The sequence below is a fragment of the Beta vulgaris genome, chromosome 6 (genome assembly GCF_026745355.1).
Source record: "Beta vulgaris subsp. vulgaris cultivar EL10 chromosome 6, EL10.2, whole genome shotgun sequence".
In the NCBI taxonomy this organism is placed as follows: Eukaryota; Viridiplantae; Streptophyta; class Magnoliopsida; order Caryophyllales; family Amaranthaceae; genus Beta; species Beta vulgaris.
This window is the reverse complement of record NC_079207.1, coordinates 67495247-67635654: the sequence shown is the minus strand read 5'-3', so window position 1 is coordinate 67635654 and position 140408 is coordinate 67495247. Positions and strand designations below refer to the sequence as shown.

The following is a 140408-nucleotide window of genomic DNA, read 5'->3' as shown; positions in this document are numbered from 1 at the left end:
TCAATGATGAGAAATTTTCCATTATTATGAATTTATTAATAATAAATACTGATCAGCATATGACATTCAAGGGTGTATCATTTTATTGACCTGAGCTTGGCCCCATAAGTTGTAAGATAATTTTGTTCTAGGTGTCTTTGGCCTATGTCTATGAAGCTATGTCCTCTATTGGTGTGTTTGAGCTCTTGCATTTACAGAGTTACAGGTGCTGCCTTAAGTTCTAGCTTTTTTCTATTTCAAAATAATGGATTTATAATCATCTAAAAAAAATAACTAAATTTGTTTGACAGTAAAATGTCACTGTAGTTCAGTAAAGATAGAATGACGTAGCAGTGGTTCTCTATATAAGTCTCTTAGTGGTGATCTTGTGAATAGAGAGCTACTTATAGCATGATCTTTATTGGTTTCTTTGGACTAAATTGGCTTATAAGATAATTTTAAGTTTTAGCTTGGCTACAAAGATGTGATGTATTTTCTCTGTCCTTGTGCCTTCCTTGTTTCAGCTTTCAGCAAAACTTGGCTGTATATCAAAATCTAGTTACCCAGTCTATGTATGACAAACAACTTGACAGTGGAAAGGGAACTCTTCTTCACTTATGTGATGATGTGATTCAGCAAGAAGTAAGCCTTTGCATCTCTCGTTTTGAAGGGTCTTAGTAACTGCAATTTCTGACAGTCTTTTTTATGCAGGTAAAGGAGGTGATTTTGTCATTTTTCATACTGATGGAACAGGGTAAATGTACTAGAGAGGTAACCCTTTGCTCCAGTTTTACCATCGTCATCTCATTTTGACTTTGTAGTTTCCTTTTGTCTGTTATAACAGTTGATCTTCTGACTACTCATGACATCTATTAGGATCTTGATCTACACTGTGAGGAATTAATCAAGGAAGAGTTTGGTGAGAGATGCGACTTTGAGGTGGATGATGCAGTTCAGAAATTGGAGAAGTTGGGTGTTGTTTCTAGGGTGAGTTTTCTTCCCCACCTCAATTACAGGATCCAGTATTGACATAAGCCCCTCTTGCATCATATCATGCAATCTGAAATCCTAGTCATTCTGGCGAATTCTGAGTGGCGATTATCTTTATAAATGAATCTGTCCTTTTCTTTTACTGTTGTATTTTGTTTTACTCCTGATCGAATTGTTTGACCAAAAGGATGGGAGTCTTGGACAGCTATGTTTGACCATGGCATGAGTTAGGGTCCTAAATTGCATATGGAAGAATAGCATTTGAGCTCTTCATTTAACCTCTACTTTGACACTTCGGCACGGATATGCAGATCATCCTCAGACACTTGCCCGTATTTGACATGAGTTCCGAGTCTGAATAACATAGCTTGAGCATCGCCTTTATCATATGAGCAACTAAAGCAAATCCTGTTTTATGCTGTGTGTTCTAAGGGAAAGTCGGTTCTTGGTATTTGATCAGATGTGGCTATCAGTTCCCTGCTTCTAACTTGTTCGAAATGTTTGAACTGTCAGGATACCATCGGCAGGTATTTTTCTGTAAGCCTGAAGCGAGCTAATGAGATAATTGGGACAACAACGGAGGAGCTTGTTATGAAGGCAAGACAGGCCGCTGGCAACAACTCCTGATGATCTCTATGCTGAGGGAAAGCACTTGTAATCTGGCTTTCTCTAATGGTTCCCTCTTGATGTAAATACTGCAGGGATTATTGTGTTGTCAGCCGTTTTTCCAAGCTCTCAGCATTAAGGTTTTGTAACTAAGGCAGACAAAACTAGGCTGACATTTAAATTCTTTCATTGATATGCCTATAACTATGCAATGCTGATAAACCTTTGCAGAGTTTGCTAATTGTAGTTGCAGAGTGCTAGTGTGCTCTTGTTGCATCTGTACATTTTCCTCAATAAATGGAAGTTCAGGATATGAGCTTACACCACGATTGGTAAATACTTTTCCATTTAGAGTTTCTTTTTATAGAAAAATGGTAAGTAAATTACGACAATACCCTTCGATGTCGACTTAAAGTACAACCTTCTCCAAACTCTCCAACCCTTGTGATAGAATTGAACTTACATGTGGTGATGTGGGTGGAAGAGGAGGGGTGTGTGTGTTTTACCATCGTGTTATTTCTTGATGTATGCACTTTCGATTAGAATCGTCTTTTGAAAAAAGAGGAAGTATATAAATAAATATATAAACGAGGAACTTATATAAATAAATATGTAAGTGTGTAATAAATGAAAATATTATTCATTATATCTTGATTTTTAGCTTTATGCTTGTGTTTGGTATGGAAATTAGCCATTCTTGTAAATTTGAGTTTAGGGTTGATTGAGTCACCCTCAATCAACAAATTCGAAGGTATTATTGTAAGGTTGTCTCTCATTTTCCGGTTTTAATAATTATCATTCATATAAACTCCCAAAACTAAAAAAAAGATTGTAAACATGAAATGGAAGTACTCCTTTAAGAAATGTCAAAACAAAAACGTTTTATTGGATTAGATTTTGATCTATTTTGTAGTCCATTTAAGTTAGATTACATCTAGACTTATTGTAAAATAACTTATTTAAATACACAAAACAATGATCATGATAAATTACATTAACTTTTTGCTCAATCAGGTCAATAACAATCAAATTTAAGATCAAAATCAAACGAAATTCAGATAGGAGCGAGGTAGTTTGAATATAGACGAATATGACAGTATTATAATCCACCTCCCAAACCGTGAAATGATCCTCCTAAGATCGAATCTTCACGACCCGGGACAGTATCCCTAAACTGCATTCATTAGGTAAAACTTAGTCTTGGGACACACCTTTTATCTACTATTAAGAAAATACTATCTCCAATTTATAATCATTGTATCATATTCCTTTTTTAGATGCTTTGAATTAATTATATTTATTTTTTCCAAAGGTATTCTCCTCACATAGTCACTTGTGCTATATTTAATATTTTCAATATACATTTATACAAATACTCTAAATATGCATAGCATTTACGTTGTGTACAACTAAAAGAAAACGGAGAAGTAATAATTATTATTTTTTGATAAGATGAAGGAGGCTCACTTAAGAGAAATAATGAGAGAAAATCTCAAATAAGTCCAATAAAATTTGATCCATAAACCTTACAATTTTACGAATATGAGATAAAAAACGACGCCACTGCTCCACCACCTCATCTTCGAGAAGTAATAATTTTAGACACAACCCAAAAGTATAAATATGCATTCCACATCAAAAATTCTGCAACACTGGCTACTGCTACTAGAGAGCTTTGTAAGAGAGAGAATTTGTGCAAATTTTGCTGATTTGTGGAAGACCTTGATTAGCGCAAAAATGGATTTCATCCCAATTTTCTCGTATTCTCTCTCCTTGACTCTTCATTTTCCTACCTTTTCCATCATTTATCCATTTTTGCTTTCTTTTTCTCCTCTTTTACATTTTGAGAATCTTTTGTGTTTCTGGGTTGTTTTAATTGCACAATTTTTTTGGTGCAAATTTGTTTTCTTAGAAGTTTTTAATAGATGGGAAAGAAAAAGAAAGAGATTATTCAATTAGATCGTGAATCTGTAATTCCCATTCTTAAACCTAGGTTAATACAGGGATTAACCCAACTTATTGGTAATGCACTCATTTAATTATTCTCTCTCTTCTTTTTTTTCTTGTTAATTAGTTCTAAAACATTTGGATTATACACCAGGGAGCATGATCATGTGCAATATGTTCGTAGCTAATATCATATACTACCTCCGTTTTTTATTATGTGCAACGATTTGACATAAAATAGAAAGGACAAATGTCTAATTGTTGCAAATAATAGAAATGGAGGTAGTACATAAATAAAATGTTATGTGCAAATTCTTAGATACTCTCGGGAGCACCTAATCTAGAACTATGCGCTCTCAAGCATATTTATTGTATTTTTTTACATATCATTGCTCGAATGAGCCATATGTAACATGTGCAAAAAAATGTGAGACGGAACACGGGTTTCTAGGTACTACTAGGAGTATTATGGAGGCTTTGAATTGTATGTTCTTTTGTTACACTACTATGTTAGTTTGTCATGACTTATAGGATGTTTTAAGCAAGATATATTAATTTTTTTGTAAAATGTACTTGTTAAGATTTTAATGTATGTGCTTTATGGAGCATGATGAACAACATGCTCTCGAGTGTGTGATCTAATTTGCGTTAGTATGCACGACAAATGTATTTTGTGTTTTGAGTGATCGATTAAAGATTGCGGTTTTGTTTTTGGCAGAAAATAAGTTAGAGAGGGAGGAATTTTTGACATTTTGCAAGAGAGTTGAGTACACTATCCGAGCTTGGTATCATGTACAGTTTGAAGAAATGATGGTATTTTCAAGTCTTAATATGTGCAAGATTTAGATATTGCTTCTGTATCATACTAATTTGAGTGATCTGCTCTTCTTTTTTGTTTGGTTTTTGTTTTTGGTTGTAGCAATTACACACCCTGTTTGAACCTGTTGTTGGAGCTAAAAAATTGGAAGAGCGCGATCTTTCAGAGGACGAAATTGATGAACTTGAGCAGAAGTTCCTTGTTCATCTATTTCAGGTATTAGTATTATTACATTTCCATTTCAAATTCTCAATTATTTCCCTGACCAAATGTAAGCAGTTGAAACAGAAAAGTTGCTTTGGCATCACTGGCTTGCTTCTGAAATCTGAATATATTAGCCTTTGATTGCCTTTTATATGTATAGTTTCTAATATTAACAATTTAACAACGTCTTCATTTGCTGTTACACATCATCATCATTAGGATCAATGTATGATTGTAAATTGTAAACCCTGTATAATTGTAAAATAAGGGTTTATTCTCTGCTGTTATACATCATCATCATTAGGATCAATTTAGGTACCAATAATAACCTTAGGGTTGCATAGACATACCCAAAATCTCGGGGTATTTTAGTTTTTCATCCAAAGCTTAGGGTTACCATGAAAAATATTCCTAAAGTTTTATCGTACAAAACAAGCTTATAGGTCATACCTTAAGTACTATGATTCTATCTTCCTATGCAAAGAGTCATGAATAACACTGCCATGTTGCAACATCTTGTTATCTTATTGAACAATTCAGCATCTTGACATTCACTTGTGCAAATAATTTTATCTTTTTACTTTTGTAATAAAAATTAACTATCTTCTACGACATGTTAGCATCACTACTTTAGCAGGTCTCCGATACAAGAACATCCAAAAATGATCATATTGTACTCAGTTGATTTACACCTAGATGCACATCACTGAAGTCATAATTGAAGTGACTTCTTACAATTGTTCAGTTCTCGGTGTGAGTATGGTGACTTGAGTGTGATTTAAGTCAGGCCACTCTATTCATTCTAGGTCCTACACTCATCAAAACCTAGCTAAAGGTAGTAATTTATATGCACACAAGTCACAGTTCTCAAAGAAGATAATTATTTTGAAAACGAACTAGAAGATGAAGATAGTTGTATGCTTCATAAAAGTAAGATAGTGACTATAAATAGGTAGTTTTTGGCATATTTTATAGTTTTTCTTTCTTATAGAAAGGTAATTGCTGGCAAGTTTTTCTATCTTATATTTGAAAATACTAAGATTATATTCCTTTCCTGACAGCATCCGTTTTCCACTTTTGTCTTTCAAGATGATGAGTAAGAGCAATTTCAAGATAGTATCAAATCAAGAGATTGAAGTTGCGGCATCTGGGAAATATTGTTTGAATCTTCCAATCAAAGTCGATGAATCTAAGGTTTGTCACAGTCCACACTCACATCTTTTTTCACAAGTGCATATGTTATGGACTATCCACCTAGCCATTACAGACATATTGAAATGTTCCCTGTCTTTAGTCAACATACAGGAAAAAAACTTCCATGGCATGGTTAGATAAAAAAATTAGAAAATTACTAAGGGGTCGATATGCAAATTGTGGAAATTCTGAGTAGCATTTAGCTAAATTATCTGATTGAACTTTGGGGCAACTCAGATTCTAAAGAAATGTCATCATCCTTATTTCTATTTGTATGATTTGTGGTTGTCAGTAATCTTGTTCCAGTGTTCTAATCAGTTGTCTTTCCTGCTGTTATTTTCCCTAACTGAAGTGAAATTATATTCATCCTGTAGCTTGACTCTACACTTCTAAGGAGGTATTTCTCCAAGCACCCTCAAGATCATCTTCCTTACTTTGCTGATCAGGTACATGCCACAAACTCTTTTCTTTTTCCTCCCTGAACATCTTAATTGAGATTGGGCTCTCGGCATATTAGAAAGTTGTAAGGATATTATTTTCGAGCCAATTTGCTTCCTGGTTTGTGGTCACTAAGTGTCGTGGATGGATGAGCTTTTGTGTTTGATTTCTCTAATATATCAAGTCAATGGGAAGGTGAACCCAAAATGTCTATTCACTTTCCATGCAGATGTATAAAACTTTATCCATCCAAAATTAATGGTTTTATACTATTCTCCTTAGTATTATTTACTGATAGATGGTGATAGAAACTCATGTAGTCGGAAGTTCAATGGAAAGGTCAAATGTGACTTATTATATTTAATGACATAGACGATATTAAATAAACAAGTGTTTGCATGGTTGATGGTACTTTAACCAAAATAGACCTTGGTTTTTTGAGTATTCTTCTTGTTTCCCTTTTGGGTATTTATCTGATTATATTATGTACTACAGTACATAATATTTCGGCGCGGATTTGGATTGGATCAAATGACTGCTTACTTTATTCAATGGAAAATTGATGCTCTTATTTCACGTGCTTGGCAAGGCTTCTTGAGATTGACTGGGTAAGTTAAGTAAATAGAGAAGATGCAATGTTGTTACTTTGGCTGTCTTCCTCATATTACACCAGAGTCTAAGTGCTATGAGGGAGGTTATTGCTGGACTTTAATTAAGAACTATTTGATCTAAACTTTCTAGTTGAGTGTTGGTTCCTGTCATCTTTGAAGATATGTTACCTTGCTTAAATTGCTACACTTGAACTTCCTTACTATTATTGAGAAGAGGGTCATTAGGCAGGTTTAAAATGATAAATGCATCATGAACCTTGGCTATAAAAGGTTCTACTTTTTTAAGCATATCGAATATTGTCTTGTAGGTCTTCTCACAGCTACTTCAAAGTCTATCTGAGGAAATTATCAGTTCCTTCAGACACCGATCATCTTTTATATAGTTATTCTTTGATTTATGATGGACGCTGGAGCGTGGTATATGATAAGACTTAAGAGCATGAATTGTCAATGATGCGTGGTGTTGATGGGTAGATTCTAATGCCACTTTTAAGTGTCCAATATACTACCGACATATATTGAATAATATTCAAAAAAAAAGTTTGAAATATTTAACAGAAAACTATCACCAATGATTATTATAACTTGCTTTATGTGGGTCTTATGGAAGTGCCAGATGTATACAATTTTACCCGCAGATTGTCCAAAAACCTAAAGAGAGCAAACTTTTAAATCATTTACCATTATCCATTGATGTTTTGTTATAAATACCCTTGAATCCTTGACAGCAAATTCAGTTCTACAAGACCAGGGGAAAGAAAATAATTTGAACAGGGCAATAAGCTAGTTATGATAGAGTTGTTGGGAAACTCCCTGAGAGTTTCCAGAAAACCAATTCCAAGGTAAAAGAATTTGCTATCAAAGTACTTTTGATAGTTTTGGTGCTATTTCATATGCTTATTGTGGTACACTTTTGTATGGAAACACTTCGGATGGCTGAAGGGGCATGTCTTATGAGGGTACCTCAAGTGAATGTGGTAGTACATTAGTTTGCTTTGATGGAAAATGTGCAGAATTTAGTGCCTTCAGGGATTGGTTATCATAGTTTATAGAATTCAGGAAATGGTAAATGGTTAATCATAATTTTTAGAAATAGACCTTTTTTCTTTATTTTATTTTATTGTGTCAAACTATTAATGTCCGCAGGTATTTCCTTATATAAAACCTTCTCTTATTATAAGGGTTAAAATCTTATTCTAATATCATGGCCATGCTCTGTCTGAATTCCTTGCCTGAACCATAAGGTCCATGACTCCTTAAGTTATGATGTTTTTGTTATGAAATTATTATAGCTAATGCTTGACTTACAGGTCTTAAATAGCATGTATCCAATTTTCTACTTATTCAACCAAGTATATACAGCTAGTATAATAACTACAAGTTTTTATTATATAGTAACAATATGGTGGAACTCTTGTGTCGGAATCCAGTTACGTTGGTTGTAAGGAAGTGGATTAAATTACTGTAATTTATCGTTCTTTCTTTCTTCAAAAATTCGCTTGTTCTCCATCGGTCTTCCCCTGTGATTATCTTATTTGTATTACTATTATATTTGACATTAATGAGCAGATTACTTGTTGACCTTCTTCCTTCTATCCACACACCAAATATGTTTGCTGTTTTTAAATGTTTATGACGCAGTCTGAGGAGATTCTTCTCAAGGAGGAGAAGAGCACGCTATGTGGGAAATCAAGAACAGCAGGTAGATATAGACTCAGAAGATGAAGAGGATGGTGATGATGATGGTGATGAACACGACTTATTCATTGAACGAATTCGCATCCAGAATATGAACCTCAGGTCTGAATTAGACTTTTGCATATCCCTTTGCTTCTAGTGCATTTCATATTGGAGTTCTTCTAGCAGAAAAGCATGTGAAAACCCATGCTTCTTGAATCCTAAAGCACTTGCTTGAATATAGTTTTTCCTATATCCATGCAAGCATGTTTAACTTAGTATAATGAGTTTATATTTGTTGATTGTATCCTCATTTACTCTGGTTAGTGATAAAGATGCAAACATCTTGACCTTTTTGGATCCTGCAATTGTAAGCGTACATACTGTGTTGCTGTCTCTGCTGTTATTGTTGTGATATTGCTGCTGTTATTATTGTGATGCTGCTCCTGTATTTATTGTTTACTGGGTTGTTCAGTTTGTGATGTTAAATCCTGCAAACATTATTAGCCTGATGGCGTAAAGCTAACTGTAGCTGATTGACAGTACTATGTATTTACATTCTTGCTCTTTTGAGTTTTTGACATTCTACTTTTACTCAGTATTCGCCAACTGATCAGTCAAACAACGATCCAAGAGCCAACCTTTGAGAAGATTATCATTATATACCGGTAATTCTTTCTGTAGTATTTCTCTTCGGTATCTTCCTGCTCCCTAAAACAAAATAAATGCAAATGAAAAAAGCAGTAAAAAAACCCATGCACCTGATAATTATAGTCAATGCAACTATTCCTCTCTGTCCATAAGGTTGGCATTTCCTTACAATGGTACGAATAAACTGACAGAGGGTGGAAGTGGTTGGCATTTCCTTACAATGGTACGAATAAACTGACAGAGGGTGGAAGTGGTTGGCTCAACTATGGTAAAAAATCAAAAGGTCAAACCTTTTTAAATCTTTAATTTGAGGGGAATAACATGACTATTGATCCCAAACAGGGTAGTAAAAGAGAAAAATATCATTTGTTCAAGGATTCACTTTAGCATGTCCTGCATGGAATATTGGATCTGTTGATCATCATGATCCTTCTGTAAAGATTGAAAACATAGGCAATATAAGTCTTTTACAAATTGAACACCTGCCTTTCTGAAGAAACTGTAAAGCTGCTTTGTGACAACCTGCAGAGCATATCACCTCAGTATCTCCGACCCTATATAAGAGGCCACAATTTTGTTTTAGACCGTGCCAAAGTAAGTACTTAAATTCAATAAATTAAATTTTGATCTTCCCTTATTTTTTTCTTGATGATAGATCTCAAAGTAAGACTAAGTTTGTATAATAAAGAGGTATTATGTAATAGATCTGAAAGTAAGACTAAGTTGGTATAATAAAGAGGTAAAATTTCAAAAGATAAAGGATGGTTGAGCCGTTGTGGTATGAAAACTCACTATCTTAGAATCAAGTCCCAACCAAATATCATCTACTTAGGGACGGAGGGAGTATTTCTTTTAACTTCTTACATGTAGAAACCCTGCAGATTGCTCCCTAAGGAAGCAGATGGTTCTAAGAAAGCAGATGGCTCTAAGGAAGCAGATAGTAGAGCAATTTACGTGAAGCACTTCAAAAACATTCCCATGGCTGATATGGAAATCGTTCTTGTATGTCTCTCTCTTGCCCCTTCGCCCCCTCTTCCTCTGTCTCTCACCCTTCCTGTGATTCATAAACCATTATATATTGTTGCATGCCTGTGATAATAATTTCTACCTTTCTCGTAGCCTGAAAAGAAAAATCCAGGACTGACTCCACTTGACTGGGTTAAATTCCTTGTTACAGCTGCCATTGGACTGGTAACCACTAACTCCATTTCAATTAATAAAGCCAAATTTGATTTTGATGATTAAATCGTTGCCTATATATCATCATATTGCATTATACATTAAGTTAAAAAGTGAAAATATATATTGCTAGTTTATCTTTTATCTTTGTTTATAAGGTTATCAATTATTATGTAATGAACTATCATATTACGGACTGCTCATCCAAACAGACTGTGCTATAATCACAGGTGACAGTTATAACTCAGCTCTGCAAGACTAAAGCTAATATAAGAGTGTTGGCGCCTATTTGCTCTGCGGTAGTTGGTTATTGTGCTAAGATTTATTTCACGTTAAGTGCTTACTTCCTCCGGGTTTTTTTTTTCTTACAAGCCAATCCAATAGTAATTGCTTCACGCTTCTGAGAAAAGTTCAGATTCCTGTCTACATAAGAAATGTATGGATTTCTTACCTGTTGCTGAGTAATTTAACATTCTTATATTGATGATTTTAGGTTTCAGAAAAATTTGAGCGCTTATCAGAGTTTAATCACGCGGTCCATGTATGAGAAACAATTGGACAGCGGGAGAGGCACACTACTTCACCTATGTGATGACGTTATCCATCAAGAAGTAAGTTGCTCTGGCTTGAATACATCTTTCATCATCACATCTGCAAACCAGAACCACTCACAAGCTGGCTGCTAAACTAATTTCATCCCAATTCGATTAGTTTAGATAAGCACCAACATGTTTATCTTATACCTAAAAGTATAAGAGCACAAGTTTATATAAAGAGATAGGTGAACAAAACCAAAGTTACAACCCTTTGCTGTTTGCACGCAGAAACTTTTTAGTTCTCACTTGGTGATTTGGTAATAACTTTATTTCACGAAGTTCTACCCAATTAGTCTAGATATGAAAGGGTGTGAAAGTGACCAAAGAGAACGAGCGAGCGAGGTAGTTTAGTATGGTGGTCTAAGGAGGGCTAAAGAGGAAAAAAAAAAAGTTCCCGAAAGGGAATAAGCGAAAGTGGATGGAATTCTATTATTGCAAAATAAAAATGGTTTTGTTGTTTGTACAGGTAAAAGAAGTCATTGTTGCATTCTTCGTGTTGATGAAATATGGGAAATTCACTCGTCAGGTAATAATATATTTCATTTATTGACTGTTTATTTCCTTTTTACATAAATCATGTGGACAAGTCATCTGCTGGTTAACTCCCAACATGACTCTGGAATGATGGAACAGGACCTTGACAGGAAATGTGAGGAGCTGATCTTAGAGCAATATACTGAGAACTGTAATTTTGACGTAGATGATGCTATTCACAAGTTAGAGAAGTTGGGCATCGTTCATAAGGTGAAAGATATACCGTCATTCCCACCTATTCTCTGTTTAGTAAGTCCTTGCAATCTCCATGAAAAGGAGTTATTAACCACTTTAAGGGACGAAGGAAGTAGATATGAAAACTAGGTTAACGACGATATAGAAACGCTCCACACTGAATATTACTGATATTATATGCAATGTGCTTTCAGAGTTCTAAATCTACCTTTGTTGTTGAACTCAGGATCAAAGTGAACAGTACTCATCAGTAGATGTGAAGAAGGCTAATGACTTTATTGGCACCACCACGGAGGAAATTGTTACAAATGCAAGTCAGAATGCTCAGTGATGAATATGATTGAACATTTGTATAGCAAGTCCATGTAGCAACCACTTGAATAGAAAGTCACTATCTTCAACCAAGTTATGTCACACATTGCTTCTGTAAATGCAATTACAATAACTTCATAATACGACGAATAAAGAGCTTAAGCTGATAAAGGCGTATTCACACATACTTATTATACAACAGGAGATTATATCAACTTGTTACAATCCTCCATCTGCTTTAAAAAAAAAATTCACTGCATAGTGCATATAACAGTACATCAGCTCAGTAACATACAATCCTCCAAAATTTTCCACTGGCCTAAGTAAACATAAAAAAAATTACACTATCACATAACATAAGGTTCCTCGACTTATCAGATCTAACATGCTAATATCACGCTCTCCACCTGTAAAAGAGAGGGATTGTATCCTAAAAAGCAAATCTTGGAATCATCTTTCGTCTTTTCACCTAAAGAAGTAAGACGAGTCACTTTAATGAGACAGATAGTATAAGAAAATTTGACGCCAATAGTCCCAACACTCTTTTAAACAGAACCAACAATTGATTAACTCATGATAGTTCCAACTTTGAGGCTATTCTTCCATATCATTCCCATATGACTTTTTTTTACCAAGTCAAGAAAGAGATTATTTATTATTCCCTGTTCGCTTTCACCGATAGCTGACCGCGTATTGCCCTCAATCTTCCCCAACTGTAAAAATGGAGTATTTTAGCAATTGATCATATCAACAAATCAATAAAGCAACATGATGTACCATAAATATTTGAAGTATTGCTTTCTATATAAGCCAAATTCAGTATACTAAGAGCATCGAACCTTATTTACATCCATGAATTTTGATGAACACGCAATTGCACATAAATCATTTCATCAAATACCCTGTTGACATCACATGAAGATCTTTAGTTCAATGAAGATAAGGCAGCCTGTTGAAAGCTCAAGATGGATAAATACCTAATTAGGGGTGAGTGTAAAATCCGACAGCCTTCATGGCCAAATTCACATCCGCAGGATAAAAGAAACATAGATCCATCTCAGAGAGCCACGAACTAAGTACTAACTGCAAAACTCGGTCTCCTGCCTGAATTTTCATAACTCCCCTTGGCTGTTGGCTCCAACTGAGGTATTAAATTCATCTAACTCCCCTTGGATGTTGGCTCCAACTGAGGTGCTGAACTCATCTATAATTCAATAATGAAAAAGGAAAACATCTCAAGACTTGCAGCAGAGTTACTTATAATGAATGAACCAATCTTCTCCTAGTGGAATACAGCAAATAACAATTAAATAGCTTCCTTCAAGTAATATAATCAAGTAAAAAAGAAGTGACCCTTTCCCCCATGATATGGCATTTATCAAGATCATTCCTCTCGGCTTAGGGTTAAAGGGATGTATTAAATACGTTAGCCAAAAAAGTCAATCAACAGGGTATAAACTACCAACCTCCTCCCCTACCCCTGAACTGAGGAGTGAGGACTGCTCCTTCATTTCATAATAAAAGGGGTTACAACAGCAATGTCGGCGACTTAATCCCATTAAAATGGTGCCGAGTGGATGAATTAAGAGCGATGTACCAGATACAGTTACTAAAAACTAAAACAGGAACAAATTCTATTACAAACGAAATGATGTCATACCTTGAGTTCTTTGACGTTCAATCTAATAACCTGCTGTACAACAAGCTTAAGTGTCACACTTGTATCGAACATCACATCTTACTTTCAGGAGCTCAGCTGTTTCAATTTCTCAAGAACCTGTTTCATTGATGGCCTGATAGCAAGTGACTCCATAGTGCAAGACAATGCAAGCTGCAACATTTTCAACAAGTTCTCCTCAGGCCCAGCCTCCCACAATTCCGAGTAAAAGAACTCAGAGCACCGTCCTTCATCCATCAATAACATGGCCCATCCAACAATGTTAAATCCATTACCATACTCAGAAAATGATGGATCAAGAGTCTTCTTCCCTGACATCAACTCTAAAAGCACGACACCGAAGCTGTAAACATCAGCCTTGTCCGAAACCCTACATGTCGTTGCATATTCTGGTGCCACATATCCAAATGTGCCTGCCACATCAGTTGTGGCATGGGTTTGAGAAACTTCAAGCAGCCGAGCCAATCCAAAGTCAGACAAATAGGCATTAAGCTCCTCATCAAGAAGAATATTGCTAGGCTTGATATCCCTATGAACTATCCGAGGAACACATGAATAGTGAAGATAGGCAAGTGCATGAGCTACATCCACTGTTATCTTGTAAATTTCTGGCCATTTCACATTATTTGCTGATCTATCCTGTATGAATGTCTCAAGGTTCCCCCCAGAAAGATAGTTGTAAATCAAAAACATTTCAGTATCTCCTACATAGTATCCAATAAGGGTTACGAGATTCTTATGTCTAACTCTCCCTAATGTCTTAATCTCTGCCTCGAATTGTTGAATCCCTTGGAATCTGCCTAAGGACAACCTCTTCACAGCTACAAGATAACCTGGTACTAGTTCAGCCTTGTAAGTTGATCCAAAGCCCCCAGTACCTATTAAATTTCGAATGCTGAAATTTCCTGTTGCACTGACCACATTGTCGTAAGTCAATACAACAGGGGTATCAGCAAAAGTCACAACTACTTTTCTTCTGAGGCAACTGAGTCTGCCCAGCTTCTTTTTACCAAGAGTAAGGCCAAGAACTACCACCAGAAGAACGCCGATTACAACCGAGACAGATGCTGCTGTTGCAATTATTAAGGACTTCCTTTTTCTTCCACCGTGCAAATTCTCAACTTGGAGGGGGACAGGCAGACCAGCAGGTGGAACAGAATATGGATCAGGACATGGATGCAGAAATTTGTTCCCCTTGAAGCTTTCACAATCACTTATACTTTGCAGGTGCGGAATATGACCCGTGAGGTTGTTGTAAGAGACATCCAGATCCACAAGATGGGAGAAGGACGAGAATGAAAAAGGTATTTTATCAGTAAGGGAATTGTGATCCAACAGAAGAACTTTTAGATTGCTTGCATTTGCCAATTCACTAGGAATTGGCCCTTTGAGATTGTTTTCAGAGAGATCCAAGACCTCAAGGTAAGTCAATTTACCTAGATGAGGAGGAATCTCCCCAGTGAAGTTGTTCCCGCCAAGAAGTAGTGATTTGAGAGTTTTTAAGTCTCCCAGTTGCTTAGGAAGAGACCCAGATAACTGGTTTTCTCTTAAATTAAGATGTCTAAGCATAAGCAAGTCGCTGATACCTGACAATATAGATCCCCACATCTGATTCTGTGCTGCTTCAAAACTCGTAAGTTCTAGACAATCCTGAAGCAGTGTCGGGGATATCTCACCAGATAATTGGTTGGAAGTCAGATTCACAGAAACAGTACGAAAATTTCGACAACCAGATAACAGCTTGCCAGGAACAGACCCATTGAAGCCATTATCATTCAGCAAAAGCTCGTATGAAACATTGCCATTGGAAACGAGCAACCCATCTGACAAAGAAAATAAAGGCAACGGACCAGTGAAGTTATTCCAACCAAAGTCATGTTTTATCACCAGACTATCATCTGACATTGCACCTCGTTGCCCATTCAATTGCGAATCCCACACGTTGAAGCTGGAGTATACTTTCCGAATATCCTCTTCATCAAGAAAATACAAATCGTTCCCTCTCAAGTTCATGCCTCCACCACAAGTGTAATTGAGGGATGGTAAAAGAGGGCCAGAAAGTGTATTCCAACTAACATTCATATACACCATACATGGAACTTGAAGCTCCAAAGGAAAGTTTCCAGAAAGACCATTTGAACTTAAATCCAAAAAAGTCAAGTTTTTACACATTGCAATTCCCTCAGGGATAATACCATCTATATAATTCTGACCCAAATTAAGAACTCTCAGGGAACAAAACTCACTCCAATTCCCAGGCAAACGACCGCCAATATTCGCTCTAGGTGCCGAGAAAACCTGCAAAGCAGGAATCATAAATACCTCTACAGGAACACCTCCCACAAATGCATTATACTCACCTCTAAAAATATCCAATGATCTATCATCACTATACTCTACCAAGTTGGTCAGCATAAGAGCCACCAACTTACGACAATTCGCAAGCTCCCTAGGAATCATATCCGTTAAACTATTCCTAGAAACATCCAAGACCCTAAGTTCCGAAAGTCGACCAATCTCAGGAGGTATACTCCCTTCCAAAATATTCCCATCAAGCAACAATGTCCTCAAATTAAAACATTTACCAATCTCACCAGGAATATCACCAACCAAAAAATTATTCGAAAGCTTCAAATGTCTAAGCAACAAACAATCACGCCCAACATTAATCTTACCAGAGAGCTGATTATCAGACAAATCAACAACCCTAATTTTCCCAGAACCAATCAAACCACCAGGAATCTTCCCACTAAGAAAATTAAACGACAAATTAACCAAACGAAGCGAAGAAGAAGTAAGATTTCTTATCTCATTAGGGATCCTTCCAGTGAAATTATTCCCTTGAAGCTCAATCACCTCCAAATTTCGCAACGCACAAATCTCAGAAGGAATCTCACCGTTAAACTCATGATACGGAATCGACAAAACCCTAAGTTCCGTCAAATTCCCGACGGAAGAAGCTAGGGTTCCGGCAAGACTCACCGGAAAAGTAAGATTAAGAGAAACAACTCTACCGTTAACAGAATCGCAAGAAATTCCACGCCAGTAACAGTGATGAGTAGCAGGAGACCAGTTAGAGAGGAGATTGTAAGGGTCATGAGAAATGGCGGATTTGAATGTGAGAAGAGCAGCTGCATCATCTGAAGTTGTGAAGAGGAAGAGAGAGGAGAGAGAAAGAAGGAAGATAAGAGGTTGAATCATCGACATTGTTGAAAAAATGGAGGTTTTTAAAAAAGGTGCAAAAAAGGAGAGAAAGAGAGAGAAAATGAGGTAAGAGTTTTTCAGAAAGTGGAGGTTTTAGTAATGGCGGATTCCGGTGAAAGTGACGGCGAGAATGTCGCCGGAAAGTGCAGCGGCATTCGCCGGAAAAGAGGAGAGAGAAAGTAGAAAGCAGGAGAGAGAGAGTGAGGAGAGAGAGTGTAAAAATGGGGGAGAATTTGTATTTGTATAGTTGTAAATTAATAAGTTAATTTAGAGTCCCAAAGTTGGACGCATGTTGGACTTCACAGACTAGACTGGTAAACGGAATCCAGACTAAAACGATGGGGGAACAACTAACAACTTGCAATTCTCCTTATGGTTAGGTTTTATTCTCTTCCCCGTAAAATAACTAAAATTCGTACATACACACATTCGTAGAATGAGAATCATTCGCACGATAAATATGAAAGGCTAGTGTCTTGTTCTTTTAGACTTATTTTTCAATTTAGTTCGGTTAATTTTAATTGCAGTTAAGTTAATTTAAGTTTTGACAATTTTATTTCAGTTTATTTAATTTCAGTTCTGTCCATTTCAATAAAGAACAGGGCCTAGATTATATTTATAAACACAAAGACCATAAGGCAACACTAATGAACATGTACAAACTACCAACAGAGATGTACATATGTTCGTTTGCTTTGTTAGGAATGTATATTTGAGCATCATGTTCTACGTACAAGCGTATGCACCATTTAGGAGTTGCTTAAATAAGGTGGTCTCGTTTGAATTTTGATTGTATTTTGAATGTTATGAATTATGATTGTATATTTATAGACACTAAAAATTTATTAGTGTTTTATACTAAAATAAAGTAATTACTATTGAGCTAAAATAAATAAAATTAAACCGGTTTAATTAGTTTAGTCCACCTAAATTAGATATCCAAATTAAATTAAACACATATAATTGGAATTCTACGAAATATTTGGACTACCTCATATTACTAGCTAGTCCAAATAAAATGGTCAAATGATAAAGGTAAAAAAAAACTTTCAAGTCACAAACGAGACTAAGTCCATAAAATACCAAGTCCATGAAGGAATCTCTATTCCCTATAAATATACCTCATCTCGAAACATATTCAATTGAGATTCAAACTTTTGTCAGCCCTCATTCAAATACACCTAAAACTCAAACTCATGTTGACATTGACAAAATGTCATCCCAGGCTCAAACTCATATTGACGTTGACAAATGCCACTCTACGCTCAACTCCACGTCGACATCAACACATGTCACTCTCAAGCTATGGAACAGAATTCGATGACTTAGTTTTTTTTTCTAATATAAACTGTTTATAAAAATTGTACTCAATACATGTATTAAAGTAAAATTTTTTTTTTGCTATTTTGTTTCTTGTCTTATTTATTTTGACTCGAAATTTGTGTATACAACATTGACTTTGATTAAGATATGGGATATAGCATATTGGCATGTACTTTGTAATTTCGTATCAATAGCCCTTGAGTCAACAAATTAAAGTTGATTATTTTAGAATCACATACTACTAGTCTATGGAATATGAAAAAGGTCATTGCATCAAAGTTGAATAACTGAGAGCTTGTTTAGGATTTGAAATGATGGGATTAGCCTGATTTATTATTATTACTAGCTTTATATGCACGCAATGTGTGCGAAAATATATAGAAAATTAAATTAATTGTATAGAATTGTCTTTGCATTTTATTTTATTTTTTAAAAAAAACTGCTATTTATTAGTTTGAATGTGATTCTTTTTTCTTTTTCTCCCTCTTTTTTCATTTGGATGAAGCAATTACTTCCCTTTTTTTCATTCTTTTTTTATTTTTTGGTATCCCCACGTATGTGTTGCCATATATAATAGAAATTGTAATTTTTTGATATAAATTTTTTTAGCCTTGTGTATGACATAGACCGTCATAAGTCTCGTTATCTCAAATTCTTGTAAATTGAACTCAAATCTTTCTCTTAACCTAAACTAGATATATATTTTTCTTCTCTAAATTTTTAATTCAATAATAGAATTGAAAGTTCAATCTTTGACACACTTAGATGACGATTTTTATGCTATGAAAAGTTCTATATAGATATATAGATTTCTTGTTTTACTCCAAAGGCACAACAAAATGTATACAAAATCCTGATTTTCAATTTAGAGGTTCCGTTATGTGGCACTAACATGTACTAACACAGTTAACACCATAAGCCAGTTATCAGGTCATCCCTCCCTATGCATACTCATTTAGTTGATCTGATTTTTGGTAGAATTCTATACATATGAGTACAAATGTACAATTAGAAATAGTGGAATCAAAGACAAAATTTTATGCTCTCAAACGTAAATATTCAATGTATTTATATATTTATAAAAAGGTATATATGACAAATAAAATGTGACTTCTAATGTACCTTTTATAGCGTACTGTCAAATATTATGTAGAAATGAAATTTGGAGATCTCACGTTAGAATTTATACCACTAGCATCTATATACACACAATGTATATGCACGCGATGCGTGCGACAATATATTAATATTAATAGTAACATAAAAAAGTATTAAAAACTAATTAGTGTAATATTTATGGTGAATATTGATGAGCGTTATGATTTTTTATTAGCAGTGTTCTTGTGTAAAGAGTAATCTTTTTCATAGAGGACTATGTTGAAGTAGGATATGATATGTTATCTTGTACTATTGGTAGATAATTCAACAACTCTCCTTTTGAACAATGATCTAGGTTGTGTTATTTATTTATTTAGAAATATATATATATATATATATATATATATATATATATATATTATATGTGTATTTTATGAGTAGTACTTTAATTTAATTTCACAGAGTAGTTGAGGATTTTAGACATACTATGGTTAGTAGTGCTTCAATAAAAAAAATTATCTGATGATGTATGTTTATCTCTTTAATTATTTATTATTCCAACTAATTGTGATCCCAAAAAAATTAAAAAATGAATATTCTCTAACTTTTTATATTCTTTTATAGTTTGTTATTGCATGTTATTTGAAATTATAAATGGATAATAAGAATTTCTATCAATCTCTACTTTTAAATTTTTTGAAAAATGATTTTTTGGTCATTAGTTTAGGGCCCGTTCGGTATTACTGTGGTTTTCTGTTTTTTGGTTTTTTGATTTTCAAAGTCATATAAATATGTCCTATAATGAATAAAAAATTAGTCAAATTTATTGGGAACATGATGATTTTGAAAACTGAGAACTAAAAATTAAAAACCACTTTTTCTGGTTTTATGTTTTTGGTTTTTTGTTTTTAAAAAAACTGAAAACTAAAAACAAAAAAACAATACCGAACAGACCCTTATACTTTCAATTGTGAGTTTCCTCCCTTTTACACATTTTTATGTATTTCTTTTCGGTAATGCGGAACTTTCTTTATTATCCATTTTTGCAAATGATTAAAAAATTAATAAAATCTTTTTTTTATTATCTTTCTGAGATTAAGGATATATATGTCTTTTCAGAGGGGCACCATAGCTCCCTTGACTTATATAATAGAGATTATTATTATTAATATTATTATTAATATTATTATTAATATTATTATTATATCCAAATTAGTGTTTTTAAAAATTTTGATTTTTGAACCATGAATATGAAATGACCAAATTGTCCTTATCGATGACAAAGTCATCATCCTCCATAGTCCAAAGTTCAAAGTTTCACATTCATTCCAAACATTTTACAAAAGATTGAAACCCCAAAAATTTGTTCACTTTCTCTCTCCTCTGGTGCTGCCGCCGCCGCCGCCGCCGCAGCCGCAGTGCTCCCCCGCTTCTCGGCGTTGTTGCCGCATTTGTGGCTGGCTGTTGTAGCTTTTGTGTGAGTAAGTTGTTTACTAATTAAAATTCATTTACTTTTGAATTGAGACTTGTTTTGAAGTTTAGTTTACTGTGAACTTTGATTCCAATAAATTCATGACTAATTTTGTTATGGGATTGCATAATCAGTTTATCATAAGAGTTTGTTAGGAAGAATTTAATGGAGGAATTAGAAAGAAAGGTATGAATTTGTTTGATAATATATTCTGCTCCCATATGAGATGTTGTGTGTTAGATCTTTTCTCTTCTCAGTGCAGAGGTTGCACAATTGTAACGGGTTTATGTTTGCTTGTCGTTTCGATCGATTTCGATTTTGTTTATCTAAATTCAAGCCACCTTATGAAGTAATCGATGCTCGAATTGGTAGTTCTACTATCATCTCAGCTAAAACAATGTATTCAAATTATTCACAATCCAATTTTACTAGCTTGTTGTGGTATTCTTCCAAGACGGATAGACCTTTTCGACGAGCTTATAGAAAACGGGTTAATAGAAGGCTGAGATTAGCCAATAAACCCGTGCTTAATGAGGCTCGGTTTAATGAAGCTATATCCCAACTTCCTGCAAGGTTTGATGCTGATGATTTGCACGGTGTCATTGCCTCGGAAGATAATTCTTTGGTGTGTTTAGAACTATTTAATTGGGCATCAAGACAACATAGGTTTAAGCATAGTGTGGATACGTACCACATCACGATTCAGAAGCTTGGGGTCGGGGGGATGATTGAGGAAATGTATGATGTTGTTGATCAAGCCCTTGCTCTTCCACATTTTGGGTCGGAGCCTCTGTATAATACTGTTATTTACTACTTCACTCAAGCCAGGAAGCTGAGTAGAGCTATCACTGTGTTCAAGCACATGAAGAAGGCCGAAAGCTCTGACTGCAGGCCATCGATTATTTCTTACAACCTTTTGTTTGGTGCTTTTCTTAGTCGTAGAAGGGATACTTATATCAGTCACTGGTATATGGGTACTATGGAATGCCTTTTTAGGCAAATGATTAAGGATGGAATAGACCCTGATGTCTTCTCCCTCAATTCGATGATACAGGGGTATGTGCTTTCGAATCATATCAATGATGCCTTAAGGATGTTTCACCAGATGGGTGTTGTTTATAGTTGTGTACCCAATGCAATAACTTATGATAATCTCATCCATGGACTATGTGGTCAAGCCAGAACCAAAAATGCTAGGGAGTTATTGAGCCAGATGAAGGAAAGGGGGTTTGTTGCTAGTGCTAAAACATATAACTCGCTTGTGTGTGCTTTGGCAATTGATGGCGAGGTTGAGGAAGCTCTGAGTTTTTTATGGGAGATGATTGACAAGCAGATTTTATCTGATCTCATCACGTACAAGACGCTTCTGGATGAGTTTTGCCGGAAAGGAAGAGCTGCTGATGCTTTCACTTTGGTGAAAGAATTGAAGATGAAAAAACTTGTTAATGAACATAACTACAAAATGCTATTAAGTGGCTTTCAAAGATGATATTGCAATTAGCAGGAATTGAGGAGTCCAATATGATGTGAAGCTATGTTGCTCAGACACAAATCGAGTGACTACTCGGATACGGGTGTCCGGGTCTCCGGCTCGGTTATTTTGTAGAAAAAAGACAAGTTTTTAGTTTAAAATGAAGTATCCAAGTGAAGTATCATGTTGGACACGACACGACACCCGGTTTTTTAGGTAAATGAAAGTGTCAGGAGTAACATAGTTGTGAAGAATTGTTCTTTTTCGTAATATTTGTCGGATAATTTATCCATGATTGGACCTATTGCTGGGTGTTGATTTGAAGCTTCAGTAAGAGCCTGCCTGCTGGTGTTGTTACCCTATTAGGCTCCCTTGCAGCATTCGCTTCAAGGGCGGTTGTAGGTCTTTAGCTGGACATTTTCTTGAATGGTGATACTCTGAGACTTTGATATTTCTCTTGTTCTACACAATTGTTATCTATTTAAGGGTGTGTCTCTATAACTTATTTTTGCAGAACTTATTGAAACCCGTTGAAGCTTATATTCAATTTATCTGGAAATTATTGGATCTTATCTGAACCTATTATCCTTGTCAGATTGTCAATACTCCAATATGGATTACGGTATGGACATTTCAACGGTTTATTTTGGGTAAAAATTATGGAAGCTGGGGGTGAGCATCACTGCTATATACTTCCTCCGTTTCACAATAAGTGAAACATAGAGAAAGTGGGGAGTTACCAAGGAATTTAGAGAGAGAAAGTTGGGACCACAATAAAGTAGAGTGAAGAAGTATTGAAGTTGTGGTCTCCTCTTACTTTTTGGTGGTATATTTGTAATAAGAGTGAACTTTTTTAACCATTTAGAGCTTGGTTTCACTTATTATGAATTATGATTATTTCAAATAAGGAAAGTATTTCACTTATTGTAAAGCGGAGGAAGTATACTTCATAGCTCTACAAGATAGTACCAATATGTTACCTTGTCTTTCGTATTTCCTCTGTTTTTTTTTATTGCACCACTTTCCTATTATGGGTGTTTCTTTTTAATTGCATCATTTCCTATTGTGGTAAAGTTTTTGGACCAAATTTACCTTCCTACCCTCTTTTGACTTACCCAACAGCTTGATCGAAGCAAGCCTATAGGCATGAAAATGGAATATCCCAATTGTTTCTATTTTTGAAATGGAATATCTGTCACATATAGGCTTTAATGGCATGACAATATAATTGTTGACATGAAGTCGTGACCTAAAAGATAGAATAGAGCAATACATAGACAAATAAATTCCTTTTGAATTGCAAGTTACAATCCACCCACGATAATTAAAGGTACTTGTGTCTATTTTTACTCTTTTCTCTTTTTTTGTTTCTTGTGCCCATACCAAATGGTGCAATTAAAAAAAAACATTAGAAATATTTCATCTTATTATAAATATTAACAGAGATATTGGTGGTTTTGTTGTAAGCCCTATGTTATATTGATTTTTCCTTTTTTTGGTTGTTTGAGTCCCTTTGGAACTCAAATGATTGGTTACTTAGAGTTTCTCGTGTATTTGATTGTCTATTGTTTGTAACAAGTCAACAACAAAAGGATGTCATTCAATTATTCTGTATTTTAGTCAAAAAATGAAGTATAAGTTATTATTGTACTATTATGTATTTAGACTTGGGGATAGTAGATATTAGAAGTAAGAATAGTAGTACTTTGTTAAATTATTATGATCAGTAAAACTTAGGATATCGGATTACTTTCTTTCTATTTTGAAAACTCGGTGAAATGCTTGAGTTAGAAAAAAAAAATTACAAAGACTCTTGAAAGTGTCGGAAAAACCTAATGGTATTGATAGTATTATAATCTTTCTACACTTTTACTTAATCGTAGTAATCTATTGGGTATTTTAGTTCATTTAAGTTAGTTTTTTTGGGTGAAATAATTGGCACGAATCACCTAAAACTTCAATGGATGCTATTTTGTTTCTTTTTTTAGATGGATTTGATTTCAAATGGTCTCCTTAGGTTACCCTATAATGTTTATTTCCTAAAAGAATTTCAAAAGCGTGAATTGTAACCTTTTAATTCGACTACTTTAGACTATTTCTGCACTAATCACGGATCCAACAAGCTTTTTTTGCAAGAGTTCCCATCATCCCATGAATAAAAAGGCAATAATATATATTTCTTTATAACTCATGCATTGGTAGAAGACTCAAGATAACAATAAAGAAATTATAAATAAGAGAAAGAGACTAGGTATTAAAAGACAAGTATAAGATTTCCTGGGGTAATAGGGTGATGTTAGGAATTGTAGGCAAATCTTGTTAGAATATAGCCATGTTCAATGACGGAGAGTTAATTTTTTTATTAACCTAAAAGCAAATATTTACACAAACTTCCCAAATTAAGGCTAATAAAAGTCGAACACCCGACCAAGAAGTTGAGAGATGGGAGCTCCAACCATTTGGTTCCCACATGATTCTCTATGACGGTGATGTCAATGACTGATGCATAATGATATCTATAAATACGAAACTATCAAAAAAGAACTCTCTAAGGAAGGGCCAAGCAATACAAGCAAAGTTACAACGGAAGTCAAGTGCAAGCTTTGATAAGATATGAAACGAGTTGTACACGACATTAATATAGGATCCCATCATCCCACCCATCCAAGAAATCCCAAGATATCCTCCAACACTAGAAGCTCCTCGAGTGAAATCATCGCCGGAGCTCGAGAAGTCCCATGTTCACCACTCTCGACTCCCGAGGGCTAGCCAAGACTACCTCTCGGATCGCATCCAAGGATCATCAAAGACCATTTATGAACATATTCTAGTCATATATGGTACTAAATAGGAGCCTTCAAAACAATTTGACGTTGGATTATAGCCATGTTTAGTGTTCACTGATTGATGCACAATGCATTCCGGTAAAAAGAAATCCTTGTGTCCAATACCTACGATGAAAAAAATGCTATGTTGTGTTTCTAAATTGTTTTTGAAATCCTATAACGTGTAGCATCAACAATTCCTAATATAATATAGGAAGCATAGATGTAGCTATGGATACCCGATAACAAACTAACTTATAAGCCATAAAACCAAATACATGTATGAATTATGATACTCTAAGATAAACAAAACTGATAGGGTCAAATCAATTTACTAAGCACTAGCACCATCAGTCCTTGAGGATGATTTGTCCGTGCGAGATCTCTTCCTCTTCCGAGGCCTGCTTCTCTTGGCATCACTACTAGTCTTATCAGCCTGCATCCACAAATCCGTGTCTCAATGAGATGACACACTTTGCAAGAAATAGAAATTTAGCTTTACCAGCCAGGCTAACATCAGGTAGCAAACGAGTTACGGGTCATCTAATTCCGTTTCCTATTTGGGTTGGGTTTGTTATGATTTAGGGTATAGTTCAGGTTAACAGGTACAGGTAAGTTTGGCGAGGTCTACTGAACCTAAGACCTCAGTCTTTACACATTACGCTAACATCATTGGCTGCGAGGTTATTGAAATCCAGGGACAAGTGAAATATAATGTTGTAAGGGCATGCTTAAAGTGGCAGTAATGGCCACAAAATGAGGAAAGTGAAGGTTACTTTACGAGGTAGTAGAAGTGACGATGTAGATAATGCAATGAGAGAGATGGAAAGAGGAACTATTACCTTCATTTTCCGGGGGAGAGGGGGGGGGGTCGTGTTACGTGTGTAACTATTACCCAAATGAGGGTAATGATTCTCCCTCCTTACACGATTAATAACTATTCTCATGTATCACGACCTTCATTCACCTTCATTCTTTTTTATTTTTCCTCAATCATCCACTTAATAGTCCAAGCATGCCCTGAATGTGGCTATCTCATCCTCTTTTTTCCCCTACTGTGTGACTTATCACAGCTTGAATAGGGAAAAGAAAGCAGCATATTTATCACTATTACCAGAATCACATTGCATCTCAGTAGACTATGATCTTCAGATAACAAATGCAAATTCTGAACTAGAAAAAGATATCCACAAGTTATTGAAATAAATAAGACAAACTCACCTTTCCAGCATTAGGGGCTGAACTGCTTGTAGTTTTCTTCTTACATGACAGTGGGTTTGGACCCTGCAATGTTGGAAAAAGCAACAAAAGCTTATGTGTGAGATTGACATATAAAAAGTAAACATATAATTATTTTCAAATAAACAGCCCAAGAAACAAGAAGATACATTATTGCAAGTTCTTAGAAACTTCAACAGTGACTTATCCACTAGTCCAAATATCAGCAGCGGATATGGGGGGTCAGGGAGGGAGCATACATTCAGGAAGAGCAGCCAGTCAGGACGTGTAACAGATATAGCACCACAAAGGTGATATCCCATGGGAATGTTTGCAACACAGCAACATGAAACGACAAATAACTTTAAATTCACAATTCAAGGTCTTCGACCCCCAAAGGCAGGACCAAAAATGATGTTATTGTATCTATAATTCAAGACTTCAAGTGATACATAACATCTTGTTGCAAGTTATACTTCGCACCGTACCTTTTGGTAGCCTTTCAATTTCATGAAAGAGTATCGAGGGTCATCAACCTCTTTAATTATGTTACTCAAGACTCCTTGAAGACTGTCTGAGAGGTCTAGGGATCAGAAGAACCAATATCTGAGTTTCAAAGTCTACTGTCTAGACCTATTTTCTAGGCACCAGCACAGATCATGCATCTCAAGAGTTCCAAAGTTATAATAAATTACACCACTAAAGCTAAAAGAACGAGTTTAGACAAAGTAATCTAATTACCCCATAAAAATATTGAAACAATACATAGCTCCCTTTCCCCGTACAAATCACAGCATATAAAGGGAGAACAAGTAGAAAAACAGTAGAGACTTTTCAGCTCCTCTAGTCTTGAGCACAATATGGTTCACTCTTTGATTAATGTCTGCAGAGAAAGCATAAAGGTTGCAGAAAAACACAAAGTCACTACAAGAAAGAAAAAAGAAATGACTTATTCAAAAAAACACAACTCCTCTCCCATCATTAAGAGAAACTAGAGAAACACATATGTGGCCATAATTGGAAAATACACCAGAGAAGTAACAGAAAAAATTATGCTTTGCTGCACTCTCCATCAGAATTTCTAGTATTCCAAGTATTGGTATATATAATTCACTGTTAGTTGGCATTTCGAGTTTTTCTATCCAAACACTAAATTGGAAAATAAGTATGACGTGCCAAGCGTTGGGCAGAAACAACATTGAAGCTAAATCAACGTTATTATGTTTCTCCCTCTTAGTTCGATTCCTCTGATCCTCTGTCAATATCTATCCTGGAAGAACCAGTCATATCCTGGTATGTCTCTTCTCTGTCATGTATCCCAAGCCTGCAATGTGTCAGCCAGAGTATTCTATAGATTCAGCCATCGACAGAACAAGTAACGCATCTGAGCAACCAAATTTTAACCTTTGTCAAGCCTAAAATATGAGTCAAGAGTTTTCACGTATGTAAAATGCTATAATATTGATAAGTGTGTATGCCTCAGTAATAGAGTTAACAGCCAAAATTACTATGTACCATCCGATGAAAGACAGCGTTCTATTACCACTTATAGTTCAACTAACAGCTTTACAGGATAAGTGAAAGAGAAACTCTTTGCATCTAGATCTGCTGTTTTTCCGGGAGGGAACAAGAGAATGAGGTTTGCTTCATTTTTAAAGAAATGCTTTTCTATAATCGACACGAGTTTTAGACAGCGTCTTGAGCTCTGGGACCGCACTTCCATAATCCATAGAAAATAAACGTTACCACATATGACCAGTAAAAAAGGACGGATATTTTAATGAGGACATTTCTACTCTTCTGCAGTAAGGACTTGAAGAGTTCAAACTCAATAACCAAATATTCTAATCCAGCATGCCGATCAAGCTTTTGTAAAAGGGCTATTTATTTCAAAAGTTCAGCCGCTACCCTCAGCTTCAGATGTTTCTAAGCAGTGGCACAGAGGCCCATAGAGAATCTCCCGAAATAGGTTCTAGGCCCATATACTCAAAACTTTGGAGCTATAAGAAAACTTTCTATAAACTTCTTTCATATATTAGTTATACTGAATGTCAGTGTTTATTTACTAGACCTATTCATCACAGATCAGTGAAAATGATTAAAATGAAACCTTTCTCCACAGTAGCCACCGGAAACACGTAGGAGCAGCAGGTATGCAAAAGTGATAAAAACACGAGAAAAAGTGAAACATTATAAAGGAATATAACCTTTGCTTTTTTCCTTTTAAATTGAACCTTGTCCTTTGCATCCGTCTTCCTAGGCTCTCGACTTGCTATAACCTGACCCCGTAAATCCTCCTCATCAATTTCTTCCTCGGCATTAGAAGAGTCCTTCAATTCTTCTGCATTCAATATGCTCTTTACTCTCTTCTGTAACAACTTCTGTTCTGAATCAGTCATATGTAACCTTCTTTCTTCAGCAGCCTTCACATATTCACGCTGGAATGACGGAAGTTGCTCAACAAACACAGCATTCCGCAGACCAAAGAGCACAGGGACTCCTGGTATCTGGGAAGGATTTAGCAAAAACAAAATTATACAAATTGCCTCTAGGCAAGCACAGCTTCACCAAATTATAGATCATTGCAAAACGCACTCATTGAAAAGTGGCATATCATGCTAAGATCAGCTTAGAAGCACAGGAATAGTACTTTCTTCAACATTATTGAAGTATAAAACACAAACCAAAGAAACACCGGCAATGATCTTGTTGCAGATTTATACTCTAGCCTTCTTTGTGTCATTTCACGATGTTATCTCTAAGATAATTGATTGTGGCTACAAGATCAAGTGATAACAAATAAAATTACAGGACAATGGAAAAACACAATTTTACTAGAATCCATGCAATAAATGTCATTGCTTCAATCATCATCAAGGCTTCCAGGCCTAGTGATACACACTGAAGAGCTTAATTCCATTGTTTAAATGCCAAGACGCCTTGACAATTTCAGGGTTATACATTTTTTTATTTTTTATATTTTGATTAGGAAATTAAGTCAGCCGAAGGGCTAACCCCTACAAGGCTACTAGCCTGTAGGAAACACCAACACATTGGCTGGTAAGGCATGCGTAGCATGCTAAGGAAATACCCCAACATAATGCTGGGAGTAAGGATCGAACCCCTGACCCGGCCAAGGGGGAGCGCTCTACCCACTTGAGCTAACTCCTATCCTTTTTTCAGGGTTATACATGTTACAAGAGAGAAAATTATATTACTTTTTAAATCAACATTGGGCAATGGTTGGGTGTAGTTGTTCTTCAAGGTATAATTAGTCTCTTATAAGGTTGCTAAGAACTGACATTTGGGGGAGGGTAATTTAGATATTATCTTCTTTAGTTAACCTGGGAAATAAGTTAGATAGTTCGCCGGGAAATAAGTTAGATAGTTTATTGGGGAAAATAGTATAAATACAGAGCAACTTAGAATGTGAAAGGCATCTTGAAAGTTGAGAAGTTCAGCGAGGGAAATGATTACTTGGGAGATCTCTAAAAACTGTCGAATATTGGCTAGGTTGTAATCGGTGTTGATCATCAATACAATCATATCTTAGTGATTTTCTCTTAAGTTCTTCAGTAATCCTTCTTCCTAATTCCTCTAATTCTACTGTCGTACTGAGAAATTAGCTAAGGATTATCTTGGTTCTTAGCATAGATATGGTAGTTGGCTCTTCATGTCCTACACTAAAGTTACATATATCTATAAAAAAGCTAGGAATTTACATCAGTTAGTCAAATTTCTTTTTGAAAAATACTCAGAAGCAGTTTATTTATTTTTCCCCACCACAAAAGCTAGGTATCTTAAAGGACCATATTTTGAATCTGAGACTGAGTTTATAAAGTTGAGTTTATATTCCAACCCCTCTATTGATGACTGAAGCACCAAAATATAAGCACCAATGGCATCCGTCGCCACCATCACCACCTCAAAAAAATATTTATATAATATACTAAAGTGGCAGCCGCTCCAACATGTTTTCCCTCCTTAACATATCAAGACTAAATAAACAGTTGCACTGCAGCTCTAAATAAAGGTCTTATTAATTGGACATTATCTAAATGTCTGCGTTGATAATAAAATTTACTTTAAATATGGATAATAAGGGTTTGATGTATAAATGCCCAAACATTTTCATATACATTAATCGAAAGAACCAGGCATGGAATGGTTATTATCTACACAAAAATGAAGAGGGTTAAAATCCTACTTAAGTCTCTCTTTCTAACACGTTTCTCTTGTTGTCCTTCCATCCACCTCGACTAATCTGGTAGATTAAGTTATTCTCCACGGAAACATCAGCAAATGAAGTAAGTGATTCCTTGTGGCCATAGGAAAATCACTTATTAAAGAGCACCTCATGGCTGCTATTAAGGGTCCATTATAAGCATAACCAATAGTTTATAGAAGTATATTATAACCTAACAGATACACTCTGATAGGCAAGATTCTAATATGTATCTTGGAGACTCAAACTAACTTGCAAATCAGATGGTTAAGTAATTCAAAGCTGACTGTCTTAATAAGGACTTATGCATCAGGCCTCAGCTCAAGAAAAATAGCTACAGTTTGATTCCTGTGAAAAAAAAAACCTTGTTTTCTATTTTGCTTCATTTGCTCCATTCTAACCCATCAGCACAGACAACAAAGGGATGCAAGAAGGGAAACATGCATCCATCTCAATGACGATAAATAAGTGAAAAATCCAAGCATAATCATCGGTTTAACTAGGTATAAAACAGGAACAATTGCTGAATTGAAAAAGCATGCCTATATAACATATAAAATCTTTACCGAGTTCTAAAATAACTCAAAATATACCTGGACAAGAACAACAATAGCTCATTATGGGTGATATTGCTATCCAAAAGTTGCTATCACAATATAACACGATTTCATTATAGAATCTTTTAAAGTTATTTCCACATACCTACTACCAGAGAACAGATACAATAGAGAAGGGAACATATACTTATAGTTACCTTCCGACACTTCTTCCGTAAATCCATGTCTTGAGTAGCAACAAAAAAGTGTTCAGGATTATTTTCTCCAATGATCTCGATCATGCAATTGAAAGCACTTTCCTTCTCTTCATGCTCACATCTGCCACAAAGTCAAGTGGTTAATATATCAAGGAAACTCATGATTAAGAGCACATAACCCCTGCATACAAAATCCTACACAAGATCGTATCATAAACAAGTTCAAAAAAAGAGAACTAGTAGCAAAGCTTGCCATCTAGGTAAGAATGAAAAAGTGTACAAAGGAAAAACTGATATTAGAACTTTCGGGCTTCTTTAGTTACAAAAAAACGTTCACCAAAGCAACAAAGTCAAGATGAAGTCTTGACAATTTCAAGCACAATTCAGTAGAATCAAGGACAGCTGACATGAATAAGGAACTCGCCGACCACGATGAAATTGATAATGAAATCCCATAAACTATCTAGCAGAATTCTAACCAAAAAAATGTCCAATAATTGCACATTAGGAATACCAACAAGTTGAACATAAGAGTTGGGAGTTTGGGACTTTGTGAAAAAATTCCAACTGGGTAACATACTATTATTGTATCAACAAGCAAGGATTTTAATGATATAAACATTCCAAAAATTCATACATTCAAAAACAATATAAACCCATTTGACACAATTAACAAAAAAAAGTCTTACACAAAACCCATCAAAATAACATAATCAGGCAACCATCAAAACAAGTTCCAATCTAATTAAACTTTCCCCAAAAAAAATCAAACCTTGCAAGCTTGAAATCTTTACGAGCAGCATGAAAAGATTGAGCATGTGAGCTTCCAAGAGACTTTAATTCTTCAATAACACATCTAACCCAAAACAAAATCACCCACATAAAATCAGTAAAAATAACAAATTAGTTACAATTAATGGGAAATTTAAAAAAAGAGAATAAATTGTTAGCAAAAAAAGGAAGTAAAATAACTTAGAAGTGAAGAGCTGAACAGATGCACCAAGAGCATTAGAGACAGAAGTATCAGGAGAAAGATGATTAGAAACTAAGTGATGAACAAAAGTACCATCACACAGTACTTTGAAAGGTTCCCTAAAACCAAAACAAGCGGTGTAAAACCTAACAATCTTTCTGTGTCGCTTATGTTTTGTAAACCTCATTTTTCGTCAGTTAATCAGAGAGTTTTAATGGAAGAGAAAGTGAAAGTAAGGAAAGAGAAAAATAGAGGGTTTTTGAGACGAGGAGAGAGAGGGGTTTTGAGACTTGAGAGGTTTATGGTTCTGTGCAAACCCGTATAGGTTGGTGGCTTGGTGCGAGTTTAAAGTTTAGCTGTTAGAGTTTTAATTTTTTGTTTAGTATATTTGATTGTTGATTTGATAATTTTTTTTTTATAAAAGTGTTTGGTAATAATTAATTGATTACTAAAAACTTATTGATATTTATTTATTTAAAGGGACATTTATAAAATATTTTAATACATATGTAATATTATTATTAGAGGCAAAAAAGTCATTGAAGAATTTTTTATGTAATCCTCTAAATAGAAATCTCCTACTATGAGCTTTTTTATTATGAGAGTTTTTATTCCAAAACTTCCTCTAAAACTCTCTTTTACCAAACACCTCTTATAGAGTTTTTGACTAATCAAAACTCTAAAATTGGTTCAAAATTCTATTTTTGCTGCAAAACTCTAATTGTCAAACTCCCTCGTGGCCTGTTCGAAATTGGTGATTTTGGATCGATGTTAAGGGTTACGTCAGGTTTGAACATTAGCAAGCATTAGGTGATAGTCTAGTGATATTGATACTATCTTTGATTTTAGAGGTCATACGATCGAGTCTTAGAAAAATTTGAACATTAGTGACTTGTTAATTAATAAGACTTATATGTCTTTAAGTTTGATGATATAATCGTCAATCGGTGTGTCATAATAATTGTCCGTAATAACTTGAGGTATTCGCTCGGGGAACCAAAACTAATTTTAGAAAGTGAATTGTTTTCTTTAGTTAGCCTAATTATATTGATATTGAATAAGAATCAAGGTTGACTTAGTTATTTGGAGGTCATCTTTTCATCCTTGTGATAGGGGTTTGATCCTCCAAACTTGCAGGGGACAGTGGGGGATATAGAAATTCGAAAATGGGGGTACGGAATAATGAGCAATTAGATTCATAAAATATAACATTTTTCCGTCCCTAATCTTCGGCTATATTTTATTTTTTGGAGCAAATTTCGCCAACTTTAACCTAAAAATACACATTAATATATAGGAAAAAATATTATATGATATAAATGCTCCGATACAAGATGTGGATAAAGGTAATGAATTTGAGTTCTGAAGAAAATTTGAAAGATAAATTATTGTAGAAGAATTTTTTTAAAATTTGTTGTTGATATAAGTCACATAATCATGTTAATGGAATAAGGTGAAAAATGGTTATCAGAAGATAAAATGATGACTTAATAAGTACATATATAGAAGTAAGATAAAAAAAATACAAAATAACCCGACACTTTTAATATAAGTTAGCAACTTTCTATAATTCATATTGGTGTATGTATAATAAGAATTGCATATTTAACTTCTACATAAGTTATTCCTTTTATTTAGTAGGGACTAAAAGAGTAAGAGGAAGGAAAAATGTTGCTAAAGAACATTTGAGAAAAAAGAAAGAGTAAGAAAAAGAAAGAAAGATTGAAAGGTAGATTACAAGAATCGAATATGCAACCCCTCACACTCTTATATCAATTCTCTCTCCCTTACCACTGAAACAAACACTAGTTTTGATAAAAATCTGCATGTGTAAACTATATATATCTGCTTTTCTAAATGAATGGGGTACAGTTGTACCCACTGTACCCCTGTGTATCCGCCAGTGGCAAGGGATCTTACTTTACCTTCAGAAAAGGTAAAATATTTTCCCTCAAAGACAAAGTAAAATATTACATTGATATTGAATATATGAAAAGCATTTATTTAGAAATATTCATAAAAACGAAATTCTTATACTAGTGATATTGGGATATTGACCTGTAAAAAAAAAAAGGAAATTGGAGGATTTGTTCAAGGAAATATTGTTCAACTACGATGACTGTAAATCTCGATTCTTTCATAATGATAACTAAGATCGTGTAAGATTTTACCTCTTTTTTTCTTATATGAGATTGTGAAGACATTTTCTATTCCTTCTTTATACATCCTAATCATATTGTAATGCAAATTTATTTATTTTTCTCAATCTTTATTTCTATCTAACGAAAAGGTTGAGAAAACAATTTTATTGTTTCACATTAAAAAGGTTGTTGGTTCGTATGGTTCTAATTTTAGGATTTTTCATTGTATTTGCATATTAGAATAAGTCGAATCTTCAATTGATTTAGTTGTGATCAATACAAAGAATGAGGAAATCCCTAATAGAAGGATATTGAAAGGAAAAAAGTACTTTGAAGTTTGAAATGAACCGGTTTACATATCACACTAACAAAAATTTTTAACGAGCCTCCACTTTATTTATAAAGGCATAAGATGTATAGTACATACAATACAAATCAAGTCTTGCATGAGACCTCCTCACATGTTTTAGCGTGAGTTATAAACCTTGATTTTATATTAAATTATGATGAAATGATCATGTTGAAAGATCTTATACAAGACTTTATCTTTTTTTTTTTAATGAAAAATACCAAGTTTAGTGGACATTCTTTAATGGATTTTTCTACGTTATACCCTTGTGTTTCTTCAATTTCTACATTTTACCCCAACTTTTTAAAAATTCTACACGATACCCTCAAACTTACCTTTTTTAATGCACGATGCCCAAACTGTTGATTATATGTCATTACTTTCATTTATTTTTTTAAATTTATTGGAACTAAATTAACTCATACATAGTTTAACCTTCATAAGGTTATTCACTAACAGTTGGTCTTGTAAGAGACCGTCTACTTTTAATTTAAAAGTAGGCGCGGCCCAAGCCCAATATTAAGAAGAGAATAGATCATATTTCTTAATATAGTGACTACTTTAATCTATTTAGTGACCATTTTAATTTATTTAGTGACCAGTTTAATATATTCATTAATAACATTCTTTAATTCATTTAGTGACTGATTTAATCCATTTAGTGACTAGCTTAATCCATTTTGTAAGACTGACGGACATTTTTTAAAAATTGTTTGTTCTAATTCAAAATTTAGAAGGGAAATAAAAGAAGAGAGAAGAGAATGGACGACTAGGATGGTGCAAGATACCTAAAAATAGTGTTAGGTTAGAGAGAAATTGAATGGGCTTCTTAGGAGAACGTAGGTTTGCATTGTCTAATTTTATATTAAAATTAGACCGTTTATTATAATAATTTGTGATTCACTAATTAGATTCGTTCTACCAGAATATAAAAAATAGACAAAATTAATGATGTATAATCAGTGGTAGGGGCATTGTTCGTTGAAAAAGGTAAGTTTAAGGGTATTGTGTGGAATTTTGAAAAGCTTGGGGTACAACGTAGAAATTGAAAAAATACAAGGGTATAACGTAGAAAAACCCTTCTTTAATTAACCGAATGGTTAATTTTCCTTTATATCATATACCAAATTTGATTAATGTAACTTTCCTTTTATATCATAGAACAAAATTTGATAAAAATGTAACTTACAAGAAATGGATAGCTATTTCAGAATTAAATCATCAAATTGAATTAATATAGACAAGAAAAATAACTACTTGGATTGATGTGAGGAATCTCCCAAAACTTCAGATTATATTGTGAAGATTGAGTGAAAACTTGGATTATCATGTCATTCTTTTCTATTACAATTTGCAAAGTTGAACATAACTCAGTCAAATATGAGCAAAATCAGATCACCCCTATATATTAACAAACGAATAATTGTTTAGAATAAGGTCTTTTGATTGCATACATATATGATTGAAGGGGAAAAAAATCAAAAAATATTACAGCCATTCTTTATACAATTATCAAACAGCTGCATTGTTTCTTTGACGACCTTTTTTTTTTCCTTGAATAAATAAAGATATAGAGCAAAAGATGCACAAGATGAATGAAGATATATATAACAGAAAATCACACTAGAGGCTGCATGCATGCATATTCTTGGTGCCCTTTTATTTCAAAGCTCTAAAAAGCTGGCTTCCAAGAGTCACTGTAGGGGTTCCTTCCCCCATGCCTGTTGTTAAGTTCATCTCTTTCTCCAATATACCATCAAGTTCGGATACCACGTAACTTATCCCGGGTCGGAGTTCACTTGAAGGGTCTATACAACGGACGATCAGCTGTACAAACTCTTCCATCCCTTCCACTGTGAACCTATTTCCTAGTCTTGGATCAACCATGGTAGAGACAGTGCTGAAGTCATTGTAATTTAGCACCTAATTACTCGAAAAAGAAAGAATTTGTTTGTTAAGAGAAATATCTTCCAAGTAAGCCAACAAGTGTAATAAACAAATGCCTAAGTATAAAACAATGAGTTGGGCTATGTGGAGAACTCTACGCCGGAAAATGTGACGGGTATTTTGGTGAATCCACTTGTTGCCATCCCTACACCAATTTCTCCTCTTTGCTAAGTGGAAAAGAAGTTCTCCGTATAGCCTTGTTACGAAAATATGGATGTATACTCAGAGCTCACATGCACCCCCAATCATAATTCATATGTCTATCAATAGATGGCCCTTGTTTCAGTGTTTCTATTCTGTGTCCTAGTACCCTAAATTACTAATCACGACGAAGATGTCACATACGATGATATTGTCTTTTAGCAGTTGAAATGACTAATGAGTTTTCATGAAGCCAAGAGAAGGAGTCACTAAAACAGAAGAGTACAGTGGCATTAGATGAGAGATTCTTACTCTTTCAACCAAAGTTTGGTTGGAGTCTGGGGAATATGATTCTCTTGCTTCCTGCCCACAGACCAACTCCAAGAGAAAAACCCCAAAACTGTACACGTCGCTTTTTTCAGAAAACTGTCTGAACTCTTTTACCCTTCAAGGACAGAAGATAGCATTATATAATATTGCAGGCAAGCTGTCATATCTGTAAGTATGTAAGTGTTAAGAGTCATACTCTGGAGCAAGAAAAACCTCATCAGCTTCCACTTGAGAAGACGGGCCCACTACATCGGATCTTCCAAGAAAATTCCGGATTCCTGCATCTGCAACTTTTGCTACAAAATTTTCATCAACAAGGACATTCGAGGTCTTGAAGTCCTTGTGCAACAAACGGGGGCTAATGGAATGAAGATGAGCCAAACCTGCAAGGTGTTAGTGGCAATTGAGGCATCTCTGATCAGTAAAAATAATCTGCAGCACTTTATAATCAGAGAAATTAGTGAAGAAAGATAATCCATGCAAAAGCTTCTTATAGAACCTCTTTCTTCCTCTCTCAAATGAAAACCCTAGGCTTGATTCTTTATTTTCAATAATAATGCAATCAACATTTTACTGCCGGTATTATGCGTCATTCCTTCATTTTCATATCTTTCGATTACTCCTTTAGTTCCTTAATGTTTTATATGGTTTCCTATCAAGGTTTTCCTGAAAGATTTTTCACAATTCTGTTTTGAGTGATACAACTCTTTAGTCAAAGACTTTACTGTCCATCATATCAACGAATCAATCCTTTTTTTTTCCTCTCTCCACCTCAATAATATATCTTACAATTTTTTCCCTCCCTATTCAGTGTCAATTTGCTATTCCATATTTAGAAACTACTCCTGTTAAAGATCTTCCCTACTACTACAGAGGACAAAGTGAAGGATTGTGAAGGTAGGAGAGACAAGGTCGATTACAAACATGGGTGTGGACGTGTAGTCAATGGACCAACTGTAAGCATTTGGTGGGTTGAGGAAAAAAGTTGAAAAACAGATGGAACAAAACAAAATAGGGAAGAAGTTTAAGGAACGAAAAAGAAAGGGAAAATCCTTAACGAATGGAGGGAGAATACTAAATTTACATGTCCAACCCCAATGAGGAAACATTAAGGGTCGGAGAGAGTAGTTTGCTACAAATGTTCCTTTCATAAATTTAATCTCTAAAATCTGAAATATGGTCTCTGATGATTGTCTTTTGGACCTTTACTTTCAAGTACAAGTTGCAATGCAAGTAATTCACAAAGAAAGTTACGGGGGTAGTTGAGCCTTTGAAAAGAAGCTTTATAATGGAAACAACTAAAGAAAGGCAATTATCAGAATGTTGTAAAAAAAATGTTTTCTGGTAGTTTAGATTATATTTTGTTGAATTTGATGGTTGTTTTAGATGTTTATCGCTAATTATGAATAAAACCTCTCCCTTTCATATATGCTTTTGCCAAAGTTTGCAAGGTGAACTCTTCCACTAAGATTTATTCCTTTCATGTTTCTTTTATAGTATATCTCAATCTGTTTTGCTTGTTTCTCAGATTTTGTTTTTCTCTTAGCTTATTGGGGGAAATAGGGAAAGAAAAACTAATACCAGGAAAGCCACAAATGCTCACGGATTTGGCAGAGGATCACCTTTAGCTGCCCCTAGAGCTATTGATAATCGATGCTTGAATTCCAGCTTTTCTCGAGAGCCATGACCAGGTCCTGTAGAGTTGCTTACTATTAAAATGATAAAGATTAAAGAGCATGGAAAGATCTAATAAAGGGAGAGAAATTTGACATCATAATTCTGAAGTTTTAGGCGTCATCCGCAGCCCACATTAAATCAAAGTTCGATCATTTTTAATAATCTCAAGTTTGTGGGCATCCTTCCCAAATTTGTCCAGAGTGACCTATCACCTGTTTCAAACTTTCATAGCTTATGTTGTCTTGTCGTCATCTTTGGGGTCCAAATTCTCAATCTTATATCTCTTCTTTCTCCATTCAACTCATCAGGTTGTCAGGGCCATCACACATGACACTTATTCTTACTTGTTCAATTGATCAACTTTAAGATGGAACTAACATAGGAAGGTACACTCAAACTTGAGATTATTAATAAATCTAAACATGGATTAGTATGGAAATACATCCCAAACTTGGGATTTATGGTGTTAGTTTTTATTTACTAAAGAGAAAACTTGCTAATACTTACCATATAAATGACTGGAAACACTTCCATTAGGTACGTACTCATAAACAAGAATTTGCTGATCCTTTTCTTGGCAGTAACCCAAAAGTGTAACAATGTTCCGATGCTGTATAGATGAAAGATAGCGTACCTAATCCCAAAATTATTGTTTGATGGATTACAAAATCATTAGAAATGCAGGTGACTATGATAAACAGGACCAACTTTACTAGTAAGAGCACGAGATACACACTTAGCATTATTATATATCCTTTAATGTGAACAAATCACTTTGATCTCAAGGACCATTCTCAAGAGCATGAAATCACACTGTATGTTGTTAATGCAGTCCCTTGTAGACCATCTATAACAAATCCAAGAGAAGTTGGAGAACCACAAAATCTCAAATAAAGTTTAAGGCAATGAATTTGCCCAGAAATATTGGCAGCTTTCTAGCCATAAGAGCCAAGCATGAGTAAAATAAAAATTGGTTCAAGAGTTTTGCTCTATGTTCCAATATAAACAAAGCAAATGTACACAAAGCCATGCCATTGAGACATATGTACCACACAAAACTTAATTTGAAAAGAAAAGATCGATAAATAAAACAAAGTCTAATGCATACTAAAGTCATCAACTTTTCACTGAAACCTACTACCTAGTACCTACCATAGCTAATACCGAAAAGTTCAACAAAAAAATTTGCAGGTCCCTAATAGATATTTTAACATGTTGCTAGTCATCAAATTTGGCAGTAAACATGTAGAAGAGATATAGTAGTATCAAAATACACTAATTGAGGTTGCTAGATGGAACCTGGACAAGTAAGCGAAAAATAAGCAGTACAGAAACATATTTGCTTTGCATTTGAACAGAGTTAGATGGCAGAAAACATGGATAATACGAAAAATCAGCATTACAGAAAATTTTACATATGGTTTTTAACAGGTTAGTTGGCAGAAAGCATTGAATATATGAAAAAATAAAGCAGTATAGAAAGCACAGCTGAACACGATAACAAGAAATTGCCAATCCCCATCAGAGGATGATCATTACCTCTTCAACAAACTCCTGAGTAGGTGCAACGGGCCGCTTTTTTATGGCCACTAGCACACCCTCTGTAAGCAAACCCTTGTAGACCTCTCCAAACTTTCCAACTCCAATTAAACTTTGTTCACTGAAGTTTTTTGTAGCAGCAGACAATTCTTCCCAGCTAAAGCGCCTTGCTTCTCGAATTGACAACTCAATGCCACCAGATTTTCCTACTAAATATGAATGAGGCAAACAGTACAATGAGTGTAATGGAGGTTGATAACCTGGTCTTAAAAACTCAAAGCTTCTCACTTTTAGAAACAGTTAAAACATCCCATCTAATGAACTTTTCCTCCAAACAACCCAAAAAACACCCCCATGTTTCTTCTCACTATCTCACTCCCCCCAACCTCCCCCCCAGGTTATGAACAGAAATACAGTTTGTAGCTGTTAGGAATTGCGAACGCCTCAGTATCGAGATGGCACACAAATGTCGAAAGTTACCTTGATAAGAAGGCTCAGAAGACCCAGTCTCAGAAGTTCTTGAAGCACTTCTACTATGGAACAAACAATACCAAATAAGAACTACTACTATCCCCACAAATGCCACAGCTCCTGCAGCACCTCCTACTATGGCTGCAAGAGGCCTTGACATTTGGCACTCAAACCAGTTTTAGTTAGAGATGGTAGTAGAAGTTATCATTCATCAAAACCTGAAATGACAAAATGCAATCACTATATGAATTGATGCTAATGAAGAATTCCACATAAATAACAATATATAAACAACTTCCAACTTGCAAAGTCAACATTCAAACTTTGAGGCTAATAATGACATAGAAGAACCAAATTCAGAAGTATTATCCAAAAGTAGTGACACAAACAAACAAGTTGGACAGTTGAGAGAACTTATTAGAATTTAGATCCCCCTCATATAATCATTTAATATATGTATATATATCTTCTTTCACAGTTCATCAAATAAGGAGATGATGCACACTGAGTAAAATTATGAAAGACAGGACAAGGGTCCAGGTTATTAGGATGCCCTTAATTGCATAACATTTTATTGACATTATCATCCACATTGCAAAAAAAAAAAAAAAAAAAAAAAAAGAAAACAGAAACTACCCATTTTCTAAATTCTATTGTCAATGCATGCAATCAAATTTCTTACACTAATGAAAACATAATGAAGCCATAAACAGTAAGAGATAATAAAAGATGATAAATTACAGTTTCAGCATAATTATATGAAGTAACACTATATCAGAAATAAGCAACAAAAGTACCACAACAGTAACTACAAAACAATCAAAATGAGCATATTTCTGAAAAATATCAGCTACATTTGCAAACTTACCAAATTACATTTGATCTTCAAAGTTCAGACAAACACCCACATCAAAAATGCACCAAAATTTGCCCACATTTGAATGCAAAATTCCTCCTTTCCTCTGAATTAGTAAATTCATGAGGTGGGTCTTGCTATGAACAAAAGGGTTTATACAAATCACATGCCCCTTTTTTATTCTAACTTCAAAAAAATCAAAAATTTAATATTTAAAACAGCAAAAAAAAGAGCACCCGGAATCAAACAAGGCGCCGAATGAACAAATTTGGTGAATCTTTTGAAAAAGAAAGAAGAATGACTTTGATATTAGCAATGGCAGCTAATCAATCCACTTCAATCAAAGTTTTTTAAGTACTTTGGAATAAATTAAAGTTTAGAGAAGAATGAGAGAGAAAAAAAAATAAAAATGGCCACTCTTTGTTATGTTCTTGTTAGATATACAAGACAATGTTGACAGAAAGTGACCCAGCGCCGACACACTCACACACAACCACAATACCCACAGTAGAACACAACAACAACACTACTTATCACACAAAACACACTTTCTCTCTCCTCAACTCTCAAAGATCAAAACTTTTCTCTTTTTCTCTTCTTTCTGGGTTGTTTTTCTTTTGTGTTAACTGTTAAAACATTTAAATAGTCCTCCCAGACCACTACTCTAAATTCAAATTTTGATTAAGGGTCTCTTCTCCCCACCTTATTTTCAGTTCAATTCAGATCAGTTCAGCTCTTGACAATACTTTTACTCTCACATATCACTATTCATTTCATTTCAGTTAAGCTATTTTATGCCGAAGAGAACAGGCCCTAATATTGTCCTTTGTATACCGTCTTCAATATGTATATATGGAAGGCAATACGAAGAAGGGGGTTTCGAACCTGTGAGCTATCGTTCACAGCACCTCAATCTTAACCACTAGGCCAAGACATTCTTGATACCAAACTGAACTGATTGAAATGAATGAAAACGGCGAGAGAAAACTAACTTAATTGGATTTTCCTAAACTAAACTGAACTGATTAATCTGAACTGCATTTTCATTAATTTAGTCCAAAAGAACTTAGCCTAAATCAAACATTTAAACTATCACCAAGTTCAATTCTTTTCCTTTTTTATGTTTTAGATATAAAAGGAAAAATACCCAAAATTTCCTTTTTTGAAGTTCAATTGATGCTTGAAAGTAACAACCCAGAAACAAAAATTCTATTTTAAAGTATTAAAGAAAGAAAAAATAAAAATAAAAAAATGGAAGGTTTAAAATTTTGTAATAAAATTTAGTGTGCTGTAAAGCAGTAGGAGAGAGTGACTTGTCTGCTGTTGCAAGTTGTAGGTTTTTATTTGCAATGGTTTTATGTACAGCCATACAGGGCATCTTGGTTGTAACATAAATTGATAGGCCTACTATTATTTGTCTTTATATTAGCAAACCAAATAAAATATTTATTTGTCTTTTTATCATTTGTAATAGTTGTATTTTTAAATGTTTTTATGAAGATTTTTATAGTACTATTTATTAGTTGTTTGTTGGAACATTTTTTTTTTTAATAGTCTCACCAAACATTTAATTATATGAGTTCATAATTTGTAATAATAATATTAAGTCAATGTTTAGAAGAATATTTGTAAACATGGTTGGTGTATTGTGTACCAAGAGTCCAAGAGACACTTTTTACTATTGTTTTTGTATCTGAGTATAAATCTAGGTTGATGAAGAGTTTGTTTCCACTTTCCAGTTCATAGTTTAGTTATGAATGTAAGATAATATTTCCTTTGTTATCTTGGTACACATTTTGTATTTATACCCTAGTATATGGACCCGGGCGTTACTGCGGGTTGGTATTGTTTTTCGAACTTTATATGTATGTATTTCCATTCCCATTAAAATATGTTAAGGAATACTCAACATTTAAAAGATACTAATATAATAATGTGAACACTTAAAACATGATTAAAAGTTAGCGGAGATGATAATTGCGTCATGTATAATAGCAAGAGGTCATGAGTTCAAATCTTGTAGCAAGTTAATTTTACTTTTGTTAATTGACATAACTTATGTACATATTGAACAATTCTAGTGGAGTAACAGATGTGCCATATTGCGTGTATACATTGTCACGCACGTCTTTTAATATATTTGTACAGATATACATTTTCTCTATTTTTTTTTTGTTATTCTTATTTTTGAAAATAAAAGAAAGTCAAAGTAGGAATAGTATTTTAAAAGGAGGGAGTATTTCATTTGGACCGTCGTTGATGATTTGTACATAAAAATTATGTAGTCATGTAAGGTATTATAAAACATAGATACAAATCATAAGTTATTTTCTTACAATATGATGAAATTAAAAGATTCACAAGTCTCAACAATCTTTTTTCAAGAGGTGCAAGGAGAGAGCTAAGCCTCCTATCTCAAGAATGACCAAAAACATATAACAACGTACTAGGAGAGGGCCTCAACAAGTTGTAACTTGTGACATACATTATTTTTGTTAATGTTTTCATGATTGCATTTTATATATGGATCAATTTTTTTTTTACAATACATCTCATTAAATTACGAGCTACAACTTCTTGCAAGTCGTAACCTTACACTTTCATATTGTTGCATAATGATATTCCTTCTTACTGTATAAGGAAAAGTAAGTTTGTATACTTAGTGAAAAATTAAGGAAGTCAATCGTTCCATAAGATAGGCTAATTTAGGGTAAAATGAAGAATGCCAAAAAAAAAGTTTAAAGCAAAAGAGATAAAAACTCTATAGTAATAATTCAATGAAAAAAGAGATATTGCGTTTTAGAGGTCAAACCCTTAAGAGACGACGATAAGCGAGATTCTCACTCCTAAGAACTGTTGCAAACTGGGAAGAATTGGAATTATAAACCCAAAGACAAAGTTATACCAAGTTTAAACCAAACTAATTACACCAAATAATGGTATTGAGTGGAGTGTATGATGAGATTAGGATTCTAAGGGTTCACACTTCACCTTTAATCCCCGGCCCACTAGCCAGCTATGTTGTTGTTGTCTTGTTGACATTCATCCTACTTCGTAAAATACAACTAATGTTCTTACTGGTTTGATTAAAAGGAAGGTGTTGTAGCCTAAAAAATAAACGGCTCTGGTACTGACACGTGGTCTCATCTGAGCCCTACAAGTGGCATACATGCAGGGGAATAAAAGTACAAAAGGGCCTGAAGGTGACAGGCCTAAAAGTACGTTTCTCTGGAAACGTACTAAAAAGACCTTCTTCTGGCCCCAAAAACTGTACTTAGGCCCAGCAAGTCTGATTTACACCTTTATATGAAAGTGAGGTGTACTGACCAGTTAACAGCTGCCACGTGTCCCAAAACTTTGATTAGCCAATCAGATGCTCCCAAATTAGGGTGACATCAAGGCACAGCAGTCATTTCAAACAGTATAAATAGTCCTTGATTTCAGGGTGAAAGGTACGTTTTTCAGGGCATAGTACTGTTACTCTGTCATAAATCTTCTCTCTCTCTCTCTCTTTCTCTCTCTAAAAGTTCCTTTACATCCCTGACATCTGACTTAAGCTCGGAGGGGGAAATACCACCCAAACCTCCAGGGTGGGTCCCTTTTGTGCAGGTTGCTGGTCAGGAGTTTGCTTCGGGATTTGAACCAATCATTGTTGCACAAGTCTCCAGTTCTAAGAACCCATCTTTGGGAGTTGTGATATAAATTGCTAGTTTTACACTACATAACATTTGGCGCCGTCTGTGGGGAGACGCAACAATGACGGACTGTCACTCTTCGAATGTGGCAAGGAACAGAAGTTTTAGAGTTCAGGTGGATGATACCGTTGATGACGAGAGGCCACCTCGAGGCAGGGATCAGGGCCATGCTGCCGTTCACCTCGAGGGTAGGACTGTAACTCCAGTCATCCAAGAAAATCTTGACCGTCCAGTGACTGCTGGTCATTTGGAAAATGTGTTAAATGACTTCCAGGCCAGGATGGCCGCTGTTATGGAAGAGCAGATTAAGAACAACATGCTATTTTTTCAGATGAGTCCGAGGGAAGAGGCAGCTGCGCCACTTAAGGGGCGATCCCAAGAGGGTCGTCCAGGACCTAGTCGGCCACCTCGGCCAGAATTGACTAACCGCCTTCCAAAGGAAAGCAGCCGGCAGTCAGTGATTCTAGGAGGAAGATGGACTGGAAGCTGGTGGTCCGTCCAGCAGATAATATCCCTCCTACTGGTCACATGATGGAGACTGATGCTCGGGAGTACTTGGAGGCCAAGAGGGCGGCAGCGCAGCACGTTCAGCCTCTGGCTCCACGCCATATATGAAGGATCCGTCCTTAAGGCTCCCGTCCAGAACAGTGGTGCGAAGCCGTGGTCCATCGGCTTTCCAGCCCAGGCAAGAGAAGACAGTTCTGCAGCCTATGGTGTACAGGCGTCAAGCCTTAGCTAACACCTCATCTAATCCGGTTTTGAAAGAGTACCGTCAGGAGCACATACCCATTGAGGGGCAGGTGGCGGCACTCCAGATCAATTGGCCCACTCCTTTCTCGGTCAGGATCATGGAGTCCCCTCCTTTCCCAAAGGTTAAGCTCCCTACCATTGATCCTTTTGACGGAACTACTGATCCGGACGATCACCTATCAGCTTACAAGCATCAGATGTATGTCCAAGGGGTGGACGATGCTACTTGGTGTAAGAATTTCCCAGCTACTTTGAAAGGAGTAGCGCAAAAATGGTTCAACAACTTACCGCCTAATTCAGTGAATAATTTTACTGAACTTAGTATTCTGTTCACCAGTCACTTTGTGGCTAATCGGCAAGAACAGAAAACAAGCATGCACCTAGGTAAAGGTCATCCAAGGTCCTAAGGAAGCCTTGAGAGGTTATGTGAAGAGGTTTAATCTGGAGGCGTTGCAGATCCAAGATTTGAATGCGGGTGTGGCGTTTGACGCCTTCATCAGAGGTCTAAGACCAGGAAGTTTTAAGTTTGATTTGGTGAAGAAGAAAATCACTACTTTGACGGAAGCACTGAGGGAGGCTGAAGCATTCATTCATGCCACAGAGGTCTGTGCTGAGGCAAAACAGCCAGAAGTGAAGAAAGTGGAAGAGGCTGTTCAGCCAAAAAAGAATCCGCCCAAGAAGGCTGAGACTTGGGCCATGACTACTATGACCACTCGTCCAAGAGAAGTAGGCGGTCGAGCCGGCGGCCTCTGTTGAACCAATAGAGTTCAACAAAGATCAATATTCCATTTTGATGGAAATAAAAGATCAGCATGAGCTAAAGGCGCCGGCCGAGATGAAGACGCCTTATCGTAACAGGGACAAGAGCAAGTATTGTCACTTTCACAAAGATTGTGGACATGAAACCAATGAATGCAAGCATTTGAAGCGAGCACTAGAAGAGTTGGCTCGAAAAGGAAAGATGAACAATTACCTACCCTCGTCAGGAAGGAAGTTTCAGAAAAGGGATAACCGTCAAGGAAGAAAAATGGACGGAGATAGCACGGATGAGATGTAGTGATGGTCATCTCAGGAGGATTTGCAGCTGGAGGTCCGACAAATCGCGGCCACAAAAACTATTTGAGGGAACTCAGCCAGGTTATGCTCACCAACCAGGCCGAGTCTGATCCTTTTCCAAAAATAGTGGTCAGCGAGTTGGACCGGGGGAATATTAGGACGCCTCATGATGACCCGCTGGTTGTGGAAATGAAGATTGCCAATCTAAGGGTTAGGCGAATTTTGATTGAATACTGGGAGCTCAACTGACATCATCAGTGCTGATTGTTTGTCTCGTTTAAAGTTTGACAAAAACGATTTGATGCCGGTAAATCATCCTATAATTGGTTTTGGCGGCGGGGTCATACACCCTATGGGAACGTCACCTTGCCGTCAGAGTTGGAGAAAAAGATGCGGCCAGGACGCTTTTTGTGAAATTTTTGGTAGTACGAGACTTGACAGCTTATAATGTCATTCTCGGGCGACCTACCTTAAATCACATCAAGGCCGTCATTGTGACCCATTTAATGCTGATGAAGTTTGAGTGCGATGGTGGGAAGATTGGATCTCTTTATGGAGACCAGCAAGCTGCCAGAGAATGCTATCTCACCACACTCAAACCATCATCTTGGAAGGAAAAAGCAGAGTGTCCAAGGGCACAAGGAGATGATTCGGCCAAAAAAGTTAAAGGCCAGATTAGTGAGCTTAAGGAGGAAATTGAGAAGGTTCAGGAGTCGCCTTTTCCTGAAAGCACTCCGTCCATGCTTTTGCCTAGCAAGAAGAGAAAGTGTTTGGCTTTAAGGAAGAAAAACATTCATCTGAGATAATGGCTATAATGAGTCTGGGACTAGAACGTCCAGACCTGTGGAAAGTCCAGTAGAGATCTGCTTGAATCCAGACGTCCGGAAAGGACATTGAAAATTGGATCAGTTTTGAGGACGGAATTCAGGACGCCTTGTTGCGTTGCTGCGAGAATTTGAAGATGTGTTTGCCTATGCTGTAGAGGAGATGCCTGGGATAGACCCTGAGGTGGCTGTCCATAAGCTCAACATTGAGCCGGGGCAAAAGCCTATTCGGCAGAAGAAGAGGCATCTGGGGCCGGCCAGAAATAAGGCCGTTGACGAAGAAGTTCAAAAGTTGCTCAAATCTAAATTCATCCGGGAAACATATACCCAGATTGGGTAGCAAATGTTGTGATGGTTCCAAAGCCGAATGGCACTTGGAGGATGTGCGTTGATTATACAGATTTGAACAAGGCTGTCCTAAGGACAGCTTCCCGTTGCCAAAAATAGATCGTTGGTTGATTCTACGGCCGGCCATGCCCTACTGAGCTTTATGGATGCCTACTCTGGCTTCCATCAGATTCCTATGTGGCCGGATGATCAAGATAAGACTTCTTCATTACTGAGAAAGGGCTGTATGGATGGCTCAGGATGCCTTTCGGCCTAAGAAACGCTCCGGCTACATTTCAGAGGCTCATTAATACAGTATTTCAGCCGCAGCTCGGCCGAAATATGGAAGCTTATATAGACGACATGATCGTCAAGAGTAAAGAGGAGAAAGATCATCTGGACGATCTGAGGGAAACCTTCCTCACCTTGAGAAAATTCAAGTTGAAGCTTAATCCGCAAAAATGTGTGTTCGGCGTAGTTGCTGGGAAATTTCTGGGATTTTTGGTTGATCAGAGAGGGATTGAGGCAAATCCCGACAAAATTCAGGCTATTATGAATATGTCTTCGCCGTCCAAAGTCAAAGAAGTTCAGAGGTTGACGGGCTGTTTGGCTGCTCTTGGACGGTTTCTCTCAAAATCAGGGGACAAATGTCACCATTTCTTTGCTACCATCAAGAAAAATGCCAAGTTTGAATGGTCAGATGAAGCTGAAGTAGCGCTTCAGCAAGTAAAAGATCATCTTCGGCAGCTGCCTAGGCTGATCAGTCCGGCCGAAGGAGAGAGGTTGTATGTGTATCTGGCTGTATCACCCTTCGCGGTAAGTGCAGTCCTTTGGCTGAAAGAGATCGGTGCAAATACCCGTTATTTTGTGAGCCATGTGCTTAAAGATGCTGAGAACAGATATTCTACCATGAGAAATTCGGCCTGGCTTGCTGATGGCGCCGGAAGTTAAGACCTTACTTCTTAGCTCACAGCATCCTTGTATATACAGATCAGCCGCTTAGGCAAGTGTTGCATAAGATGGATGCCTCTGGCCGAATGTTAAAATGGGCTGTTGAGCTGAATATGTTTGATTTAACATTTGAGCCTAGAAAGGCAATCAAGGGCCAGCTTTGGCTGATTTATTGTAGAGCTTACTCGGCCTACGATAGAAAGCGTCCAAGATCCAGCAGCAGGAAGGCGTCATTGGACCCTTATGGTGGACGGATCCTCAACTGCCAACGGATGTGGGGCAGGAATCATTTTTCAATCTCCAGAAGGGGATAAGTTTGAATATGCTATGAAATTCAAGTTCCAGGCGTCCAATAATGAGGCAGAGTATGAAGCTCTCTTAGCCGGCATAAAAATGTGTAAAGCGGCTGGGGCCTGGAAATTGAGGCTAAGACCGACTCTCTGCTGGTTGTCAGTCAGGTCAATGGTGATTTGAATGCAAGGAGCGTCCATGAGCAAGTATATGAATTTGGTCAAGGAAGAGATCAAGTCTTTAAAGAGGTTCGTCCTAGACAGGTGCCCAGATCAGAAAACCATCAAGCTGATGCCCTCTCTAAACTGGCCAGCTCGGCGAAGGAGATGTTCCTAGAACAGTCTTTTGGGAGGTGAAGGCGGCCAAGAGCATTGAGGCCGGAGAAGTCTGTTTCTCAGCCGAGATGATGAGTGGATGAGTCCATCATTGAGTTCAAGAAGACTGGCCGTCGCCTCTTGATCCCATTAAGGCCAAGTATGTGAGGCTAGGGACAAGTGGTTTGAGTTGTGGAATGGACCTTATACAAAAATCCTATAATCGGCCTCTTCTCAAGTGCATCAGCCGAAAGGAAGGTCTGGACGTTTTGAAGGAGTTGCATGAGGGAGCTTGTGCTTCTCACATTGGAGGAAGAGCTTTGGCAGAAAGGGCTCTCAGGACGGGCTACTTTTGGCCGACCTTAAAAGAAGATGCACTCCTCTATGCCAAGAAGTGTGATAGTTGCCAAAAGCATGGTAATATCCATCAAAAGCCGTCCAATTACTGACGCCCATTCTCTTTCCTCTTCCCTTTGCTAAATGGGGGATGGACATTCTTGGGCCTTTTCCTTTGCTGCCGGCCAGAAGAAATTTGTAATAGTAGCTGTAGACTACTTTACAAAATGGGTTGAAGCTGAAGCATTAAGGGGCATCACCACCAAGATGTCAAAGGGTTCATTGGAAGAACTTGATTACAAGGTTTGGCATGCCCCAGTCCATCGTCTTTGATAATGGGCCGCAATTTGAAACGCCCAAGCTTCGTCAATGGTTGGCCGATCAAGGAGTTAAGGCTCACTTTGCAGCAGTAGCTCATCCACAGGCTAATGGGCAAGTAGAGGCCTTTAACAAGATCCTTTCGGCCGGAATAAAAAAGAAGTTAGACAATGCAAAGGGGCTTTGGGTAGAAGAATTGCAGCTGGTCTTATGGTCAATTAGGACGACGGCCAAGAATTCCACAGGAGAGACTCCCTTTATGATGGTTTATGGTTCTGAGGCTGTCCTTCCTATTGAAGTTGAGGAACCCACCTTAAGAGTAATGATGTACTCAGAAGATGCTAACTGGGCAGCTCTTAGGACGGCTTTGGACTTAGTTCCTGAAGTCAGGGGCAATGCTCTGCTGAGGATGCAACTATATAAGTTAGAATGGCTAGAGACTTCAACAAAAGAGTTGCTAGACGTCCACTAAAGATGGGAGATCTCGTCCTCAGAAAGATGGAAGCGGTCGGCCGAGCAAAGAGTTAGGCAAGCTTACTCCTAACTGGGAAGGACCCTATAAGATAATCGAAGTCGTTCAGAATGGTACCTTTCGTCTCGAAGGATTGGACGGACGTCCTATTCCTAGGACGTGGAATTCTGACACTTTGAAGAAATACTTTGTTTAGAGCACCCAGCTAAATTGTAATCTTTTCCTAATGCATTACAATGAAAAAGTAGAATGTAGACATGTACCTTGACTATCCGTCAAGCAAACTTCATATAATACAATTCTACTTCTCTATGACTTTGTTTTAATTGTTTGCTTAAGTTACATACTAACGTCAAAAGCTAACTAATTTTCCAAAGCAAAAAGACAAGCACCTTTCATTGGGAGTCGGCTGAACATGTTATCATTCTTAAACGGATAAAACATGTCAGATTTGGCCGATTGTTTTCTTAAAGAAACATCTCCTGAACAAGGTCGGCTGGAAATAAGACGCCTTAGTAAAGGATCTTACTGTCCGTCCAAAAGCCACAAAACTTCAAAATAACAACCTTAGTAAAGGAACAAGTTATTTTATGATTTCACAAAGATGGACGAGGTTTTCCGAAGAATCAGTTCGTCCAACTATCATTCAGACGAGTTGCTCTCCAAAGAGGCAGCCCGTCAGAATATTAGCCTGGACGAGTTGCTTCTGGCATAAACGCTCGTCCTAGTTGTTTAAAAATTATCTTCTTAACTCCTTCTTGAACAGGGAAAAGTTATAAAAACTCTTGTCCAAGAAGGGGGGCATATAGGGACATAATTTATAAAATGCTAAGTCTTTGTCCAAAGACGAACGACACCCAGGGTCTGGCCGAGCAAACTTTTATACTTAAAATCCAAAAAGTAAAAGCAAGTCTTTGCTTGAGCATCTGGTTATGAACGTCCAGAAAAGAGCTACTGAGTCAGATCAGAATGATTGACGAGATTATTTATACTTGGCTTTAATGATAGTACTAGAAGAAATCGGCCAAAAGAGTTGATTAGACCAGCCAAATATTAAGACGAATTACTTTTATACTTGAACATTGATGAAGGTTGTAAGTATAATCGGCCAAAATGTTATGACGAACTACTTTTGTACTTGGTAAGACAATGCGTCCAAAACAGTAAAGCATAGAACAACAGAGATTGAAAAAGTTAGCTTCCCATAAATATAAAAAGATGATTACAACCTAAATTCATCTAAGTACAAAAGGGAAAAAGTTACAAGTGGCTCACAGCCAGAACAACAAAAGAACTAGGCGGCAGGAGGATCGTTGTCCTCTTCGTCCTGGGCCTCTGCATTGTCCTCTCCCTCTTCATCCTCAGAGGATTCTTCAAAGACGGGAGGTTCTGCTTTAGTTATGGTGGCCTTATGCAGGCTTCTTGGAATTCCAGCCGACGAGCATATCTGGGGATATCCTCCTCCTCGGCCATCATCTCAAAAGCCTTCACCGCCCATTCTTTTGAGGTATCTATGATGGTGTTCATAGCCTCTTTGGCGCCGGCAATTGTCTCTGCAACCTCAGTTCGAAGGGCTTGGTTTTTGACCTTCAGGACGAGGTTTTCCTTGAAGAAATCGGCAGCCATAGTCATGGCTGAATTCCTCTCGTCCGTCAGAACACGTTCCAACGAAGCCCGTTCGTCTATCATCTCCGTCAACCGAAGTAGATAGACTTTGATCTGAGATTCCAGCTCAGCCGACCTTTTTTCCAAAGCAACTTTGGTTTGCTGGTGCAACACCTCTTGCTCGGAAATGACGAACTGAGCATGGTCGGCGGCCGCAGTTACATCATGGACGAGCTTTTTATTCTCTTTTCTGAGCTCCTTCGCCCAGTCTTCTGTTATCATGCTGCGAGCAAAAAGCTGAAAACATAAAAGGATAGGGCATGTCAGGACGGATAATAAAAAGTAAATGAAGACCAAGTAAAAAGCATAAGCGTCCGAAGAGGAAAGAATGTACCTCGGCAGCAAGCTGAGACATGTAGCCTACATGCCCAGACGATGCTCCCCTTAACCCCTTGATATAAGTTTCGGGAAAGCACTTGAACAGCTCCGTCTTGAGCTTCTCACGATCAGACGACGACATCTTTCCAAAGGCTGGAGAAGATTCATCGTCAGAGAGGCTAGGGGAGCCGACAACAGCAGGACCCTTCCCTTTATCTGAAAGGTTAGACTCGTCAGTACACCTGATGGGAATAACCACGGTCTGTTTGTTGGACGGACTCATCGGACGCCCGCCAACCCGTAGTGTTCTAACTACGTTGGAATAGTAGGACTCACCAGAAGAACGGGAAGCCGTTCTATAAGCGGCCGGCATCTGGCCTACCAGTTGGGCCACTGGCCCAGAAAAGGCGGATCCGTCCACAGCCGCGTCCGGCTTGGAAGATTGTTCAGCGTCGTCCAGAATGACAACCTCGTCAGGTTGCGAAGAATCGGGTTGCTCAGCCGGACCAGTATAGGCCACCAGGGCTCGAGAGTCAACTTCAGCTGGCTCCTCTTTGGTCCTCCTCCTTGGCCGGAAGGTCGATCACGACCTTGGGAACCGGCCGAGTGGTCTTCTTCCTCTTAGCAGTAAAACCCTTTGCCTTTTTTGAGGGAGGGGCTTCACTGGTGCCTGCTGGCCGTTTCTTTGCAGCGGCTTTCTCGGCCAGAGCTTTTGAAGTTGGGGCATTTTTCTGAAAAAGAGTGGAATGCTCGTCAAGATATCAATCAGGACGAATTGATCCTCAAATAAGCAACTCGTCCAACACTATTCTAGACGGACTGCCCCTCGAAGAGGCAAACCGTCAAGATATCAACCAGGACGGGTTGCTGTTCAGATGAGTAACTCGTCCTATGCTACTCCAGACGGACTGTCCTCCTAAGAGGCAAGCCGTCAAGAATTCAACCTAGCCGAGTTGCTTCTTGGGAAGTTAGCTCGTCCTGTGTTTCTCTGGACGAATTGCCCCATGGGTAGACAAGTCGTCCAGGCACCATCTTGACGGGTTACCCTCCAAAGTAGCAGACCGGCCGGCTAAAAAAAAAAAAAAAAAAAAAAAAAAAAAAAAAACAAACAAAAATATGAATACATATACAAAGCTCACCAAGGTGTCGGCCCTCTTTTCGGCACCTGACTTGCTGTACTCCTTCCATAGAGTGTCCGCGAATCTGGATGAGCTCATATCTCCTATCCAAGACTTCCTGAGCTTGCTCCTGGCTGAATCTGAAAGAGAGAAACAAATGTTGGACGAATGATAATTAAGTCTAGAAATTTGTACTTGGAAGATTCTCAGTTGATATACCTCTGTCCTCGTCCTGCCTTAAGCCGGCAGCGACCAGGAAGTTGTCATGATAAAACATTTCCTTAAAAGGAATCCAATTGGACGGACCTTTGAAAGAAACATCTTCCATAGTATACTCCGAAACCCGGAAGTACTCCACCATCTCTTCGGCAGAGTTACTCTCCAGTTCCAGTATGAGGCCATCCGTCCAGTATTTGTGGTTGTCCGGCTAAAATACCGAAGACGGTTTGCCACCGCTTTACTGGGCGCCTGGACAAATAGGAACTCGCCCTTCCATGAGTGCATCTTGGAAGTCTTATCCCAAGACGTCAAGAATCCTTGACGGTTGCACACGCTCAGCCAGCTTCCTTCAATGGTCCTAGGGACCTTGGCGACGTAGTGAATATGGGTGAAAGCGGCCAGAGAAGGGTCCTTTCCCTTTAAATTGCAGACGGCCAGAAAGGTAAGAATGTTTTGCCAAGAGTTAGGGGCAAGCTGGTTATGTCCTATGCCGTAATACTGGAGATTGGCTGATGAAAGGGTGAAGGGGAAAGCGCAGGCCGGCATCTAATGCCAGCCGATAAACTGCAAAATGGCCTGGAGGAGCACTAAAATAGTGTCCTCTCGGCCGGGAAGTACAAAGTGGTAGCCAGGCATGGGCATTGCCACGCCAGAAAAAGGACTAAGGTCCGAGCCTAATCGTCCTAACCATGTGTTGTCGGCCAGGATGAACCTAGGGTCAGAAAGGGGACCTAGCCGTCGTCTTATTTCAGACGAAGTGGTTGATGGCTCCTCTGAGCCACTAGCAGGGTCAGACGAGCTAGCCGTCCTTGGCTCATCTGAGATCGTCCTATGTATGGACGGGCTGGCTTCTGGAGAGCCCCTGATTTCTGGTTCCTCCTCGGCATGTTCGGGAGAAGGAGTGTGGTAGGCAGGACGAGCGCTTTGGGTCTCTCGTTCTCCTTCGGCCGGAATTCGCCCAGTGGATTCCTCCCTTTCAGAGCTAGAGGCCGGCATGGTTACCCCTCTTCTGATGCGAGCCGTTTGCTTGACGCGCGCCAGATTACCCTGCACAGGTAAAGACTGGGTCGTCTGACTTTGCCGTCCATGGCTAAAGATAAAGAATGCATGCCCGGCCAAGATAGGACCAACTCTAGAAGATGCCGAGGAAGTTAGGCCCTCTGTTCTAGGGTTAGCACCAACCCGTGAGCGGCCGGAATTGTTCGAGGAAGAGGACGAATCCATTTTCTTAAAATATGTGTGCAATCAAGAAAAGAGTTGAGAATATACCTGTAGAAGAAAATTCGGACGAATGTTGAAGATGACTTGAAACCTCGGACGAGCAAAAACACCATAGCAAGAGCTTGGACGGGGTTGTTCTTCTCTCTAAAAAGTTCAGTAAAAATTTGCAGAGTCTCTCTCTCTAGAAAATTTCTCAGCAAAGTTAAAATGATTCCAGGAGCGACTAAGGCACATATTTATAGAGGGGTGAAAATGACCCCCTCATCCGGTAAAAGTAACCGTTGTTCATAGGAAGTTGACCTGTGGAGACCGGCAAAATGGCGCCTCTTTTTTGAAAAAGAGAAGAGCAGTTCCAGGTCGGTTAAAAGAGGAAGATTAACCGTCTTGGCGCCCAAAAGATAATAACTCCCTCTTTTAAGGGGCAAATGTTGTAGCCTAAAAAATAAACGGCTCTGGTACTGACACGTGGTCTCATCTGAGCCCTACAAGTGGCATACATGCAGGGGAATAAAAGTACAAAAGGGCCTGAAGGTGACAGGCCTAAAAGTACGTTTCTCTGGAAAGTACTAAAAAGACCTTCTTCTGGCCCCAAAAACTGTACTTAGGCCCAGCAAGTCTGATTTACACCTTTATATGAAAGTGAGGTGTACTGACCAGTTAACAGCTGCCACGTGTCCCAAAACTTTGATTAGCCAATCAGATGCTCCCAAATTAGGGTGACATCAAGGCACAGCAGTCATTTCAAACAGTATAAATAGTCCTTGATTTCAGGGTGAAAGGTACGTTTTTCAGGGCATAGTACTGTTACTCTGTCATAAATTCTTCTCTCTCTCTCTCTACTTTCTCTCTCTAAAGTTCCTTTACATCCCTGACATCTGACTTAAGCTTCGGAGGGGGAAATACCACCCAAACCTCCAGGGTGGGTCCCTTTTGTGCAGGTTGCTGGTCAGGAGTTTGCTTCGGGATTTGGACCAATCATTGTTGCACAAGTCTCCAGTTCTAAGAACCCATCTTTGGGAGTTGTGATATAAATTGCTAGTTTTACACTACATAACAGAAGGAGTACAATATCTAACTTTCATGGCTTTCTTCATACTCTATATGATATCTCTATTCTCTAATAGTTTTTTTTAGTACATCGATAAATATTTAATTGCTACCGATCTATTGTAAATAGGCTGTATTCTCTAATAGTATGTTAAGTTTAGGTCAATTTCTCTTCCTTCCTTCTCATTCATCACTTCAATATATATATACAACTTATTAAGGATAACAACCTATCCCTCATTCTATCTTTTACAATCTTATCTTTTATATTCCTAACACCTCCCTCAAGTCGGAGCGTGCAAATCACGAACGCCCAACTTGGACAATAAAAATGCAAACTGAGTCCGACCAAGTGCTTTGGTAAAAATGTCTGCCAGCTGATACTTAGTAGGAACATAGGACGGACTCACAAGACCATCAGTCACAGCATCGCGAACAAAATGGCAATCTGCCTCAATATGTTTAGTACGTTCATGAAACACCGGATTCTTGGCAATATATAAGGCAGATTGACTATCACAATATAATCGCATCCCTGCAGGATGTTGAACTCCAAGATCACCTAGTAGTTGCTTCAACCACTTTAATTCACACACAACAGCAGCCATCGAACGATATTCTGCCTCTGCAGACGATCGAGAAACTGTAGGCTGCTTCTTAGTTTTCCAGGAAATTGGGGAATATCCCACAGTACAAACCACCCCACTCAGTGATCTCCGAGTAATAGGACAACTGGCCCAATCCGAATCACACCATCCCTCAAGGCGGAGATCACTATCAGAACGAAATAATATGCCCTGGCCTGGATTTTTCTTCAAATAACGAACCACTCTTAAAGCGGCCTCCCAATGATCTACCTTAGGTACCTGCATAAACTGGGACAAAATGTGTACAGAGTATGCCAGATCTGGTCTGGTAACCGCAAGGTAAATCAATCTGCCCATCAATCTGCGATACTTCTCTGGATCATCAAACACAGGACCATCCGCCACAGCCAGCTGATGATGCTGTTCCATAGGAAACTCTGCAGGTTTAGCCCCAAGTAACCCTGCCTCTGCAATGATATCCAATGCATACTTCCTTTGACTCATAAAAATACCCTGTGGCCCCTTGCAATCTCAAGGCCAAGGAAATACTTCAAAGCACCCAAGTCCTTCATTTTGAAACACTTCCCAAGATAAGCTTTAAAGTTCATTAAAGCTTTCTGATCATTTCCTGCAATAATCATGTCATCCACATAGATGAGAACATTCAGCTGAACAGTATCCCTGGAGAACGTAAACAAGGAATAGTCAGAGTAAGACTGCGTAAACCCATATGTCTTCAACGCAGTGGCCAATTTTGCAAACCAACATCTAGGTGCCTGCTTCAGGCCATACAATGATTTTTTCATCCTGCACACTAGATTAGTATTATTTTTCTGAAATCCAGGAGGAATCTTCATGTACACTTCCTCCTCCAAATCACCATGTAAGAAAGCATTGTGGACATCCATCTGATGAATTTCCCATTTCTTTACTGCTGCCACTGCCAGGAAAGTGCGCACTGTCGTCATTTTTGCTACTGGGGCAAAAGTTTCGGTATAATCAATCCCTTCCACCTGATGATGGCCAAATATAACCAACCTTGCCTTTAATCGCTGGAGGTTTCCTTTCTCATCGTATTTTTCTGTATATACCCACTTACTCCCCAAGGCCTTCTTGCCGGGAGGAAGTGGCTGCAATTCCCATGTACCCTGATTTTCCAGAGCTTGTATCTCAGCTCCCATGGCATCACGCCATCCTTCATGTTTCATCGCCTCTGTAAATAATTTAGGAGGACTGCCTGTAGTTATAGCAGCTAGAAACCTGCGATGGTTAGCAGAAAACTTTTCACAGCTAACATAATGTGTAATAGGATATGGGGTACCTGAGGACGTTGTCGAAGCAGGTGCCTGAGTTGATGAACTTTTCTTTTTCACTACCGTATGAGTAACAAAATCCTGCAACTTCTTACTCGGAATTTTGGTTCGTTTGCCTCTACCCAACTCGGCAACCTCCTCACGACACCCTCCCTGCACGGGAGCGGTGCCATTTCCCACGTGAGGCGCCGCCTCCGGCACCCACCATCCTCCACGTGGGTCACGTCGCGCACTGCCCCACCCGCCGGTTCTCCAATAGTGCCAACATCCGACACTGGTGGGTCAGCTAGGGGTCCGCTCATTTCCTCCTCATAAAAGACCTCATCATGAGGAACATCAGTCGACACAGGCACAGGGCAGGCTCACTAAAGGGGAACTTATGTTCAATAAATTTCACATCACGGAAAACAAAATATTTCTTGGTCTCTAAATCATATAATTTCCATCCCTTCTGAGTATATGAATAACCAATAAAGACACACCTTCTGCTCCTACTCGCAAATTTATCCCCCCCATGAGAAATATTATAGGCATAACACAAACACCCAAAAACCTTGAGATCTGTCATCAAAGGGGGCTTACCAAACAAACACTCATAAGGGGTTTTATAATCCAAAACAACAGAAGGAGTTCGATTTATCAAATGACAAGCTGCCTGCACACAATCCCCCAAAATTTCAAAGGAAGATTAGCCTGGAACCTCAAAGCCCGTGCAACATTTAAAATATGACCATGTTTTCTCTCCACTCGACCATTCTGTTGTGGGGTTTTGACACAGGAAGTTTCAAAAATAATGCCTTGTTGCATAAAGTAAGGTTTGAGGCAATTAAATTCAGTGCCATTATCACTGCGCACATATTTTATTTTCTGGTCAAATTGCCGATCAATCAAAGCCACAAAATGCAAAAACATAGTTTCAACCTCCAATTTATTATATAATAAATATGTCCACACAGATCGGGAAAAATCATCAACAATTGTCAAAAAATAGGAAGCACCACATGTTGATTTAGTACGATAAGGTCCCCACAAATCACAATGAATTAGTTCAAACATCCTACTAGCTCTACTAGTACTCTTAGGAAAACAAGTTCTAGGTTGATGAGCACGAAAACAAACATCGCACCCATCTTTATTGCAACTACTACTACTTGAAGAACTCACACAGGGTAGATGCCTCAAAACTTTCTCCGAAGGATGACCCAATCGCTTATGCCAGATATCAATAGATGCCAGCCCATCTACAACATTTATCTTCACCTCAGGAACACCCCGGAAAAAGAAAAGTCCATCTTCCCGCTCACCCGCTCCAATCAGCGTCCTCGTCCTGCGGTCCTGTAAAACACATAATGTTTTAGTGAACTGAACAATGCAGTTGTCAGAATCAACCAACTGCGGAATGGAAATCAAATTACAATCAAGGTTAGGACAAATAAAACATTATGAAGTTTAAGGTTTCCGGTAACACCACTTCTCCTTCATGAGTAGCATTTGCAGAACTACCATCTGGCAACCCTACTGGACATCCCGAAATTTTTCTTGACGTACACAACTGCGAAAATTGTCCTGTCACATGATGTGTAGCACCCGTATCAATAATCCATAAACACTCACCCGTCAGACGATCTTTCGGTTTAGGCAAGTTCAGCAAATCCAGCAAATTCTGCCATTGATCCGATGTGATTCCTGCAAGTCCGGCACTCGCAGGGTCGCGTGGCACAGAAGAGCTGCCACTAGGTTTGTCGTGAGGGCTACCACCGGCAGCCACAGTTTTGTTGGCTCGAGCAGGTGGCGCGCCTCTGCCACCGCGGCCGCGACCACCCCTGCCGCCTCGGCTCACCGCCCCCCCACGCCGGCCACGAGGTCGGTCCCCCCACCACTCGGGGTAACCGATTAATTCGAAGCAGCCGGCAAGATCGTGTCCCTCTAGATGGCAGTGAGGACATGTAACAAATTCCGTGGGGTTGCGAGATTTCAATCTACTATCCACCTTAAACGCCAAGGCCTCGCTTGGTGAGGCTCCGGATGAGGCACGAGGGCCCCGCAAACGCTCTTCTTGAGCCACGATTTGATACGCACGAGCAACTGTGGGCAATGGGGCTTGCGCGAGTAGATTCGAACGCAGGGGGCCATAACAATCATCCAACCCGATCAAAAATATATGCAAACGATCATCAGAACGCTGCTGCTCAAGAAATCTAACCACTTCACAATTCGCGCCACCCCTGGAACAAGTGGGCGCCACCTCCTGGGAAGATAATGCGTCCCACAAACGAGTCAATCGTCCAAAATAATCTGCCAAAGTCTCCGTCGATTGCTGCTTGCAATCACTAATCTGAGATTTGAGTTGACAAATCCGGGTGCCATTAGAAACACAATAACGTTCCTTCAGATGAGCCCATAATTCATGAGCCGTTTCATAAAACGAAACACTATTACGAATATTCGGAGAAATAGTGTTTAAGAGCCACGAGACCAACATCGAATGAACCGTGCTCCAATCCGCCAGCTTTTCCGGCGTCGTCGGTTTGGGAATTGTACCCTCCAAAAATCCAAGTTTCCGTTTTGCGTTCAAAGACATGCGAATCGCGCGTGCCCATTCATCAAAATTATCATCTTTCAATTGTATAGGGGTAATTAAGGTGCCGGGATTATCATTAGAGCCAAGAAAGTAGGCTGGATCTGGTTTAGGGAGAGGTGATTCCGTATTTTCTGTCATGATAATTCGGCGAGCACCACGAGAATAGGTGCGAAGAGGGGAAGCTATGGTGAATTCGGCTATGGAGAAGATGAAGAACAGACGAAAATCCCGTCTAGGTCAAGGGTCGTCGAAAAAAAATTTTTTTTTTTTTTTTTTTTTTTTTCGATTTTGTGTTCTGGTTCGGTTTGTCAGGGGAGGAGGAATTTTCAAATTCTGGCTCTTGATACCATGTTAAGTTTAGGTCAATTTCTCTTCCTTCCTTCTCATTCATCACTTCAATATATATATACAACCTATTAAGGATAACAACCTATCCCTCATTCTATCTTTTACAATCTTATCTTTTATATTCCTAACAGTAGTGTATACACAAATTTCGATAAATTTTTAGTGTCTACAAGTAGTATTCAAAGTTTTTTTTTCATTGTCTTGTTATCATTACCGTCATTTCACTTCTTAATGGTTTTTGTATTGTATTCTCAGTTCTCATTATCTAGTGTATGTCATAAGAGATCATAATGTATATTTTAAAAAAAAAAAAATTGGTAAGAAGAAATTTTATGGTTTACTCTCGCACAGGGTCCCCACCCAGAGGCTCATTACAAGTCAAACACCTCCCAACCCTCCTCCCCCCTTATCCCAAGCAAATGCTTGATAATGATAAATATTTAATTGCTAACGATATGTTGTAGATGGACTCTATTCTCTAATAGTAGTATTCAAAGTTTTTCATATTTTTTTTATAAAAAATTGGTAAGAAGAAATCCTCTGGTCTGCCCTCGCACAGGGCCCCCACCCAGAGGTCCATTACAAGCTAGACTCCCCCAACCTCCCTTACCCCTTAAATCGCAAGCAAATGCTTGGGATGAGATCAATTGAACCCTAGACCTTTATAGGGAAGATGGAAAAGCTCACCACTTGAGCCAATCCCAATTCCTGACCATAATGTATACTTTCTTCGTTCTAACATATATGAACCACTTCTCTCATAAAGCTAGCTCTTACATAAAAAAAAGAGGAATGTTTCACTAATTTCATAACGAAGGAAGTATATATAACTTTAAACATACATATTTGGTTATTAATATCTCTATTTATGCATTATTAAGAATTATGAAAGAATTTGATTTCTTTGTTTTCCTAAGTTTTGAACACTTAATGTACTATAACTCAATAACCGAGAAAAATAGTAAGATGTGTCTTTTAGTTACTTTTTTAGGAGAAAATAGTAAAAATGTTTTGTGTTGTGAGATGTTGGAGGATAAAAGTAGGAAAATGTTTGGCAAAAAGAATCGGTTTTTCTAACCTATGTATTCACCTAGTGCATAATTTAACTATTTCTTTCTAGCTTTATTTAACAAAATTGAGCAATATGGCATAGTTAATTAAAGATATTATTCTCAAAATTAATATTTAATTCTTTGCTATTATGAGAATAATATCTTTGATTAATTAACTAAATCTTATTTATCAATTTTGTCGAACAAATCTAAAAACAAATAGCTAAACCTATGTACTAGGTGCATAGGTTAGAAAAACCCATAAAGAATAAAACAAAAGTGACTAGAAGTTAGAAAAATGAATGTAGACGAAATTGAGTAGAAACTAAGATAAGGAAGGGACCGAGGGAGTACATTATGACGAATTGACGACTTTAACAAGATTTTATAATTATATTTTTCATTATATATTAGTGATAATTTATGGTTATGACTTATGATTTTAGCTCTGTAATCAAGACATTCAAAACATAAACATCAAAATAGAACAAATGAAATATATATATATATATATATATATATATATATATATATATATATATATATATAAATATATAGGGTTGGGTTCTAGTGAGAACCCTCTTATGGTGAGAACCACTTAAAATGAGCAAAAACTTCCTAAAATGAGCAAAAAAAAGTAACAAATGAGTAGAAACATAAAATGAGTAGCAAACATTAAGTTATCAAAAACGTAAAATGAACAAAAATGTCATAGAAGAAAAACGTAAAATGAGCATAAAAAGTAAAATGAGAAAAAAAGTAAAATGAGCAAAACGTAAACTGAGCAAAAACGTTGATAAATAAGCACAAAATTGTTAAATGAGCAAAACCATAAAATAAGTGAAAACAAAAAATGAGCAAAAATATTATGAAATGATCAAAATCTTCATAAAATAAGGAAAAATGAGTGGTTCTCAGGTTCTCACCATAAGGGTGGTTCTCAATATGAACTTAAACCTATATATATATATATATATATATATATATATATATATATTATATTATATATATATATATATAGGGGTAGGATCCCGCTGAAAACAGCTCTTAATCTGAAAACTGAAAACAAGGTAACTTTTAAGCCCTTTGGGGTAACTTTTAACACTTTTAGGGTAACTTTTGTCAGTTTTAGGGTAACTTTATTATATTAAGGGTAGTTCTATATATTTCAAGTGTAACTTTATTTATTATAAGAGTAACTATCACCACTTTTAGGGTAACTTTTACCATTTTTAGGACAACTTTTTAGATTTTAAGGGTAAACTTATTTTAACTTTGATTATAGTTAAACCTATGAAGGATTCGAACCTACATCGTTGTGTCTTACACAATATTTTGCCAATTGTGCTAATAGGTTGTATGAATTTCGCCAAATATATGTTAGTGAGAGGGGGTAACAAAGAGCTTTAATACAACAACTAATAACAATTTTGGAAAACTAATAAAACAGAGTATGCTACACCATAATGAACAGATAAAAATAACAGAGAGAACACCAAAAGTAAAAAGTAGACATACCACATGAAACGAAAGATTAGGAAAATTAAAATTGCAAGGAAAGATTATCAGTTTTACATCAAAGAAAGCAACAACATCCAAGTAATGTAACCATAAGATTTCATAAACACGCAATATAAAGTTACCCTAAAAGTGCATAAAGTTACCCTTGAAATATATGAAATTACCCTAAAATTGCTAAAAGTTAGCCTAAAAACGGTAAAAATTATCCTAAAAGTGGTAATATTTAGTCTTATAATAAATAAAGTTATCCTTCAAATATATACAACTACCCTTAATATAATAAAGTTACACCAAAACTGGCAAAAGTTACCCTAAAAGTGTTAAAAGTTACCCTAAAGGGGTTAAAAGTTACCCTTGTTTTCAGTTTTCAGCCTAAAGATAGTTTTCACGAGATCTCATTCCTATATATATATATATATATATATATATATATATATATAATCGTTAGATCAAAAAGGAATTAAGGGTTGCAATTTGGCCAACACTAGTAACAAAACCCAGCACTAGGAACAAAAGACGGTTGCGAATTTGCGATTTTAGTGACAAAAAAAAATTGAGAGTACCTCTCTTCACCGAGGAATTCATACCCAGCACTAGCAATCATGATTCTTTTCACTGAGGAATTCATACCTCTCTTCATCTACGACTGATTATTGATTCTTCAAAATCAGGTACGAATTATTGATGTACTTGCGTTCGATTCTGAATTCATGGATTTCTAATTATAAGCTATGTTATTCACTTCTTTTAATCGATAATTAGGTGTTTTAGAGACTAATTCGAAGTATAAACGTAATTCATGGAATTCGATTTTTTTAAAATTGATGTACTTACATTTTATTCTTATTATTCTGTAATTATAAGCTATTTTTTCACATATTTTAATCGAAAATTAGGTCTTTTACAGAACAAAGGATGTTAAGATGATCGAATGAGTTTTTTTTAGTCGAAGGTATTGAAAGATTGAGATATCTGAGCATTTTTTTTTGTTAGTCGAAGGTATTGAAAGATTCTATGGTTTTTTTTGGGATTAATGAGCTACACTGCTACAGTATCCTCCTTGAACTTTTTGTTTTTTTGGGAAATATCAACCGTTAGATGAGAGTGATCTAATGGTGGAGATCTATTCTCATATAATTAAGTCTTCTCACATAACTATGGTATTCTCACATGAGCCCAAATATATATATATATATATATATATTATATTATATATATATATATATATATAATATATTATATATATATATATATTATATATATATATATATATGGTAGTATATGGAGCTCATGGAGGTGTATGGGTGTGGAGATGAGGTTGCGTAGAAGGAAAACGTCATTTGGGACATAAGGCTGACTTTGAATGCACATATCTTTCAATCTATAAATGATTTTGAGGTGATTCAAATTGGAGGTGATAGCTTGTTCCGAGATCTTTCCAACGATAGGTCATATGTACAATTCCGGTGAGAAACAAGAAAGTTATGACTGTTTTACGAAGAACTGACGAAACTGACGGCAGAAGCTTCTGTCCACCCGCACTCGAGGAACGTGCGCCTGCACGTCGGGCTGGTGCGCCCGCACCAGAAGATGGTGCGCCCGCACCTATCGAGGATGCGGTTTTTTTTTTGTTTTTTCGTTTAATGAGGGTATGAATAGGTGCCCTAATTACGATTATTGTATTATTCATCATTATTCACAGATTAGAGAGAGAAAAAGTTATAGAGGGAGTTCTTGAGTGCTTTTTTGTAATCTTTCTTGAATATTCATCGATTCCTAGTGCAGATTCGTGGTTTTTCTCCCAGTTCTTGGGTTTCCACGTAAAAGTTCTGGTGTGTTCTTTCCTGCTTTCTTATTTGATATTCTATTATTGTTTGATATTATTTCTAGATTGATAGTCAATAGAACTTACAATATATATATACTAGTTTTTATATGCACGCGAGGCGTGCGAACATACGTACAAAATTATTTTTTTAGGAGATGAAGAAAATTAAATTAATTATTAATTATTTATAATAAATTAGGAACATTTGAATTGTTGATGGTTTTCTTTTTGTAATATTTTTTTATTTTTTAAATTAATTAGGTAGTTTTTTTTTTATTTTTTCATTAAAGGAAGTAGTTATAATAGAGATGTTATGAGGGTAAAATGGGGTTTCTAATATTTTGGTGTTCTACCCCTCTTCCCATATAAAATAGAGATATATATAGAGAGAGAGGCAAGATCACATGAGAATGCTCCTTACATGAGAAATGAGAATGAATCTCAACCACACGATTGATTTAGAATTACAACACTTATTCATTAGAGTTATATCCCTCTAAAAAAATTTGAATTCAATTTTTTTTTGTTTTTTTTTTGAATTTTGAAAATTCAAATATTTTATTTTTGGAGTTACATCACTTTTTCATTAGAGTTACATCACTTATTCACAAGAGTTATAGCGTGTAAAATTCATTCTCATTTCTCGTAAAACTATGCATTCTCATATGAACTCACTTATATATATATATATATATATATATATTAATGATTAAACTTATCTAGTATTCCTTCACTTTATTCTCAATAACCATATAAACAACCAAGAAATTTATTATTCATAATTAGTATTTGGCTCGGACGATCACATATACTTCCTCCGTTTAGAAATTATTGCACCATTTCATGTTCTCACGCTTGCCAATTTATTTTTTCAAACATTAATATTTTTGATTATCAATAAGTAAAAATCATAAAAAGTTGATATTAAAAAAATATATGTTGAGACGCATCTAACAAGATCGCACATGATCATATTTTTTCTACAATATAAATCATCAAAGACAATCAAAGTGTAATACGTAAATAGTAAATACTATGCAAATGATGTAACTATTTCTAAACGGAGAAAGTGTTATACTGACGAGAAAAACTTAGTCAAGCCCAAGTGCTTTTTTGATGTCCAAGGCAAAGCTGTAAACTTTCTCAGGATCTGGCAATGAACTAGACACACTTTCTCTTTCTTTGCATCTTTTAGCCCATGCAACAATTATGGGACAATTAGCCTCTATGTTGAAATTACCAAATTTCTCCAAGGTGTAAAACCAGCTAGTGATTGGAATAAGTGCAACATCGATGTACCCAAATGTATCACCACCAAAAAACATATTATTGTTAATCACTTGTTCTAATAACTTCAAGTTGCTAATGAACTCCTTAATCAATCTCTCTTGATCTTCTCCTTTTGCTTTCCATAGTTGTTTTGCAGCAACATATATCTGCAATAACAAATCATCAAATCATCCACGACTTGTTTAGTAAGGGACACCTAATGGCGGAAATAGTGATGAAATCGTGTGTAATTTACAAGAAAAATCGATCTCCTACTCGTTACCATGTTAATGAAATCTCAAAATCTTCAAACATATTTTCACAAATTTTCATTTAATAACCACCACCTCCGATGTAGTAATGGATGGTAATAAAAAATTTATCACTAATTCGGAATCACAAATTTAAGGATAACGGGTAATCAAATTATCATGGACGTTCATATGATACTTTATGTACAAAAACTATACATGACTTTATTATCATTACTACCGTTTATTACCATCTACCAGACCAGCCACAATACAAAGACAATTTTCGGTGCGACTTAAGTACTTAACTAGTCATAGAAGTGGCATACTAAGCTTTTGCTTTCATGGTATTTTATCAATTAATTTAGTTTAATTACAAGGGACTTCAAATCACATGAATCTTATAGATATAGGATAATTGAAAACTTGTAATTCAGCAATATAACATGCCTTATTCACTCGTGTCAACCAATATCATTTGAGACTTACCAAAACTGCTTGTGAATACTAAAGCTAATTAATTATGAATCTTTGAAAAACTTAGGCCTCGTTTGGTTCACATGGGAAGTAATTTCCCATGGGAATTTACATTTCATGGGAAATTTTTTCCCATGTTAATTTCCTAGGAATTAGACAAAATTGTTTGGTTGCCACCATAGGAAATTGCATTTCCTAGGAAATTACTCACCAAGGGGGGGCTTGGTGAGTGATTTCCCATGTTTCATGGGAAATTCTATTTCCCTTGGAATTTGTATTTCCTATGTTTCTCTCATTTCCCTCCAACCAAACACAACACCCATAATGTATTTCCTAGGAATTTGTATTTCCAAGGGAAATAGCTTCCAACCAAACAACACCTTATAGTTCTGAAATAAGTAAAACGATTCTCGTTTTCGAGAGAAACGTTTCACTTATTTCAGAATAGAGAAAATATCGAATTCAATGAATTCACCCCAAAATCTAGCTTGAGATCGATGGTAAGGATCAGAAGGAAGCAAAGAAGAAGTTTCAGCCCAAACTTGATCAATATACTGAATAATTACAAGTGATTCACAAATGGGTTTACCATTGTGTATCAAAACAGGAATCATTTTATGAACAGGGTTCATTTCAAGAAGCAAAGATCCCTTATTAACCAAGCTTTGTTCTTCACAAACATACTTAACTCCTTTCTCTGCCAATGCAATTTTTACTCTCATAGCATATGAACTGCTCCAGAAATCAAGCAACACTACTTGGTTTTCATAGTCCATTGTTTTTGGATCTTAATAGTTTGAGGAACAATACCCTTTTGCTTTATAATAGTATATGATAGGTGAGCAGAGGCGGCTAAGGCTATGTGCAGGGTGACTGGTGAGTGGTGATTATTATAGGAGGTTACTCGGATTTTTCCTTGTGGGTCAATGGTCATGTATCTGTTGTGGATTCTCGACACTCTGCTATGGATATGGTCGTATGGACGTTGTAACACTTTGCTTCGAGCCAAAATCAAGTTGTTATTAAACCATAAAATAGCCGATTCAAACACTAAGAAGGTAAAAGTATCTGATACGAGTACTAGACTCCAAGCAAGGTCATCACTTGCGTAATTTGTTTTAAGCTGTAGAATGTTGACCATGACGAAATGACATTTCTTTTCCTTTCATTTGGCGTGATGCTATTCTCTTCTTAGATTATCTTAATCTGTTCTAAAATTATTTGACCAACTCCAAAAGTTAGGCATGAGGATTTACTGTATTTACTAATTAGTAGTAGTTACTACAATAAATAGTTTTTAGTAAAAAGAAAACGACGTCAAACAACAAGTTGTTCCTTATGAAAGCTAGCTACTCAAATATATATGTCTTCAACAAATTCTTACACTTAGCAAATTGCATCAAAAACATGTCCATAAACCGTTACACAGTAGTATATAGTATTAATTAGTAGTACGTAATGCATTATTAGTACAAGATAAATTGGTTTTACATTACTCCAAGGGATCGGAGTGACTACATATTCCATCCGGATATCTAAATAAAAGCATAGTACTCACTAGATAAATTGGTCTTACATCGCTTCAAGGAAGTATTTTTACCTGATTGGTAGTAAATAAAGCGACAAAAGTGACGAACTTGAGTAAATAAGGACTTTAATGGTTTAAAGGAACACTGTGGAGTACAACGGTCTCGACAGTAAGGCCTGGCCCAAACCCAAACAAGACACCCCAATCGAGCCCTTCACCGGTGGTAGATTTCCCTTCTTTAGACGACTTCTTCCTCATTTCGTCTAAGATGAAGAGAACACAAGCACTAGACATGTTACCAAACTCGCTTAACACATTGCGAGTGGCCGTGAGTTTATCCTCTTTAAGGCCTAATTTGGCCTCAACTTGGTCAAGAATAGCTGGACCACCTGGGTGAGCAATCCAAAAGATGGAGTTCCAATCATCAATTCCAAGTGGAGTGAAGGCATCCTCAAGGGCCTTATTAATGTTCTTAGAAATAAGGCCAGGAACATCTTTTAATAAATGAAAAGTTAGGCCTACTTGACGTAAGTGGCCATCAATTGCTCCCTCAGAGTCCGGGAGTAAAGTTTGTGCTGCCGAGACCATTTTAAATAAAGGTCGTTCAAGGGATTCAACTGGATCAGCACCTACGATCAAAGCTCCAGCTCCATCCCCGAAAAGAGCTTGTCCCACCATAGAGTCTAAGTGGGTCTCAGTAGGGCCACGAAAGCAAATGGCCGTGATCTCGGAGCACACCACCAAGACACGTGCTCCACGGTTGTTCTCGGCGAGGTCCTTAGCAAGGCGAAGGACCGTGCCACCAGCAAAGCAACCTTGTTGGTAGAGCATGAAGCGGCGGACTGATGGACGGAGGCCAAGGAGCTTAGTGAGCTGGTAGTCAGCTCCAGGCATATCAACACCAGAAGTGGTGCACATAATCACATGTGTGATCTTGGACTTGGGTTGACCCCATTCTTTGATTGCCTTCACTGCAGCCTCTTTGCCAAGCCTAGGAACTTCAGCTACCACAATATCTTGTCTAGTGTCTAATGATGATGTACCCATATAATCACACAAATTTGGGTTCTCTTCAAGAATTTCTTCTGTCAAATACATGTAACGTTTCTTTATCATTGATTTGTCACCTGTATCATTTTAAATTGTCACCAATGTTAGACAAACATGCTTTTCAACAATTTATCGACTACCCATACCCATATCTAGGAATGGCAACGGGTCGGACTTGGACCAGATTATGCATAATCCGACTCCGACCCTACAGAAAGTCGGATTTTAAATCCGAGATCCGACTCCGACTCCGAGATCCGACTTTGAAAATCCGAATCCGACCCGACCTAAAATCCGAACACCCGACTCCGAGATCCGACCCGACTTAAAATCCGGACATCCGACTTAAAATCCGAACATCCGACTCCGAACCTGATCCGACTTATTTTTCTTCCAATTGTTTAATCATTTTTTCTGTGGAAAAGCCTATATAATACAACTTGCTGAAAGTCGAAGTCAGATTATACATAAATAATACATTACATAAATAAGAAAAAAGGATTGATTGACTCAAAGTCGGAGTCGGATTATTTTATGAGATCCGACTCCGACCCTCCTCCGACTCGGAGTCGGATTTTTTAAACGGAGTCGGAGTCGGATTACTTTTTTGTCGGAGTCAACTCGGATTTTTTCCTTCGGATCGGAGCGGACTAGGGTCGGATTCGGATTGGATTGCCATCCCTACCCATATCCATATCCATACCCATACCCATACACAACCCTAATTATGATTATTAGGCTAATTTTTTTTCCGACAAGTTTGGTAGAAACATTTTCACAATAAAATTTTGTCTGAGACCTACCTGTTACAGCCATCGTATCTACTTCCTCTGTTTCGTTTTAAATTCAATAAAATGGTATTATTTGTGAGATGTAAAATATTCTTTTGTTGCGTTAAAATGAAAGAGAAGAAGTATATATGTTGATTAATTAACTAACTAAAATTGAGCGAAATGATATTTTAAACAATTAGAAAAAATAATGATGAATGAATCTGCAATCAAGCTAAGGACACCACGCTCTTTGCAAGTTCCTATTAGCATGAGTAAAATTTGCCTCTACTCAAACTTGACATGACTTTTTGATGAATTAAACTAGTTGTATCAAACTATCAAATCAAGTGCTTTTTTTAAGGATAAAAGGTTAGTGCATTTGTTTCATGATCAATGAGTGTAAGTTTTCTAGATCTAATCTCAAGCCTCACCCATTTTTCACTAGACACAAATTATTTTTGAAAAGTTCAAAATTATGATCACTTTTATTCACAACTAATGATTTGTAGTAATGTGATCGACAATTGTTTAGTTAAGAAATGGTCGTAAGTGATGGTGAATATAGTATTATAAGATATAGTAGCGATTTCCTTTCATTTTTCAGGTAAAATAATGTTATATAGTTAGAATTTAGAGATGAACAAAGGTTATCCGTGTCCCTATATTGAATTACATTGCATAGGCGAAATCCTGCATAAACAACTATGTGACATACAAGTGAGAGAACCATCTCATTTAGAATCTTTTGAGAAGTATTCTAAATGATTAACATGTTAATCATTTAATATTCTTTAATTACATACAATTATCTAAAATATGACATGCATATATGTTAAAATAGGCCAGTACTAGAAAGAAAACTAATATTTATTCCTATGTTTTTTGTTTGGTATCACGGATCAACTTGTGTAATAATTGAAATATGATCAAAGTAGACGACATTTCTTCTCTTTTTAGAACTACCAAGTTCTCTAAGTTTGTTATGTATGACTATATATATGTGTGTGTACATCGTTACGAAATTCCTGAACAACCACATAACTTAATTGCACATATATACAAACAAATTAGTATGAGGGCAAACTAAAAAAGCATATCAACATAGTCTGAATTTCATGATATATATCCTATTGTCTACCCTTTTGTAGCAACACAATTTATACACCTCCATTTTCAAATAAAACAACACTTTCACTTTATGTTAAATTTACAAAGTTTAACTATATTTTCACTAATATATATGAGAAAATAAATTATTACTAAATATAGTTGTTATTTTTTTTATATGTACTTTCAAAATATTAACTTTATATTATTTTTACTAATACTAATTAAAATAACTAATTGTCACAGATCTACATTATTTTAGATCGTAAAAATCAGAATTCTGTATTATTTATTAACCAAAGATGCAGAATATTCCTCATACTGAACAATTATAAATATATACGCACCTCTTATATAAGAGCAATTGGTTTAGTATTAATTGAACATTAGTTTGTCCCAAAATAATACTTTGTTTCACAGATCGATGATACATTATGAAAGATGGTAAATTAACCTATTTCACTATTAAATTTATTTATCTATATCAGATCGTTATCTCTCATTGTCATCCAAAATATAGGTAATTAAGCTAAAGAAACGGAGACTCTTGAATAGATTCACAAGAGATCACAACTTTGATCACCTCTTTTTAATAGATTTCTTATACAACCAATGCACCACATGGAGTACAATACAATAATAAGTATACAACACTCCCACAACATTATATATAGTGAAAAACCTTAGGATCCACAAAAACAGAAAATCACTTCAAACTTTTTCAACAACTTAATAATGATATATAGGATTTTTAAAAATATGTGCATTGAAAATTTTTGTAGGCAATTACTTAAAGGATCATATTGTGAAAAGTATTTAACAACAATAAAGCAAATTTTACAAGATCAACAACATATATACATAAAGTTAAACGATGAACTAGCTAGCTATTTTTTTAAATGAACACTAATAATATAATGATGGTGAGTAATTAAAAGAACAACTTACACATACATGTCACAAAATTTCTTCTTTAAATCAGTTATATTGTGAACGTGTTTACCAACAATAAAGCAACATATATTATACTTCCTCCGTTTCTTTTTACTCGCTACACTTCTCATTTCATGGACTCCTAGTCAATTTTTGGAGAAGAGAGAGGTAGAGAGTAAAAAGAAAAGGGACCCATGTAGGAGGAGAGAGATAGAGAGAGTTTATTGCCCAAAAAAGAAGTGTAGCAAGTAATATGAAACTTCCCATAATGGAAATTGTAGCAAGTAAAAAGAAACGGAGGAAGTATATACATATAGTAAAATGATAAAGTAGGTAGCTATATTTGATGGAACTAACACACACTAATAAGATGATGGTGATTAGTAAAAGAATAACTTACACATGCGCCTAAATTTCTCCTTCAAATCAGTCATATGCTCACTCTTTGTAACACGGAAATAGTAGTCCGGATAATCAGCCTGATACACACAATTCGGCGGCGTGGCGGTGCCGATAGCCAAGATGGTGGCTGGCCCGTCAGCGCGCTGTGCCTTGCGGATCTCTTCAATACTCGCCATTGTTTGTTTACTAGCTAGCAATGCAAACAATATGTTAATAAGTTTTCCTCAAGTGTAGGAGAAAATAAAGAAAGTAGCTAGTTGTAATAAAATGCAACTAACTCGTGAGTATGAAGAAATATGATAAAAGGTTGATATATGTAGTACGTTGGAAATAAAAGTGGTAGGTTGAATGGACGGGCAGATAGAGTACCACGTGAGTTGAGGTGTTAGGCTTGGTTAAGTAATGGTAGATATTACATTTGCTTCTTATTATGTTGTTGGTCCTATGGGTGGTCTATGAACCATAATATTTGTTCTTGGTGTTTAATTTGCCCATGTCATATTATTGTGTTCCTAGTCTTCTAAAAAAGCCAAAAAATAAAAAAGAAGGGAAAGCTCCTAGTGAAGTGATGTGTGGATCCAAGTGCAATAATTGGTGTATGTAACATATTTATTTTTTCGGACAAAGAAGTGTGGTTAGCTGAGTTATTTTATGGAATTTTTTTTTTTTGTTTAGTATATGTATATAAACTCTGAGCGAAAATTATTAAAAAAGGCGGTCTAATTTTAATATAAAAGTAGATTTAGTCACTAAATAGATTAAATTAGTCACGTAAAGAAATTAATTAACCTAGCTACTATTGGGCTAATTCTCCTTTTAATATTGAGCTTATCATTGCCTAATTTTAATTTAAAAGTAGGCGGTCTCTTAAAAGACAAATTTCATATGCAAACACTGAAACACATAGGAACCTATTGAAACTGTTTTTAGTTTCAACTCTCACTTTTCGAAGTTGGAACCGGTTAGATACTACCTCCGTATTTTTTTATTTGCACCATTTGCTTTTTTAGTGTTGTTCATCAACCAACTTTGTAAAAATTCATGTTCATCAACCAAAAAGAAGCAGCAATTTTTTGGTTGTTAGCTGTCAAATTGGCCGTGTCATGTCTATTTCATGCTCATATCTTACCACAACACTAAAAACAGTTTCAATAGATTAACAAAGTTGGTTGATGCTTAGATCAGCTTCAACGGTAGTTATTAGGTCCCATCTTGCAATTTACCAATAGTTGGAGCTAGTAGCTCTGTTGTTGGAGAGAAAAGAAGCTTGTTACTTTGGGAATCAAGTAGCTCCACAAAGCTACTTGCTTTGTCAATTTTTTGTGGGCCCCACTTCCACTTTTCTCTTTCATATTTTACTTTCGAATACACAAAAACTACAAGTGGTTGTAGTTTTCCAATGGGAGAGGTAGTGGCTTGGGAATGTTGTAGTTTGGAAATCTGATGTGGCACACAAAGGTACAAGTGGTTGTAGCTTGTCATTGTAGTTGCTCTTAGGAACCAATGTCTTCATTTAATCTCATAGCTCTGAAAACTACAAATTTACTTCATCTGTTTTCTAAACAGTTGTATCATTTGAATATTTACGTTTATCAGTACACTTTCTTTAACGTTAATATCTCTAATTGTGTTTAAGTAAAAAAATATAAAAAATTTGATATTAAGACGAAGTTAACAAGATCTTATTTGACTATGTTTTTTCGTACTTGTTTGGTATACATGAGAATTTAATTTATGTAGGAAGTTTCATTTACTAGAAAATTACTTCCGTTACGTAATTCCTCGGAAATGACCTAAATTTATATGGTTGACGTCAAGGAATTTGCAATTCCCATGAATTCTGATTGACCAGGAGGGGGTGGGTAATTAAATTTCCATATTTTGTGGGAATTTCAATTTCCCAAGGAATTTCTATTGCACCCATTTTCTCAACTTCTTGTCAATCAAACAACTTCCCAAATGAGAAAATCACGAGAATTTTCATTGCCTACATATATTTTTGTCAACCAGCATAATTGTGAGAGAAAACATGTCAAAGTTGATTGATGAATAGTAATCAAAATAATACAATTATTTTGAAACGAACTAAATATGTATCATATTACTTTTATCCTTTCATAATATTTGCAATGATTTGACATAAAATATGAATATAAAATGTCTAATCGTTTTTTTTTTTTAGCCAGAAAAAAAGAAACTAGGAAGGAACCCAATATAAAATGTCTAATCGTTGTAAATAATATTAAACGGATATAGTACATATTTTTGTCATTGCCCTCCATGACTTCCTCTCCATCCCTGAGTTGAAACTTGAATTCCACCGTTATTACTACTTTGCTACTCTTACAGTTCTCTCCTCTCATCCTGCTACTTACTTACTCCCACAATCAATTCAATTTCATGGCAATTACGCAACTCCTACGCAATCTTCACTACTCTCACCCATCATCTTTCTCTCTCCTCTTTAAACGTCTCTTCTTCACCTCCAATTTCCCCCAAATTCTTTCACAACCCACCAAATTCACCTCTATAATTTCACCATTTTCAATCCCAAACCTAATCACAAGACCATTTACTTCCTCTGAACCAAAACCCACTTCCCCAAAACCTAATACAAAGGTCAATTTCACCCCACCAAACTCCGACCCAGAATCCGAACCCGAATCCGAACCTACCCAGAACGAAACCATCAACCTTCCACCTCCTTATGACCCGTTTAGCAAAACACCCATGTTGGAAGAACCTCAAGATTCGAAGAATTTGCAGGAAGTTTTCCATAAAATGAGAACAGAGGGTTTGATGAACAATGCAGTTAAGATGTTCGACGAAATGTCTAAAGATGGTTTAACCCATGAAGCGTTGGAGATGTTTAGGGAGATCAAAGATAAAGGTAAAATGCCTGATGTAGTTGCTCACACTGCTGTTATTGAAGCGTATGCGAATGCCGGGGAATGTAAAGAAGCTCATAAGGTGTATTTGAGGATGTTGTTATCTGGGGTTCTTCCCAATGCTTATACTTATAGTGTGTTGATCAAGTCACTTGCTGCTGGTGGGATGCTTGGGGATGTTAAGAGCTATGTTTTGGAGATGTTGGGGAAGGGAATGAGGCCCAATGCCGGTACTTGTGTGGCGGTTTTCGAGGCGTTTATGAGGGAAAGGAAGGAAGAGGAGGGGAGGGAGTTTTTTAAAGATATGAAAGAGAGAGGGTTTGTTGGGGATGAGAAGGGTGTTAGGGAGGTTCTTAAGGGGAAAAGAGGGCCTCTTTTTAGGTATGTAATGGATATTTTTCTAGCTAAATGATTTGATTTGGATATGAAAGCTCTTTTTTTTCATAATTCTCATAGTATGATTGTGTTTTTTTAAGAAATTATTTTCACATTTCATGAATGCACAATTCTACTATAAGATGGTTATTTGCTTCCTAGAGTATAGATGAAATTTATATTCATTGCATGTTACACGTCCGTATAGTGAGGAAGGTGCCCACGATGATTATTAAGCACTAGCTTATGAATATAAAGACCAATACCAATGAACATATATTACTAATAGAGATGTACATATGTTCATTTGGCTTGTTAGCCATGTACATGTGTTCATTTGACTTGTTATTGTGTACATGTGCGCACCTTCCTTTATACGGACATGTGCACCATCTACGGATTGCATATTTGCACATCAAGTTGTTGGCTATTGAGGAACTCTCGCAATTATTAGGCATCTTTTATCCAAAGTTCAGAACTTTCATGATTATTTGTTTGTTCATGACACCAATAATAGTAGCGTATTGAAAACTTAGTAACACTACTTTGATTCAATATGCTACTTATGCTGTTGTTATGAACAGTATACTACATCTTTTTTGTTGCTATGAACAAGAACAACCAGGATTCTATGGCAATATCAATAACTTAACCATTTAACTACATCCGGTTTTCCTTTTAAATGCTTGGATTCAAGGATGCAAATTTGAGAAACTCTTCATCACCTTGAAGTATAAACAATACATCTTCATCCAATGTCACCCATGCTTCAATCCCCTCTCCATCTTTGCAATCTATCAGAAAGATGTTATTCTTGTAAGGATACTCAGCAGTGCTAACCCACATAGGGTTTCCCCAACCAAAATCTACTTGATACACAGGATACTTGCACCAGCTGCTAATTTTGTAAGCGTCGTTCATGCTATGTTCACTGCCGTTGTTTTCTGACGCAGCTGCCATCAAAAGCCAATCTTTCCCTTCCACATTTTTAGCAAAGTCACATAATTTCACAAGACCTTCCCTCATTTGGGTTGCCAATCTTTCTAGGCTGATGTCTTCGTTGTCTTTGATCATCACTGGGAAGTACCAAACTATGTTGCCCATGGAATTCCTTACCGACGGTGGGACCATTCTAGAACGCATGTTTACTGTTTGTGCCAATACATATGACTTTACCAAGCCAAAGGACCGGATTTTAGTTGCTTGAATGATGGAGTTAAATATAAGTGATGTTACAACCTCAACACGAGTTGGGTTGTGTAGGGAATTTGAGTTGGAGACTATGGTGGCCTTGAGCTCTGATATTTTTGTTGGATGGAATACATATCTTCTTGTAACGACATTGGATTTCACAAATTCAAGCTCCGGGATGACAAATTCATCATTAGGAGGGAATATTGATGTTGTGTTGAACAAAGGGCAGATTGACTCCCCAGACTTTCGGGCTTGGGAAGCCCAATCATTGAGGAAAGTAAATATGGTACAAGCATCTGCAATTTTGTGTGAAATGCATATGCCAATGGAGAGACCCCCACAATCAAAGTAACTAAGTTGGACAGCCAAAACACTCGAATTCCTTGAGCTCTTCCATTGCTTTTCATCAGGAAAGAGCACATCCAAGGCCTCAAGTTTTGGAAAAGTGAGGATGTCAACTAGATTGTTCTTAGCCTGGGCTTCTATGAAAAGAGAACCCTCGTCATCACAATCAATATAAGAACCATCTTTGATTCTTCCTGCAAATGGGTAGTAATAAGTTAAGGTTTCTGAGAGTGAGCTCTTTAGTTGTGAAGATAAGTCAGCGCGTTTTTGAGGTGTCGTAGGGGCTTCATAGAACAAGAGGATCGGAACATAAATGCTAGGAGAGAGTTGATCTAAACTTGAGAGTCTGTATAATTTACAGTGAGACGGGGTTGGTTTGGAGGGTTTGATGGCCTCCTTGGAGATGATCTCTACTTCCATATTCGTAACTTTCTTGTATTTACATCTTTCTCGTCTTATGGTTTTTGAGGGATCAATGTTGAAGCAGTGGCCATATCTCTACATATATGTAAGGCCAGGCTGTGTTTTTATGGTGAACTGAAGCAGCTTGCTTGCATGACCTTTTTTTAATAACTAGCAGTAGCAGTCAGATTTCTGGGAAAAATGGGTTGAAGATGATCACACGCTTTTAAATTTCTACGGATATGCAGCTGAAGTTCTTAAGTTTGAAAAGTGTGAATCCTTGAAGCCAAAATTAAAGGAGGAAAAAAAGACATAAGAAGTAAACAGAACGCTAGATCTTGCATGAAGTATATAGAACCTAAAGTTGTCTTAAATGTGACAAATTGGTCGTTAAGATTGGGTTTTGATTTGAGATATACTCGGATAATATAGTCATTTAATTTGGCTTCGATCTAAGTCATATTCGGGTCGATTATCATTTTGCAAATTGAAGTAATATTGGTTATATTAATTGAACTTCAATTTAAGCCATATTTGGATTTGAGTTTGTCTTGTAAGAGACCGCCTATTTTTAAACTAAAACTAGTATTTGGGCCCGAGCGTTGTCCCGGGTTGGTATTGTGTTTCTGAACTTGATGTCCATTTCATTCCCATCAAATATATATAGGAAAACTCAACATTAAAAGGTATAAATATAATAATATGGACACTTAAAGCATGATTACAAGTTGATTGAGATGGTAATTGTGTCATGTATAATAGCAAGAGGTCACGTGTTCAAATCATGTTGCAAGCTAATTTTACTTTTGTTAATTATGTAGACAAATTGGTCAATTCTAGTCGAGTGATAGAGGTGTCATATGACGTATATACATTGTCATGCACGCTTTTTAATATATTTGTATAGATTAGGCAATGAAGTAACCGAGTACATGCCATTTTAACTAAATAGTTTATATTCAATTACAATTTGAAACTTTTAAGATGAATGAGGCATGAGGGTCACCTTATTAGATATTACCAATTTAAACATAATGATTAAAACTAAAAGAATTGACCAATGGTAAAAATGAGTTAAAGCCAATAAATTATAGATTCACCAACCTTATACAAAACTAAACCATGCTTTCAACCAAGGATGTCTTGGCCTAGTGGTTAAGATTGAGGTATTGTGAACGATAGGTCACAGGTTCGAATCCCCCCTCCCCTTCTTTGTACTTTGTACCGCCTTTTGGCTCATATGGATAAAAAAAAATAAAAAAAAAACTAAACCATGCTTTCACAATTATAATAAATACTTTGGTTAAGTTTTAAGTACAACTTATTATTGGTTTTACATCACCATGTTAGCAATGTAAAATCATAAGTTGGATCATCAAATATTAATCTTCTCTCAACTTGTTTTAACAACTCTTGTTCACTCTGAATCTCTATAACACTTGGATTTGATGAAGCAAATTGAAGTAGGTTTAAATCATGCTCAAATATAGCCATATCATCTTCATTTAAAGTCACCCAAGCTTCTATTCCACCACCTTCTTTAGTTTCACTCAAAGCAAAAGTGTTTTTGTACCCCAAACTTACCAAGCTTTGCCATGCTGGTTTACCCCAACCAAAATCAGCATCATATAATCCATCTCCACATGTGCTAAGACACTTGAAGAATTCAACATCATCTCTTCTTAGTAGGCTTCCTGCCTCTTTGAATAGCTCTTGGATCACTACGTATGCATCGTTTCCTTGCAGCTTCTTCGCGTAGTTGTTGATGGCCTCGGTTTTCCCCTGCCTTTGCTTTGTTACTAGATCTTCCAAGTGCATTATGTGATCACTATTCTCCTCCATCTTTGCTATGTAATACCCGACTAGGTTTCCGATACTAGTATCTGGCAAGGGTGGCAAGGTCCTTCGGCGAATGTTCATGGATTGGGACATCACTGATAGTGCTTGAGAACCCGAGTTTGCTCTTGATGCCTTAACAAAGATGAGGGAAAACATGAAGTTCATGTTAGAAGAGTGTGTATAGAGTTTTTGGCAGGTGTTTATGTATACCTTCCACAGCTTTATTAGACAATATATACTATTTAGTTTGAGATAATATTTCCAAGGATATTAACGAGCCGAATCAAGCACAATCGAGTTTGGCGTTGCTCAGCTTTGCTCGTAATACTTGCATTTAGACTCAAGCTTTTCCACCCTTGAAATTTTCAACTTCAACTTATCCTATACCCCAATTTGAGTTAGAAAATTATGTTCTAATATTTTCCTAAGCAAGTTTTTGATATCTTTAATTTGAACTTCTTAACAGTATGGTAAACATCTCTATCATTAATATAAAGTGGCTGTGAAATATTTCAATAATCAATCCTACTCGCAAAAGTCGAACTTAGCTATGCTCGACTCATGAAAATTTCGAGCCAAACTACAATGTGATTCACAAGCCATCTATAATAATCCGAATAACGCCTACAGTTATACATTGGAAAATAAAGTGACTTTAGCAAAGATGTATACTTGTAAAGTTAGCTAACTTCATAATAGGGTCATGGCCTAATGGTTAGGTGTAAATCCCATCTTCCATGTTTATATGTATCTTCATTGCCTGTACTGGTGAAACACTGAAATGATCTAACAATAATAATCTTACCTTAGTTGCACATTGCCATAGAAGGGATGAGACAGCCTCGACTCGAGTAGGCTTAGGCACTTCCTTACTTGCAACCTTATCCTTGAGCTTGACAATCTTTGATCCATCAAAGACAAACCTCCTTGTGGTTGTTCTATCCTTGTCTAGCTTCAACGCGTGTTGCTTGATTGAGGAGTCCATTGGAGGGAACAAAGAGGAAGCAACGTACTCCGGAACAACCTCATCACCTAACCCGGAGGCCATAGAGGACCACCCCTTCATGAATGTAGAAGCTGTCCCACCATCTGTGATCTTATGGGACCAACAAATCCCAAGTGCCATTCCTCCACACTCAAATGTATTAGTTTGAACATGAACCAAGTGATCCATGCTCTTATTAGACTCAATATCAACAGGAAGGAATTGTTTGAGGGCATTAGCGTTGGGAAGTCTAAGGAAATCGTTTAAACAAGTGTTAATAACCTTAGCTTCAAAAAACTCAACACCGGCATCATTGCAATCAATTGAGACATGATCCTTAATCCTACCCGCGAAGGGGTAGAAACGATTAAGGAACGGAGAAAGGGATCGCTTTAGGTGGTTAACACGATAACTTGTCGCGGCTTTTATGTTACTAATGTCTTGCATAGGGTAGAAGAACACCATGGGTGCATACAATGAAGGAGCAAGTTGGTCTAAGAGGGAAAATTTGAAGTTCCTAAGGTGAGGAGGAGTAATTGAGGATGGTTTTATGTAGTCCCTAGTTACTCTTGCAACCTTCATCAATGTGGCTAGTTTGTTGCACCCCATTGTTGTTATTTGCGTTAATGAGAATTATTTGCAACCTAAATGTCACACTTCTATATAAAGAGCAAATTCTTGCGTAGATCTAGAACAAGAAATTCAATGATACCAAAAAAAACACATGGATTTGCAAGATATTGTTCAGACAGATTTGGTGTATATTATTAGACGACCACATCGCATGAAATTTCTGTGATTTTTCCTTGGTGGGGGCAAAACTATGACCTTTCGTTTCATACCATAGCTAACAAGTAACATACAATTAGTTGGATGTTTGGTATATGATTAACATAGATGTTAATATTTTCAAGGTTTTATTTATTAATTATATAATGTGAGGAGAGACATTTCTCCCAAATATTTGATGGAGCCGTATATAATTACGCTCTTATTATTGATCTATACACAAGAAAAAGAGCATGAACTAAAGATATATTTCCTCCGTTTCTTTTTACTTGCAACAGTTTGACTTTTACACTATTCACCAACTCTATTTAATTTATGTCTGGTGATTTATAGCTAAGGAAAAATATATTTATGTGAGATCTTGTTGGATTCGTATGAATGTATATTTTTCGAATATATACTTTTTATAATTTTTATTTATCGGTTATTAAACTTATTGATGGTTGAAATTATGCATTGGCAAGCGTGAAAATCAAATTGTTGCAAGTAAAAAGAAACAGAGGTATTAACTTTAAACATATTCTTGAGCCCAAAAAAGTATTTACATTAAAAAAAATAGAGAATGAGTCACATACATAATAGATACACAAATTATTAGAATACGCGGTCTAATTTTAACATAAAATTAGACGAACTTAATAATAAATTTTTCTAACAAGCCCATTCTATTTCACTCTAACCTAACACTATTCTAGGTATCCCTTCTTTTCTCTTTTCTTTGTTTTCCTGATTCTCGAACTACAACAGACAATTTCAAAAAATAACTCGGTAATCTTACGAAACGGATTTAACTAGTCACTAAATGGATTAAACTATTCACTGAACGAGTTAAGAATATCATTACTGAATCGATTAAATTGGTCAACGAAATTTTTGTCATCACTATCTTTAAATCGATTCAATAATGATAGAATATCTTTAAATATGAGAGTTGGATCATATGACAAAAATTTGTGATTATAAGGCAATAGGTTTTTATTTTACCAATCAAGCGACAAGGTTTTTGTTACACACAAGAAAGAAAATAAAGCAATAGGCTCAATTTAGTTTTTGGTTAATTTCAATTTATCGTTTATGTGGTTTTTCCTAGTTTGTAATTCAGATACTTAATTAATGTTTATTCCATTAATGTAAAAAAAAAAATATATCAAAATCACCAATATTAGTTATGCAACAATATCGATTAATGACACGTAGTATCTTCGAGAAAAATCTTGCTTAGTAAGAAGTAGCAAGGCCTTATGTGAAAGTAATATTGCTTTGAGATTTCACGAAAGTTACATTGAGAAAAAAAAAATGGTAGATTTGCATTGCTGTAGAAGAGATTATGAAAACAACCCTTTGGTAAATCCTTTACTTCATTTGTTTATTATCAGGAAGAAGGGAATTGAAGATTCAGCCATGCAGATCTACTCAAGTAAATAAGCGATCAACGGTTTAATTAGATATCGATTTTATTGAAAAGTAGATTTGATCCGAATCAAGTCAAAAGAAGCACATTTTTATGTATCTAATCTATCTTAAGATATTAGATTAATTAGTTTTGAGACAAACTTTTGATATATATACATCTTTTGTTGTTCATTAGTTACAATATTTCAAGAGCTAATAAAACGGCTTTTAGCTCTCGAGTGTATGATCTAACATAAAGCTCTCGAGTGTATGATCTAACATAAAGTGTTTAACGCAATTTGGACCACCAAACACAAAATAAACTTGCATTTACAAGTTCTTTTTATAATACCTCAACTTCATTTAATTTAAACATACAAAAAATATTGCAGGAAAGAATCAAAGTTGACCTAATCGGTTGGAAGCTAGCGTTCATCGCTACAAGAGGAGTTGAATACTAGCCCTAACTGGTAAGGAAACTTCATCTTATCATTAGAAAAAATAAAACTTGCATGACACGCATCAAATGTTGAGTGCAGAATCTACGTTGAGTAATTGAAGACTGTGTCTCATTATTGTTTTACAACGGGAACATCTGAGTTGTGTATCATTTACAGTAATAGTGGCCAAAGGCCATGACATAAGGACTAGTCATCAACGACATCCATCAGGGTCACCTGCGCTTGGTTTAGAAACCCCGTTCGGCTTTCTTTCAGTCTATAAAGGCCGAGCCATAGGCATCATTCAATGTCCACGACACGACCTATGCCCCTTGCAAACCAAGCTAACAAGGCCTGATCTCGAACATTAGGTCTAGCCACAAACTCATTGGTGGTTTCTAGTTCTAGACCCAGAAGCCTAAACCAAAACCAGGTTCTAAGAGAAAACCTGCCATCAGCTCTGCTCAACGCACCATAAACTAAATTTACTTCCTTCGTAACATAATAACTGCAACAAATGAATATTTTATACCTCACAGATAATATCCATCTGTTGCAATTATTATGTTACGGAGGATGTACACTATTTCTGGGTAAGTTGGCTTAGAGCGCATCAAGTTGACTCGACCTGCTTGACCCAGCCTATCAAGGCACCAAATTTGGCTGGGCCATTTTTGAGACGCAGCCTAGCCTGAATTTTTAAGAAAAATTGCCAACCCGGAATGTAGCCAGGCCCAATATGTCAGGTCAAAACAAGCCACCAAATTCATGCTGTTTCAAGGCAGTTTGGCGCACTGGTTCCTGAGTCCACGCCACCGATAGTCCTTTCAGGTTTTGTCTAGTTAAAACGTTGCCAAACCCCCGATAGAAGATCTGACTTCTCGGCGAAATCAGGCATTCACAATTGAGCCTGAATGATCTCCTAAGTTCTCTACACAATGAGACAGCAGTGGAATGAGCCTGAACCATCCTAAGTTTTAGACAGAACACCCCAGCCTGCATAACAGACTATCAGGTGACTAGGAGAGTTTCAGCAGGAAGGATGAGTGAAATATAAAAGTATCTTACAGAAATCAGCATCACCACCTCAATACATCGAGAACGACCTCCACTTCTCTAATAAGTTGATAAATATGTAAATAGTTGTCTATCCACCAACCACCCTAAATCATATCATACTAGAAAAGTCCTGACCACAAACCAGTACTTATCCAATAATATAACTACTGCTCAAATGAGTCCAAAAGTCTACCAAGTAAACAATCAATGTCAAAGTGTCACTAACCAAGTCATGATAAAAAGGATGCAAATTTTAAGTATCAACAATCTCGTCGAAGCCAATACATTTGCTAACTTAGCTCATGAGGTTTTCAAGACTGCACTTCAACAATTGCTAAGCTTCTTGAGGCTGCACTCTTGGCCTTTAAGACCGGGGAGATTTTTTTTTTTCGAGGGGGGGGGGGTGATGACAGCAAACTAATGGGCTTAAATCACATCATCAACCTAAGATAGAGGCTCTCGCATCTAGCAGGTGTTTACAGCAGCATAAGCAATACAACTTTAGGTAGTTATATACTATACTGTGCTTCTTTGATTAACTTATACTAAAAGCATGGAAAGTAGATGTTTCAGGAGAATGAAAAACTGTGGAGCTGTGGATTGACAAGAAAATACAGGAAGCGCAACTTCAACAAGATAACTACTTCCCACAAATGGAGGAAATTACTTACCTAGTCCAACCTAGGTAGTGGAACTAGCTGCGGGAAATCTTACTTCCCATGATCAACCAAACAACTTGAATGACTCCGTAGGAGTTGAAAATACATGGGAAACAAAATTTCCTCAAAAGTATCACCTGTTATGTTCAACCATACGACCAATGAAATTCTAAAGGACAGTCAAGCAACACATAAATGTATATATGAATAATATATTGAACATTAGATATTGGGTACCATTGACTAGCTCCGTTCACAATATTAGGTACTAATTATAATAGAAGAATAACAAACTCGTTCTCGCTGCAACCCCCTCCCCCTCTTTTGCTCTCTTTGGGACAAGAAACAACAGATCTTAAAAGGAATCTTCTGTTTCGCTACTACTCTTCCCTCTCAAAGGGAGAATCAAGACAAACCCATGGAGTAGAAAGACGGAAGAAAAGTCGGTCTTTCTAGCAATCAGCAGGTTTCCATACTTTCAAGACCCAAACGAGTAGAAAAGTTGAAGGAGAAAGCTCAACATAACACTGACGAGGGGCCTAGAGGGATTTGTTTGTGCAAACATGTTTAGCACGTGCAACTTCTGTATACCACTATCTAATGTCCCTTGTGAAATTATACACACTTAAAATCTGAGTCAAAGGCTGAAGTGAGCAAATATATTCTATGAAAGTCTAAGAAAGTTTTCTAATAAACAAAAACAATTTGCAAGTTCTCAAAATTACACATATAAGCTGAAAATCATACCAAATGATGGGATCCTCCTAAAAATTGTCAAGAACATACACATATGTATACTGCATACACTAGGGAGGTGGAGTAACCTCAACTAGCACAATTTAATAATAGCTAATACAAACCCCCCACAAAGCAAAGTACCTGGAATTCGTAGCTCCTCTGTGTATACCATGGCAACAATCAGTCAACCAGACCATCAGAAAAGTCTGCAACTTGATATATCTCCATTACACTTTTGGTCCCGGATAGCTGTTAACTCATATAGCATCTTTCAGCAGAGCAACTGGGGAAATCGGCCCTCACAATCCCCACACCAGAAAAATTGGAAGGAGGGAACTGGCAGTGATCCAGCATTTTTTGGCAGGAAATCATCATATCAACCAAAATACCCTGAATCACCAATAATTGAACTACAAGCCAGCATGTCCTATACACTAGCTTGCAACTGTTTGACTTTGAACAGCTGTGTTTTGAGGAGCTAAAGGCATTTCAGTAGTTTGAGATTGGGTTATAATGATCTCTTCTAAGCGCTTCCATATAGCTTCTTGTTTTTCTTTTCGTTCTTTCTCCTTAGCTTCATCTTCCTCAAACTTCCGTAGGCACTCCTCGAATAGCTCAGGGTCCACGTCCGAGAATATCTTCCGCACATTCTGGGTCAAGCTCTGGACAGCCTGATTCCAGTGGGTCCTACAATTTCTCTCCAGCGCAGGGAAGATGATAGGAAGTATAGCTTTGCGATTTTGCTTAATCAAGTTTTCTACATGATCGTTACTCCATAAATACAAAGCCCGCTCTGCCACCTACCAAAACAACACATATTTGATCAAAAAGATAGATTGAAAGAGGCAAAACTCACACCACTAGGAGGATATCAGATATTAGGATGATCCCGTGTCACATGCAACTCTGATTAAATAGCTTTAACATGTTCTTGGGCAATGTCCAGTCACAAGAGTCACTTCTACATTATTGACAATTAGTCTAGAGGAAATATTGAGATGCCACTGACTAGAAAGTACTAGCCCCAAAAGTTTTTCATTGTTTTTCTTCCGGGCAAAGGAGATTATGATTATGGAAACACGACAGTAATATAAATAATGCTTATAGTTAAAAATTTGGATCAATGTTCCACAGCCACATAAGAGTCTCTGTGACAGATGCATCACAACTAAAGAACAATATATAGATAATGGTACTTTGACATTTGATTGTTTAAACAGATCTATGAAAGGAAAACATCTTATTCCATATCTCTACCTCCCAACCTCCTATTATCATCCTACTTAGAAGCATCAGAAATCATCCCCGCTTTCCTCCTTTAAATTTGGCGGGGTGGGGGAGGGAGATGATTTGGAAGACCACCTATCTTTAAACTTTCTAAAGACCTCAAAAGTATAGAATGAACAAGGTAGAATGTGCATGCCACTCACGAACAATCATTACCCACAGATAAAAATTGCAACTGAGTGGGATTGGTGATAAGATTAATATTGAGTAATAGCAATTACCTGAAAGTGGGAGCTGCTCAAGCAACGAGCAATACGCCGAAATAGTGGCACCATACAACGCTGGAATTCAGGCAGCTGGGTTGCTTCCAAAACCTCCTCCAGCTCACTGAGGAACATAACTTCCTTAGAACTGTTTGTGATTGGCCAGTACTTCAATAGACCCCTAATTAAAGTATCTGCAAGCTTACTGTCTTTCTCCACGAACTGAGTGATGCAATAAGATAATTGTTGATGGTACATAGGCAAGCACTTTGGTTTGTGGAGGGGAATGAGGACACGGACAAGGAATAATTTGTGCTCCTCCTTAAGAGGTAAAGCAAACCCATTGATGATACTGCCCAAAACTTCCAAAAGCTCAGCAATACCATTAAACTTCTCTGTTTCAAAGACGAAACGAAAAAAAATGTTGTTTATTGATTTTCTAATAAATGGGCGATGCACCATAAACTTGCCATAGATCCGATGAAGTATTGTTTTCAAATACTCTCTCTCTCTTGGATCTTCTGAATCGAAAAGATCTAACAACCTCAGAATAAAACCGTGATCAATATACCTCTTGGCCAGCTTTGTCTCCGTCTCAGGTGATGCTATAAACCTTAAGAAGAGCTCATATACAATCTGCAAGTGAGGCCATGCAGGATCCATTGAAGGCTCTTCCTCTTCCATATCATGACCCTCTACAGTCTTATTTTCACGCGGCTGAGCAGCAGGTGCTCTGAACAAGTTTGTGGCCACCATCTTAATAACTTCTTGCGTGGCATTTTCCAAAAATCTACCATTAGCTAAGCTAATATAATCGACGAGCTCAAGTAATGTCTGTCTCTTGATCTCCTTTTCTTTCAGATTCTTTGTGGGGTCAGTGAAATCAAAAACATGACAGCACAAATGAAGCTTTTTTATAAACAAGTTCTGCTTCTCAGAGATTGGAATATCCCTAAAACTAGGCAATGCCTCAAATGGATTGGTAACAAAGCCGTCATTTGCATTTGAATCCTCTGCCTGAGATAATTTATTTCCATGACTCAAATCCGAATTTGAAGGTGGATGGACACCTTGGTGAGGCACATCTTTTCCATTTCCTGATTTATGGCCACCTGAATCACTAGTCTTGGTACCAGATAAAACACTTGAAGAGAGACCATCGCGGGCGTCAGCCGACTTAGATGGCTTCTTTGGAAGCCTACCCAAAATCTGCTTAATCATATCTTTATTCTTTACAATTAACAATATGTATGAGAGTATTCCTCTTCAACCTTAAAGGGTATCCAAAAACAACCTCCTCCAAAGAACAGAATTAAATATCATCACCAACACCAAATCAACAACCTTATATAGTTCAATCAAACAAGAAAAGCCCAATTCCAGAAATTCTCATCTGTACAGAATTTGACAGAGCTTCCCTAGCACTGATGAACAGCAACAAACACCCTCTAACAATGACCTTTTTATAGTCCCAAATCAACAAAAATACAATATTAGATTCTACAAAAACCCAAAAAAAAAAAAAAATTAACAATATAGAAACCTGGATCAGAAAAACAAAATACAAAATTTCAAAAGTACAAACACTGTACAAAAACCTAGATCAGAAGGAAACAAATTAACTATAACACCAATAGCAATATTTCACCACCAATAGCTGACATTTTTCTCAACCTACCAATAATATCAATATAAATTTACAAGCTTTTGACTTCTAATTAAACACCCAGAAAAAATTAAAATCCCCCTTTCAACAAAGAGGGAAAATCCAGATTCATCACCTAACAACACCCAAAAAAAAAAGGGCCCAAAAAGTGACCTTTCAACAAAAATAACCAAATGGGGAATGACAAATTGAAAAATTTACCTCCTTAATAGTCCAATTAAAACCACTGGTGAAGTAACTGAAAAGATCTGGGTATGATCTGAAACATCAAAACAGCATTTTTGTCAGAAATTTAGGAAAAGTAAATGGGAAAAAGAATTACCCAGAAAAATATAGAAAGACAGAAAAAAAAAATGAGTTGAATTTTAGATAGAACATTGAATAAAGATATGTTTTTTTTGGGGTGAAAATCAAATAAAGAAATGGGGAATTTGAAGCAGCTTACTGAAGCAAAACAAGAAGTAAAGTGATCCAGCAGAAAAGAAAAAAAAGGGGTTAAATTTGAAGTTTGTGAAGTTGGGGTTTTTTCAGAGGAGAAATAGAGAAGAGAGAGAAAGAGAAAGACACAATATGCTGACCAGAGCAACCCCTCAGATATGGACTCGCTTGTGGATTAAACATTACTCTAATCCTAAATTCCAAATCCTCTTTCTCTCTCTTTTTATCTGCTCTATATTTTTCGAAGCACACAAAAAAAAAGTGATGATAATGTATTAATGTACACAACGTGTAGATGGTGCATACGCTTGATATTCATCGTATGTACGGTGCTCATTATATAGACGTTTGTATGATATATATGCTTGAGATTTAAAGGGGCAGGGGGTGTCTAACTTGTAATGAGCCTTTGTGTGAGGGTCCTGTGCGAAGATAGTCCAGAGGAATTCTTCTTACCAATTTTTTTAAAAAAAATACATCGATAGCGAAATGGTATAAAATTACTTCCTACATCTATGATAGGATCGAATAATCAATTGATAAGGATTAGAAATACAACCTTTGTAGCATGAATTTCATATTGTACGAAAGCTCCAAAGCTCACTTGTTGCTCCTCAGGGTGCGGTTTTCCAGGATATTCTTCAATTAAATATTATAGTGTGTGACTTTATGAAATCAATATATTTTAGTTATAGGTCCAATCTTTTGTTGTCCGTTTATTTTCTAACAAGTATATATGATTACGATCTTACTTATTACTCATGGAATCTTGACCAATTTCTCTAAGGTCAATGAAACAAGATATATTTCAAATCTTGGATCATATAGATAATAACCAAAGTGCAAAACTCTCTATATATATAAAAATAAAAGTAATTTGATTAAATTTTAAGAAGATCAAGACTATAGTGTGACTTCTACACAATTGTATATTAGTGGCATTTTAATTGCACATTGTCATTTGATTTGCAAATTCCATCTCATAGATAGAAGACGTTTGGTAAATGGTACTTCAATGACTTTTTTATTGGCTTTTGGCGTTTTAATATGATCAAACAACCAATAAATGTTTGATATGATTTTTTGCTTTTCAGCCAAAAAGCCAATTTCAGAAGCTTTTTCTATTGTATTCGTTCCGCACTAACACAACCAACACTGAGAACTAATTTACCAGATACTTTTATAAATTGTCAATAATCAAACTGCCAATATAAATAAAAATAATCGGTCGAACCAGCCAAATAGAACAACCAGGAGTCAATTGCCAAAAAACCCATTAGTCAGCAGTTTCTCTTCATGCTACCCCTCATATACAAGAAAAGGTACATATTCAATTTTTAAAAAGGTGCATAACATTTGCTTAATTACCCTTTCCTAAAAATTATGGGTCCATCACAATTATAGAGTTGCTACACTTTCAGGCTAGCCTACTCCAATGGGTCATTAGTATGTCTGAGAAAAAGTAGTGCACCTTAAATTAGCTCTTCTGGAAAGCAATTTTTGACAGTAAAGTAGTTAATTAAGGAATGTTTGGTTAATTTGAATACTATCAAACAAACCAACTTTCAAACTAGCCATAATTATATAAATCCAAACCAGGAATATCACAACTGTACAAAGTTCCAACTGCTGCAAATTGCAGAAAATTCTAAATCTTATGCATTCCCTTAATCTTTTGAATTAATATATCTACCCATACTTTAAACCCTAGGTAAATCTAACTACATAGTTTTAGAAATAAGAACATAGACTACAAACATTGGCTAACGTGTTTTCTTTGTTTCCTCTCTGACTTTTGGCCAGGAATAAAGGAGGGTACTAACAAAGGAAATCAATGAACACCCAAGAAACTCCACCTCCAGAACTCTGTTATCATCATCAGTTAATGAAATACGCGTCCAAAAAAATCCGGGGCGCCCACCCAAATTATGACAAAGATCGATCTTTAGCTTAAAGACCGGAAGTGGTACGAGCTGGTAAAATGAGGGGGACAAGCACAGGTTCAGCAGTTTTTGCTTTTTCAGCAGCAATTTCTTCTAATCTTTTCCAAGTTGCTTCACGTTTTGCTCGTACTTCATCTTCCTTAGATTCATCTTCCTGGAACTTGAGTAAACACTCCTCGAAAAGCTCGGGATCGAGATCGGAGAAAATCTTACGCACGTTGAGAGTCAGGCTGTGAACGGCCTGGTTCCAGTGATTTCTTGCATTCTTCTCCAATGCAGGGAAGACAATAGGTAGAATAACTTTGCAGTTTTGTTTGATCAAATTTTCAATGTGATCATTGTTCCAGAGGAACAAAGATCTCTCTGCAACCTGAATAACAATTACAGAAAAGAAAAGGGAATCAAAGGCTTATCCTCGTGGAATGCAGACAATTAAATCTAACAATATGATGTACAACTAAATATTGAAGGAAAACCATGCTTCTTACATTTGAGTTCCCCATACAGATATCAATAACATGGCAAGCACTGGATTACTCTTTTTTAAAATAAGAAACTTAATTTAGTGTAGGGTGCATTCTCTTCACCTGAATTTTGCTAACCTTTTCTGAACTAAATTCATTCGAACTTATTGTAACTTATCCTGAAACTTATTTTATTTGAGGTGAAGGGAACGCACCCGATTACATGTCCAAGTGGCCCTTCATCAAGCACATCAAAGTGATATTATCCTTTAATACTATTCCCAACAAGCAAAGCTGCCTTGAAAGAACTGAAAACAATGACCATTATGCTTCGTTGTTCCACAAAACCGCCCATCTATTCTGACCTATTTTACTCAAACTCAGGTATGTGTGTCGGACATGAGTATCTGTCCAAGTATCCAACTAGTCAATCTAATGAAATATTCCCCAGGATTTTTGCCAAAATGTAGTTTCAAAGTATCCAAGATCCGAAACGGATATTTAAGGTAAAATGAAGAGTGTGAGTAACATATTCCAACACCCCCTTCCAAAGCACACCATCCAACTAGTCAACTTTAAGAAAAATCTTCATAATTTTGGTCCAAAATGAAGTATGGAAGTGACAAGGATCCGACACAGGAATTTGAGGTGATCAAGATGAAGAGTTTGAGAAACATATACCAACATCCCCTTCCAAATCACAGCATCCCCCACCCCCGGGGAAAAAAGGAACCAACTCCAAAGAGGCAAAGACCAGCCAAGTGACACAGCTAGTCACCACAAGAATGATAGATAACCTTATAAAGTGATTCATATAAAAGATATTTCAACTTCCAATTACACTTCCAGCCTAAGCACCAACCGACCCCAGGTGTCTTTGCAGATAGTATTGTGAAGGAGTTGTTCAGGAAACAATACATCTGAATCCCCACCTCCCAAAAACCTCTTTACTAGAGATACTAAATTAGTAATGCAATATGGAATGGATCGTCAGACAGGGATATTAGAGATTCCTAGAGAAAACTTCAACCTCCACAACTTATCAGCGGTCTTGAACACAAGAACGTTCCAACTAAAAGAATTGCAAGCACAACACGGAAAAACTAAACATGGAGGCTGAATACTCAAAGCTACATAAAAATAATGAGACAGAAGGTTTTGTCCAGAATCTCTGAAAATATGGAGACCGTCATCCCTTCGGAAGTGGTGAAATTTAAGAACTATTAAAAAAGGTCATCATCATATATGACCACCAAAACAGGAACCTTCACAAAATGAACACTATCATCACTCATACTCGGTGTTTCTTGGTTTCCATGTCCAGCACTAAAAAAGGCCATATAAGTATCTAATTGATAACTAGCAAGTACTAGATCCATTATTACGACGCCAAAGGGGCATATACGTAGAAAGGAGGTCCATGAACATACAAAGACCAAGAGATCCTCAAAAATAATAAAGTTATAAACATGAAGCATTTATCTCTCTTCAATATAACAGCCGCAGGAAATAGACTCCAGGAATATAGAGAAAACTATGTTTGTCATCGAAGTTTCTTACAAATTCACTACCTGTAGAGGTCTAAGTGGACTGGAAAAGTCTAGAATCCAAATCAAACTTGTCAGGTTAGATTGTAGTGAAAAAGATTTGGGCTGGATTTGGACTCAAATTTTTCATGGCCAAAATATTTCATACTGGAATTGGAATCAGCCTTTTGGAGTCCAAAGTCCAGTCCTAAGTCCAAAAGACTATTTTAAAAGAGTTGTGCATCTGTATATATATGCTCCATAACTGAAGCATCATAGAAAACAATAAGATTAAGATGTTATTAATATAAATTTGTGGTACTTATAATTTACATAATGATGTAATTAGTTTTTACCACCTACGTTATTTCTTTTAAAAAATTATTGGGCCAAAACGGTTTTAAATTCTTTTGATAAACAAAAAGGTTCTATTGGCTCTAGACAGAAAAATAAAATTCTCAATTTGGACAAGACTGGGTTGGATTTGGTCTCAAGAATTTTGTTCGGCTTGGACTGAACTAGGCTTGTAAAAAGTTCAAACTAGATCTCAAATCAAATATCCGAGTCCAAAATATTTTGGACAAGACTCCATCCAATCAACACCCTAGCCAAGATACTAGCTACAGCACTTAATTTGAGCTTCTTTTCATCCTTCTCCGAGCCATTGACACATCAGTTAAACCAAATAATCACAAACACAATAGGAAATCAATCTCAAAACTAAAAGTAAGGATACTCCCAGAGACAATGCATACTGATGTAGCCAATCAACCTTAATTACTAGAGAAAAAATATCAGAAGACCATCCTCTTCAGTAAATCCATAAGTAAGAATTTTCCTGTCAGAATTCAAGGCAGCACCTGGCATAACTACCTTTTGACATTCTCTCTGCATATCGTTAGAAGGAATATTTCAAGGGGGGTGAATGGAAGCTTAAGTACATCTAGAAATATCTATTTCCAGAGTACTAAGTAATTACGCAATTGCCTTAGAAGGGAAATTAGCTGATGGTTATATATAGCCAGAGAATGGGATGTATCAAGCACGACTAATGAAATATATATCTTCCTTGCTCCCCAAAAACTCTCTAAAAACCTTCAACAATTAGCTATATTTCTTCGAAATTTCTCTTCTTCAATTGGAATATTCCCAAAGAATAGCTGCCAATGTCGATCTCCTTTGGGAGATCAGAGTGGAAATGTCTTATTTATATAAGAAACATCATAATATCACCAATTGCCAAAGCAGCAATACTTATTCATTCAAAACCTTATATTCAGCTAAGCAGCAAAGCTTTTGAAAGCAGATATAAGCACAGAAACAATTCCTCCAGAGAGAGAGCAATCAAAAATTATCAATTAGATATATCAGCAACCAAAGACACCCCTTGACTGTTCTACCTAACTCATATCAGGGCCCATTGTTCTGTAAATAAACTATCTGAGGCAGATTTCAGAGCTTGACCAGTACCCATAATTAGTACAGGGCGATATTAAGTTGGTCATTGTCCTATGATTAAGCTATTTAGTGTTGGCGATTAGAGTTTGAGCAGTGATTCTACAGAATCCATCAAGAATGAAGTTTTCTCTTCAAAGAGTGGGCCTAACGATACCATATTACCATCATAACCCGCCCATGGAACAAATTAGACCAATTTTAATGCTCACATGGTCCTCGAGATAGAGCATTTGATCCTCAACAGCAATGTCAATCAAACACATTAGCAAGCATCTTATGGGAGAAATTTCATCTCTTCCCTAAGCAAATCCAACTATGTCAGCTACCACATACCCACCTTAAAATTACAATTTAAAAAGCCACAATATTAAGAATAGCACTTACATCCCTCAAAGCAAACCAACGTAAAGTCCGAGAAACTTCAGGAAATCTAAGAGAGTTAAAAGCACAAACCAAGAAGAAAACATCAACACAAATACTCAAGCATACAAAACTAAAGCCTTCAGAAAAGTCACCAAGTTTCATTCTCGATTACAACTACACTCTAAAGAACTTATGCAACCTTACCCCCAATGTCTCTAAATAATTCATACAACCTTATCCTAAAAAATAGACGCAAGCTATATCACCTCAATTCAACTTTTAACTATTTGTCTTGAATGAAGAGACCCATTGTGACATGCAGTCCTCCATCATATCAGAAGATGAGTACAGGAAACTTGTGATAAATAAGACAACAACAAATAGGTCTATAACTAACGGAACATCCCTTTATATTTTTTTCTTCCTGTCACACTTATGATGTCAAATTTTAATCTTGAGAACTATTTTCATTTATAGGATATGTCAATTGTGGTATAAAAATAGGATACCGACAATGTGGTATCGACTATATGGTTAATCCACAAGCAACCTGGTATCAACAAATGCAAAGATTAAGATGCAAGAATATACAATTCAAATCAAAATCCACTAATGTCACTATTACTACAACGCCTCTGTAAGAGACTCTAACTAGAGAACCAGAGGTGGGAGGGTGAGTTTGATCTCATAGCTTCACCTCTATGATAACAGAAAGAATGTCACTGTTAAACCCTTAATCTGCAACTGGCACATATTTTGCAATCAAAATTAAACAGAATTCTAAGATCAGAACCATATTATTGACAGTCAAACTACTTTATGACACACCTAAGCAAATGTTTAAAAAAATAAACTATATGATCACTTAGTTAAACAGTGATTGAGATGTGAGGAGATAAGACAGAGAAACAAGACTCAATACCTGGAAATGCGAACTGTTCAAGCAGCGGGCAATTTGACGAAACAAAGGCACCACACATCGTTGGAATTCTGGCAGTTGCGTTGCTTCCAAGACTTCTTCCAACTCACTCAAGAACATCACTTCTTTTGAACTATTGGTGATTGGCCAATACTTCAATAGACCTCTAATTACAGAATCAGCAAGCTTGCAATCTTTCTCAACAAACTGCGTAATGCAGTAAGATAATTGTTGGTGATACATAGGCAAGCACCTCGGTTTATGGAGAGGTATTAGTGCCCTAACAAGAAAGAGCTTGTGCTCCTCTTTCAATGGCAGAGCAAAACCGTTAATGATGCTACCAAGTATCTCCAGAAGTTCAGCAATCCCATTGTGTTTCTCAGTCTCAAACATAAACTGATAAAATATATTGTTAATTGCCTTCCTGATATATGGGCGGTGTACCATAAACTTTCCATATATGCGATGAAGAATTGTCTTCAGATATTCTCTTTCCCGAGGATCTTCAGAATCAAATAGATCTAACAACTTCAACACAAAGGAATGATCAACATACCTCTTGGCTAATTTAGCATCAGTCTCAGGAGATGCCACAAATCTCAACAAGAACTCATACACTATCTGCAAATGAGGCCATGATGCATCCATTAACGGCTCCTCATCTTCAACATCAAAAGCCTCTATAACTTTGTTCTCTCTTGGCTGAGTGGCAAGAGACCTAAACAAGTTCACAGAGACCATCTTTATGATATCCTGCATTACATTTTCTGAAAACTTCCCATTCGCCGAAGAGATATAATCTACCAGTTCTAACAATGTCTGTCTCTTTACCTCCTTTTCTCTCAGATTCTTTGTTGGATCATGGAAATCAAACAGAACACAGCACATGTGTAACTTTCTGATAAACAAACTCTGCTTCTCTGAGCTTGGAACATCCCTAAAACTTGGCAATGCTTCATAAGAAGACAACATAAGCCCATTCATCATTGAATCCACAGTTCTAGATACCTTCTTCCCTTGATTCTGCCCTGCACTTGAAGCTCCATTAGCACCCAGATTGTGCTGATTACTAGACTTGTTAGACCCTACATCACTCTTCCTGACACTGCTGGATGCATTTGAACCAGCACCAGAAACACTTTTATGTTCTCGATTTTCGGACGATTTTGAGGATTTCCGGGGAATCTTACTAAGTATTTGCTTAAACATTGCTCACTTAAGCACAAAATAGTAGATTCCAACCTCTTGGAAGCTAATCAATAACAAAAAACAACCAAACTCTAAAACTAGCCAATTCCACCAAACACTAGTTAGAATTACAGCAAAAAGTAACTATACAGTCCTTTCTCCCACTCAAAACCAAGTTTACTCATCAAAATCAGTCAATCAAACAAAACCCATATGACTAATTCCACATCTAAACAAAATTACCATTTTGATTAACACTTAACACCAAAATATTATACTCACCCAGATGCCAATCCAAGCTCAAATAGCACCCAATAACATGCAAAATCTCTTCTTTCAACTGTATAATTATACCTTAAAATAAGGGGGGTAAAATAACCCCCTTATGACATGAGAAAGAAAATTACCTTCACAATTTGTAGCCAAAATCTATTTCAGAAGTACCCAGAAAACTCACCATTCACCAAAACCCTAGTGCTTCATTTCTTGAACTTGCTTTTGTGATTTTGCCCAGAAAAAAATTGTGCCCTCAAAAATCAAAATTCTTCACTTTTTTTTTTTGGGTTTCACAAGAACAAAGAGCAGCAAAGATTCAATCTTTTGGGGGGACCTAATTCAAAAACAAAGAGGAAAAAGAAACCCAGGACGTGTAAATCCACTATGAATAAGCGATGAGAAAATGACACTGCTTAAAATATTTTATAAAATCTAAAAAATAAGGGTTACTTTTTCTTCTACTTCCTGTTCTTCTTCCTACTTTAAATAATAAAAAGATTGATTTTTTAAATTTTCACAATCAAAATTGTTATTTTATGATATGGTATGGTACAAGAGTACTTCAAATATAACATAAAGAAAAGGTGAAATTTTTCAGAAAAACAAAATGACCCAATTGGCACATGCTTGTGTAATATGTAGGGTGAGTTCCAATAAAGGGAAATTAATAATTGACAAAGAAAGAAAATAAAAAGTACCCACAAAAGAAAAAATAAAACCCAGATGAAATTTCAAATCAAATATATGGGGGCCTGTTTTTTTTTTTTTTTTTTAACTAGGAGATTTTAGATCAAAAATTACATAAAGTTGAAGGATGAGAGAGAATTTTGTGTACAATATATGCCTGATCACCCCAAGAGGCAAGAGCTTGGTTTTATGCTTTTGTTTGTAGAATTTTATTTTGTTGTTTTATGCACTTGTTTGTAGAATTCTACAATGTAGTATTTGATGTTGTCTTCCCTTGGAAATTTTGACTACATCCAATACTTGGGTTGACGATTTCCAATCATGGTGTGGATGACTGAGTTTACATGGGTTAAGTCAGATGTGGTCAATGAAATAGAACTTTGCAATAGCCCAACAAGGAAGAGCCAAAACATCTCCAAACACTTGAAAGCCAATTTGGGATTGATTGTTAGCAAGAAAGTTTGGGTTTGAAATTGTAAGTTGTGCATTGATAGTGCGGATTAGAAGAGAAGAATAGATGGCCGGTTGGGCTAGTTTAATAAGGTTCGGGTGGATTGGATGGTCGGCTTCTTGAAGGAGTTCTAGAGTTGATATTCAAGTTTTGTTGAGTGGTTGGGTGAATAGTACCAGTGGCGAGCGTGAATAGTGTCTCATAGGGCGCTCCCCTCTCTTCTTTTCGTGGAGCTCGTTTTTAACTTGTTTTGTTCCAAACATTTGTAAGGTCGGATTTATATGCTTCATATAAAGGTTTCTTATAACAGTAGAACCCTAAGATTCATATCGCTAGCATAAGATATGACTCTTGTCTCTTTACTTCTTTTTCTCCCTCTATCATAATCTTTTTCCTCCACTGAAGATTAATAAAAAGCTCTTAAAATCCCTTGTAGATTAGGTACAATAACTCACATTGACCGAATAACGTAAATTCTTGTGTCTTTTGCCTCTCTTTATTGATTTCAAAGTAATTAATATCTCATTGTTGATTTGTTTCGCACTAATTAAGCATAAATCACAACTTAATTCTTTTGTATATGACTCAACAAATGATTTTCACCTAAATCTATAATTGCCAGAGGTTAGATACATCTAACATTTTGGTGGCATGAGCATATAATTATATGCAGACGACGTATAAATTCCATGTATATGAGTAACACTCATGTTATGTATTATACACTCTAGTGATAGGATGCACGCTCAACAATGGAGAGGCTTATTAAACTAACTAGAAAAAAAACAATTAATTCTACTCCTTTATATAAACTATTAAAAGGAGGCCATAATGCTTTTTTTTTATCTTTACAAAAGACTAAGGGCCTGTTCTCTTCGGCATAAAACAGCTGAACTGAACTGAAATGAACTTATTGGAGCTGAACTGAACTGAACTGAACTTATCAGAGCTGAACTGAACTGAACTGAATTGAATTGAATGGAATTGAATTAATTAAATTAAATTAAATTGAAATAAACTGAATGTAATAAATATATAAATAATATTTTAAACAATAATAATATAAATATTAAATAATTATTATAATGATAAGTAATAATAATAATAGTATTTTGGATATTTTTAAATGATAGTTATTAATAAATAATATTAATAATCATAAATTAATAATAATAATAATAATAATAATTAATGATAATAATGATAATTAATAATAATTATTTTATATTATTTGTATTAATATATTAATACTTGATGATGATATATAATAACAATAATATCTAAGAAGTAAATTAATATTACTATTTTAATAATTAGATTTAATAATATAAAAATATTTAGTAATAAAAATAATGATTGGGTTGGACCGTAAAAATTACATCATAAACCGTCTTGACGCGATTTGATTGGTTTATGGGCTAAAAAAAGTGGGTTTATTTGTGCTTTGACCTAATAATAATAGTAATAATAATGAGTAAAGCTATAATAAACAAAATAATATATAGAAGCAATAATAATAATAATAATAATAATAATAATAATAATAATAATAATAATAATAATAATACTTAATAGTAATGATATATATTTAAATAATAATAATAATAATAATGATAATAAAAAAAAATAAGAGTAATTAGTAAAATAAATTATACCAACATAATAATAATAATATTTAACAAAATGGTTATAAAAGAATGGAGCTGAACTGAACTGATCTGAACTGAACTGATTAGAGCTGAACTGAACTGAACTGAACTGATTAGAGCTGAATTGGACTGATTAGAGCTGAACTGAACTGAACTGAACTGAACTGATTAGAGCTGAACTGAACTGAATTGAACTGAACTGAAAATAAGCTGGGGAGAACATGCCCTAAGAATAAGACAAACCATAATATCTACTGACAATTGTATATTCTAATAATCTAACACTCTAAGGGCCTGTTCTCCCCAGCTTATTTTCAGTTCAGTTCAGTTCAATTCAGTTCAATTCAGTTCAGTTCAATTCAGTTCAGTTCAGATCAGTTCAGTTCAGTTCAGACCAGTTCAGTTCAGTTCAGCTCTTGACAATACTTTTACTCTCACATATCACTATTCATTTCAGTTCAATTCAGTTCAGTTCAGTTCAGTTCAGTTCAATTCAGTTCAGTTCAATTCAGTTCAGTTCAATTCAGTTCAGTTCAGTTCAATTCAGTTCAGTTCAGCCGTTTTTTGCCGAAGAGAACAAGCCCTAAAATGGTACGTATACGATGATTTATTTTAACTTTCGTACCCTTTTAATAAGTTTTATTTTCTCATTTAAAATTTTTTATAGTCTAAAATGTTACATTGAGATATATGATGACTTCTTATTCAAAAGCTATTACCTTGCATGTTTCCTAAAGACTTATAAGCTAATATCAGCATCTAATATCAGCTAGTTTGTCATTCTAATTGCCCTAAGATGATGATTCTTACAGAGATAAATAGGTTACAGTTTTGCATTGAAAATTTTAATACAAACACAACTCATTTATTATCAATTAAACTATTTTATTAGTTGTTGACATCCCCGTTTCTGAGATTTTGGAGGCTCAAGGACAAGCCTACGTATTAGGGCCATGATTGAGTCCAACTAGACGGTTCGGCAACGTCGTTTGATACCACCCGCATGTTTAGCTTTCCCATTTTCCCATGAAAAGTCGATTGTGTCTCCTATCCGGAGACCGCGGTCATTGACGAAAACTTTCCAACCCACCCGAAGCTACCGTCTACACGCTATTAGTAGACGTGGCCGGATGACATAGGAAATCAAGTAGTTTTTCTTACAGCCCCGTTTCTGAGATTTTGGAGGCTCAAGGGCAAGCCTACATATTAGGGTCCTGATTGAGTCCAAGTTTTTTGAATGTTTTATTTTTCGGTCTAGACCGAAAAATAAACAATTTTTTGGTCCGGAATTTTTGAAAGAGACGTTAAGATAAGGAGATAAGTACTTGATCATTTAATATGTCAATCGAAAACCCAAAAAAAGAAATTGACAAGATGCAACAACCATCCATTATATAAGGACCAAATTAAAGGCGGAAAAATTTAACCTACACCGAAATAAAGTGATAGAAAATAATTGCAACTTATATTAGATAATATCAAAATTTTATTAAAAATGGATTAAGGGTCTGTTCTTTTTAATCAATTTGCTTTGCACTATTTTTAATAAAATATTATGAACTAATCTAAACATATTCAGAACAAAAAAAACAATAGCGGTAAAATTAAATTTATCATTTTATTACTTCGATTCATTATGCAGTTCTACAATATACGAATATCAAAATTTTATATTAAATGAAAATACAAGTGGGAGTATACAAGAATGAACGTTTTTACAATTCGCAAAATTTTGGGTCAAGAAGCTATACGATCTTCGTTTTATGTAGACCCAGATATGCATGATCGGCTAATATGGCCGAATCTTTCTCAAGAACATCAAAGTATAAGCCATCAGCATACTATACCTGGAGTTGATCCTGTTTATAATAAAAACTATCTGATGTCGTATGTAATCCGGCCACGAACGACAGGGGTTAGGAGGTGGCTTCGACGGAGGTGGAAAACATTCGTCAATGACCGCCGTCTCCGGATCGGAGACGCGGTGGATTTTTCGTGGGAAGATGCTAAACTCAACATGCGGGTGGTAGTCAATCTTTCTCTTTCTGCCACTCACATAAACCCAAACTACAACAATGGACGACCGTGTTATAATTGTTAGAATGGTGTTGTCGGCAGCATTTGCAGTTTTGCAGTGATCTTTTCTTTTCCATTTTTTTCTATTTTTCCTTTTATTCTCTCTTACCTATACTTATTTGGGTTATGTGTTTTGGGCCCTGGGCACCTGCCCCTCTCGCCCATGCCCAAATACGGCCATGTTTTGTTATAATGGGAATCAAGTCCTGGTACATCAAACGAAGCACGATCATGGCATAAAATTTGTTGTTATTAAGAGAGATTGGGCCCAATGAGTCGATCGTGCATATCCGGGTCGACCTAGAAGGAAGATCTTATGGCTTCTTGAGACAAAATTCTACGAATAATAACACGGTCCATTTGCGATTTAAACAAACAACTGAAATCAAGAAAATACCTTTCTTTAATTTGCGATTGAAAGACAGAACTGAAAAATAAACAATTTTTTTGTCCGAAATTTTTGAAAGAGACGTTAAGATAAGGAGGTAAGTATAGAGCTGGCAAAATATTACCCAACTCGCCAACCCGACCCGAACCCAACCCATTGATAATGGGTTGGGTCAAAATTTTGAACCCGTTTAATTAAATGGGTCGACCTGACCCAACCCGTTTAATTAAATGGGTTGGGTCAGGTTGAGAACTCCAACCTGATTTTGACCACCTAACCCATTTATGAAAAAACAAGAAAAAACCCCTAAAAGAATTTGGAGTACTCTACTGCTCTTACTTAATCATTACACTTAAGGTTAAATAACTACTTACGAAGTTGTAATGATGTTAATTTTGAACATTTGTGTTGATTTTGAACAAAAGTTATGTTGATTTTGAACAATATTATCATATGGTTATATAATGAATTAATTTTAATTTGTTGCCTACTGTTATTTGCAAATAAATTATGTTGTTTTTATTTTTTTTCCTAGAAAAAACACGAAAAAAAAATTAAATGGGTCGACCTGAAGGTTGACCCGTTTATCATAAGGGTGGGTTGGGTTGTAAATTTCAACCCGTTTAAGTTAACAGGTCAGGTTGGGTCAAGGGATTCTCAACCCGCCAACCCACCAACCCAACCTGATCTTGACCCAACCCGACCCATTGCCAGCCCTAGGTAAGTACTTGATCATTTAATATGTCAATCGAAAACCCAAAAAAAAATTGACAAGATGCAACAACCATCCATTATAGAAGGACCAAATTAAAGGCGGAAAAATTTAACCTACACCGAAATAAAGTGATAGAAAATAATTGAAACTTATATTAGATAATATCAAAATTTTATTAAAAATGGATTACGGGTCTGTTCTTTTTAATTAATTTGCTTTGCACTATTTTTAATAAAATATTATGAACTAATCTAAATATATTCAGAACAAAAAAAACAATAGGGGTAAAATTAAATTTATTATTTTATTACTTCGATTCATTATGCAGTTCTACAATATACAAATATCAAATTTTTATATTAAATGAAAATACAAGTGGGAGTATACAAGAATGGACGTTGTTATAATTCGCAAAATTTTGGGTCAAGAAGCTATACGATCTTCGTTTTATGTAGACCCAGATATGCATGATCGGCTTATATAGCCGAATCTGTCTCAAGAACATCAAAGTATAAGCCATCAGCATACTTCCTTTAATATACCTGGAGTTAATCCTGTTGATAATAAAAACTATCTGTTTCTATAATGACCTGGAGTTAATCCTGGCTTCAACGGGGGTGAAAACATTCGTCAATGACCGCCGTCTCCGGATCGGAAACGCGGTGGATTTTTCGTGGGAAGATGCTAAACTCAACATGCGGGTGGTAGTCAATCTTTCTCTCTTTGCAACTCACATAAACCCAAACTACAACAATGGACGACCGTGTTATAATTGTTATAATGGTGTTGTCGGCAGCATTTGCAATTTTGCAGTGATCTTTTCTTTTCCATTTTTTTCTATTTTTTTCTTTTTATTCTCTCTTACCTTTACTTATTTGGGTTATGTGTTTTGGGGCCCTGGGCACCTACCCCTCTCGCCCATGCCCAAATACAGCCCTGCTTGTTGACCTCCGTTGGTGCATGTTCCTATTTGCCTAACATTTGGCACTAAGCACAGTGAGAAACTTAAGAACATTGCTAAACTACAACAGTACTGCACAATCTAACCATTGCATATTGTATATTGTCAAATATTTGTCATGATCTAAGACGGAGCTTCTTAAAATCTGTGTAATGTGCTGAAAATAGACAAAAACTACAAGCAGCTACTCCAAAACTGTTGTGTTCTTCAAAAATAATGGACCATTTTTTTTAGTTCCCATTTTGTTTGTTGGAATTTATTTATTTGAATCCTCTTCAAATAAAATCTTAAACAAGACATTATTGTTTGACTCGCTGTTATCTATTTTGCTGTAGAAAGATGGAAAAGAGGAAAAGAAAACACAATTCGCTATCTAATTTGTCAACTTGGCCCAAAAGTATATCACTTGCATGTAATAATTAACCTTTCTCGAATTGTTGTTCGAGAGGAGTTTAGAAAGTTAGGAAACACATTATGAGTTCTTCTCCATGACTGACATTTCAACTCATACACCTCGATATGTAATTCGTTTGCCTTAGTATTATCCAATTTACACCTTTGCGGTACAAAATGAAAAAGAGAATGCAATTCGCTACCTAGTTTGTCAACTTGGCCCAAAAATATACCACTCGCATGAACTAATTAACTTTTCTCACATCTTCGTTCACTAGAGATTTTAGAAAGTTAGGAATACTTGTACTCCATGACTAACATTCCAATTCATACACCTCCACATATTGACAATAGTCACAACAACAATCACCGAAGTCAATTTTGACTATATTTTCGAATTGAAGAAAACACACTAATTACCTCTGGAAAAGTGAATGTTTCTAGAAAAGGTGCACAACTAAGCAACTCGATCAATACTTTATACCAAGATAGTGATTCAAGCTTCAAATGAATTAATATGATGAAATACAGTGAGCTTAATGTTCTAAATCATAATTGCTCAAAGAACAATGAAAGCATCAGTTGAGTAGTAAGTATTTCGAACAACGAAAAACACAATTCCAAAATTAGTTTCCGTTGTTTGGTTCCATGTAAGAAAAATGATGAAACGAAAGGAAAATGAAAAAAAAAAAGTAATAAGAAAAATGAGGAAACGAAAGGAAAATGAAAAGAAAAGTAAGAAGGTAGTGAAGGGAGTGTGCAAGAGATAAGTAAAATGAAGGAAAACAATTTTCCTTCCTTTTAAAAGGAAAACAACTTTCCCTTTATTTTGAAAGGAAAATTATTTTCCATCATTAGGCGAGCAATTTTACTCATAGGGAAAATGATTTTAACACTCCTTTGCAAACCAAACAAAGTAAAATTAAAAATAGAGGAAAACAGTTTTCAGAAAAACGTTTTACGCCCTACCAAACGAAACTTCGATGAAAAACGATGCTCTACATATTCTGACAGGTTGAAAGATGGATACCCTATGAAAGCGTGAGGTGAAAAAAAATATGTTGTCGAATGGAATGAGATGCATGTACTTCTGTATCATAGCAATCTATGATTGAGACGATTATATTAACACAAGGTCATTCTGACATAGAAACATGGATGAAATTTTTTCTCAAAATTGGGTACTTACTAGTAGAAGAATCTACTAATGACAAACCCATATTGATCACACTAGAATAATACTCCTACTTCTACTACTTAATAAGGGGAGTGCAAGAATTCAAGAAAAGTACAACTGTTGTAGCTCCTACTCAAAATTTCTTCTTTACACGAGGATCGGTGACTCATCGAAGAAGAAAACCAAATTGCATCGAAGTAAATGGATCCTTTTCTCCTTGGCAAATGCAAAAGAGGCTGTCGAATCTGGAAAAACATGATACCCTCTATGATAATCTCGGTCCCTTCAGACTCTTCATATCAGAAGGAAAAAAATGTCAATTATATGCACCAAACATTGCTTATAGAAGTAATTCATTAGACATGGACAATGTATAGGACTAATGCTCTAAATTCTAATAGGTATTCAACACAGGATAGTAAAAATACAAATATAAAATTGATTAGCTTAGGTAAGCATCTTAATTTTGACAGTGTTGAATGCTAAATCATTCATTCATAGCAGAAACTAGATCCCCATCCATGGTACAATACGTCCTTGGAGGTTGTCTTAGTCTCTTAGACTGTAAAACCGGACAGGTTCTTGAAAACAGTGGCTAGAAGGAATATGCACAACAGTGAAGCTCTTACCAGGAAGCTGGAAAGTGAATGAATCTGATTAAAATATCTGCTGATTTAAGAGACGCTTGAAAAAGCTATGCTATCTACAAATGCTTGAATGGACGGTTCTCTTCCAATGAAATTTGACAAACATTCAAGTGGATCCTTTGCTCCCCCTGGAGCTAGTACCTGCAAGACAGTCAAACTTCCAAGGCTGATGAGCACTTTGTTCTACATGGCACACTGAAGCGCAACAAGATCGTCAAATGCAACATACAAGGCATGAGGCAGAGGTGTACACATCACATACATAATTGATGCAGAGTTTTGCATATATGCACATGCATCGTTTCACAAAACATTCCTACTACTAGAAAACATAATGGCTACTATAACAAATGAGTTAATCTTTCTTGAATCAAATAAAGGTGGTGGATATTGGTCATCAAATTCTGTTAGTGCAGACCAGTTTACCCGCACTTCATCCCATGAGGCAGAGAGGTCTGTGCCTTTATACGAAGCTTTTTTAAGTAGAAATGAGAGCGTGATCACAGTTTTGCCTCCACATCATAATATAAACCTGATGGCTGATACAAATACTGCATCCTAAAACAGAGGATCATCAACGGTGATCAGATTATCAGGTCAGATACTACAAGCTAATTGTCTAACAGCCAAAAAGGAGGTCTCTCAAAATTTCAACTATCTCCTTTCTCACTCTTAAATCTGTCAAGACATAAACCAAATAAGGCAAGGCTGCATCAGGAATAGCAAACAAAACATCTGAAAAAGCATGTAGTAGCATCCACCTATGCATCCTTGGATTTGATGGAATATGTGCTTCGCATTAGTTTGCATCCTAGGCTCCGTTTGGTAGGGCGTAAAACGTTTTCCCGGAAAACTGTTTTCCTCTATTTTCAGTTTTACATTGTTTGGTTGGCAAAAGAGTGTAAAACCATTTTCCCTTGGGGTAAAATTACTCTCCCAATGATGGAAAACCATTTTCCTTTCAAAATGAAGGGAAAACTATTTTCCTTATCTCTCTTGTACATACCTCTCACTACCTCCTTACTTTCCCTTTCATTTTTCTTTCATTTCATAATTTTTCTTACATCGAACCAAACAACGGAAAACTAATTTTGGAATTGTGTTTTCCATTGTAAATTGTTTTCCATGAAAATCATTTTACACTGAAAATATTTTACGCCCTACCAAACGGAGCCCTAATGTTTAAGGCCAATTAGCAAAGTTTGTTTAGTTAAAAAAACGTGAGTTATTGGTCTGATAGTACTGTAAGTTCTGCATGTAACTGTGCATCTACTCCCGATATCTTCGGTTAGTTGCTATATTTAAGGAAGTAGCTCTTCTAAATTAATAATCATGTGTAGTAGTTAGTGGGCCAAATATTTTGGTCCACTAGATTTAGATTTGCATTATACTTCCTCCATTCTTAAGTGGTAAATACTACATTTTCCTTTCATGGAAGTTTACTAATCACTACACACCCATTATTAGTAATTTCTCCCTCACATATCTATTTTTCACATGGTAGTGGGGACCACTATCTCCGACATGTATCTACTTTTTCCATATATGTATGTAGTAACAGAGGAAGTATAGATGATGACATACTTTGTTTTTTAAGATAAATAAGATTAAGCAGTAGAATTACTTCTTTACTTTATTTTTCATCTCACGTATCACAAGTTCAACAAAAATGAAGGATATCTGGGACACTGCAAGGACACCAGGGCTGTTGGCATAGTAAAGTTTCAAGACATTACAGGGCATAAGTCAACTTTCACCTTATTGCGGAACTGCAGGCCAATATGATGATTGAGACCACCATCGCGAAACTTAGAAGCAAATATATCAGCAGCAAAAACCTACAAATACAATAGAACTTGAGTACATGACCTTATGCGTGGCACCCAAAAGAAGCCAGATTTAGAATAGAATAGAATTTAAGCAATATATCACATATGCAATATGGAACATGATGACTGGCTAATGGCTAACGCAACGCAAACTACAGGCACTGAGCCAATTAATCAAACTTTTAAAACGAGAAGCTAGACACCTTGCTCCAAATGCGGCTGTAGCAACTAGCTTCATAACCAACTGCTGAATGTGGAAAACAAGAAGCCGGGTTTGTGCCTTCCAAAAGTGGTAGTCCCAACATGACCTGGCAAGACAATAACTGCTCATTAAAACTGAACCTCCCAAGGGGAACTGATGTAGTAATGGATTTTTCTTTACCTTGGGGTGGAGATACTTGAACAACTCAAGGAAGTCAATGTTGTCAGTCGAATGTATTATTTGATCAAAAAGACCTAAAAGAAAGGATTTTAGCTGCATGAGACAATGGACCATACAGTGCAATCACATAAAAAGATCATTAATTAATGCAGAAAACATATGCAGCATGCCAGCATTCTTAATTTAGCAAATTATAATCCTAAGAACAGATGGCATCCATCTCCCAAGTCCCAAGATGCAAGCCAGTACCTAATAATTCCAATTCAACTCTATAATCTTCAATAGGTTTTGATATATACAGAATACAGTAAATTACTCAGATTAATCAAAGCTCAAAATCAATAACCTGAATGAGCACCAGGTTATGTAAAGGCTATCCATGACTGAAATTAAGTCATTTGAAAATGCCCAAGGAAAATGAAAGTCAATCGCACCTAGTAAGTCTTGTACAACACTTCCTTAAATTAAAGTTATTGTAAGACTACCTAGCATTCTGCCTTAAAAGAGACGGTTCTAAAGTTAAATGGGTCATCTTTAAGTTAAAGGGGTCACTTTTAGATAACAGGTCACCTTTTAGGCTTTTACCTTAAAGGGGTCACTTCTAGTATAAGTGATTGTCTTCCAATAAAGTATTGTAAGACGGTTTGTACAACCGTAACAGCATTCACAGCATATTAAAAAGAAATAAAAAAAGCAAAACCCACGTCAATCAGCTTATTTACTGATCTAATTATTCACGACTCAACAACATAGATATTCAATTTTCAAAAATGTCATGTATTTGGGTGCACTTTCGCCTTAAAGATTACATTAGTAAGAATTTTAAACCATCCAATAAAGCAGTATCCCGCTGGTAATTGAGCATTACATCCTTAAGAGGTCTAATATTGCATCCTTAACTAGGAATTGTTTTTCAGCCAACTGAAACTACTCAACAGCACTAATATCGTACAACTTCTCCCCTAATAGCAAAAAGATAAAAGGTCTCGTATGCCTTGCGAGCAAACACCAAAGGCTATACAATCCTTCGGTCCAGTACCATGTATAAGCAAAAGTTTGCAAACTTAGTCTTCATGTACAAACAAAATCATTTAAAAATAATTCTAGGACATAGGAAAACTGCTTACAGTAAAGGATTTCCTGCCTCAATTTGAGCGCAGAAAACGAGTACCGCCATCTCCGCAAAGACACACATATATCATCCTTAATTGGCCTTGTTATATCCTGCAGATATGAGCACAAAATATACAAGATTAGTCCAAAGAGCACTTAAAAATATTACAAAATAGACAAAATACTAAACTTCAAGAGCAAATAGTTTGAGAAAGAGCAGTTTTGACAAGGTCACTACAGGTTGCATCTTAATCTCAACTCAGTCTGCTGAGAGTGATAATCTTGCCCCCCCAAACATGGAAAGCAAATCTACGACAGAATACGAACCCGATATATCACCAATAATATTGATCTATACTGAAATGGAAGTGATAGTTTCTAGTATAGATAAAGACATGAATTACCTGATAATAACCTGATATCAATTTCAAGATGCTGCTCTCATAGCACCTAATAATAAATTAGAAAAGGAAACTGGGTAAGCATGGATGTTTACCCACAAGAATTTGGGAGGGGGGTGGAGACAAGTTACCAGTTCTCAAACACATGACCAGGAATCTCCACAATGTCATGATCAACCCGCAAGCCAGAAAACCGAGCAAGTGACGAACGATTACACAAATGATGGACCTGAAACTCATTATCAACCCGAGGTCATTAACTGATGAGTACTATGCCAACGAAAGCGGCACACTTCCCTTAAGGGGCGTTTGGTTCAAGTATTTGGAATGGAATGGTATGAGAATGAGGAAACCCATATTTCTTTCTTTTAGTTGTTTGTTTCATTCAAAAGTATGGATTTAGAATGCATTACTAAAGCCTTGAAGAGGTGGAATGGGGATCTCATTCCGTAGGAAAGGGTTATGAGATTCCATGGGGTTAGACTTTAGAGGGGGGTGAGAAATCTATGGATATAAGGTTTCATACCCAAGTTACCTCAACCAAATAACTTGTGATCATTAATGGTATCACATCCACTACATTCCAAGACCTTCAACCAAACACCTCCTAAATTGTATGATTCTATCAACCAAAAAAAATGACACAAGCATGGTATCACATTGTAACAGTCACTACTTTTTGTGGGAAAAGAGAGGGGTGGTGTCTGACAGTTAGAGTCTGGGTATAGGCACTTAAGATAGAAGACTTTTGGAGCAGTTCAAAATACTAATTTTGGCAGATTATTCAGGATTCAAAAGCTTATATTATGAAATTCATTTGCGCTTAAGGACATCTTGTCATCCAAATCTATAATGAGTATCGAGGAAAGGGATAGCAGAAGTAAAGAGAAACAATCTTAAGTCTCATATTATAAAAATATTCAACTTTCTCTAAGCTAACATAATCAAAAAGCTGCTACTAGTTGACATAGTCAAACAAAGGGAACAATCTAGGCTCCCTATCATGAACCACCTAGCTTGACTAATCAGGACCTTCAAAACAAACAAAAAGGGCAAAACAACAAGCGTCCATTTCATTCATATTGGATAAGATAAGGCAGTCATTCAGAATAAATGATGGAAAGGTGTGTCAATTGTCAACTGTCAAGTGGAAGAAAAACATACAAATAGAATGGACCACAAGTAGTCACAAACAAGAATTCTGATATTGACCACAAGAAACATTTGGAACTTACCACATGGCCAAATTCATGGAAAAGACTAACAACTTCAGAGAATCGTAATAATGCAGGAGAGCTGCAATCCTCTTTTAAGAACTCAGACATCAGTAAAATAACTGGAACCTGGATATAAACTGAAGATGAACAGTGGATCCAGAAATAGATGTTGAATTTGGATAATGGACATAATTTTTATTAGAAAAATAAATGTAAAATTTTGTGTATCACCTGTCTAGCAGCACTTGCTGATCGTGAACCATTTTGAAGCGGCAAGACACAAGTTTGACCATATTTTCCTTCCCTGAATTAATTAAAATATTAGCAGATTTGCTAGAAGAATTAGGTTAAGGTAAGAGCAATAATTGCAGAACCTGGAGTAGAGATCAAGGTAAGCATAGCCCACAAGTTCACCAGAACTCAAATCAAAGACGGAGAAAACACGTATGTCTTCATGCCACACCTCAGCACTAACGAGTTCTTCGAATTTAAGACCTATTCATTAGATACCATATTCATTAAGTGTAACATAAGACATATATGCACACTGGAACAACTGCGACAGTTAGATCTTTTATAAATATAAAATAAAAAGTTTGAATCTCTGTTAATAATAATTATTTGTTTATTACCAAAAAGATCTTGAAGTATTTTGAAAATCCCTTGCAGGATCAAGCTAAGAGGAAGGTACTCCTTAAGTGCTGCAAAGTCTACATCGAACTTTTCTTCTTCAAACTTTTTAACGTAATAGAGCAGGTCGTCCATTCCGAAAGGACCATCTCCTTCCTCTCTTTTCTGAATTTTAAACAAAAGATAAGTAATGCAGAGGAGATTAGGTAATATATACATTGCATTATCAGAACAGGACTAACTTTCAAATCCTCCAATATAGCAAGTTCTTTGGCAGCCAAGTCAGTTAAACTCGTCGATAAGTCCTCCAAGAATTCCATAACCTGAAGACAAGAGCAAATAGCTTACTCAGATAGTGACTAATCATAATACATTGCTACCAAACACACTATATAAACAAGAGGTTATCGAATCCACCAATTGATATAGCTCAAATCTTACAAGTCCTTATCTTCAAGAACGAGACAGTTTTAAAACTAAGGATCGCTTCCACAAACCTTTGATGATGTCTTTGCCATTCTAGAACCAACAGCATATTCTGCATAGTTATCATACCCAAGCAACCTAGCTAATTTATGGCGCAACTGAACCTGACAATAAAAACAATTCAGTGAACCTTGGTATACAAAAGGCCATAGTCATGTAAACGACAACAAATTGCTATTGTCAGTTCTTATTCTCACTTACCAAATTTTCTAACACAGGCAAATTAACTTCTTTACATCTTTGCCCGTATCCTACGGCTACCTTCCTCCGAGTAGTTCCAACCTTCACAAGTTTGAAGAAAGAAATGGCAATCAGATTCTAAAAAGAAGCACATTTACAATCTAATATATCTCATTAATAACATCACATGTGACGCAAGATCTTCTGATGAAAACAAACCATTGAAGCCATATATAACAGCTGAAACACACCATTGCCACTTGGACCATATACCCACTTTGTGCCATCCCACCCCTTTCCGATAGGTGTAGATGACGTCAAGCAGCCCTAAGACATCACAGCTAAGCCAATATGCCTTTTGAGTTTGATTCATTTACAGAAAACCTGTCATTATAAGTAAAAAAAATCCTTAACCAGCACAAGAATTTATCACTCTTTCTGTTACTGCTTTTCTATCCTATCTAAACAGGTTACAAAATGAGAAGAGGAAGCAAAGGATCACATATGAGTTTAGGCTGGGCTTGCTGTCTTGCCGTGTTCAAATGAGACATCCTACTAATACAAACCAGGTTGCTATCAATATAATCCGTAATAAAGCTCTTATTTTGCTCAAACATTCCAAATTTGACAATTACCATACGTTTAAAGAAAAAGGCTATCTTCCAACATCAAGAACCATAATAGATGCTAACAATTACAAAAAAAATTACTTTCGTGCCCAAAAAATAGAAGGAAAACCAGAAGAAGGCAATCAAAATCGTTAGGTCGGTGAGAAAGTTGGATAGTAATAGAACCTTACCGATACTCCGACATCCTATGGAGTATGAACTTATGGAGTAAGTTGTGAAAACATGATTTATAAGGCTGTTTCATTGTACAAAAGCATCTGTGAGGAATGAAGATGCATTAGAATTGGAGGGATGGCTCTAGGGGATAACGAGGAGTTAAACAGAAATTCATGGATATCGAGTTACAGAAGGATCAGGAAACTTTTAAGCAAATGATCCAAAGGAAAGCACAACGCTTACACTTCAGGGAACAAATTTGGTTTTGTGCAGATTTTTACAGCAATCTTATAAAGCATTGAAGAGTGCGTTGGTTTTTATTGATATTAAGAGCCCCTCAAATACGGTACCGGGTTTACGCATATGCTCTTTATTTGCTCAGATGGAAAATGCGATAGACATTTACCATGGAACCTTACATAAAGATAGAAGCTAAGGATACAAATATTTTTCAGCATTAGACTTCAAAAGATTCACTCTGAGTCATTCTGCCTTCACACGGATTATGGTTGAGTTCCCAAGCAATGGTTATTCTACTTTGATTTTCCAATTATATGGTCTTGGTATAAGAAACAGAGAAACACCTCACAACTGATTTAGAACTTTTGAGAGATACTTCCTCCGTTCTTTATCTAAATGACTACTTATGGTAGTTTCATATCTATTGCAACAATGTTATTTTTGGTTAAAAAAAGTAACTTTAGTTGACAATATTACCCTTGCTTTACTTTACTAAAACTATCATTAATTACCCACCAACTAATTAGTTGAATATATTACCCTTGCTTTACTTTGCTATTTTTTATTTATTAATAACCATGCCCAACCCCATTGTTGCAATAGATAAAGAATGGAGGAAGTATTATGGAGACAAAGGCCTTGAGACTAAATATTACATAAATGCAGTACTTGAAACTCCGAAGGTATGTTTGAGGACAAAAGATGAGATTAACCATGAAGTAGGAGGGCAGAAAAGAAAAGGAGAAAGTATGAAAACTAGATTTGACCACAAAAGTAGGAGGGCAGAAAAGTAAGAAAACTTTAACCACAAAAGTAGGAGGGCAGAAAAGAAAAGGAGAAAGTATGAGGCAACTACAATTTGAAGATTTATAGCTTGTGCGATCATTAGATTGCAGAATCAACAATTACTCGAACTCAATAGAACCGTTTTTGCTTATGTTGTCTAACTTCGCTGACCTCTTGAGTACATAGTCTTGCCATAAAATCAAACCCAAAACATTGACTTCTCTAGTAGAAAATCACCTCCCAGTGATCATCAATTCTTCTGGCAAGATCGATTGTACCCCATAGTGGAAGTTCTTCTATAGAAAAAATAGATTGCAATATGTTGAAAGTGTCTTGCAGTCTTAATATAAAACAGATATGTGATGGATAGATCGTGATTGAAAATATTCTTCATTCAGTTTTTTTTCTTATATTTTTTACTGTTTTGAGTATTGGTAATTATACATCAGTTGATTACTTGATTAGGATAAGTATCAGCATAGAAGATTCAACAGGAATAGATAACAAACTTCGAACTTTCACCTCACATTTCTTTTGCTTTCTTCTCTCTCTACACCTGCTATGATAACCAATATGTTCTCTATTATCAGCTTACGGGATTAAGCAGGAATAAATAACAAACTTCGAACTTTCACCTGCTATTTCTTTTGCATTCTTTTCTCTTTACACCTTCTATGATAACCAACATGTTCTCTATTCTTCAAATTACCCAGTGTCATACCATCTGTTCAATGGCTTATGAGTCAGACTATCATATTACAGCAAACAGAGTTACACTAGTTCCCAAGTCCTTCCTGTTCTTTCTTTTTTGAACCCCTACTTCAATACTTCATCTACAATTAGATATAAACTTCTAAGATAAATTCTACACAAACTCAGACAAGAACTGAAAGATGAAACACCAGGCTGAAATATAAATAGAAGACAGCACTGCAAAAATATATACTTCCTCCGTTCCATAATAAGTGAAACACTTCTCTCTTTTATGTGAGAGCTTTTTTAGAGAAGTGTTTCACTTATTATGGAACGGAGGAAGTATATAAAAATGAAGAAGAATGTGAGTCAACATATGAACAAAGCTAACCATTGCCAGCAAAAGAGACAAAAGCATACTTTACAGAGCTCCAATATTGGCAACACGTGATTACTTTTCATAGTAACTTTGATATTATCATTGTTAGCTTTATTGAATATCTGCACATTGAAAATCAAAGGTGAGCTACAAGAAAGAATTATACAATAATAATCAGTCCATTAGCAGCATCGTCAATTCTGTAAGATTTGAATTTCATTCTTCTAGAAAAGAAAAGGAAAAAGCAAGCTTTAATATATGTATCCATTACTTTCAAATTATCCAGAAATTTCCCAAAATCTTTCTTCATTGATTGGCCGTGGCTAGACCTATACACCGGGCCGGGCCGGGTCATGTTGTATAAGTGTCAAGTCCGAAGTCATTGTTAACGGGCCGGGTCAGGTCAAGGGCTAGACTGGCCCGACCCTGACCCTATTTTTTAGAGTAAAATTAAAATCATCTTCCCAAAATCTAATACCAAAACTCAAAGTAAAGACGTGTTTGCATCATGATATTGAGCTCGAAATGAATTACCAAATCAAACACAAAATATGAGCAGCATATCAAATAAACAAATCTCATTCCAAATTTTAGCATAAATTACAAAATGGGATCAACTAGCATCAGTGTATTACAAAATGGGCATCACCGCATCAGTCAGTATAAATCCCTACACCATCAGTTCCTACAACAAACAAACAGTAAGAAGAAGATGACGAAAAAAAGAAGAAAAAGGTGATGATGATGATATTGATAGAAAGCTCAATTCCATTATACAAACAGAGAATAAACAATTGAATTTGATTTATTGTGATTTGAGTCAAAGAGAAAACATTCAAAAACAATTTGGAGAAGAGAGAAAGTGAGAAGATTAGGCTATGGCGTGATTTTTTCTCTTTCTCTCCTAAAAAAAGGATAACTGAAATGTTGTCTTCACGGGTTTGATGACGAGGTATACTTGTAGTGACCCTTTTTTTACCCGACCCGACCCGCTAATGTATTATTAGGGTCAGACCCTGTACAAGCCAACCCTATTTTAATTGGGTCGGGTCATCACCCTATAATATAGGGTCGTGTCAAGGGCTTATTTTGGGTACCCAACCCATTGAACAGGTCTAATCGTGGCATTGGCTATGTATGCTTGAATTTAAAATTCACACTTTAGAAGTAAAAAAAGTCAGAGATAGAGAATTAACACAAATAAAGCAAGAGCACCTGACAGTCCATGACACAAACAATAGCACAGACTAGACTCAACTATAGGGAAGACACACTTTTGAACGACAACCTGTAGTAGTTCAGAGGGTAATCCTTCGAGCTCTGATTCAGTGAAGAGAAGGAAGCTAGAATCATCATTGATATTCTGAACATATTGCATGCTTAAACCATCTATCTGAGCCTGCAAACGTTGAACTTCCTCTTTCTTTGCTGAAGTAAGGTTCAATCCATTTTGTTCAAAATCTCTAACCTGTCACTGGAAAAGCAACCATCAATATTCACAGGCAAACAGGGAAAAAAATGATTACAATCTGTTCACATTATTGCAAAATTACACACCAAAATTATCTGATCTGCTACTAAACAACAGTAGACTAACTAAATCTGTATCTATGAACCAAAAAGGAACAGATATAAATCCAGGGCTGGCTAATATAAACCCTACCAAGATCCCTATCTCAAAGACAACCTCATGTAACTTTGTATTCTGCTGAGACAGGGTTGAGGAGGTCCACTTGTACGGAACCTTACCTTGATAGTAAGAGAAGACAAACTATAGAGAGAATTAACACAAGAACAGAACATAAGAGAATATATATGAATTTCTATATATACCAGAGATTGAACATATGATTTTGCTTCAGCACTTATCCACTCTCCTCTGGCAGCAAAAGCTTTTACAACACTGTAAACGTCTTCTCGCTTTCTGTAAGGTTCACATTAGGTAAAATGTCAGTTACACTTAGCCTTGGTATTAAAAGTATGAGCTACGCGAGGGGAGGGGAGGAGTACCGTTCTTGTTTATACAGTTCAACTTGTACACTCAGAAGTAAAATATTAAGCGCATGGTAATCAATTCATGGTTAATTTATCATAAATGCTCCATATGGAAGTCCATAGTAATAATTGTCCACTACCAAATTCTCTTCATGAATTCTATCACAATTTGCTACCACGCCAGAGATGTGTGTATGAGTGGTAATAAATATTAGTGAAAAAGTAGATGCCGACTGGTTAAGATGTATTACTGACTTACTGTGGACACTCATCATCACATGGCGCATTTTCCTAAGAACCACAAGACAAAGAATTAAGAAAGATAAATAATTGATTGATAAACCAGAGAAAGTAAGACCTCGCATTAGAGAGGCTAGACTCTCCCGCAAGCTAAAGTGTGATACAATTTTCTAAATGATCCTATTTCTCTCACTTTTTCCCTTCGTATCGCAATTCCTCCCACTTATTTAGCTATCTATCTTTGGTATATATCCTCTGCCTTCCTTTTAAAGCAAATAAAACTGGCTCATTACACCCTTGCCCTATCTCCACTTCCAAGAGAGAAAGGGGTTGCATGGTCAAGAATATCAAACAGTACAACTTTTCATTAAAGGAAAAAGTACTACCAACTTCAAATCGTTTTGATCTGATGTGGTTTGGGAGTCTAGCAACACATCCCTTTCCTATCCAATCATCCAAGAAACCAAGAGTAGGACCATGCAAACTCACATTGGCCAATCATCCACGATATTATATCCCGTCTCTTACCTCTAAGCTCTCAAGAACATCCAAACACCTTCAATTATGAAAGATAGATTTTTTATCATTTTGTTTCAATATCAAATATGCCACTGGGGCCCAAAGAGTAAGACACTCAGATTCAACAACATCCTGCTAATAATGAAATTGTAAGACTAGCTTTGACGCATAGGAACACTGAGATTCTGTCACCATTATCCATAAGCTTATATAATCAACAGGCACACAGTGGGGCATAATAGTAGTCTGTACAACAACAAACCAGTACTAAACCTGCTGGAAGCCTGAAATATGGTTTGGAGAGGTCTGCAAGCTTAACTTCAATGGGTCGATAATCAAGACAATTAGAGGTTCTTTCTGAGTATTTCAGAATAAAAACATAAATATTTCATATTCATTTTCCTATATAGAATTGCAGCACCAGTGGAAAAAAGGGTAAAGACAAGCTCATCATATGAAGTTTTCTTTACCTCACTGTATTCTCTTTGACATTTCTAGTAACAAAAGCAAATTAGTAGTGAATAAATGGGAGAGGAATAGAGAACAAAACCTGCAAGAACCAATATGTGCATTTAATTTTTGCTCCGCTTCAGCACTAACTTTGCGTACATCCTCCAACGTCGATACTAACCTTGGAAAAACACAAGATTGGACCAGTGGAAATTGTCTTGCCTCTAGTTCTGCTAGCAGCATAATGTCTTGATATCTAACCTAACAATGAATATAGCGGATAACAAAAGATACATTAGCAGTAAACACCAGCAGCGTCCATACTTTTGACATTACCCTGTACCCTTCCCAACATGATGGAAAGGTGCTTTTCCTCACACGTTCCAATATAACTCATAGATAGAGAATTTTCAGATCGTGATATCTACTAGACCTAAACCAAGAATCTCAAATATTTCAAATCAATATACTGCCTTGATGGCACTTTAATAGATATCCACTTGAAGTTGAAGCAACAAAAATATGTCAACTTTCTAAAGAAAAATTTCTGCTACATTGGAGTCATTGTCGGACAGTGGAACTGCTCCATATTTTTACCTATGAACCTAGGCAGTAAGCAGAACCTCTTATACATACGCATTGCAAAGATGATCTCCAATGCAAAAGCTCTAAAAGAACGTATATTTTTTGAAAGATGTAGACCTTGCTAGGTATCATACTATCATGCATGCTTTGACAAGTGACAATTATTAATCTTTTTAAGTTCCACAATGATACAATGCACCAATTTGCACAATTCATATTTTTGTAACAACACGATTAGGGACATGGCATAACTCATACTCTCCCTGAAATAGCATCAATTTAGGAATCTACTCATAAGCCATTACTCCTACTATTTTAAGAAACGTAGCAACTTTTATTGGACATCATAGAGTACTACTCCATAATCTATATAACTACTATTCCAGAAGAAACACATACTGTACTTTTTATACAAAATCACTTAAAAGGGAAACAATTCATAAATTCATATACTATCTCCAACATAAACTTCCCCAGTCAAACCACAAAAGATTAGCAACAATAATCATAATCATTAAAAGAAGTAAACTACTACAGTATATTCACATAACAAAAACCCTAGTTGAATTTCCTATTCAGCTACATCACCTTATCAACAGGAACCGAAGCAACAGCATCATAAACCTCCGTCGATTCCGCAATAATACGGTCCACCAGCTTCCTAATTTCATTTGCCGAAAGATTAACCCTCACATTCGAACCGACAAGATCTACACACATCAAAACAATCCAAAACAACTCAACATTTCTGTAAAAAAAATAAAACAACAGCATAATACAAGATTCAATCAAAATTCAACATCACAATTCAACTGAAAATTCCACAGATAACAAAATCGAAGCAGAAACATCCAAAAACCTTTAGATTTGCTACGTTTTTTGAACGATTTGAAGGCGAAGAAAGCGAAGTTAAGAGCAACAGCTAGAACAGCAGCAGTTCCAGTAAAGACGATAATCTTTGCACCTTTTCCGCCATTGTTGTTTCTCCTTAAGCTTTTCTCACTCTGGCTATGGCGGTCGTCTTCTCCGTTCATCGTCACTTTCTCTCTCTTCAAAACTCAGAGAGTTGGAGGAGTGTAATTTAGTGGAGAGAGAAATTTTGGGAGGGAAATTTTTTTGTTTTTTGTTTTTTTGTCTGGACTTAAGATTTTCAATGGGCCCAAATTGTAGCATTTTGAGTGATGGGCTGGACGTCTTAAGATTTAAGCCCAGTAGCCCACGTGACGTTAGGTTGTAACGGTACAAAAAAATTTTGTTTTATGTGGTTTCGAATTGTTGGTAATGCAATGCATGTGATAATTACTTAATTTATGGTAATATTAATATATATATTTGATAAATTGATAAGATAAGTGCGAGTACTAAAATATAATAAATATTGATGAAGGTGAGGACGTGAAACACGTGGAAAAGATCAGAAGACAGTATTGTTTCACGATGTACTGTTGTCATGTTATAGAATTCATGATAAGATTTTTTTGGATGTACATAATTAAAGAACTAAAAATTTAAAAAACCTGGTCCATACTAAATTTCGTGTAGATTGAATGTTAATTTTTATAAAGGATGAGTCGATATAGATTATGAAGTTTGACGATGTGGAAAATTAAACTTACTATATCATAAAGTGAAAATTTCATTTTGATAAACTAATGTGAAAAAGAATGACCATATTAAAAAAAAGTCACTACGATAGATATTAACCGTATCATGTAACTTAAGATTTTATGAATGTTACTACATTGGAAAAAAAGATCACTATAAGTGATTTTGGTCCAGACTAATATTATTGTGGACCAGGTTCATACAAGACTAACTCATTAAATAATTGTTCGTCATGTTTAATCAATAATCATATAAAGAAATATTGTAATTGGTAGATTTTGTGATAACTAAGAAGATAACTAATATAAATATAGTTGATCGTGTTTTATCTTTGAACTAGTTATTATGCCCGGGCTACACCCCGGGTAAGAAAAAAAATTCATTTATTAATATTATAATTTAAGATGATAACACTAAATGTTATTTGGTCTAATGGTTAAGATTTTAGTATATGTTATTGAAGTCTCGGGATCAAACCCTATATTATATTTGATTATTGAAAATTTCTAAGTGAACAAAAAGTTCAAATTACGAGTTGTTTTATGGTAAATGATTGAACAATAACTTACTATGTATTTCAAGATTCTATCTTCAAGTGGACTTATATCAAATTTCATTCAATTGTAATGTATGCATTACAACTCTTATCACATGCCTCGGTGTGTCATACTATATCCAATGTTATATTTTTGTTAATTTTTAATCTGAGACCTCCAAATATACAAAATTGACACAATGAAAATAGTTCAAATAAACATATTAACCAATAAATTAAACTTGTCTAATACTAGAACATATCAATCTTCAGAATTAGGAAAATAAATGTAAAGGTTATATAACATATAGTTACAACACTAGCTTAACAACCTTATATATAACAAAAAAAACATAAGTTCTACAACAATTTCTAACTCGACCAATCTAAGCATCTGAATTAAACAATAACATACATATATATATACCTCAATTATAACATCTAAGGATATACAATGCACAAACTAAAATAGTTAGCACAAGCACAAAAAATCAATCTTATCCGATAATTTTTTTAAAAAAAATATTTACAAATCCAAGTAGAAAAAGAGTACTTTTTTTTAGGGTAAAACAAGCGATTAAGTGCAATGATATAATCGAGACCTGTTTACAGGTCTTACTAGAGGTGATTATTAGTCGGACCGGGTTTCGGCCAAAAAATATGTTCCCTTACATGCCAAAATTCCCGCTAATTCGGGACAGATCATGCAGGTTCGGACTGGACCAAAAATCAGCCTACTTTTTTCATATTTAAATCTCCTGCGACCTCTTCTTTGTTCAAAAAAGCAAACCGGGCCTAACTGCAGGTCGAAAAATCATATCCAAAATCCGTTCATTTTAGGGGTCGTTTGGTTGAAGTTGAGAAGTATATCTTCCCTTGAATTTACATTGTCTACGCAATTTCATTTCCTAGGAAGTACATTTTTTTTGTTTGGTTGAACATGAGAAATTCTATTTCCCATGGGAATTTCCACTTACTTAGGGAGGCATAGGTAAGTTATTTCCTCTATTTTATAGGAAATAGAAACAACACATATATCTACTTTTTCGAAATTCTAAGTTTCCATGTATTCAAAAGTTAACCAAATAAGCTCTAAAATTCGATATCTGAAACATCATCGCCACAAGACTTTATCAACTACAATAAGTTAGAAAGTGTTAGAAAATCTGTTAGCAGAACAAGGTAAGGGTGTGATAAAAAGAGGGAGGCAGGCAGTGCGCAGACTACTCCCGCCACATCTTAGATTACCGAAGAAACAGCACAACCTTTCACTTGTTTCCCCTACACGTGCTCTCTTTCTTTCTCTCTCTTTCATAAAATTAGACAAATTGAAATTTTTTCACTCCCCCTTTTTTCTCTCTCTCCTCACAAATATTTCACCAATCTCACATCTTTTCCTCTTTCTCTCTCCTCTTCAACCCATCGAATTAATTTTTCTTTTTTTTCTCTCTTCTCTTCTTCTCATTATTCGGATCGTAAAATTTAATTTTTTCCAGGTGACTTCCTTTTTATCTCTCTTTATTGTAATTTTTTTACAAGTTTCAAAATTAGGGTTTTATCGGAGGTATAATTTGGTAATTTGGTTGGTTGAGGTGGGATATTTTTCCTCATTGTATGATTTTTTGTTCCGATTCAATTTGATTCTGATTCGGAAAAGTATTTGTAGTAGTATTTATTAGTTTAGTTGATTCATTTGCTAACTTTACTCGAATTAGGGTTTGATTTAATCCCCAATTTATTCGGAAATACAAAAAAAAGGCGAGAATTTTATTGATATATTTGTATAGAAAATCTACTTTTTTTTTTTCTGGTCTGGGTTTTTTTTAGGTTAGTTTGATATTATGTTTATAGGAGATATACCGAGTTCTTCTCCACAAGAAACTCTGTGATATTTTTGGTGCAGTTTATTTTTTTTGCTATCTGAAAATTGAGGGTTGTCTTGTTCAAATTTCTTCTTAATTAGGGTTTCCTTCCTTTTTTTTTTGTGTTTTTGTTGTTTCATATTGAAAATTTGCCAAAAAAAAAAAGGGAAAGAGGAGAAATCTAGGGTTTTTTTGGCTCAAGGGTTGATTGTTGGGGAGAGAGTTCTGCTCCTTTTTTTGGTGGAATTGTTGATAGGATGGCTTTGAATTGCTCTAATCGGCCGATGTTTTCGGCCCATCTCGGCGAGGAACATATAGTTCAGGGTGGTTCTCAGGATAAGGACATTTGTGAGTTGTTGCCTGCTGATCCTTTTGGAATGGATATAAGTTCCACTGTTGTTACCGCCCTCAGCGGGTGGTTTGAGGGTCTGACGATTGATTATAGTGGTTATGGAGGGGTTGAGGTTGGTGGTGGTGATGGGGATTACCCCCATTACCCTGAGTTGGGTTTTTGGTGGAATACATCAGCTATGGAATTCCAGACGATACCTGGATTCGAGTTATATGATGATAGAATAATGAGAGACACTCAAGTTGGTGGTTTTTCAGGATTAGGGTTTTCAGTCCATGACAGGGGTGTCCGATTTCCCTGTACTTTGGATGGTGCTAATATTCACACTACTGCTAATACTAGCTTTGAGAGGAGTGATAATCATGGGGAGAATGCTGTGGGTGATGGTTATTTTTGGGAGGAGCAATTAGGGCATCCGGTTAATAATGAAGGTGTCCGTTTTGCTTGTACCCTGGAGGGTGCTACGTCTAGTACTGCGAAAGATGGCTTTGACAGGAATGATAATCATGAGATGGGTTCTAGTCAGGCTGCTGATACTGATGATAGCGCTGGAGCTCCTCACCTGGCGTTGGGCTTTGCTCTTTCGTATCTGGGTGTTCGTGATCTGCTCTCTGTTGAAAGAGTTTGCAAGTCATTCCGCTTCATGGTTCAAAATGATCCCCTTCTTTGGAGGAGTATACACATTGATAAGCCACTAAGTGATCGGATCACTGATGATATTCTTCTTCAATTAACCGATAGGGCTGAAGGGAGCTTGCAATGCTTGAGCCTTGTACAGTGCCAACAGATCACAGATGATGGTTTAAAGTGTGTCCTCGATGGCAATCGACGGTTAAAGAAGGTAATCAGTGTGTGAAAAGCTTTGAATTGCATTTTTTTTTGTTCATGCATTTTTTGCTACCTATAACTGTTTCTCTGCTTCCATTTTTTGTTGTAAATATGGTGAATGAAGGTCTAGTCCTGAATCCAAGAGTGGATACATGCTAGGTTTATTCTGGTATGATGGGAGTCTGATGGTATATTAGGTTTCTTCATCGTGGGAAATTCAAGTTGGCTTGAATTTGAATGTTTGTGACTGTGATCTCATTATGGATAAACCGCTCATGTACTTAAGTTTCATATTACCATGCTCATGAAGTTTTGCTTTTGAATGAGCATTCCTTTTATCTTGTATGTGTCATTTGTCCATAATTTGGCACAAGGATAAAAAGATTGCTGCTAGTAGAAAAGATCAGAGGAAATAATGTATGAAATTATTACCAGTATAACAAGGCAAAGGGCAGTAGTGTATAGGTGCAATTGTCTTCAGTTTCTATTATCCCCCACTAGCATTCTACTCATTTAGTGTTCTCCCCCTTCCCTTTCTATCATCTTTATATGGCAAGGAAGCATGTGTAAGCAAATAGAAGTAGATGTGAATGTTTATTAGTTACGGTTAGTGACACTTGGATAACCCTGGATGTGTTCAAGATTTTGATGTTTCAAGGAGTCATGAAAAGCAAAGAGAGTAATCTCGATGTAGTCTGTACTGATTGGATCTGTCTGTTGTGGCAACCTTATACTTTTTCATTATAATTTATCAATTCCGTAGAGAAAATATTTACCAACTATGTATAACCTTTGTGTAGCTTGTATGTTTGGTTATTTTATTAGTAATTTGATGACCTGCTCAACCTAAATGCATACTAACTGTTTAATTGTTCATTCACTGTGATGTATTCTGTTCATTATGTGTCATCGTGAAGCTTAAGATAGAATCATATAAAATTTCTGTGTTATTTCTGCTTCATTTATCGGTTCATTGCTGAAACTCTTTTTCATTATTGCAGCTTAGTGTGCCAGGGTGTACAAGAATAAGCATTGATGGTGTAGTGAGCTGCTTAAGGGCTTTAAAAACAGTGGCTGTCACTGGGATAAAGTATTTGCGAATTGGTGGAATTTATAATGTGACACATAGTCACTTTGAAGAGTTGATGTCATTGTTGGACATTCATAATCGTGTTCAAGTCAATGATTACAAGCCACACTTCTATCACAGAGGAAACTTTTATTTATCCTGTGAAGATGATCGTCCAATTGACATTGAAGTGTGTCCACGGTGCCAAAATTTGCGATTGATCTATGATTGCCCTGCTGAAGGTTGTCAAGGAAAATTCCAACCAACTGAGCTGTGCAGAGCGTGTAAATTCTGTATACAACGGTGTATTCAATGTGGGAAGTGCATCAATGATGGTGAGTATGAGGAGACCTTTTGTCTGGAATTCCTTTGTTCTGATTGTTGGAAGCAAGTATGTCAGGAGCGGGAAGATGTGGGGATCAGTGTTTCTAAGCATCCCGTTTCTCAGGAGCCAGTTATATCATTCCATGGCTAGGGAATATTGGCTTAGTGGGTATTATTTGTATCTTGGGTTCTTTTGTGCTGTCCGCTTTTTGCTCGGGAACTAAAAGCTTGATGAATTAAAGCAAACATGCAATGGGAACTACATTGTCGTTGCCCTTTAAGGTGATATTGTTTTGCTTGGGCTGTCGACGGATAATTGCATCTTGCTTTTGTTTGTTTTATTGTGATTCGGGTTTTACTGATTTAGGGAGGTGGTGTTGTGTCATATTGTTATGTGGTGAAAAATAAAAAAAATAGAAATTGTGACCGTCCAGGTATCTTGTTTGGGTTGCTCTTAGTGACTGACATATTGATGCTTTGGTGTTGCTCTGAAAGTAGAGCATTTTTGGTTCATTGGTGACAAATATTAACTCACCATGCAGAACTGATGTGATGATGAAAGAGCTGTCGGGGGTGTTTGGGATTGGGGTGGAGGTTGACTTCCATACTTCAATTAATCTGCTTTGCTGCAAGGGCTGTTAAGATAAAGGCTAGACTTTTTTGTAGCTCCATTGAAAGCCGGAGGAGGTGGCTGATGGTGCTCTTGTCGATGTCATTACGGAGCACGGCTGTTTTTTTCATGTGCATTAGGTGCTCCGACGGATTTTTTTTTTTTTTTTTGGTTATATGTAAAACTAAGCTTAACTCCAAAGATTTACATTTGATGTGGATGATTCACTTTGTGTGCTTCACTTGGCTGGAAATGTGGGCACTAGGCAAATCTTGAAGTTTGGTCATCATGATATATTGATGTAAACTTTTGGTGGATACTTTCCTACCCAGTTTGTTGGGAAAAAGTTGTTTGGTTGTTTTTCTGAATAAACTCCAATAATCTTCGAATTATATTTCGCCTATGTTATTAAATTGGCTTGTTGATTAAAGAATTAAATAGCTGGAATGTGTAGTGTAATGTCAACCATTTTGGATGGGCCGTCAAGGTTGATGGATGACATTAAGGTGGAATTTTTCCCTAAATAATGTCAATTGTCAAAGAGAGTATTCATTTCAAATTTAGTATATAGGAAGAATTAATACTTTTTTTGACATTATTTAAAAAAAGTCAACACTGGAAAAAGTGGTAAGTGATCGAAATAGGGTTAAAGTTAGCTAGTTTTTTATACCATTTTTGTTTTAATCTTACACTATTTCAGAAAAAAGGTAATTCGTGACAAATTTACTTATTTAGATGTTTTTATGATGCCATCCAATAATTAACTTTTTTTTGTTTATGCAGATGAGCAATAAGTACAGAAAATAGCAAAAATCAAGCAAAGAAATCAAACTGTTGTGAAACAAAGGGAACAGAAAAATTATAGAGTGAAAATAAGAGTGAAAATAAGAGAGAATTGATTCTTTCTCCCCAAAGTTGTATATTGCTTCTTATCGCAAAAGCTATATTTATATTATAAGAGATGTATTACAAATCAACATGTGTACATTACCCTAGTATGTAGGTTTAGTAAAAAAATTAATGCATTAAATATATATGTCATTCACTTTTTGACTTCATAATAGGTGTCAAGATTTTCAGGAGATATCATTCTTTTCCTAACTCCTTCATGAACAAGTATTAGAAAGTATTGTATCACTGAATTAAATATATCATCTAAGCGTTTATCAATATGAACATTTGACTTAGGATTATTTTCAGATTTCAATTTTTCTTTTGCTATAAGAATAAATTAAGCCTAATCAATTGTTAGGATCTTGTTCTATTTAAACTGACTAGTGAACTTAGTAATTGTTAATCTGACAAGTTTTAGGTCAGACGGACTTGTAATAACTTACTGTGAGGTGTTCGAAGTTGCCGTAAAAATAGTTGGGATCGCTCTTCAAAATAGAAAAGTAATCTCGGTCCCACGATAAATTATTTTATATCCGTCTTATACTTCCTCCGTTCTTTATCTATTGCAACAATGATTACTTATGGTAGTTTCACATCTATTGCAACAATACTATTTTTGGTTAAAAAAGTTACTTTAATTGACAATATTAGCCTTGCTTTACCTACTAAAATTATCATTACAACCGTGTTCTTCAATCGTATTAATATTATATAAGCATTGAAAATTACAATTACATAAAAAAATATAGGAAAAATTGTTTTAAATAAGTCAACCTTTGCGTGGTCTTCCCATTTTAAGTCTATCTTTTGATTATTCCTGAACAAGTTCACTTTGTAGCTTAGTTAACTTTATTTAGGTTGGATTAAAATGTTACCTAGAACTCTAGGTAAATGCCGGTTATTTGGGTGACGTGTCAATAACAGTTGCCACTATATATTTTTATCTTTTTCTCTTTTCCTTATTTCACATAATTCCCCTCTCTCTTATTCTCTCTCTTCTCTGTTCCTCTCTCCCTCCCTCCTCCCTCCTTCCTCTTTAGTGTACACTGCTCCTTTCTCTCTCTTCTCTACTCATCATCACCGAATCAACATCATCAATCATCCTCATCATCAAATCAACACCATATTGAACATTTGTCATAATCGAATGACAATCATCAATCAACATTCACTGTGGGTGTTTGCCCCTCATCGCGAACGATAATCATCAATCAACACCATCTTGCGTTTGGGCCACAAGAACGGGGGCGTGGAAGGAGGAGGAGAGAGAGAAAGAGTGCCACGTGGTCGGAGGAGAGGATGATTGGTAATGACAGGGGTGATTCCTGGTGGATGACAGTGGGTATCTTGTGGTGACGGTGTGATTATGTTGGATGACAATGGTTGATTGGTGGCGGTTGGTATTAGTGCGGCTGCGTGGTGGTGGCAGACTCGATGAGGACAGGGGAGGAGAGAGAGAGGTTGGGGTTGGAGTGGATTGTAGTGAGATTAATGTTGCAATATGTGGACTTAATTTAGTAGAATAATGAAGAAGGCAGGGAGAAATTATGAGATTATGTGTATTTGATGTTTTGGGGAAATTTTGTTGTTGATTGGTTTTGCTAGTTCCGAATTTTAATTTAGATGGGGTTTTTTTGAGGGAAAGTAAATGTTGGTGAGTTTGAGTCAGGGTAGGAGAGGGGTGAAGGATGTGGCAATGGTGGTGGGTGAGACAGAATGGAGAAAGACGAAGTTATGAACTAAAAGGAGGAGAGAGAGAACTGTTGTTTGGTGGGGTTTTGGGTGGGTTATGTAATTTGGGTGGTTTTTTGGATGAGTAATTAATTTTGGGTGGGTTTTGTAATTTGGGTGGGTATTTAGTTTTAGTTGGGTTTTTGGGCTGGTCAATGGGTTTAGTGAAAGTCAAACTTGCAACTATTTTTTTTTATGACCAGCTAAACCGGTAAAAAGTCATCTAGCTTAATTAAAGTTAACTAAGCTACAAAGTGAACTTGTTCAGGAATAATCGAAAGATAGACTTAAAATGGGAAGATCACGCAAAGGTTGACTTATTTAAAACAATTTTTCCAAAAATATATATGTTGAAGCCTGGACTTGAACCCCGGACTTTAGGTGAGAATTTTCAAAGATTTACCATCTAATCTAATATCTTTTTTAGTGATTCATGTTTCCACAAAATTATAGAAATGTGTTGTAATTAGTAATGTGCGTGGCAGTTAATGCCTACTTCCTAGCCATAAAGTTTATTTTTTTTATTTGATTTCTTTTTTTGCAGTCATCCTTTTGCTCCATCTCTTCTTTCAAAATTCACATCGTTAGAGTCCTCTAATTCGTAATTAATGGGGTAGCGTTACAAATTATTCTTGATGCTAATCAAATCTTACTATTGTTGTTCGAGAATACGAATCAGGAGATGAAGTTTAAAGGTTCAAATGATCTTTTAATAAGAATTAAGATACATTTATTATTACACCAAGTGATATATGGTGTAATAATTTTAAAATTAAATTATTGATAAATGAAAAATATAAGTACCGAGAAGTAATCCGGACCTAAAAACTAGTTGTATCTTAAAGGACGTGTATGTGTACAGTACATAGGCGTATAATATAAGAATCCTTGGGAAATACAAGCAACGTGATTCCATTGAATTTCATTACTAATTCATGTAAAATTGGTGATATCCATCTTCTTCCTCAATCTAAGTTAAATTATATGTATGTATCTTCATATAATTTACATTTACCTGATCTCTCTAAAGTTACTTGGCGTATGTGTTATGCAAAGACATTTAAGAAAGTTAAGCGTGTACGTTTTCTTGACTTGATGCTCTTGAATGCCAAGGTATCAAGACTGTTACATGTTAAGTTCACATGCATCCCTGTGTTGGAAATTGGAATAGGACCAAATCAAACAACATTTTTTTTTTCGAGGGAACAAATCAACACATATATGATATATGTGTGTGTATAAGTAATATCAATTTATAAGACGAAACTATTATATTATCGTCTCAAAGTACTTGTTGGGCATTCAAGAGCGAAAATCGAAAGTGAGGAATAATCTAGCGGTTATAGCTTTCCTCTCGGTTTCAGGAGGTCCTGGAATCCCCTTATAGTATAAAGTGTTAGATCTATTAAAAACTAATCTAAAACAACTCCAAACATGTATGTTGGTTTCAACAAACTATATATGAGGTTTTTTGAGTGGAGCAAACTATATCTGAGTTTAAGTCACTAAAATTAATGTAAATTTGCTCTTACCTCAAAACTCAACCTAACCCTGCACGAGATAGATCGACATGACTAATTAAAGATGTTGAAAATGATCGTTTTTTTCCTTTTGCGATAAGATGAAGATTGATCCCACTTTGCAATGGGCAATAGTCGATCTCCTGTTACCAGGGTTGAAGGAGGGTCTCCAACTAATTAAGCCAACTTTGATTCTTTGTTGAAAAAGATAGCACCAACAAGCATTTATTAGATAATAGACTTGAATCAAACCTAACCGGTGCATTTTACAGGTCTAATATGTGGAAAAGACACATATCCTCGTGCACACACGAACACGTGGCTTTTTCGCATTATTGGTAGGAGCACCATGCTAGGTTTACCCAAATGCTTCTTATTTCCAATATCTTCTATCCTCATGATGTAATAATGTATAATCCTTGAAAAACACCCATTAGAAAACTAGTAATAAAGTATAACAATGAATATCTAGCCTTTGTGAATCTTGTTTTGTTATATTCTAATGGGTTTCTTGATAATTCAGATTGACAACAATAATGCCTCATAAAACTACAGAATTATCATATCATTTCATAAATCTTAATCATAACCCATATTGATGGCCAAACAAAAAACTTGTTAATGAGATAGGCAAGAGAATTTTAAAAAAGTTTATAACTAAAGCAACATAAATGTACAAAACAATGGACTTAGTTATGCAGAAGTAACTGTCCACAACATTCATAAGCTAACTCTCCATGGGAATTAACATGATATGATGGACTACTTCTCAGTTTTCTTGCCAAATATTTTCAGGATCCTTTCTTGAAGTTTCTTAACACCAGATTTGTTGGCTTCTTTCTTTTTATCATCGTTCGACGTCGCCGGATCTGGGTTGTTGTTGTCCCATTGATCAGCCCAGGAAGGTCCAGAATCCATCTTTCACTTATTTTCTTTATTTGTGTTTGCAAAATCTACCCTGATTGTTATTTGATTAAGAAACTAACTTATAGTCATTTAACCAAATTTAGGTGATGTAAAATTAACTTTTCATTTTGAGCTAAAAAGTGGATGATTGTATCTGTTCCAGGTCATCAACCAAGTAGTGGATTTATGTATATATTTATTTTCAGGAAATTATAGGATTTTCTATTTTAAGAGCTAAAACTGATCTTACCTCACACAAATTTTGACCAGGTCTCATATCTTCCAGGCCAGAATCTGAGAGAAGAATATCCTCTGGTAGTCCCATTTAGGATTTACAGAGCAGATGTTCTTTGGTAAATAGTGGGCTCAGAAGTCTCCTATATCAGGAGCAAAGTGAGAGGATTCCCAAGGGTAAGGGTGACCGGGTAACGATCCTTGAACCCGGAAACCGGGCGTGAAAGGTCGACGGAAGTACCGTATTGCATTGTCATCCAAAAATTGGTCACGTATAAACAGAACATACCCAAGATATAAGACAAGTACTCTTACAATTAAGCTAGAAATATAGAATCTCTTCCCTGTAAATGAACAAAATCAGGAAGACATAATAGATTTGCTGCTGACTAGGAACTCTTCATTACCTTAAAAAGAAAATGAAGAACATGATTCCAAAAGATATACTATAGATTAAAGAAAAGGCAATATTGCACTGAAGGCTAGAATTGGGAAATGTAGCCCAATTACAAAATCACCAATTTGTTCATTCAACAGAAGGTTTGTCATGTACAGAATTCAATATGACCTGCAATTTCCTTGCACAACAATTTAGCCTCGGCTGCTAACTTAATGCTCTTAGATATCACCAGACCAGTCTGTCTGTGTTTTGGGGCTGGTTTATAGTAGTTGGCTGCTTCTTCCCCACCAACCAACAAAGCTTCTCTTGCAGGAATTACATTTTCCCACCAAAACTCGCGTAGAACTCCATGCATGAGCTCCCAATATCCCCGTTCTCTATGTACTCTGAAGATTGTGCTCCCATTAGGTGTCCAACAATAGAGGTCGACCCATTCTCGGTCCATTATCTCCATTTGACCCTGGATTTGGGGCATGTAGTAGAATGGCATTGTTGACCAAGGCAACGCCAATTCAGGCTTTCCTTTGTTATATGGGCATTTCACTTCAAGGATACCTGCCTGGGGAGAGCAACTGAGAAGACCATCTGGAGAAGCACCCATCCAATCAAATTTTTGCTCGGAGTGAATTGCAAAGCCTAAGAAGCTGATATCGTGCCCGGTAATGCTTTTATACCTCTCGATAGCCACAGTTTCGTTGAGAACACCCCACTCCATAGCCCGCATACTAGAAGGTTCGAAATGGGTATCAGAAGAGAAAACCTTCTCACTCCAGAGCTCAGCTCGGCGGGTCCCCTTCCAAAATCCCAAAGCAGTGCTGAATGTGCTAGTAGTAAGTTTGTCCTTGCGGAGAGCAAACCACTCCTCAGAGCGTTGTATAGTATCAGACGGGGAGTTTTGAGCTGTCAATGTTAGTGAAGAGTGACTACTAATGAGAGGAACAGAAGGAGCTACAGCCAATGAACTACAGGAAGAGAAGCTTCTAAAAAGTTCAAAAAAGAGATTCGCGCTTGAAGGCAGTGGAGTGGCAGCAGTGTGATGGATGCTGCAGAATCTTGACATGTATGCATTGCTCATTGCTGGAAAACTCAGGCAATGCTCTGAAATAAGAATGGGCATAAATGGTTCAATTGTACTTCAAGGTATTAACCATTAAGAAATTCTGTAACAATCTATGCACATGGTTCTAACTTCAAACCTCAATCTATCTCCCACGAAATCAGAATACATTGTAAATATCAGAGAAAGTCCGTTAACTCATCAAGTGATAACCTCTAGTTTAGAAATGCGAAAATGACTGTGATTTTGGATAGGAAGGGCACAACTACTAACTAATGGCCTGTGGTCCTCAGACACTGAAATAAAGAGTGAGGAGCAACGAAGTGCATGAGTAGAAAATATGCTAATCAAACATTTTTCAACATAGGCGATTTAGTACACAGAAAGTCAGCAGTTTTTTAATCCATTCGTATGTTTTCTTGCTTCCCTGCTAACTTAGCTTGATGAAACTAGAAAAGTGCATATTTGTGTAGCCCTGGAATAGAAAAAACAATATTGCGGGTGCATATCATCCTCTCCAATCTAATGAACTGTTGAATAGTATGATGTCCTTATTATGACAAACGTGAGATACAAATTTACGCGGCAAAGGTTGTCATGTGCATGGGAGGGAGGGAGGGAGGGAGGGGAGGGGGAAGTAATTTAATATGGTCACTGACTCACATCAATATGCTAGGCTTAGCCGCTTAGGCTCAGTTGTTTGTTCTTCTCACCTTATTCTATAAAAAATAAGGTTCGGATAAGCTCAGATAAGTTAAGTCAGGGCCAATAAGTTCAAATAAGTGGATCTAAGTTTATCGATTAAAGACCAATTAAGGCTACTGAACTCCAATATTCACAACTACTAATAAATTCTAATAACTTTATACTGTATAGGTTAAGTTGAGGGAACCTAAGTTCGAATAAGTTAAATTGATGGCTAACAAGTCCCGATAAGTTCAAATATGAGACACCTAGGTGAAGAAACACACCCTTATAGAGCGTTTACATATACTAATATCATCTATAAGAGTCCATATAAATTCTTCTAAAAGGGAGCCAATCTGAAGGGCATTAAATCTCTCATCAAATCCTTTCCCAAGTTATATTACGAATTCTCAAATCCCCTTATTACACAAAGACTACTTTCTGCTTCCCATATTCTCAAAGTAATCTACTTGCTCCCTTAAAGAGCGTTTACATATACTAATATCATCTATAAGAGTCCATATACATTTTTTCAAAAGGGAGCCAATCTGAAGGGCATTAGATCTCTCATCAAATCCTTTCCCAAGTTACATTACGAATTCTCAAAGCCCCTTATTACACAAAGACTACTTTATGCTTCCCATATTCTCAAAGCAATCTACTTGCTCCCTACACAAACAGGTTTAGCATATGCAAAATTATGCAAATTTGACCAACCAGATCCACTATATCAAGTTATCAACACTATGAAAAATGAATAGTTCATCTTCTAATGAGGGCTCTTCCAAAAACTGTATCGTTCTTGTAGAGTTTCTTTCACCAAAGCAGGTGTCTTCTAAATGACTACAATATTTTCATTCATTCTCTCAAACTAGTATGTAAAGGAAGATACTTAACTATTTCAAGCCCAATAGCATAGCTGGTCACCATTTTCAAGCTCAATAGCATAGCTGGTTAATGCTTTCAAGTTTCAGAAGGCAGATTCCCTCCAGCCAAAAGGTTTCCCTTCGGCAACTTGGTTCAAGATGATGATGCTATACAACGTTCTGACAGGGCAATTCATCAATTTCTCGACACTCTATGCTTGTAGTGGGAAATGCTCCAAGGAAACAGATTTCATGAAAAAACTAGTCCGTCTTCTTACGCGAGTGCAAAATTTGAACTTGCAAATGAGGGCACCAAAACCGGAGCCTGTTGCCCCCTCAAATCTACCATCCTCAGTGCATGACAAAACTAATTTCCGAGAACTAAACAAGCTGGTTATTGAGTGGTCCGTTGGTTGTTTTTGTGGCTGACATGATTTTGATACAACGGTACATTTCTGCAGATTTTGTTGGCTTTCTGCTTTTTTATGCATTTCCTAGTTCAAATAGTTGATTGTATAGAGGAAAGTAGGAAAGATATTCTACTTGGTTTTGGAACTTTTGTGAGTCCTACAAATACGAGTCTTTAGACAAGGGCGCGAGTTTCTGAGAGGTATGCAAGGTCTCAAAGACATAAACATGGTGTTGTATGGATGGATGTACATTGTACAACCCAGTGTGGTGTGAACTGATTGTAGGTAGTTGTTGGTAAGTTAGGTAGCTTGGGGAAAGAGTTGCTAGTGCAGGACCATGGTCGTGGACCACGTCGTGAGAGAAAAACATCGTGTCTGATATAATTGATCGAGAACGTATTGCTCAGTGTATGTGATACATTATACTTTCTTCATGGTTTCCCCTCGAAGAGGGGTTTTCCACATCAAACCATTATGTGTCTTAATGCGCTTTTCCCAAATCTCTTATGAACATTTTCATTTATATCAACAGAACAAGTAGTATAATTAACAGAAAGGGTAATATATCGAACAATAAATGGTATCTATTTGCAACTAAAAAGAACCAGCCATCGCGTTAATATAGCTAATAACCACTATGGCATATGTTAGTTCTCATGTTATACTTATTTCTTCCATATACTACTTATTTTGAATATATATACTTCATTTTTCCTTGAATATGCCACCGGAAATCGATATGAACAAACCGGCATTTCTTGCATCTTAATTGTCATTGTGTCAATTGCTAATCCCAATTGGGGGATGGGTGATAAATGTATGATCTAATTTCCCCCACAACAATCATATTCTCTACCTATTACACATAAACATTACACCAAAACTCAATTAATGAAAATAACCATTATAACATGCAATGTGTAAAAGAAAATCATGTAAAAGCAAGGAAATAATGTCACAACTAGATAAAATGTGAATAGAAACTTAATCTAGAAAGGAATTCAACACCATATCCATAGTAAGGAAAGATTGAATCTGCTAAAACCAGTGACATATATCTAAAAAGGGTTTAACTGGGTTTTAACAAAAACCCCCAAAATCTGAGCTTTTTTTAGCTTAACAATGTTCACATACACACAAAAATAATTAGTTGAATAATTCAAGAAAATTCGTAAAGAACTTAAATTTGAATCATAAAGCTTATATTATAATTACTCATAAACGAACCTGCAAATTTTGAAGTTTAATTTGCCACAATCGTTTTCTCTGATTCTTCTTCTGGGTTACTTGTAATGGGGGAAACCCAAAAATGTGTTGACACAAATTTGTAAACTTTATAGATGGGAAAGCTAGACTGGTTGAATCTAGATAGGAAAAGGGTGATGAAATATTAATTTGAGGGTTAGAGTGAGAGAGAAGAAAAAAAAAAAAGGGTTAAGAGACTGTATCTTCTTCTCCAAAAGTCCTAATTGATTTGCCACTACTATGCTCAATTTATGATTTTATCTACTAACTCATTTTTTGTTCTAACATTTGATTATTTTACTACATTCGTCAAACGAGTTAAGGGTACGTGAGGTAATGAACTTTTAAAAAAGTTTCATTTAGGGTACTGAAATTTTAAAAGTTACATTTAGGGTACTTAAAATAAATGTCTGTTAACTTAAAGTACTGAACTTTGGTTTGTATCATTATCAGCCCCAAAAAAAAATGTGATGTGACATTAATTTAAATGAAAAAGATGACATGACATTAATTATAAAAAATTCAGAACTCTTCTCTCTCTCCTCTAATTCTTCACCCTCTCATCTTCAACCTTCAACCATGGTAAAATTACTGTGATGTGGCATTAATTAAAAGAAAAAGGTGCATAGATGTTACACTGGAGAACAAAGTAGTACAGCAAGGGCCCAACAGGCCAGTGCACAAATAAACCTCCTCCCCCTCCCATTCTAGACAGTGGAAACTTGAAAGATTTTTACTTACCCTAATGCACAAATTTTATTTGCAGTGACTTGTGGAAATCCTAAAAAACAATCTTGCGAGATTCGACTGCAGATAATATAAGCTAATATTGAAAAATTTACTCCCTCCATCCCTAGATATATAATAGAACACATAGTTCGTGTTCTTTTATATAAATGATAGGTTCTTTTGAGTGCACAATGAGCATTGTGCACCGTAGTGCATAATCCACGCTTTGTCCTCGATATGCACAAGCGTACAATTTCGTTGAAGATAACTTTCATTTTCCTTTTTATTTAACAGAAAATAACTTTCATTTTATATTTTATTGTATCTCAAATCATAAATGATGTATGTTAGCTTTCTTTATTGCACTGATATGGCTCAAGCGTACAATTTCGTTGAAGATATTACACCTATGAGAGAATCTTGGAATATCAAAGATAGAGTCGTTCGCTATGAAAACCGCCTGATTTTGATGTTTAAATATGGATGAAAAGGCCGAAATACAAAATCAGTTTTTTTTATTAATTGTACACGATTAACTTTGTCACACATCGTACTATTAATCGTTTTTATAGAATTTTTCTTTGTACAGGGGTATAAGATTCAAGCAACAATCAAAAAGGTTGTTGACTATAAAAGGAATATCTAGCTGAACAATTTGATGCCTTTGGACAATATAAGAGTAGACTATGCCTTGCTTTTTCACTTTGATTCCTCTTAACAATTTTTTTTCCTTTTTTAGAGCCTGTTTTCTTCGACATAAAATAATTGAACTGAACTGAATTGACTGAACTGACTGAATTGAATTGAACTAAACTGAAATGAATAGTGATATGTCATATGTGAAAGTAAAAGTATTGTCCAAAGCTGAACTGAACTAAATTGAATTGAAAATAAGTTGAAGAGAACAGGCCCATAGTGGGGATATCCTATTAAGTATTAACACTTACAAAGTTACAATTAAGGGCCCGTTCGTTATCGTTTTTTGTTTTCAGTTTTCAGTTTTTTTTTTTTTTAACTAAAAATCAAAAACAGGCAACCAGAAAAAGTGGTTTTCACTTTTTAGTTGTCAGTTTTCAAAATCATCATATTCTCAATAAATTTGACTAATTTTTTATTCATTATAGGACATATATCATATATGACTCTGAAAATAAAAAAACCAAAAAACAGAAAACCACAGTAATAGCGAATGGGCCTTAAGCTTTTATGAATTTAGTTGTAAAAAAAATATAAGAACCTTTCATGAACTTTTAATGATGTTAAATACCAACATGAATTCCAATTTTCTTATTAAGAAAAAAGTTATTGGAACAATTTCTCTTTATAATGACACTTGGACACCAATTGCAGGCTAACCCAAACCAAATGACAATTTATGTTGCTCAATGTATTTTTGACAAAAAATAATAATTATATTTTCGGTTATTACACCAAATACCCCCGACAAATCAACAAATTCACAATATACCCTCAATATTTCAACAATTCACCATATACCCATGACTTTTCATTTTTGAGCACCAAATACCCTTTTTTTAACTGTCGTCAACTTACCGTTAACTTTATTTACCATTTTGCCACAATTAACTCCTAACCCTAAAATCTAAACCTAATCCCAAATCCTAATCTAAATACTAACCCTAAAATCTAAACCCTAATCCTTAACCCTAATCCCAACCCAGCCAAGTCCCCTCCCATTCCCATTCCCCCTCTCCCTCCCCCTCCCCCTCCACCATCCCCCAACCCTCCCTCTACCGCAACCCCCACCCCTCCCCCCGCCGCAACCCCCAACCCCTCCCACTCCCTTCGTCGCAACTCCCACCCCTCCCCTCCCTGTGCCGCAACCCCCACCCCTCCCCCTCCCGCATCCCCGCAAAGTGTTTTCGTCGCGGAACCCCTCCCCCTGCTAGCCAAATCTGACCCAAATCACCACACACTTCTGCTCGCCGGAGCTGTGCGTCTCACTCGCTTTCTCTCTCCTCTGTTCGTGGTTGAGTTGTGTGGTGTTGTTACCTTGAATTCCCAACGAAGTGTTCTCTCTCCTCTGCTCGCCGGAGCTGTGGCGTCGCAGTCATGTTTTTCTCTTTCTCC

General features: G+C 36.2%; 19 protein-coding genes and 1 long non-coding RNA gene across 34 annotated transcripts in view; 6 read left to right on the top strand and 14 right to left on the bottom strand.

Annotated features, from left to right (window-relative positions):
• Positions 1-1901, top strand: part of LOC104897659 (uncharacterized) — a 13593-nt gene extending 11692 nt beyond the window's left edge. For both annotated transcript variants that reach the window (XM_048646370.2, XM_010684597.4), the window contains 4 exons: positions 504-621; positions 691-750; positions 856-966; positions 1483-1901. In XM_048646370.2, coding sequence (XP_048502327.1) covers positions 504-621; positions 691-750; positions 856-966; positions 1483-1596 — 403 coding nt within the window. In that variant the 3' untranslated portion in view covers positions 1597-1901. The remainder of the gene's footprint in view (positions 1-503; positions 622-690; positions 751-855; positions 967-1482) is intronic.
• On the top strand, positions 1861-11985 carry LOC104897658 (hypothetical protein). Of its 8 annotated transcripts, none has more exons than XM_048646368.2 (15): positions 1861-1907; positions 4241-4335; positions 4442-4555; positions 5633-5737; positions 6112-6183; positions 6671-6783; positions 8428-8586; positions 9063-9131; positions 9996-10116; positions 10234-10305; positions 10524-10624; positions 10787-10904; positions 11356-11415; positions 11523-11672; positions 11845-11979. In XM_048646368.2, the coding sequence occupies exons 2-15, from the start codon at positions 4330-4332 to the stop codon at positions 11947-11949; spliced, it is 1365 nt and encodes a 454-aa protein (XP_048502325.1). In that variant the 5' UTR covers positions 1861-1907; positions 4241-4329; the 3' UTR covers positions 11950-11979. The 8 variants fall into 8 exon arrangements, with proteins under 8 accessions (XP_048502325.1, XP_057251453.1, XP_048502324.1 ...); XM_057395470.1 differs by lacking the exon at positions 1861-1907 and adding an exon at positions 3113-3335; XM_048646365.2 differs by lacking the exon at positions 1861-1907 and adding an exon at positions 3365-3597 and having other exon boundaries at positions 4241-4284.
• A 151-nt stretch (positions 11986-12136) lies between these two features.
• Positions 12137-17117, bottom strand: LOC104897657 (LRR receptor-like serine/threonine-protein kinase RPK2). Its single transcript, XM_010684594.4, has 4 exons — positions 13591-17117; positions 12908-13134; positions 12770-12832; positions 12137-12643 (listed from the first exon to the last, which is right to left on the bottom strand). The coding sequence occupies exon 1, from the start codon at positions 16813-16815 to the stop codon at positions 13675-13677; it is 3141 nt and encodes a 1046-aa protein (XP_010682896.2). The 5' UTR covers positions 16816-17117; the 3' UTR covers positions 12137-12643; positions 12770-12832; positions 12908-13134; positions 13591-13674.
• Positions 17118-20532: 3415 nt separating this feature from the next.
• Positions 20533-23223, top strand: LOC125498377 (uncharacterized). Its single transcript, XR_007275363.2, has 2 exons — positions 20533-20714; positions 22771-23223. It is a non-coding gene; the product is annotated as an uncharacterized LOC125498377 (long non-coding RNA).
• Positions 20709-22757, top strand: LOC104897656 (pentatricopeptide repeat-containing protein At2g27800, mitochondrial). The gene has a single exon (XM_010684593.4). It carries the CDS (start codon positions 20931-20933, stop codon positions 22191-22193), a length of 1263 nt encoding a protein of 420 aa, XP_010682895.2. The 5' UTR covers positions 20709-20930; the 3' UTR covers positions 22194-22757.
• A 1808-nt stretch (positions 23224-25031) lies between the features above and the next one.
• Positions 25032-32494, bottom strand: LOC104897655 (uncharacterized). The gene is made up of 6 exons (XM_010684592.4): positions 32170-32494; positions 31970-32053; positions 31198-31318; positions 28426-28725; positions 26222-26284; positions 25032-25436 (listed from the first exon to the last, which is right to left on the bottom strand). The coding sequence occupies exons 1-6, from the start codon at positions 32355-32357 to the stop codon at positions 25335-25337; spliced, it is 858 nt and encodes a 285-aa protein (XP_010682894.2). The 5' UTR covers positions 32358-32494; the 3' UTR covers positions 25032-25334.
• Positions 32495-36041: 3547 nt separating this feature from the next.
• LOC104897654 (putative serine/threonine-protein kinase) lies at positions 36042-42227 on the bottom strand. 3 transcript variants are annotated; one of them, XM_010684591.4, is made up of 8 exons: positions 41634-42227; positions 40775-40983; positions 40295-40500; positions 39263-39389; positions 38701-38772; positions 37275-37461; positions 37061-37193; positions 36042-36583 (listed from the first exon to the last, which is right to left on the bottom strand). In XM_010684591.4, the coding sequence occupies exons 2-8, from the start codon at positions 40923-40925 to the stop codon at positions 36320-36322; spliced, it is 1140 nt and encodes a 379-aa protein (XP_010682893.1). In that variant the 5' UTR covers positions 40926-40983; positions 41634-42227; the 3' UTR covers positions 36042-36319. The 3 variants fall into 3 exon arrangements, with proteins under 3 accessions (XP_010682893.1, XP_010682892.1, XP_048502416.1); XM_010684590.4 differs by having other exon boundaries at positions 40295-40503; positions 41634-42226; XM_048646459.2 differs by lacking the exon at positions 41634-42227 and having other exon boundaries at positions 40295-40503; positions 40775-41037.
• Positions 42228-52353: 10126 nt separating this feature from the next.
• LOC130591899 (uncharacterized) lies at positions 52354-53493 on the bottom strand. The gene is made up of 2 exons (XM_057395861.1): positions 52955-53493; positions 52354-52857 (listed from the first exon to the last, which is right to left on the bottom strand). Exons 1-2 carry the CDS (start codon positions 53309-53311, stop codon positions 52354-52356), a joined length of 861 nt encoding a protein of 286 aa, XP_057251844.1. The 5' UTR covers positions 53312-53493.
• A 5589-nt stretch (positions 53494-59082) lies between these two features.
• Positions 59083-61162, bottom strand: LOC130591898 (uncharacterized). Its single transcript, XM_057395860.1, has 2 exons — positions 59912-61162; positions 59083-59835 (listed from the first exon to the last, which is right to left on the bottom strand). The coding sequence occupies exons 1-2, from the start codon at positions 61160-61162 to the stop codon at positions 59083-59085; spliced, it is 2004 nt and encodes a 667-aa protein (XP_057251843.1).
• A 5364-nt stretch (positions 61163-66526) lies between these two features.
• LOC104897652 (probable glutathione S-transferase parA) lies at positions 66527-68680 on the bottom strand. Its single transcript, XM_048646530.2, has 3 exons — positions 68233-68680; positions 67242-67248; positions 66527-67209 (listed from the first exon to the last, which is right to left on the bottom strand). Exons 1-3 carry the CDS (start codon positions 68544-68546, stop codon positions 66865-66867), a joined length of 666 nt encoding a protein of 221 aa, XP_048502487.1. The 5' UTR covers positions 68547-68680; the 3' UTR covers positions 66527-66864.
• Positions 68681-69134: 454 nt separating this feature from the next.
• Positions 69135-73845, bottom strand: LOC104897651 (chalcone synthase). Its single transcript, XM_010684587.3, has 2 exons — positions 73562-73845; positions 69135-70425 (listed from the first exon to the last, which is right to left on the bottom strand). The coding sequence occupies exons 1-2, from the start codon at positions 73737-73739 to the stop codon at positions 69425-69427; spliced, it is 1179 nt and encodes a 392-aa protein (XP_010682889.2). The 5' UTR covers positions 73740-73845; the 3' UTR covers positions 69135-69424.
• Positions 73846-75817: 1972 nt separating this feature from the next.
• On the top strand, positions 75818-76892 carry LOC104897650 (pentatricopeptide repeat-containing protein At4g38150). The gene has a single exon (XM_010684586.4). The coding sequence runs from the start codon at positions 75964-75966 to the stop codon at positions 76861-76863; it is 900 nt and encodes a 299-aa protein (XP_010682888.2). The 5' UTR covers positions 75818-75963; the 3' UTR covers positions 76864-76892.
• A 612-nt stretch (positions 76893-77504) lies between these two features.
• On the bottom strand, positions 77505-78815 carry LOC104897649 (stemmadenine O-acetyltransferase). Its single transcript, XM_010684585.3, has one exon. The coding sequence runs from the start codon at positions 78783-78785 to the stop codon at positions 77505-77507; it is 1281 nt and encodes a 426-aa protein (XP_010682887.2). The 5' UTR covers positions 78786-78815.
• Positions 78816-79972: 1157 nt separating this feature from the next.
• On the bottom strand, positions 79973-82744 carry LOC104897717 (BAHD acyltransferase At5g47980). The gene is made up of 2 exons (XM_010684654.4): positions 81412-82744; positions 79973-80738 (listed from the first exon to the last, which is right to left on the bottom strand). The coding sequence occupies exons 1-2, from the start codon at positions 82198-82200 to the stop codon at positions 80106-80108; spliced, it is 1422 nt and encodes a 473-aa protein (XP_010682956.2). The 5' UTR covers positions 82201-82744; the 3' UTR covers positions 79973-80105.
• Positions 82745-86563: 3819 nt separating this feature from the next.
• LOC104897648 (serine/threonine protein phosphatase 2A 57 kDa regulatory subunit B' theta isoform) lies at positions 86564-90469 on the bottom strand. 3 transcript variants are annotated; one of them, XM_010684584.4, is made up of 4 exons: positions 90270-90469; positions 90026-90083; positions 88177-89658; positions 86564-87468 (listed from the first exon to the last, which is right to left on the bottom strand). In XM_010684584.4, exons 3-4 carry the CDS (start codon positions 89377-89379, stop codon positions 87103-87105), a joined length of 1569 nt encoding a protein of 522 aa, XP_010682886.2. In that variant the 5' UTR covers positions 89380-89658; positions 90026-90083; positions 90270-90469; the 3' UTR covers positions 86564-87102. The 3 variants fall into 3 exon arrangements, with proteins under 3 accessions (XP_010682886.2, XP_010682885.2, XP_048502081.1); XM_010684583.4 differs by having other exon boundaries at positions 88177-89617; XM_048646124.2 differs by having other exon boundaries at positions 88177-89617; positions 90403-90426.
• A 1356-nt stretch (positions 90470-91825) lies between these two features.
• LOC104897647 (serine/threonine protein phosphatase 2A 57 kDa regulatory subunit B' theta isoform) lies at positions 91826-99131 on the bottom strand. Its single transcript, XM_010684581.4, has 2 exons — positions 96939-99131; positions 91826-92575 (listed from the first exon to the last, which is right to left on the bottom strand). The coding sequence occupies exons 1-2, from the start codon at positions 98142-98144 to the stop codon at positions 92213-92215; spliced, it is 1569 nt and encodes a 522-aa protein (XP_010682883.1). The 5' UTR covers positions 98145-99131; the 3' UTR covers positions 91826-92212.
• A 7676-nt stretch (positions 99132-106807) lies between these two features.
• Positions 106808-121725, bottom strand: LOC104897646 (probable thimet oligopeptidase). Of its 3 annotated transcripts, XM_010684578.4 has the most exons (21): positions 121313-121712; positions 121042-121163; positions 119969-120129; positions 118498-118588; positions 117953-118132; positions 116706-116786; positions 113803-113883; positions 113613-113705; positions 113358-113438; positions 113118-113280; positions 112860-112980; positions 112717-112789; positions 112504-112611; positions 111400-111497; positions 111272-111317; positions 110882-110978; positions 109755-109828; positions 109576-109680; positions 109301-109381; positions 107526-107684; positions 106808-107188 (listed from the first exon to the last, which is right to left on the bottom strand). In XM_010684578.4, the coding sequence occupies exons 1-20, from the start codon at positions 121485-121487 to the stop codon at positions 107571-107573; spliced, it is 2145 nt and encodes a 714-aa protein (XP_010682880.2). In that variant the 5' UTR covers positions 121488-121712; the 3' UTR covers positions 106808-107188; positions 107526-107570. The 3 variants fall into 3 exon arrangements, 2 of the variants coding, with proteins under 2 accessions (XP_010682880.2, XP_048502232.1); XM_048646275.2 differs by lacking the exon at positions 121313-121712 and having other exon boundaries at positions 119969-120124; XR_007275162.2 differs by lacking the exons at positions 106808-107188; positions 107526-107684; positions 109301-109381 and having other exon boundaries at positions 109646-109680; positions 109755-109847; positions 121313-121725.
• Positions 121726-123834: 2109 nt separating this feature from the next.
• Positions 123835-128030, top strand: LOC104897644 (F-box protein SKIP14). Its single transcript, XM_010684577.4, has 2 exons — positions 123835-125648; positions 126637-128030. The coding sequence occupies exons 1-2, from the start codon at positions 124713-124715 to the stop codon at positions 127177-127179; spliced, it is 1479 nt and encodes a 492-aa protein (XP_010682879.2). The 5' UTR covers positions 123835-124712; the 3' UTR covers positions 127180-128030.
• A 4253-nt stretch (positions 128031-132283) lies between these two features.
• LOC104897643 (hypothetical protein) lies at positions 132284-133234 on the bottom strand. Its single transcript, XM_010684576.4, has one exon. It carries the CDS (start codon positions 132699-132701, stop codon positions 132546-132548), a length of 156 nt encoding a protein of 51 aa, XP_010682878.1. The 5' UTR covers positions 132702-133234; the 3' UTR covers positions 132284-132545.
• Positions 133235-133355: 121 nt separating this feature from the next.
• LOC104897642 (hypothetical protein) lies at positions 133356-137841 on the bottom strand. The gene is made up of 2 exons (XM_010684575.4): positions 137571-137841; positions 133356-134421 (listed from the first exon to the last, which is right to left on the bottom strand). The coding sequence occupies exon 2, from the start codon at positions 134396-134398 to the stop codon at positions 133469-133471; it is 930 nt and encodes a 309-aa protein (XP_010682877.1). The 5' UTR covers positions 134399-134421; positions 137571-137841; the 3' UTR covers positions 133356-133468.
• Positions 137842-140408: the final 2567 nt, after the last annotated feature.

What these genes read in the sequence shown, in the direction of transcription:
- LOC104897649 (XM_010684585.3), bottom strand. Translation starts at nt 78,785, where the DNA reads ATGGAAGTAGAGATCATCTCCAAGGAGGCCATCAAACCCTCCAAACCA.
- LOC104897656 (XM_010684593.4), top strand. Translation starts at nt 20,931, where the DNA reads ATGTTGTGTGTTAGATCTTTTCTCTTCTCAGTGCAGAGGTTGCACAAT.
- LOC104897717 (XM_010684654.4), bottom strand. Translation starts at nt 82,200, where the DNA reads ATGGGGTGCAACAAACTAGCCACATTGATGAAGGTTGCAAGAGTAACT. An exon ending in TATGGCAATGTGCAACTAAG is followed by an intron (nt 80,739 to 81,411) that starts GTAAGATTATTA and finishes ATCTTTGTTAAG; the next exon opens with GCATCAAGAGCAAACTCGGG.
- LOC104897650 (XM_010684586.4), top strand. Translation starts at nt 75,964, where the DNA reads ATGGCAATTACGCAACTCCTACGCAATCTTCACTACTCTCACCCATCA.
- LOC130591899 (XM_057395861.1), bottom strand. Translation starts at nt 53,311, where the DNA reads ATGCCGGCCGCTTATAGAACGGCTTCCCGTTCTTCTGGTGAGTCCTAC. An exon ending in TGTCTCAGCTTGCTGCCGAG is followed by an intron (nt 52,858 to 52,954) that starts GTACATTCTTTC and finishes TTATGTTTTCAG; the next exon opens with CTTTTTGCTCGCAGCATGAT.
- LOC104897657 (XM_010684594.4), bottom strand. Translation starts at nt 16,815, where the DNA reads ATGTCGATGATTCAACCTCTTATCTTCCTTCTTTCTCTCTCCTCTCTC.
- LOC104897646 (XM_010684578.4), bottom strand. Translation starts at nt 121,487, where the DNA reads ATGAACGGAGAAGACGACCGCCATAGCCAGAGTGAGAAAAGCTTAAGG. An exon ending in AATACTTCAAGATCTTTTTG is followed by an intron (nt 112,981 to 113,117) that starts GTAATAAACAAA and finishes TCTAATGAATAG; the next exon opens with GTCTTAAATTCGAAGAACTC. An exon ending in TACCTTGATCTCTACTCCAG is followed by an intron (nt 112,790 to 112,859) that starts GTTCTGCAATTA and finishes TAATTAATTCAG; the next exon opens with GGAAGGAAAATATGGTCAAA.
- LOC104897643 (XM_010684576.4), bottom strand. Translation starts at nt 132,701, where the DNA reads ATGGATTCTGGACCTTCCTGGGCTGATCAATGGGACAACAACAACCCA.
- LOC104897654 (XM_010684590.4), bottom strand. Translation starts at nt 40,925, where the DNA reads ATGTCAAGGCCTCTTGCAGCCATAGTAGGAGGTGCTGCAGGAGCTGTG. An exon ending in TTCTGAGCCTTCTTATCAAG is followed by an intron (nt 40,504 to 40,774) that starts GTAACTTTCGAC and finishes ATTCATATTTAG; the next exon opens with TAGGAAAATCTGGTGGCATT. An exon ending in CTCAGGAGTTTGTTGAAGAG is followed by an intron (nt 39,390 to 40,294) that starts GTAATGATCATC and finishes TTTTGGGATTAG; the next exon opens with GTACGCTATCTTTCATCTAT.
- LOC104897652 (XM_048646530.2), bottom strand. Translation starts at nt 68,546, where the DNA reads ATGGACTATGAAAACCAAGTAGTGTTGCTTGATTTCTGGAGCAGTTCA.
- LOC104897655 (XM_010684592.4), bottom strand. Translation starts at nt 32,357, where the DNA reads ATGAGGTTTACAAAACATAAGCGACACAGAAAGATTGTTAGGTTTTAC. An exon ending in TACGGAAGAAGTGTCGGAAG is followed by an intron (nt 28,726 to 31,197) that starts GTAACTATAAGT and finishes AATCCTTCCCAG; the next exon opens with ATACCAGGAGTCCCTGTGCT. An exon ending in CAGCCCCTAATGCTGGAAAG is followed by an intron (nt 25,437 to 26,221) that starts GTGAGTTTGTCT and finishes TTGTGGATGCAG; the next exon opens with GCTGATAAGACTAGTAGTGA.
- LOC130591898 (XM_057395860.1), bottom strand. Translation starts at nt 61,162, where the DNA reads ATGACAGAAAATACGGAATCACCTCTCCCTAAACCAGATCCAGCCTAC. An exon ending in CTACTCATGAAGGAGAAGTG is followed by an intron (nt 59,836 to 59,911) that starts GTGTTACCGGAA and finishes TCCATTCCGCAG; the next exon opens with TTGGTTGATTCTGACAACTG.
- LOC104897647 (XM_010684581.4), bottom strand. Translation starts at nt 98,144, where the DNA reads ATGTTTAAGCAAATACTTAGTAAGATTCCCCGGAAATCCTCAAAATCG. An exon ending in TGAACAGTTCGCATTTCCAG is followed by an intron (nt 92,576 to 96,938) that starts GTATTGAGTCTT and finishes ATTGTTATTCAG; the next exon opens with GTTGCAGAGAGATCTTTGTT.
- LOC104897651 (XM_010684587.3), bottom strand. Translation starts at nt 73,739, where the DNA reads ATGGCGAGTATTGAAGAGATCCGCAAGGCACAGCGCGCTGACGGGCCA. An exon ending in GGAGAAATTTAGGCGCATGT is followed by an intron (nt 70,426 to 73,561) that starts GTAAGTTATTCT and finishes AAAATGATACAG; the next exon opens with GTGACAAATCAATGATAAAG.
- LOC104897658 (XM_048646364.2), top strand. Translation starts at nt 3,501, where the DNA reads ATGGGAAAGAAAAAGAAAGAGATTATTCAATTAGATCGTGAATCTGTA. An exon ending in TTCCTTACTTTGCTGATCAG is followed by an intron (nt 6,184 to 6,670) that starts GTACATGCCACA and finishes TATGTACTACAG; the next exon opens with TACATAATATTTCGGCGCGG. An exon ending in ATGGGAAATTCACTCGTCAG is followed by an intron (nt 11,416 to 11,522) that starts GTAATAATATAT and finishes ATGATGGAACAG; the next exon opens with GACCTTGACAGGAAATGTGA.
- LOC104897642 (XM_010684575.4), bottom strand. Translation starts at nt 134,398, where the DNA reads ATGAGCAATGCATACATGTCAAGATTCTGCAGCATCCATCACACTGCT.
- LOC104897648 (XM_010684584.4), bottom strand. Translation starts at nt 89,379, where the DNA reads ATGATTAAGCAGATTTTGGGTAGGCTTCCAAAGAAGCCATCTAAGTCG. An exon ending in TGAGCAGCTCCCACTTTCAG is followed by an intron (nt 87,469 to 88,176) that starts GTAATTGCTATT and finishes TTGTTTTGGTAG; the next exon opens with GTGGCAGAGCGGGCTTTGTA.
- LOC104897644 (XM_010684577.4), top strand. Translation starts at nt 124,713, where the DNA reads ATGGCTTTGAATTGCTCTAATCGGCCGATGTTTTCGGCCCATCTCGGC. An exon ending in GCAATCGACGGTTAAAGAAG is followed by an intron (nt 125,649 to 126,636) that starts GTAATCAGTGTG and finishes TCATTATTGCAG; the next exon opens with CTTAGTGTGCCAGGGTGTAC.